General features: G+C 40.4%; 6 protein-coding genes across 14 annotated transcripts; 5 read left to right on the top strand and 1 right to left on the bottom strand.

Annotated features, from left to right (window-relative positions):
• The first annotated feature begins 2,035 nt into the window (after positions 1 to 2,035).
• Positions 2,036 to 23,417, top strand: plcd3a (phospholipase C, delta 3a). The gene is made up of 15 exons (XM_078269726.1): positions 2,036 to 2,378; positions 9,930 to 10,097; positions 15,155 to 15,383; positions 16,149 to 16,278; positions 16,815 to 17,040; positions 19,001 to 19,202; positions 19,328 to 19,472; positions 19,738 to 19,890; positions 20,079 to 20,231; positions 20,322 to 20,472; positions 20,621 to 20,737; positions 20,951 to 21,129; positions 21,599 to 21,734; positions 22,047 to 22,196; positions 22,285 to 23,417. The coding sequence occupies exons 1-15, from the start codon at positions 2,288 to 2,290 to the stop codon at positions 22,425 to 22,427; spliced, it is 2,373 nt and encodes a 790-aa protein (XP_078125852.1). The 5' UTR covers positions 2,036 to 2,287; the 3' UTR covers positions 22,428 to 23,417.
• A 640-nt stretch (positions 23,418 to 24,057) lies between these two features.
• On the top strand, positions 24,058 to 36,650 carry LOC144529697 (glycylpeptide N-tetradecanoyltransferase 1-like). Its single transcript, XM_078268942.1, has 13 exons — positions 24,058 to 24,155; positions 24,621 to 24,818; positions 26,763 to 26,868; positions 28,829 to 28,973; positions 29,264 to 29,382; positions 30,069 to 30,160; positions 30,347 to 30,463; positions 31,219 to 31,389; positions 33,389 to 33,497; positions 33,591 to 33,761; positions 33,865 to 34,029; positions 34,123 to 34,260; positions 35,103 to 36,650. The coding sequence occupies exons 2-13, from the start codon at positions 24,715 to 24,717 to the stop codon at positions 35,121 to 35,123; spliced, it is 1,458 nt and encodes a 485-aa protein (XP_078125068.1). The 5' UTR covers positions 24,058 to 24,155; positions 24,621 to 24,714; the 3' UTR covers positions 35,124 to 36,650.
• Positions 36,651 to 38,447: 1,797 nt separating this feature from the next.
• On the top strand, positions 38,448 to 45,993 carry retsat.2 (retinol saturase, tandem duplicate 2). Its single transcript, XM_078269564.1, has 11 exons — positions 38,448 to 38,660; positions 39,658 to 39,840; positions 40,038 to 40,279; positions 41,382 to 41,583; positions 41,673 to 41,870; positions 41,968 to 42,087; positions 42,807 to 42,945; positions 43,300 to 43,409; positions 43,589 to 43,758; positions 45,115 to 45,274; positions 45,382 to 45,993. Exons 1-11 carry the CDS (start codon positions 38,501 to 38,503, stop codon positions 45,528 to 45,530), a joined length of 1,833 nt encoding a protein of 610 aa, XP_078125690.1. The 5' UTR covers positions 38,448 to 38,500; the 3' UTR covers positions 45,531 to 45,993.
• A 474-nt stretch (positions 45,994 to 46,467) lies between these two features.
• On the top strand, positions 46,468 to 52,551 carry cdk21 (cyclin-dependent kinase 21). Of its 4 annotated transcripts, none has more exons than XM_078270285.1 (8): positions 46,468 to 46,681; positions 46,938 to 47,194; positions 48,809 to 48,941; positions 49,902 to 50,069; positions 50,204 to 50,313; positions 50,440 to 50,490; positions 50,821 to 50,953; positions 51,764 to 52,551. In XM_078270285.1, the coding sequence occupies exons 2-8, from the start codon at positions 46,965 to 46,967 to the stop codon at positions 51,950 to 51,952; spliced, it is 1,014 nt and encodes a 337-aa protein (XP_078126411.1). In that variant the 5' UTR covers positions 46,468 to 46,681; positions 46,938 to 46,964; the 3' UTR covers positions 51,953 to 52,551. The 4 variants fall into 4 exon arrangements, with proteins under 4 accessions (XP_078126411.1, XP_078126409.1, XP_078126413.1 ...); XM_078270283.1 differs by having other exon boundaries at positions 46,933 to 47,194; XM_078270287.1 differs by having other exon boundaries at positions 46,470 to 46,681; positions 46,933 to 47,194; positions 51,801 to 52,551.
• An 845-nt stretch (positions 52,552 to 53,396) lies between these two features.
• svilc (supervillin c) lies at positions 53,397 to 76,955 on the top strand. 6 transcript variants are annotated; one of them, XM_078269028.1, is made up of 32 exons: positions 53,397 to 53,615; positions 55,959 to 56,260; positions 56,407 to 56,913; positions 59,073 to 59,107; positions 61,262 to 61,323; positions 62,368 to 62,513; positions 63,223 to 63,451; positions 63,823 to 64,427; positions 64,677 to 64,803; positions 66,241 to 66,288; positions 66,418 to 66,480; positions 67,534 to 67,608; positions 67,722 to 67,815; positions 68,073 to 68,105; positions 68,200 to 68,398; positions 69,566 to 69,732; positions 69,828 to 69,947; positions 70,034 to 70,170; positions 71,302 to 71,449; positions 71,724 to 71,869; positions 72,024 to 72,199; positions 73,201 to 73,345; positions 73,495 to 73,813; positions 73,946 to 74,097; positions 74,774 to 74,876; positions 74,969 to 75,176; positions 75,282 to 75,415; positions 75,496 to 75,651; positions 75,902 to 76,045; positions 76,142 to 76,254; positions 76,363 to 76,518; positions 76,727 to 76,955. In XM_078269028.1, exons 3-32 carry the CDS (start codon positions 56,639 to 56,641, stop codon positions 76,814 to 76,816), a joined length of 4,605 nt encoding a protein of 1,534 aa, XP_078125154.1. In that variant the 5' UTR covers positions 53,397 to 53,615; positions 55,959 to 56,260; positions 56,407 to 56,638; the 3' UTR covers positions 76,817 to 76,955. The 6 variants fall into 6 exon arrangements, with proteins under 6 accessions (XP_078125154.1, XP_078125156.1, XP_078125155.1 ...); XM_078269030.1 differs by lacking the exon at positions 55,959 to 56,260 and having other exon boundaries at positions 73,201 to 73,327; XM_078269029.1 differs by lacking the exon at positions 55,959 to 56,260 and having other exon boundaries at positions 74,972 to 75,176.
• An 876-nt stretch (positions 76,956 to 77,831) lies between these two features.
• Positions 77,832 to 83,431, bottom strand: tmem98 (transmembrane protein 98). The gene is made up of 7 exons (XM_078269033.1): positions 83,227 to 83,431; positions 80,916 to 81,153; positions 80,547 to 80,678; positions 80,055 to 80,088; positions 79,851 to 79,966; positions 79,703 to 79,762; positions 77,832 to 79,325 (listed from the first exon to the last, which is right to left on the bottom strand). Exons 2-7 carry the CDS (start codon positions 81,044 to 81,046, stop codon positions 79,124 to 79,126), a joined length of 675 nt encoding a protein of 224 aa, XP_078125159.1. The 5' UTR covers positions 81,047 to 81,153; positions 83,227 to 83,431; the 3' UTR covers positions 77,832 to 79,123.
• Positions 83,432 to 123,332: the final 39,901 nt, after the last annotated feature.

Here is a 123,332-nt window from a genome sequence, read left to right as displayed (position 1 = left end):
CTACAACCAACACAGGCCCACTGTTTCTACTAATATAATCAGACAGAGTTTCAGCTCTGGCAAATAAGCAAGTTGAGCAGGGAATCCTTTGAGGAAGACGTTATAGGCTACGTTCCAGTTAATATGAAACCTAACAACCATGGAGGTTGAGAAATCATACCAAGGGTGCCCATATTCTCAAATCAAGGAGCGGTGCAGCTATAGAGCCAGAGCTTCTCCTGCAGAGATCACAGCTTGTGAGGATTAGCAAACATGACTTAATCTCTCACCCTGTCTAACAAGGTTGTTGCTGCAATTGACAGTAGATGAATGATAGAAATTGTTATAGGCCTATGCATGGCCTTGCAGTGTAAATCTAAGCAATGGGTGATGTCCATCTGAGCACAAGAGGGCTGGGTTTTTTAGATTTTCATGAAGACAGCAGGTACAGATTGGTGTTTTTTTTTTTTTTGCAAAAGTGTGACAAATATTGACAATTACTGGATACATCAGCTGCATTAAATGACTGAGTGAAACATGTTACTTAAGTGCCTTCCACCACCCCCAACCACCCCACCAAACCTGCTTGTTGATGTGTGTGTGTGTGTGTGTGTGTGTGTATGAGAGAGAGAGAGAGCTCGTGGATGGCTCCGGATCAGGGGAAATCACATTTTATGCTCTTCCTGACAGGCCTAGTTTCAGACCGCCCAGCTTAGCTCTGCCCCTCTCTGCCCCTCTCTGCTCTCTGTTATAACTCCATTACAAAGACTTAATTAAGTTTCCAGCTACTGCTCTGGTACTAGGCACATCTCTATCCACTCACAAAAATGACTCAAGTCTAGCTTTTCTTTTTTATACAGCACATTCACCCTTTAGATCTATGTTGATACATCTGGCTGTGGAATATGAATTTGACTTGAACAGAATTGATTGTTGTTGTTGTTGATGAGAGCTCTGCAGTTTCCTGTTACGACCAACAGAGGGCACTGCCCTCTAACTGATTGCTATAAAGAATTTAATAGGGAATATTTCTATGCTTTGAGTGACTGTTACTGTTTACTCTGACACATCCTCCCCTGGAAACATGTTTTATGATATTCAAATTTGTCTTTTTCCCCTCCAATTACCCAGAACTTTGAAAGTTAAAAAAGTTACATGACGAGAGATGCTATGGCATACAAAAAAGAAGGCAAACTATGACCTTCAGGCAATGGCAACCATCCATACACAGGTAAGTACATATCATATATCATATTTGAACACGTTTTAATTATTTTCTTTCCCCTTAAAGACGTGTATTTAAAGCTTAAATTGTGTAGATATTTAGGTTTGAATAGTTAGGTAAACACGTTAAAGGTTAATACACAAAGTTCATGTGTTTTTTATCTTTACAATGGGAAGAATAAACGAAGCATTATTTTTGCTGTGCTAACCTCTTGAACTTCTGCAGTGGTGGAATAAGTAACCTACTCAGATAGTTTTAAGTGAAAGTAGTAACCTCAGTGTAGAAAAGCCCTGTATTCAAAATATTAGCCTACTTAAGTAAAACTACATAAGTATTTGCATTAACATATAGGTTACTATAAGTACAAAAAGTATGCAGAATGGCCAATTTTTGAATAATGTAGGTTATATTATTGTATTTCAATTACTGATGTATTAGGTGTGGCTTATTTTAATGACTTAATATGCGGCTGGGAAGCTTGTGAATTTAGCCACCAAGGATCAATAAAGTCTTAACCTATAGTAGCCTAATACATCCAAATGTAGGCCTATTTGTTGATTAAACTATATTTTGTTATAAATCTGAATCTGCAAGGTAACTAAAGTTATCAAATAAATGTATTGTAAGTATGTATAAAAAGTACAATATTTCCCTCTGAAATGTAGTGGAGTAGAAGTTTAAAGTCACAGATAATGGAAATACTCGAATAAAGTACAATATCTCAATATTGTTGCCTGCTTAAGTAGTCTAGGTACAATAGGCTCCTTGAGTAAATGTAGTCCTGTGCAGGGACTTGAACCTCCTCTGGTTCATGCAATTCAGTTCATCGGTGTTTGTTGGGACAGGAGGAGGAGGTAGTGTGTTAGGTGTGCGCCACGTTTGGAGTAATATTACGCAAAGGCATGGGGAGCAGCGCCGGGGAGGGACTTTACACAAGTGTCTCTGTCTCTGCTCGGAGGCCTCTCAGAGACAGCACAAATCTGCGCTTGCGGGAATACACCTGTCTCCTTAAACATTACTATTTCGTAGAGCGAGCCGCAAGTAAAGTTGTAGCCTACAGTCATTTTCACTGGAGTTGTAATAATGTTAGGCAGCGGTAAGTCACCGGCCACCAGTCCCAGAGAGCGGAGGAGGAAAGGGGCCGAGAAGACGATGGACCCCATCAGAAGGCTCGGTAAGTAAACATCCAAACTGTTGACACAAAGTTAACTATGATCTGCTCCAGCCTGAGATAAAAACACCACAATGTTACTGTAAGGACTTAAATATGTGGATAGAGGGCAGTGTTTTTTGTCATGTCGTATCACCTCAGTATCCCGTGTCGTTCTTATTATGAACTTCATTTAAGTGTACAGTGATTTTAATCATACTTAGTAATAGCAATGTTTTCATATACGTAACATTTCAGGAGGGAGATATAGTGATATCTGTTGTATTTTAGTAGATAAAGAGGCTTTTATCATGGTATTTTGTATGTTTTGTGTTATCAATAGCCTACAATTCCTATAATAGTTATTTAAGTAGCCTATACTAGTGTTTCATCATTTTAAAATACATGAAAGGATACTTTCTTTGCTATAGCTACTGACTACTTGTGAGACTATTTGCTTATTCAGCATTGTATGTACTGTCGGGTTATGTGCTTGTGAGCTAGGTGCTTGGTTGTATCCCCAGGGTAAAAAATCAAGCAATAAAGTGGATTTTATAAGCGAAAACAGTATAAGACACATGTCTAATAGTTTGCAAGTAATCAGCAGATAATGATTCATCAACCAGAACTAAGAATGGACAGTGTGTGTGGGTGTAGTTGAAGTGATCATATGTTTATGAAGAGCTCTCACGCACTATGCTGTGATTCAGACTCCTCACCATTCCGCAGCCAACTCTGGTTCTCAGTTCAACACTGATAGGCTGCTGTCCCTTCACACATGCCCTCTCAGCTCACGGTCACACCTCTCACCAAAATAGGCACCTGCCGAGCAAAGACAGAGCACCTGTTGTCAGAATCTCGAAAGAGACACTGGATGTCTGGAAATCTGGACCACTGTTTTCACCTATTTATACCATACAAATGTAAACTGTGCCTGCAGCCAACAATAGTATAACATCGTTTTAAATGTCTTTGGCAGGTTTACAATATCAAGTCAACAGCATGACATCAAGAATTGAAAACTTTCATTAAAGTTCATAAAATAAAAAAATATGAGAATACATGCAGTACAGTGAATGTATCCATGATTTCACAATAAAATACAGCACACAGTACCCCCCCCCCCCCACAAAGCTTCTAAATAAATCCAACAAGTAATCACTTTTTAAAATCAAAATAACTTTACGATAGCTGATAACCTATTTCTGTTTTTGTAACATATCACCACTATTTAATTTGGCATTCGAAAAACTAAAATCCTGCTCCAAAATTGTATTACTTGAACATTTAATTCCCTGATTTTTCATCTTTTCACAGCAGTGTGTGTGCAGGGAACCAGACCATGGCATTGACACAGCAGACTATGTTGAAACTCTGACACTATGCACACACTTGTTTAAGCATTACTGACGTTTGAGTTATGAACTCTCTGTGCCTGAAAATGTAATACGCAACTCAACTCTATATTTGAGTCCCCTGCATATACTGAATAATGAAGCCAGTGAGGTCATCCACCACCCGACCCCTTACCGCCATATGTCGTCATAAATCAGTCAGGTGGCCTTCAACCCACCAAGTCTTGGCATCTTTTTAATCCTTACTTATTCTACCTCAGATGAAAAACACCACATACTTCTGTCATTACCAAAAGTGGAATGAAGTGAGTTCAAAGGTTTTGTGTCACGGGACTAGTTTTTCTTGTTTGTTTAAAGATCTCCCACACATAGCCTTTTTCTATAGGTAAAGGTTCCTGTGAACCTTAGGTTTGTTAATTCTGAGATAATTTCTGTTTGAATCAGACAAGTGTACACATGTATAAATATATCTGCTGCCACAGATGTCCTCTGTGGGGGTTTAAGGATTTGGTTTCAGAAAGAGTCCGAGGTTGATGGCAGTGCTGTTAACTTTGAAGCTCTGTGGCACTGTGTAACACAGCAATGTGAGAACAAACAGGATTTGCACAAACAAATCCAGGACTCAATGCGTTTGGGCTTGCAAAACACCAGAAATCCTTATAAAACTAGAAGGGCACTCAGATACTCAAAGAGACCTCGGCCCAGGCATCCACTATCACGCGATGTTAACGTTCTGACTTGAGGGGGCGTTCATGTGAATTTTCCTCCTCCTTTACCCAATTACTCCGACACCACGTTAATGCAGCACAAATGCCCTATTTCACAATGTTATTGAAAGTGAAAAAAAGAGTTTGTGTAGCCGCCCCGTGATTTGGATCCGCTCCAAAATGTAATGGGTTCTTCATTGGCCCATGCTACACCCCCAAGTAAGGAAGTAGACTACTCATCCAAAATCACAAATAGGTCCATCTGAATGTCTGTTATTGGAGTTTGTTCATAAGTGGTTTGACAGGGATTTAAACCTTTCTGGGGTCTAATTGACCCCAAATATACATATATATGTAGAATCATGAAGACCTTCATGACTTCAGCTAAATTCACAAATCGTTGACAAATCATGTACTCTGTAATTCTAATTCTGGACATACAGAATGAATACTAAATCATCCATTGCCTTCTTTTATAGACGCGAGTCAAAAGTTAGCATACTTTAAACATCAAAATAATAAATTTCTTTATCATTCATACACCAGAATATTTAAATCATCATGAAATAAACCATCCAAAAGAAAGTTGGATGCCAGATTTAAGCTGTAATTCAGGTTTAATAGGTAATCTATGTTCTTAATTTATGTTTTGATCAGAAAATTATCCTTTGTTCTTCAAACGTACGTAAAAGCTAAAAGTCACAATCCAGATATTAAAGTTGCAGTAGCTGATTAGAATCAATCTGTTAGCTGCACACAACAATTACCTTTTTGCTGTGTTTATGGACTCCTGACTGTGTGGTCAAAGCTTGCATATTACAACTAAATTAATGAATTCATTATAAAAGAGAATGAGAAAACTGAGTGTTGCTTATTTTCAGATGAATAGAAAGAAGCTGCATTGTTTAATTGTTGCTGTTCATGTTTAACTGTGTGCCGTCCAAAAAAAAACAACATTGGCAGTAACTTGTGTTACTGTTGTAATGTTCTCAAATCAGATGATGCTGCTGAGAGTCACAACTCCAAAGTACAGTCATTTTTTTTTTTAATCAAACCTTCCTCAGATCATCTTTTAACTCTGGATATCATAATTTTCATTGAAGGCTAGACCTTGTATTAAGAGATGCCGTACTTGCTGACCAACTCGTCTGGTGGGGACAGCTGTGGGACGAATTAAGAAAATGTAATTGGCCCGTCGCCAGCATCATATTAACAACACCATAATCTTTATGCAAGTGTAGAATCCTTGCTAGCTGGCTCTCGTGACAGTTATGCTGAGAGAAACAGGAACCGTGTCCCTGGAGGAGCTGGAATATTGGCCTGAGGGAAGAGGACTCATGCAGACACAATCTATTACTGACCAGCCGATATGGTTATTTTCTTTCTGATACTCCACTCAGTTTGAATGTGCTCCCACTGTTCACAATGTCTACACACCCTCAGAAAAACATTCCTTATGGGATTGATTTGAATGTTTGTTGTTTTCTCACAGCTGATCCAGCAGTGCTTCTTTATTCTATTAGCTCATGTTCTCACATGGAGTTGTTAGTAATTCCGCTGTTTTACAAGTTTTAGCTCGGTTTGTCAGTTGGCTGGTCCACCACTTTGGTCCAGACTGAAATAACTTAACTATAGGATGGATTGCCATGACATTTTTGTTTAGACTTTCATGGTCCCTAGAAGATCAATCCTGGTGACTTCGATGAATGCTTGACTTTTCCTCTAGCTCCGCCAGCAACATCTACCAGAATGCATTGGCACCAACTTTTGTACAGACATTCATGGCTCCCAGACGATGAATCCCTCTGACTTTTCCTTTAGCACCAAAATGAGGTTTATATTTGTGCTTTTAGGTAAAATGCCTCAACAACTGTTTGATAGATGTTCCATGAAATTTGGTGCACACATTCATGTCCACCACAGGATGAATCTTAATCAGTTTGGGGATCCCTTTCTCTTCCCATATAGCATCATGATTAGATTTAAAATTTGAATCTGTCCAATACTTTGGTTTATGACCAAATACCTATACAACTAATGACATTCCCATCAGCCTCAGCTGTAGGCTACATAGTGTTTATGTCAAATAAGCAAATGTTAGCATGATAACACACGCTAAACTAAGATTGTAATGGTAAACATTAAACTGGGAAACATCGGAATGTTAACATTGGCACTGTGAGCATGTTGATGTTAGCATTTTGCTCAAAACACCAATGTGCAAAGTCATAGATCTGCTAGTGTGGCTAACATGTCATCCACAACCATTTATTTCTTTATGAACAAATAATAATAATAATAACTTGGACTTATATTGCGCCTTTCACGGTACCCAAGGTCGCTTAACAAATGGTTACTATGCTATTGCGCTAAAATAAGATGGTAAATATGATAAACATTACATGTCACGATGTTAGCATTGCTATTTGGAGCATGTTGACACTAGCATTTAGCTAAAGCACTGCTGTGCTTGGATGGCAGCTAGCATGGTTGTAGACTCTTTGAACTTCATTTCCTCTCGTATGTTATTAATTATGCTGCTTTTCTGATTACTGTGCTGCGTTGAAATGCTTGCATGAAAATATGGCAGCATAGTAAGGATGTCAACCAGATTTTCTGCAGGAGACGATGTAAAGAAAACACTATTCAGCTCTCTAGCCTGAAGAATCATGCCCATCCCTCCATTCACACCCTTATAAAGAGGCCTTCAGGAGCATTTAGTGTATGCTATTGAAAACTGGCCAACACTTTCAGGCATGTGCTCACTTGTTCTGTTGCGATTAGATATTAAAATGATGCAGGTTGGAAAGCAGGAATGTGGTCGAGGCTGGAGAGCAATAATAAAAGGTTAGGCAGTGGGTTGAGACAGAAGCAGTTAAGGCTGTTTGGACAGCTTAGTGTGGTCAATGACCTGCAGATAATCAGGTCCAAATGCTCTGCTTGTGGGAATACCTTGCATGTGGTAACAGCTTGGAAAAAACAGTTTGTTATGGATGGAGGGCTGGTAGGGGGATTTCTTTGTGCTCGACCCTGATGGGGAGAGATCCTCTGCTGCACACAGTTTGTTTCTAGTCGGGGGGGGGGTCTGTTGCTTTGGGGAGCCTTTGAGAAACTTTGGCAGCCATTTGGAGCTGACAATATGAGGACTGTTATTTAAAAAGAAAGTTAGGAAAGTATGCCCACTGTGTCTGGAAAAATCTTTAGGGGTGAGCAGAAAAGACGATATGCTGAAGAATAATTTGACAAGAGTGAGAGTTTGCTTAGACTGCTCTGTGAGAGGCCCCATTCATCCCTGCAAAAGAATCAATGAAGCATAGCTGAATGTGCTTCAATAACACTTGAACTGGTACTGTAAAGATGTAGTTACATGGGTTTGTCATAATAAGTTACAAAGCAGTTTGATATAACCAGATACTTAAATAAACCTTAAAAAACTAATTTGTGTGCTGGTTTTAGTTTTTCAAAATGTAAATTTGCATTATGCAGAACCATCGGACCATTTTTTAGCCTGAATGTCTGAAAATGTTCATACCAGTTATTTGAAATTATCTAAAACTATAGATAACTCTAAAATACTGTAGCTAATATCAAATAATGGCAAAATGCCCTCCCTCCATCCCTCCAAAACTAACCAAGATGAATCAGTACATTTATCCTGAAAAATCCTAAAATAATGAACTTAATAAGAAACAGCTACTTCATTTCATACATAATTTGGAGAAAGAAAACACTCTATACCATTACAAAATAAATAGTTGTCTAAATTCATATGTCAATATTCACAAAAAAGTTGAGTAAATCTTATATCATTTTACATTTCACTCAAGCAAAAATGTCCACTCTACAGTATTGGCTTGCACCTCGTCTGTGGGTCTGTCATGTTTGAATGATGTAAACAATACTGAAATGTCCTTTCAAATTCAACCCTGCAGTCCAAAACCATCCTTATCTTTAGACTAGAGGTCATTTCCTCCTAGGTTTGTATATGAAACACAGCCTTTGGTGTAGGGTATAAGCAAAAAAGTGTTGACTGTATATGTGAAATCGGCTTGACAAATACAGTCAACATGACCCCTGATGTTGTTAAAGGTCCAACAGGCAGTTGGAGGTCCCTTTAACAGTTGTTAAAGGGACCTTAGTGGTTCCCTAATACTGTATCTGAAGTCTCTTTCATGAAATTCAGCCTTGGTGCAGAATTACAGCCACTAGAGCCAGTCCCACAATGAGTTTTCTTTAGTTTGTGCCATTTCTGTGTCTGTAGCTATTGAGGAGGAGAGGGGGGGGCAAGGTGGAGGGTGGGGGTATGGCCTTGACCAACTGCCACTTTGCTCGTTTGAAAGCCATGATGTCTCTCTCTCATAGGTGGGACAAATTCTCTGAGTGGGCAAAGCAGAGAAAGGGGAGGTAACCTTTCCCCTTATGACCTCATAAGGAGCAAGATTCCAGATCGGCCCATCTGAGCTTTCATTTTCTCAAAGGCAGAGCAGGATACCCAGGGCTCAGTTTACACCTATCAAAATTTCTAGCCACTGGGGGATCATAGGCAGACTGGGGGAACTCATATTAATGTTAAAAACCCTCATAAAGTGAAATTTTCATGCCATGGGACCTTTAACCTGACAGATGGATTGGATAGATTGGTAGGACATTTTGTACAGACATTCTGGTGCCCAGAGGATGAATCCTACTGTCTCAGCAAGTATGAATTTACATGAATTCTTTTTTACACACATTCATGTTCCCATCAGGATAAATTGTGATAACTATGTTGATCCTTTAAATTTTATCTGACGCCATCATGAAGTCATTTGTCCCATACTTTGGTTTATGACCAAATACCTGCAACACTAATGACCATCCCATCGGCCTCAGCTGTACTTTGTTTTTAATGCAAGCCAACTTTAGAATGCTAATTTGCTAAGCTAAGATGGTGAACTTGGCAAACAATAAACCTGCTAAACATCAGCGTGCTTCCGTTGTCATTGTGAGCATATTAGTGCTGATGTTAGCATTTAGCTCAAAGCATGTGGGTAGCGAAGTGCAGACATCGTTGCAGATGAAAAGATCCAGAGAGTGTTGCGTTGAAGATGATCTCATGGCAGTTTCACTCAACGTCGATATGGCGGTCAGCTAAGAATCCCAACTACACTGACGGGGTACTAATCGCAGTGGAAAACGAAATAGAGAAAAGCCCATGGTACCAAGAATGAGTCGGGCTGAACCATGCAGTGTAAATGAGGCATTAGTCTTGTTAACCTTCCAGACAGCACCAAAGAAATCATGATATAACTACCAAATCCCTAAAAGACATTATTATGTTACGTTTAGGTAGGGCCTACATTTTTAGAAACCTTATTGTACATTAAGCCTGTATGTCGTCACAATAAACCGGCACAAAACCAAGACAAACTCTACCTGCTGATGAAACAATGTCAAACTGTATCACAGTTTACTGTTGCATTAAAACTTCCTGTTTGATTTTGTGTGTATGTGTTTGTTTGTGTGTGCTCCAGGTCTACTGGACAATGAGGACGTACGTGTGATGATGCAGGGCTGCAGCATGGTGAAAGTTCGCTCTTCAAGGTGGCAGAAGAGCCGAAACCTGCGGCTGCTGGATGATGGACTAACCGTGTGGTGTGAATCCACCAAGAGCTCCCGCAAAGCCAAAGCCCAGCAGACATGTGAGTATTGCTCAAACTTTATGATCACGGAGAGCGGGAAGGAGAGCACACAGTGTGTGTGTGTGTGTGTGTGTGTGTGTGTGTGTGTGTGTGTGTGTGTGTGTGTGTGTGTGTGTGAGTGTGTGTGAGTGTGTGTGTGTGTGTGTGTGCAGGGAGGATTTAAGGTGGAAAAGAGGCAAAGGACCAAGAGTTGGTTATAAGAAGTGAGGAAGGGTTAAAGGAGGAGGAGTCCTGAAATTCGGAGTGCTCGTGAATAGTCTTAAGAGAGGAAACTCAAGCGATATCAGATTAGAGGAAAAGGGCTTTGCCTGGAAGGAAACTTATCTACAGAGGAGTATTGTAGAGACAGACCAGCAGGCCTTCCACCAGCCCAGTACAACTTTTTCAGAGCTGGTGAGCTGTTTTATCTTGGCTCCATCTCATGCCTTCTTTTCTACTTTGCCTTATTAAAGAGACTGTTTGTTTCCGTGGCGAGTAAGGAGATTAATCATGGGCCCTGCCATCTGGCTAAACAATAATCATGTGTATGTCTTTATGTACCAATTCATAAACGTAACCTCGTGAATAGTCAGCTACAGTAAGCTGGCTCACTTCTGCTTTGCTAAGCTATCGTGTAAGTTACGGACTGGTTATCCTGTATGATTGAGCTACATTACGGAGAAATGTTACGTTGCAGATTCCGATTTTACTGACAAAATATTACAAGTAAAATATCAATGCATTCTTATTCATTAAACTATACAGCATTAAATTAGAGTTAAAAGCTCCACCTTTAAAATTTGACAACAAATGACATGAAAAGACCAAAGCTGTCTCTTAATACTTTCCAATATTCCTAAGCCCATTTATTTCTACTGAAAACGTCAATCTTTAACACGCGTATAGGATGTGTGTTGGCGGCCTGGGGGTTAAAGAATCGATTTAAAATTTTTCAAGTCAGTCTTAAAACAATTTGTAGTAAATGAATGCACCTTGACTTACGTATTTACATGCACTGTAGCTGCCTGTAGTATGTACAGTATGACCTGTGTACTACTAGCTAATCACTTCCTAACAACATGCTGCTCATTGATGGGTTTTTAACAAGATGTTGTTCATTGATGTGTTTTTAACAAGATATTGTTCATTGATGTGTTTTTAACAAGATATTGCTCATTGATGTGTTTTTGGAGGAAGAAGATTTATCAGGCTGTGGTTTGGGTCTTTAATGGGATTTATTGATCAAAAAATACAGCCTATCACCAGCCTTAACCTTTAATCGATTAGTAGTTTTTTAAAGACAGAAAATACAGATTACTTTGTTGCTGCATTATGACATCACAATCACTATATTTGACTACAATATCCCTAAAAGCATGTTTTGGGTATATTTATATCAATATGGGGATAATACTCCGGTGTCCACTTGTATATAAATTGAAAATGTACCCCAGCACATACAGTAATGCTATGCGACATCCCAAACTGGACACATCTGAGAGTAACTTTTTTCATGTAAAATGTGAATATTTCAATGGATATTCCAAATATATTTAAGACTTAGCCTATAACGAACTATGTGTGGAGCTAATTATCTGCTCTGGTAGGACACACACACACACACACACACACACACACACACACACACACACACACACATCCTGTGCATGCGCCCGCGTGCATCGCTCCTCCTTGTAATTCCTAAATAGCGCGCTGAGCCGCAGAGCTGGATGGCATCGCAGGGTGTCTGGTGCCAGACTGGAGCAAAGACCACTATAGGAGCCGTTAGCGCGGATACAACTGGCCACTGGCCTGGGAGTGCACCATACCTTTATCACTATTAAATCACTGTTCTTTATTATCAACGTTTCATTCCTTTGAAGACATTTGGTTTCGCGGCACAGAGGATTTTTCTTTTTTAAGTGCTCGTGCCGCCACAGGCGGCTGCCCGCTTCACCCGTGCCAAAAACCGCTACTGACGGACAGCGTTATCTTTACTTCACAACTGACTTTAGCAGTTTGGATAACATAAACTAAACTGTCCTGCTGTTATTGTAGACACATGAACTAAGCACATGTAGTACACTTACCCATACCAGTCATGCATTAGCTGTAATGGCACACTGTGGCCTAACTTGAAGGAACACAAATGCCTGGAAGAGTCAATAAACAGGAAGACAGAGAGACTTTACATCTGATTGGGGTGTTAATCATAAAAAACAGTATGAATGCTGAGAGAGATTTTTAGGGAGCAGCATTAGCTCTTTTAAGCTCAGCAGAGGCATCTCATCTGCCTCATATTGACACAGAAAAGGTATCCAAACAAAAGAGATTAGACTCTGTAGGGAATGTCAACGCACAGGGCATTTATTTATCCCATTTTCTTTACATTTGACTTTTTTGGAGCTAAATCTTTTGGAATGAAAGTTTGCTGCAAGAGGGGTAGAGGATGAATCTCTCTCACCCTTCCTCCTTGTTGTATGACCTTTAGCTCTCCCACCTCTCTTCTGTTTGTGCTCTCTGTCCTGATGTTGGAATGCATTTTAATGCTAACCCCCGGGCTAGCCCTACAGATTTGTGGGTCAGTGGGTGGTGAAGGCCGTCTTGATTGTGCTGCAGCAGCTCCAGAAATAGACAGGGTGGTTGAGTTGCAGTGGGTAACACTCCTTACAATGATGGCAAACAAGCAGCGTGAGTGTGTGTTTGTGTGAATCCAGGATGAAGGATTGGCTTGGTTCCTCTTTTCCGAGCTCCAGGCAGTTCTCCAGGTCTAGTGTGATCTGGCGCCTGTAGTTCAGCGCTGCGTCTGATGCTCAAAAACACTTGGCTAGAATACAACACTTAACACTTCTGCTGTTTCTTTCTAAACCACACACACACACACACACACACACACACACACACACACACACACACACACACACACACACACACACACACACACACACACATTCATGTCACTTTTACCATGTCTCTGGGATAACCACAAAAGAGGAATGTGGAGTAATTTTGAAGAGGTGGGCAGCAAAGGCTTTATGACCTCCAGCAAGATAATGAGGCTATTGTCAGTGCAGACACTGCTTATTAGTGATCACCACACAGCAGGCATCCCAGTGCAGAAATAGACGAGCTCCTTTGCTGAATAAAGTTGTTGTGTTAGAATCAGCTAGTGTGTGTGTGTGTGTGTGTGTGTGTGTGTGTGTGTGTGTGTGTGTGTGTGTGTGTGTGTGTGTGTGTGTGTGTTTGGCTGTCTTTTCTGAGCAGAAAGTGTTGCCCAGACTTACCAGAGCTCTGCAAATACAAGATAAACAGATCACATAACATTGTAAATCTCAACCCTTGTGGCCCGTGACTCCTCTGACAAAATCATACCTAAATAAAAAAAACTGGAAAATGTGTTTAGCCATGCTAGCAACATGTCTGTAGGGGTGGTCTGTCTGTCTGTCAGTCCACCACTTTGTTCCACACTAAAATATCTCAATAATACTTTTCTGGATTGCCGTGAAATTTGACACACTAACACATTAATGGTGCCCAGAGAATGAATCTGATTTTGGTAATCCCCTGACCTTTCAGATAGCACCACAAGCAGGTCAAAGTTGTCACTTGTCCTGTGAAATATCTATATATCTACTAACATGTATTGTATGCACAGAAGTTTGCACAGACATTCATGGTTCCCAGACAATTAATCCTAAATACTTTGATGATTCCTTGACTTTTAATTTAACATCATTATTATATTATTATATAGTATTATTATTATGCATTAATCTATGGTTCATTTTCTTGATTAATTGATTATCTATGAGACGTCAAAAAGTAATGAAAAATACCCATCACAACCTCCCAGAGCCCAACATGATGTTCTTAAATAGCTTGTTTTATCAGTCCAAAACCATTTTTAACCATAATTCATGATAAAAAAAACAAAAAAAACAAGCATATGTGAGAAGCTGGGTTGAAAAGTTGCTTGAAAAGTAAAGGAAAAAGATTAATTAATCAAAACAGTTGATCACAATAGTTGTTTTTTACTAAATATACCTGAAAAAATACAGACATTCCCATCGGCCTTTGCTGTACTTTGTATTTAGTGCTAAGTAGCAAAAGTTAGCATGCTAACATGCTTAGATGGTGAACATAGTAAACATTACACCTGTCCCTAATTTTCGGCCGGATGTCCGTCACCTTCCGTTTTCTTTGTGTTGGCATTCTAAACTCCGGTGGATTTATGAGGACTATGGTTAACTGCTCCTCAGATCTCTGCAGGGTGAATCCAGACAGCTAGCTAGACTCTGTCCAATCTGAGTTTTCTGTTGCACGACTAAAACAACTTTTGAAAGTATATGTTCCACCAAAACAAGTTCCTTCCTGAGGCTATTTTGCAGAGGCACCGTTGCTCCGTCCAGCGCTTAGCGCCGCCCAAGACGATTGTGATTGGTTTAAAGAAATGCCAATAAACCAGAGCACGTTTTTCTCCTATCCGGAATGTTGTGTGGACTAGCCAGACCCTCCTCCACAGCGCTGTGGAGGAAGGTCTGGCATTGCGAGACTAGCATTTAGCTAACACAGCCTCACAACATGGCATCTAGACTCTTTAGTCTTGCTTTTGTTTATATCCCATAACTCAACCCTCTAAATGATCCTGTACAGCTACCATAGTTAGATTATTTTATTTGTGTATTTATTTAACTTTTATTTAACCAGGAAGTCCCTTGAGTTTAAAATCTCTTTTTCAAGGGAGACCTGGCCAAGATGAAACAAAAAAAAAAGATTAAATAGAGCATGTCAAAAACAATAACTACTATAAAACCCTTTAGAAGAACCTGCTCTTTGAGCAGTGAGAGCACAAACTGAAGGTGCAACTTTAACTCATGTATCAGTCTGTGCGCTGTAAGAGTCATAAAGTTGCAGGGTAAAATTATCCTGTTGAGAATTACATAAAGTGCATGTTATATTTTACAATCCTGTTGCTATGACACTCTGCTTGGTGGGATTTATTAATCTATGTAGACACATGACATTTGACCTTTAGCTGCTCCTTAGCTGAACTTTTTTCTTTCCCTCTCCTCTCCCAGTTGCAGTGACAGAAGTGGAGTGTGTGCGTGAAGGCTGCCAGTCCGAGGCGCTGCGGCAGCTGTCCGGGTCGGTGCCGGAGGGCCAGTGCTTCACAGTGGTCTTCAGAAGTGCTAGGAAAAGCTTGGACCTGCTGTGCCCCTGTGAGGATGAAGCTCGGCACTGGGTGCGAGGGCTACGCACTTTAAAGGAGCATGTGGCCAACATGAGTCAGAAACAAAAACTTGACCAATATCCTGCCCCATTTTCAATATGCTAGAATAGGTACAGTGTAGCTGAGGCAGCATTGCTATGGTTACTGACTTTGCTGTCACATGTGTGTGCCATCCCACGTCCACAGCATAGCTAAGGTGAGCAGTAATGACTAGATAAAAAAGCCTTGTCTAAATATAGTCCGACCACCACTGTTAGTTACAATCCCTCATAAGCAGAGGCTAACATGACTGGAGGTATCAGGTAGTGTATAGCATTAAGGTCACCTCGCTTCTTTTTTGATATATTTTTAGTTTTATGAACAAATAAATCATCAGGGCAATTATCTTGTTTATGCTATCTTGTTATCTCATTTATTATTGTTCATAGTGTAGACTTTCAGAAGCCTAGGTGATGTGTACATGTGGGCTCTCTGTGTTACAGTTTGCACAACTGCACGGGCAGGTGACAACAAACTATAATTAGTCTCTTGTTGCTATCTTCTCTTTTATGAAAGTTATATTTATGTTGATTTGAATTCATGATCATTTTGGAGGCTTTAGTTTGTGGTGCTGTTGGAATTGTATTGCATTAGACTGCTTATCATTTTTTCCCACCCCATTTATATATATATATATATATATATATATATATATATATATATATATATATATGAGAATTGGCTAAATGACTGAATGCAAAAAAAACTGTGTATTTCTGCACATTATGACTCCAAATACTGCCTTAATTGATGAACTATAGTCTTTAGGTTTTATTCTGGTTTTATTCCTTAACCCTCTACACTTGGATCCGACGCTACCTGAGGCGAGCGGATCAGAACCAGGACGGCAAGATGAGCTACGATGAGGTCAAACACCTGCTCCAGATGATCAACATTGACCTGAGTGAGCAGTATGCCCGCTCTTTATTCAAGGTCAGGGTCATGTACATTATTTGAGTTTTTAGCATAACCTAAATATCCTCAGTAGATATAACTTATATGAACTGAATACTGAAAGCATTCAATGGAAAAAGAGAGGGAATAACTGTGCCGATATGTTGAGAGTTGGTGATATTTTTGCTTGTTTCTGTTTACTGTGACACCCTGGAGTGTCAAGTCTGTGTTCAATTACCAAGCCAGCGCCAAGCCAACCACCTGCAGCCCTCCACATTTTTTATCCCCTCTGTCTCGTCTTTCCCACAACAAATCAAGAGCCAGTTATTTCTTTATTGTGGGGCATTACTGTCTGCCATGTCTTAGCTTGCAATTTCCAATACTGACCCTCCTCAGAGAACCGCATTTGTAATGTAAGTATACACAGCTGGTTGAATTATTATTATGGAGATGGGAAAACTCTACAGGGAATTTGAAGCACTCCCAAAATAAAAGCACACTGTGTTTAATATGTGTCTCTGTGTGTGTCCGATTGTTTATCTTTTTTAAACTCATCCCTGTCCCCTGTAACCCAGAGGTGTGATCGATCTGGTGATGGTCGTCTGGATCATGTAGAGATTGAGGAGTTTTGCAGGGAGCTGCTGCGACGGCCCGAGCTGGACGCTGTGTTCAGACACTATTCAAGTAATGGGTGTGTGCTCGCCACTGCTGAGCTGCGCGACTTCCTGGGAGACCAAGGAGAAGACGCCTCATTGAATCATGCTCAGAGCCTCATACTCACCTATGAGCTCAATGACTGGGGTAGGAAAAGCAGTCATTAAAAGCTTTAGAGAAATAACCCACATTTAAATATAGACACTGTGAGTGTCCTGTTTCATACATTGACAAAATAGTGATTTAGATATATCTGTAAAGGCATTTACTATTCTAAACACTGAGGCAAAACCTTCTGCTGCACAATAATGGGATGCTCTCTATGTTCCCAGCAGTGGGGGTTGTTTTGTTTTAAAGAAGAGCTAAGTAGCAAGCAATACTTTATTATGGCTGACATGAAAACTGACAAGATGCCACCCACAAAAACTTAAACTTTATTGGGGGAATATCCAAGGAAGTATTTTTAAGTTAAAATTTTTTAAAACTTTAAAATTAAGTTTAAGTTTTATTTATTAGCACGAGTTCAGTTACGTTCACTGAGAGACAAAAGGGCTGAAAGGGGCTTATAAAAAACAATATCCAATGTCAAATATATGTTTTGTTGACAGCTATGGTTCATTTCTTAAAAATGTAACTTTTTGTTACATGTTGTTTAACCTCTTTATAAATATTTTTATTTGCAAAAAAAAACAGCAATTGTTTACAGACATTTGGCAACAAACATTTTGTTTTTGCTCCCCCACCCCCCACATACTGCCTATGCAAATAATAGTTATACAGGAAAAAAAAAAAAAAACAGTACTTATTTCCAACATATATACAGGGTATTGTACCAAGTAGGCGATAAAGTAAATAAATACACATAAAATAAAAATACATATTAAAATAAAGTAACAATATAAAAATAAATTTAAAAAAAATACATATTTAGAGGTACAAATAAAGGATGTCTGTGGATGCACAAGTACATAGGCTCCTTTGCTATCAGCTTTTATCATTATACTCCAGTAGGCCGAGAGCTCAAACAGTGGAGCAGGGTTAGTTATGGAGGATGCAGTTCCTACTTAATTTTCGGGAAGAGTCTTGAGCCTTTCAAAATAAAACACCAAAGCATCCCATCTCTTATGGAATTTGTGGATCGACCCTCTAATGGAATATTTAATCTTCTCTAACTTTAGAAATAGCATCAGGTCGTTCATCCAAGCTGAGGCTTTGGGTGAATGTTCCTCTAACAAAATACTTCTCCGCTCAAGAATAGTTGCAAAGGCAAACTCATCTTTTAGTGTACTTGTCATTTGTATACCTTCCCCTGGAACACCAAAAATAGCCATTTCAGCACTTCACACTTTGACGATATCTCTGTCAAATGCCTCAGACAAGGTCTGGAATACCGTAGTCCAAAAAGTGTTCAGCTTGTTACAGGACCAAAACATGTGGGACAGGTCTGCCTTTTCTGTGTGACAACAATCACATAAGTCATTTACGTTAGAGTAGATCACGGACAGCCTGGCTTTAGAATAATGTGCACGATGAAGAACCTTAAATTGAATTAAACCAAGGCGAGCACATGATGTTGACCCATTTATTCTACCCAAGGCATTATTCCATATTTCATCAGATATAACTATTCCAAGCTCTTCAACCCAGTCTACTCGGCTCTTATTAAGTGATAAGTCACTAAGAGACATGATAGTATTATATATCCGTGAGGTAAGACGCTTAACGAGCACAGGAATTTGCAAAATTATATCCAGTCCCGTTCTTGGCGGTTTGCCGCCCAGTAATAATACATGAGGTTAGGCAGGGCCAGTCCCCCCTTCGCCCTATGCCTTTGAAGGAGCACGTTACGAACCCTGGGGTGCTTGTTGCCCCATAAAAATGAGAATATCAGACTGTCGACAGATCTGAAAAAAGATTTTGATAGGAAGACGGGGATGCTCTGAAACAGATATAAAAATCTGGGCAGTACGTTCATTTTAATACACACAATTTTGCCTCCCAGAGATTTAATAGACTCCACTGTTTAACCTCTTTAGTTAAACTCTCACCGTTTTTTTCCCGATTAATTTGCTAAAAGATATTTTTAACACTTTGCCATTCATTGCAGCTCAAAAGAACCAGTTCATGACTCAGAATGGTTTCACTATGTACATGCTGTCTCGGGAGAATGATGTGGTTAACCCTGACCATGCCAGAGTCTACCAGGACATGAGCTACCCTTTGGCCCACTACTTCATCTCCTCGTCGCACAACACTTACCTAACCAAGGACCAAGTCACCAGCGCCAGCAGCACTGAGCCATACATCAGGTATTCGGACAGAGATCTTCAAAGAGCACATATTTTAGCATGATTAAAACCTATTTAGATGTTCTTAATTTGTATGATCAAAATTAACTTTTGTGAGATTAAAAGTATGCGTCTTTCACTGACAGGGCTCTGAATCAGGGCTGTCGCTGTGTGGAGCTTGACTGCTGGGATGGAGATAAAGGTGAACCTGTCATCTACCATGGCCACACTCTCACCTCCAAAGTGCCATTTAAAGAGGTCATTGAAACCATCGCCCAGTACGCCTTCAAGGTAAAAGGAACTTGATTTGATGGTGTAAATCCTCAGCTATGACAGTATGCTCGCTGCTCCTTGTTAATGTATTGAGTGGGCAGTCGGTCAGACTTCTTGCTTTCACAGCCTACTGCGCTTCTTGTGGTTGCATTCTTGGCTCTGAGGCAACCCTGCAATATTTTGGTTTTGACATACCATATCATTACAGTGTTGGGTCCTGCATTGCTATAATGTGATCTAATTGCATTTTAATGATGTGATTCTCCTGTGTTTCTCCCTGTAGGTGTCCCCATATCCTCTAATCCTGTCCTTGGAGAACCACTGTTCTGTGGAGCAGCAAGCTGTCATGGCCAAACACCTCCGCACCATCCTGGGCAACAAACTACTTACCAAGCCCCTCAGTGCCCAGCCGCCGAAGGACTTGCCTTCTCCTGAAGTAAAACACACATGATTACAACACACAAACACGCGCATGCACACAGGCACTCATGCACGTACACACACACACACACACACACACACACACACACACACACACACACACACAGCTGGATCCTTTTTCAAAGACTTCTGGCTGTCTGGTTTTTCTAATGAAGTAATTTGTTCCAATGACATTCGTTGCAGGAACTGAAGGGGCGTATCCTGGTAAAAGGGAAGAAGCAGATTCCTCACTTGGGCCAGCTGGGAAAGGCTGGCAGCTGTGCCAGCTTCTCCTCAAGCTCTGAAGATGAACCAGCAAGCAGCTATAAGAACACCCCCAAGAAGGATCCTGCAAAGGTCAGTTCAGGAAGATTTGCGATAAAGCCTAAGAAGCACTTTTTAGATAATCACTCAATTTTCTTTTATGTTTGCATTTGCCCTTCCCAGGTCTGTTCTAAACTGAGCCCAGAGCTATCAGAGCTGGTGGTGTACTGCAGAAGTGTCCCATTCCGTGGGTTTGAAAATGCATCTGAAAAACCTTCAAATGAAATGTCCTCCTTCTCTGAAAATGAGGCCCACAGGCTAATCAAAGACTCGGGTACAAGAGTGGAAATAATTGCATCTTGACATTACAGACAGAAAGTCGAAAATATGTTCTGACATTGCTTTACTGCAGCTGATTCTACACCAAATATAATCAGCCTCCAGTGTATCATGGCATGTGGTTTTCTTATTTTTATTTGCAGGAAAGCTTTTTGTGAGACACAACAGCAGGCAGCTGAGCCGGATTTACCCGTCTGGCCAGCGCCTCCAATCATCCAACTATGATCCTCAGGAAATGTGGAACGCTGGCTGCCAGATGGGTTAGTACAAATTAAGGCAATTCATTTGGAAAACATTATGTGGTCAGTAAGTGCCAAAGAAATGTTATACTGACTCTCATTTCCGCAAATTGCTGCTCCATCACAGAACACATTGATGGCTTTTACTGACTGCATTCACTGATGCTGAAATGTTTTCCGTACGTGTGTGATCGGGCTTGCCGAGTTACTGATTCCACTCTCTGTGCTCTGCAGTGGCTTTGAACTTCCAGACACCTGGGGAGCAAATGGACCTGAACCAGGGTCGCTTCCTCCACAATGGTCGCTGTGGATACATTCTCAAACCGGGCTTCCTGTGCAGCCCCACTTCCGACTTTAACCCAGAGATTACGGGAGGAGGCCCCGGTCACATCCCCACCCAGCTGACAATACGAGTGAGTGGTGGTAACCTATTGTGTAACAGTGTTACAGCAAATTTGGATTGGTTGACTACTCTGTACTGATACCAGTATTGGAAAACCCTCCCAAACTGCCTCAAATGCTGGTATTAGTATTGGCAAGTAAGTATCGGCCGATGCGCAAGTTCAGGTATCGGAATTAGTATTTGGAAGGAAAAAATGGTATTACAACATCTCTACTCTGTACATCTATCTATTGCATGTTTGTTCATCCTACAAGAGGTTTTTCTTCCATTGTTCCCATTCAAGTTTTTTTTTTGTGGAAGTTTTCTCTGTAATGAGTATCTGAAGATAGAGGGTGTCGCATGCTGTACAGATTGTGAGACCCTTTGAGGCATGTTGGTGATTTTGGGCTATACAAATAGAATAAATTTGGCTTTACTTAAATATAATTGTCCCATCAGAATTTGATGTTAAAACTGACAAATTGCACTTTGCTTTTCAGATAATATCTGCACAGCAGCTGCCAAAAATCAACACAGAGAAGGCTAGCTCCATAGTGGACCCACAAGTGTGGGTGGAAATTCATGGGGTGGCTATTGATAATGCAAGAAACAAAACCCAGCGCATTGACAACAATGGTAATATTGAGACATCATAATTCACTAAAAAGCATTTAACAATAAAGTGCCAACCTTATATTATTACCTGTATAAATGTTTTAAGCAGAAAGCTAATTCTGTATTTTTATGCAAACCTATTGTTTGTAATGTTATGCTATAATGCAGTTTAATTATTGTCTTATTTTGTAATAATGTAAATGCAGGAGACAATAGATGACATCATTAAGCAGCACAGATCTTTACAGCCTTTCCTGTTTAACACTATGATTAGTTTGTTTGAAAGGTACAGTTCTGGAGGATATATTTACAGCTCTTGTGCACCCTCTACAGGTTTCAACCCACGATGGGACTGCACCCTGAGCTTCCAGCTGCAGGTCCCTGAACTGGCCCTGGTGCGGTTTGTAGTGGAGGACCATGATCACACTGCCAAAAATGACTTTGTGGGGCAGTTCACTTTACCTTTCATGAGCCTACGAACAGGTGCTCATAAAAATCCCCTGTGCATTTCAGAAAACAGTCGCCACTTTGGCATGTTGTTTAATATGTGTAATATACTCTTTCTTCCCAGGTTATCGACATGTTCATTTATTGAAGGCAGATGGTTCCAGTCTGTCCCCCAGCACACTCTTCATCCATGTCAAAGTGACCCTCAAAGGAGTTCCCATCAAAACTGTGTCCGAGCGTATAGCCCTTGCCAAACGCAAGGCATGACGTGCATCTGAACTAGATGGAAAGCTGCATTTTCTGACAACAAAGGGCTTTGGAAAAGGAGCTCTGAATGTGAGCAGAGAGAGACTGCCGCTGTTGCTGCCAGCCGGTCTCACAGTCCAGACCTCAAGTGGTCCAATTTACACTGAGCCACTTCCCAATGCAGGAGGAAAGATGTCGTTTATCAGAGATGAAGAAGCATGCTGGCTCTTAGCAAATGAATTGCCTCAGGCTGGATAATGAATCCATGATACACTGTGAGAGTATCTGGTCTTGACAGTGCTGAGTGCTCTAGGAACAAGGCACTGAGGATTGTGGTTCATGAAATACACCGATATGGGACTCGTTACAAAATGTATTAAAATGTTAACTCTCATGTGTAGTTGGATATTCCATAATATTTTAGACTGAGTGAAGATGTGTTAACTATTGTTTTGTATTTTTGATTTTAGAAATATTTTAATTTTTTTACACTTATTTGGCTTAACCTTAAAGAATGAGGATAATTTAACAAGAAACAGCACTTACTTAACTGAGGCTTATACGTACTGTAAGTGGGAGTCCAAGCATGTCATTAAAAATATAAATATATTGTTTTATGATGTTTTACAACACTAACTGTGATGTAATGCAGATGTAATAATGTTTCAATGATTGTCACTGGTTGTTTAAACAAATGATGAAATTGTTTATTCAGTTAGTCTTACTTGATACTTCAGATACTTGGCACTTTTAATTGTATGACAATATATTTCCACAACTTAAGAATGACATTGAAACATAAACAGTATTCACTTTTACTTAACAAGATGCTGCACTTGGATTACTGTAATTACAGTGTATATACGATCAGGATGGATTTCAATAGCATGAGACAAATGGTGAAGTGTACGACCTTGCAGTGTTAAAGCTTAAAGTTTATTTTGTGTGAATGGCAGGTGGTATTAAGTATGCAAGAGAAAATACTGTTTCCATAAAAGCTCTGATAACACATCACTGTGTTTTGTTGTTTTATGCTATCAAGAGTGAGACAGACAGAGGATGTCTATGTATTGAGAGGTGGAGGTTACGCAGGAATACATATATGGATGAATATGTCCTTGCAAGCTGATAATCTGAGGAGATCAGAGGGTCAGTGAACTGTATGTGCTCAAGGACAAAATTATATTTGTAATAGTGCTGGTACCACATTATAATAAAATGTATATAAATAAGGAATATAATAATGTTGGTACAGATTGCCAGCAGCCTGTTTCCAGAAGATATATTTAGGTGATCAAACCAGTCAAAGGGATTTAATCTGGCAACCCAACAAAAGCACAATTTACTCCTGTTTGAGAAACATTTGCTAAAAACCACAGTACCTGAGCCTTTTTTCTTTTTTTTAATGAAACTATATATGTGTGAGCAGTTGCGTCTTTAGCAGGAACCACATGGTGCTGAGTGCCACAGACAGGGTAAAGATGTCAGAAAGTACTGCAAGAAGTACTAACTGAATACTTCTTCCACCACTGCACATTTCGATGTTCATGTCAGAAATCAGTCAGTTGTACACAATGCACATCCGCCTCTCATATTCTTCCTGTCACATGCCTCAGTGTTTTAATTTCCCTTTAGGCCAAACGCAGATCACATTGCTCTAAAGGTTGTGTGCATGAGAGAAGAAATCTATTCCACCAAATTACAAACTTTTGATTGCGGTTGGAAGAAGTATTCAGATCCTTTACTTAAGTAAGTACTAATACCACAATGTTAAAATACTCAACTACAAGTAAGTCATGCATTCAAAATGTTACTTAAAAGTACAAAAGTATTAGCATCGAAATATACTTAAATTGTCAAAAGTAAAAGTAGGCTCATTATGCAAAACTATTCATTTCAGAATAATGTATATGAAATAATTATTATTGATGCATTAAGGTGTTTGTCACTGTAATGTTTCAGCTGGTAAAGGTGAAGCTAATTTGTAATATAAAGCTATCAGATAAATGTAGTAAAAAGTAAAAAGTACAATATTTGCATCTAAGATGTAGTGGGGTTGAGGTAAAAAGCAGCATGAAATTGATATACTCGTACTGAGAAAAGAGTAGACCTCACAATTTAAAAAATTTACTGTGGTCGTGAGAAATAAAAGACTAGACTGAAGGCTTTAAAAAAGGAGCGTGGTTTTTATTTTAACCTCATAAACGACAACAGTGAAGACATTTTCATCACCGCCCTGAGCCAATAGCATCAGGGGACGTTTAAAGCCGTCGAGGGCACGCGGTGGCTCCTCACTTCCTGGTTGAAGATGGCGGATGAGAATGAGACAGCACCGATGCCGGAGAAAGAAGATGTAGAGGATCACGGACACTGCAGCGACTGTGAAAACGAAGAGCACCACTCTGACGATGGGTAAGAAGGCAGGCTTTGCAGCAAAGCGCTGTAAAATATGCCACGTCTCTGCACACTTAGCTAGCTAACCAAAGCAAGAGCAAACTAAAGCCTCGGTGAGCTGTCGGGATAGACAGCCATCGATTGAGGTTGTCCCGTCCACTTGCCTTTACCCTATTGGTTAGAAACACTATTTGCTTGCCAGTTTTTTGATGTGATTGGCTGAGAGTGTGTTCCGTCCCTCATGTGGGCGGGCTTTAGCGGCGCTTTCCTTTAGCAATGATAGCAAGGCGTTGTATGGGGGTAGCAAACCCAAAGTACGCTTAAAAGCTAGTCATATAATAAAACACTACATTTACTATCACTCTGACCACTTACAGAAATAGTCCAATCTTTTTTAATTAAGTTGACAGTGTGATATAGTATTCGCATATGGCTGCCTGGAACTGATGGAATTCATGGCAACCCCCGTTGACATTAGCGAATTAGCTTGCATGCTAACATAGCTGTCAAACCCCTATTGTCTGTAAGTGGATCTAGGTGCAGACCGTTGATCAAAAGTGAAACAAGCAAAACCTGCATGGTTTTACACATACACGTTGATAATTCTATCTGTCCAGGTTGGCTTTGTTAACTTGGGAGTCAACCGGGCTTTTAATTCCCTCTTTAATCACAGAAATATAAAAAGATCCTAAATCAGTCTAGCTCTCTTAACTGAAAATAAGCTTTGATGGAAATCCTACTTCTGCTCGGCATTGGCTTCTGTTTACCAAGCGGTGACACGCATGATGGTAGCATCAGCTTGCACATATTAAGGCGTGTCCTGCTCACTGTAAATGCTTTTTTTATGCTTTTTGGAGCAAACGGAGAGAGAAAATGTTGTGGTTCACAACCTTTTTGTGGCTTGTGACCTTTACAGAAAAATCTTTCATTGTGACGCCCTCAGCACAAGTTATAGTTCTGGGGGCCTAAAGGAGGTAATAGCGTCCAGCATTTCACAAGAAAAACAAAACACTTGAGAAAAGAGAACACAATGCTGTAAGTGGAAAGTGATGATCCTATTTATTAATTGTAGTGAAGCAAATGTGAGCTTCACTGTTGTAACACACACACACACACACACACACACACACACACACACACACACACACACACACAGAGAGAGAAAAACAAAGAATGGTTCTGGCTGTTAGCTGGTCTACTCTGTTGAAATGGAAGCCTGTGGAACAAACTATTGAATGTTTTGTTGTCCATTGGCCCAGTCACTCATGGGCCTCTTGTACATACATATGTACACACGCACGTATACCATACACTCATGTGATTCACCATCTGTGCTGGTGTTACAAATACAGACTAGCTCTTGGCTTCACTTCTCTTCTCCCTTGGACACTAATGGGATTATCCTCTGTAAGTATGCAGTCTCTCTCAGGCCAGAAGATAGGATAGGTGTGTGTGTGTGTGTGTGTGTGTGTGTGCCTCCTCATGTTTGAAATTCTCAGAAAATTGTGGTTTATGATACACAGACTGTGGGAGGGGTTGCTAGATGACCAGTGTATGGTGAGTTATACTGTACTGTATGTTTTTGTTTGTTTTTTGGGACTTTATTATCCAGGATTCATGTATGTAGAGCTGAAATGGTCAATAATGCCCTGTATGTTGGGTCACTAAACTACTAATAGGTTCTCTGTTTTTAGCTGGGTGGATTAGAAACACTGTATTTAACTTTATTTAGGTTATAGTCTTCCGCTGGGATAATATGATGCATTTAGGCTGATAAGATGAGTAGAGTATTCAATACAAAACTGTGTATCTAGCTTTAATCATCATCATCATCATCATCATCATCATCAATAAGAATATCCCAGTGCCAGGTAGAGTTTTAAAAGAATACATTTGACCAGTGCTTGCCGTTCCTCTGGGATAGTAGACTAATACAGATGCCTTCTATTTCTGTTCTTCCAGTGACAGGGGTCTGGGTGACGACACTGGCGCCAAGAAGAAGAAAAAGAAGCAGAAAAAGAAGAAGAAATCTGGTGCCCCAGAAGCAGTTCAGGACCCCCTTGCCAAGGCATACATTACTTTTTATTTTATGAGAAACCCATTTTTTTAATTAAAGGGTCAGATCCCCCAAAATTCATAAGGAAAACAAAAATAGTTCAGGTGTGATATACCAAAGTTTGTAGTTACAGCACTACCACAAGATGGTGCTCAAAGATGTTTAAACCACCCAGAAATCATGATACAGTTTCTTGTTGCATGTAGAAATCTGTACACTTCTAGCTCACAGTGCAGCACTCTGCAATAAATACACCAGCACTTTTTGCACTTAGCAACTATTGCAGTTAATTCTTAAGTGTTGTCTGTGCTGTCATGTGTGTCCTCCTTTTGTGTCCTAGGACGCTTTGTTGAGCTCATGTTTATGTTGACTTTAGAATGTTTTTTTTTCTGTTACTAGGCCTGTCACGATAACAAATTTTGCTGGATGATAAATTGTCCCAGAAATGATTGCGATAAACAATAATATTGTCGTTCTGAGACCATTTTCATCTACTATAGTGATAATGGCATAATAATGCAGGTACACCTTTTCACAGATCAATAAACTTTTATTTCTAAAGAATATTTAACACCGGAACTGGAAGACATTTTAAATATCCACAATATGTCTTCAATATGTCTCCTTTAGTATGTCGTCTTTCACGCTGTTGTACAGTTGTGGAATTGCTGTTTGTGACACGTATGTTCTCCCAGGCAATTCGTACTGGCTGTCATGGTTTGCAGTATTCATCGAGTATTTGTGCGATAGACTACAGACTGTACTACATTTAACAATTATTTATTAAACACTAAATATTAAATTTAAATAATGTATAATTAATAAATTATATCTGTGTGGCTATCTGCCACATGGCGAGTAAATGTTTGTACCAAAATAGTTGTTTTTCAGTCTTCATTTTGGCAACGGTGCAGCTACTTTCTTCTGCTCCTCTGCTGTCTGCAGGTCGGAGCTTCGCGGGGGCACACACACACACAAACACTGGCGCACACACAATCACACCACGTTACTTTTGTTTACTGATAGCTATCGTTTACCTCAGGCTAATTAATTAGCTAGTAAGTGGCGATTTTTGACAGCCAGCCTTCCAAAAGAAAGCACAATGAAATGAAATAACCGATCATTAACCGTTGACCGACAAGCAGGTAACGGAGTCTCAGTTCACCGCCTGGGAGCCTCTGACACACTTTCCGCACTCCGTGTCCGCGGACAGCTGTAGGCTTATACCGGTTAATGTTCTGTGCATTGTCGGACACATGCAGCCACTTTCCTGAAACCGCTTGCGAGACTGACAAGTCCACAGCGGCGTGTATGTCCGAGCCTGTCTCCACCACCTCCACCTGCAGGTTGTCAACTGTGTGCTTTGGAATGAAGGGGAGAAAACAGGACGGCGAGTAACACGGCGGATATCGCTCATATACTTTTTATTTTATTTTTGACGGCGCCTTGACTGCAAAGTACTGCGGGAAACCCTGCTCCAACAACTAGCGTTTTCGCTGTCTCTTTCTCTCTCAGCCAGGACTCCTGCCTCCCCACACAAAGACCATGCGACTGACAAGAGGGTTCACTCCTCATTACGCTAAGGAACCGAGAGTGGTCATCCAGTCTCTTTCGTAGAGAGAGAGAGAGAGAGACAAGGAAAACAAACAAGCATGGAAATGGAAATTATTGCGGCCGAAAAAAAATATCGTGCGATTAATTGATTTATTGACTATTGCAACAGGCCTATCTGTTACATGTTTTATGTTGTGAAGCAACAGATTGTAGCACTATGTCCAAGACAAATTTCACCTCGGGCACAATAAAGTGTATTCTATTCTTATTAGACACTACATGCTTACGTCCACATTAAACAGCTTCACTACCTTGGCCCTCACATCTTGCACCACACAAAATATAAATGGAAAATTATGATTTATTTGGGTGGATTGACTCTTTTTAACACCGATTTCTGTCTGTGTTTTTCAAACAGGTGAATTCATTGCCAGCGGATAAACTACAGGAGATCCAAAAGGCCATTGAACTGTTCTCTGTAGGCCAAGGCCCTGCTAAAACCATGGAGGAGGCAACTCGGAGAAGTTACCAATTCTGGGACACACAGCCTGTGCCCAAGCTAGGTATGACATTTGTCAGAGCTGTCAGTTCTGCTCTAAGACTTATAAAAGACCCTAAAACCGTGCGTGTGTGTCACTGCAGTTTAGTGCACTATATCAGAAAGCTGTAGCATTAAAAGTTAACACATTTTCCGGAGCCAAACATGCCACACAAGAAGGGGAAAAACCGAAGGGTATACTCGTTTTCCGTATATAAAAAAATCCTGCATATATTCGCTAATTTGGGTGGTAAAAAGGCTTCAAGAATGTCATGTCTCGTAGGTTTCTGTGTTTCATGTTTTGTTTTCCTTCAGGGGAGACCGTGACATCACATGGCTTCATTGAACCTGACAAAGACCACATTCGCGAGGAGCCCTACAGCCTCCCGCAGGGCTTTAGCTGGGACACCCTCGACTTGGGGAACCCTGGTGTGGTAAGAGTGTTTATAAACTCATAGCAGGAATGCACATGTATTTCATATTTAGTTACAATTTCCTTGATTCTCAACTAGTCGGTTTTTATTTCAGTGCCAATCTGATCATGTCCTTTTGTTCATTGTTGTCATCTCTTCAGTCATGTGATAGCTGATAAATGATTATAGTTATAAAGTGTATCAGTTTATTCAGAGTGCATTGGAACTCTAGTGCTGAGATCTACAAACTTGCTTTACATAAAAACTATAGCCACAAAAGTAAACAAAGGTGTAGCTCACCTACACAAAACCAGCTTGTTGCCTCATTTTCTCAGATGGCAGCAAGATTCTTAATACCAAGAAGTAAAGATATCAGAATCTGCAATTATATTTTTCATTTACAACGTTGAATTTTAAGTGTGCATGTACAATATGTGTATGATTTTTATATAATGTGTATTGTCAGAAAAACAGAACATGTATGTTTCATGAATTTGTAATATGCACATAAACACACACAAACTATAGAAAATGATATGTGTACTAAAACATGTTTATTATATGGCACGTGTTTGCTTTTGGTATCAGTTACATTTTTTACATTGTAATTCAATCTGTTTTCTGGTCATTTTTTTTTCCACATTACTCTCCTGTATTTGTAAAGGTCCTGACCTAATATCTAATTCTGTCATTTTCTGTAAAACCAGCTCAAGGAGCTTTACACCCTTCTCAACGAGAATTATGTCGAAGATGATGACAACATGTTCCGATTTGACTACTCCCCCGAGTTCCTGCTCTGGTATTTCTTTTCAGAACTGATATTCTTACAGTTTACACCTGGCAAGGATGTTAACTTTAAATGCTAGATATTATATAGTATATGTGGACAGCAAGTTTCTTTCTATAAGACTAAACATTTTAAATCGTAATACAGTTAATGGCAGTACAGTAATCTGTTGCGATTAATGACTTATCTCTTTCTTAGGGCCCTGCGGCCCCCTGGCTGGTTGCCCCAGTGGCATTGTGGGGTGAGGGTTAACTCCAATCAGAAGCTGGTGGGCTTCATCAGTGCCATTCCTGCTTCCATCTCCATCTACGACATGTAAGTGAACACAACAGTCCACTGTAAAAATATGATGGATTGAATCAATTTCATCACATGTAACATCAATTTATTTTAATTATCTCACTCACTTCCACATTACATACCCTCAGTGACCATTTTATTAGGTACACCTGAACAATCTAATGCAATCCAATACAATCGTTATGCAATAAAGTCCACCTTTTTATGATGTCTATAATGTTGAGGTTTTTTTTACCACATGATTGCAGCACAAATGCAATATCCCCCCCCCCCAATATGTAATATGTAATGGGTTCTTCCTTGGCCAATGCTACACCCTTTCAAGTTTCAAAACAATTGGACCAGTAGTTTTTCCGTAATCCGGCCGACAAACAAGACGGACAAACTGAGCTGAAAACATGACCTTCTTGGTGGAGGTAATGATGTAGTCCAGAACAACACCACCTTTAAACTATTACATTACACAACATCAGAAATTCCGTTAAGGTAGAAATCATGGCTCAGCTCTTGCAACAAATTATTTACGTCCAGCTCGATAAAGTTGTCTGAAATGTAGATCAGTCTAATTGTCAAATTGTGTTTGTGAATTGTGTTCTTCTGATTTTAGAATGTCAAGGTTAAAGTGCGACACGTTATAAGTAATTCTAATGTAAATAGTATTTAATACTATCATATCAATGTCTTTTTTAAATTAAATTCACTGTCATTATTCTGGTTTGAGTTTGTTGCAGAGTTGATCACATAATGAATTATTTTTCCTTGATGTTTAGAGAAAAGAAAATGGTTGAGATCAATTTCCTCTGCGTCCACAAGAAGCTTCGCTCCAAAAGAGTTGCTCCGGTTCTGATAAGAGAAATCACCAGACGGGTCAACCTGCAGGGTATCTTTCAGGCGGTGTACACTGCTGGAGTGGTACTGCCCAAACCTGTGGGCACATGCAGGTGGGTCTGACAGAATAGCTCGCCACATACCACCATGCACACGCCCATCTCTCAACTTCTTTTAATGTGTCGCTGATAGAATGCAAAACCGATTTTACCTTGTCATAGTTGAATAACGACAGTTTGGTGGGTAAATAAGACCTACATAGAACCTCAAAATCCCATTGACACCTTCTTTCCTCTGCAAATCTCACAATTTGAAACTGCCTCTGAAAACGGTCAAATCTCAACGAACTACCGAGTTGAGGGTTTTCACCGACGTCACGTTCTGGGCGGTGACCTGGATGCGCGGCCATATTGGAGGCACTCGGTGTAAACAACTGAATGGAGTAATGGAGTATTGTGCACTTTGGATACTTTTTGTCTAAACAACTGAAAAGCTCATCAAAACGCGTCCAAGATGCAAAGGCATGGAAGGACTTGCACCACAAAAAAAGGCGTGATATTTTGAGAAATTACAGTTTACTGGCGGTGCAGATCCCTACAAGTTGGCTCCCTCTTCTTGGATCCATGGCGATCCGGTGATTCTTCCTTCAGTTGCATATCCCGATATAGTCAACTACATGGTTTTCTTGCTGAGCCCATACACAGCGGAAGCCCTTAAATCCTACAAAAGTTTGGAGGCTTATAACCAGATGGTGTGTGGATGGGTGAGGGAGACGCAGTACCAAGTCATTAACGACCAATGTGTTGTGAAGGCCAAAGTAAGTAATGCAATAACGTCTTTAATCAACCTAACCTTAACTGTATGATATCATTGCGATACTCAAGGTGTGTTGTTCATTTCAAAGACCGAACAAGACAGATTTTTCCTTCGTAGATCCTGGTTGAGCTTTGCCAACCACAAGCGCCTCCTTTCCTCTGATAACTTCTGGCATTCCTCTCCCTGGTTTTTAATAACTTTTGGAAGTTGATAATATTCCAAATGTTTTTCTCGGTCTGACCTATTGGTACAACCTAAAACACGGCAATAATTAACCATTTTCCTTAACGCCGTTCGGGATCTACTTCAGTGCCTGTGCTTTGTTGTGATGCGGAGTACCTCCAACATGGCGACTTTGTGTCTGATGACGCGTCGTGAAAACCCTCCTATAGTCTCTCTTTGTCACGCCCCAACATTTACATAGACTACACCACTGATCTGAGATCAGGTAGTCTTCTGAATAGGTCGCGCAGATCTCAGAAATTGTATACATTGTTCATCTGCTATTTTATCACTAAATTCACTTCTGAGACTTTTTTATGCGAGAAAATTTATTTAAACAAGCGATTGGGGAAATAAACGCCTCTTGTCTGGGAGTGAGCTGGATGGAGCTCAATCATTGAGAGCTAACTTGCCTCCTCCGAACAAGACCTCTAAAATTCACAAAAATGCCTTAAATTGAAATCGGACAAAAGTGTTAACTTTGTTAAGACCTTAGGGAGCTGTGATATACATGCCGTGACGAAAATTCAAATTGTAACTATACAATAGTTATGCTGGCAGCCCCGGTAGTCCAGTAACCCAGAAATGGTGACTTTCCCGTGGGTATGGAGCCCAGCAGGCTCCCGCTTTCTCGTCGGACTGTCTGGAGCAACACGTCTTACCAAATTTGCAATTAGCCATAAATTTTCATAAAATGGCCCATATTTGAGCTTTATATAGTTGATTTTTCGCGTAGAAATGTCTCAGAAGTAACGAAATAGCAGACAATGTATAACGTTGCAGTGTCTGAAATCTGAGACCTGCTGTCTCCTCTCCAATGTTTGTGTAGGTGGTTCCTCAACCAATCAGCGCGCAGCTCATCTAAAATATTCATGAGCATACCATATTTGGAAGAAAAGCGGTTGTTCCAAATAGACATTCCACAGGGATGCATAAGGGCCAAAAGAATAGCACCTGTGACATTTTCAGCCCAACCATTGTTACATACCCTATTAGGAGACCTTAAGGAACAGTGTGAAATACCCTATATAATCATTCTATCACCCCTTTAACAAATCCAGTATCTTTGCACAGGTACTGGCATCGCTCTTTGAACCCACGCAAACTTATCGAGGTGAAGTTCTCCCACCTGAGCAGGAACATGACTATGCAGCGCACCATGAAGTTGTACCGTCTGCCTGAGGTTAGTGAAAACCCACATATTTGACAAACTCAAAAAAGACTACATTGCCCTGCCTCGCCTTTTTATTCTTCTCCTCCCTCTTCTCTCCTTCAGGCTCCTAAGACTTCCGGCCTGCGGGTGATGACCAAGAGGGATGTGCCAGTGGTGCATCGCCTCCTCCGTGAGTACCTGAGCCAGTTCAACCTGGCGCCCGCCATGACCCAGGAAGAGGTAGAACACTGGCTGCTGCCCCGGGAGAATATAATTGACACTTACCTGGTGGAGGTAAATAAATATTCCAGAGACTTTTTACCAGACATCTTTAAATAATTCTGTCTTAAAACCATCCTTCTAGTGTGTTTTTTAAACTAAGAGGCTTTATTCACAGAATGATGGCAAGGTAACGGATTTCCTGAGTTTCTACACACTGCCCTCTACCATTATGAACCACCCTGTGCACCGCAGTCTAAAAGCAGCGTACTCCTTCTACAACGTGCACACCACCACCCCCCTGCTCGACCTGATGTCGGATGCCCTCATCCTAGCCAAATCGGTATGTTCCTCTTCAATCCATGTGTGTTCCTTGAACTGTTAACTCTCAGCAGGACTGAGTTTATTTTATTTTTCTTCTCATCTCTTAATCCAGAAAGGGTTTGACGTCTTTAATGCACTGGATTTAATGGAAAACAAGACTTTCTTGGAGAAGCTTAAGTTCGGCATCGGTGATGGAAATCTACAGTATTATCTGTACAATTGGAAGTGTCCCAGCATGGGCTCAGAAAAGGTACATTTTCTTTTTATGCCAATTTCATAACCTTAGGGTATCTGCAGGTCTTGAAAAGTCTGAAAAACATTGAATTTATTTTCTTTAAAAAAGACCTTAAAGGGCGCCTGGGTAGCTCACCTGGTAGAGCGCCAGCCATATACAGAGGTTTACGCCTCGACGCAGGGGCTGCAGTTTTGACTCCAACCTGTGGCTAGGGCTGGGCGATATATTGATATTATATAGATATCGTGATATGAGACCAGATATCGTCTTAGATTCTGGATATAGTAATATCGTACTATGGTATGTGTTATTTCCTGGTTTTAAAAGCTACATTATGTAAAGTGATGACATTTTCTTAACTTACCAGACTGTTCTAGGTCTTTACCCACTCAGTCATTATATCCACATTACTGATGATTATTTATCTAATTTGATTGCAATTCTGTTATCTAATATTTTGTGAAAGCACCAATTGTCAACCCTAGAATATCGCCGCAATATCGACATTGAGATATTTGGTCAAGAATATCGTGATATCCATAATACCATATCGCCCAGCACTACCTGCGGCCCTTTGCTGCATGTCATTCCCCCCCCTCTCTCTCTCTCCCCTTGAAATATTGACAAATTTAGATACATAATTCTAGGCCCTATCGTCCCCACTGGTTTCCCATTATACTTTCATCCTTTGGCAGGTTTGACCATGAAAGAAGTATTAATTTACATTCTATGTGATATTCAAAAGGTCTTATAACGTCTTGACTATAACTTGGTGGAACCTGTAAAATACCTTTTTAAGTTTTCCCAAGGATGTGTTTGTAACTGCTTTCCTAATGGCTCCACTTTTTCTCTCTCAGGTTGGGTTGGTACTGCAGTGACATCCCTTTACGCCAAAACAAGTGTCACCAACAGGCCAGGAGACGGCACCATCGCACTGGCCACCTGGCACCTGACAGATGGACTGATCACTTCTGCTTCAGGAAAGGAAAAACCCACCGCCCATTTTTACTTTTTGACCTTTTGAACTTTGACCTGCACTACCGCTGCCAGGCAGGGAGGCAGGGAGAGTCTTCTGCTCTTCCTCCTCCCTCGATCACATGGACCTTAAGCCATTGTTACCATCCCAACAACTGTATTTCATCTGAGAGCTGTCCTGATTGTACCAAACACACACAAGAACAGTTTACACAGATTACTGTATATCACTCACTGTTGGCATACCTACGATACATGTAAATAATATCAAACATTACTGCGGATTATGCCCTGACACATGCAGACTAGAATCTACTGTTTTGTTTTATTCCTAAATGTTGGAAATGCTTTTTGCAATTCAAATAAATCTGCCATCCTTGAGTTTTAGAGATTAAAGAAAATCAAAATGGTCAAAATATATTTTAGAGGAAAAGGCTCAAAAAAGGTGAGGTAATAAATACCAAAAGTAGATGCCAGAAAAGGGCTTCTGTTAAGATTTCTCTTGTCCTGCTTGACCCTGTCTTTTTTATTTTTCTCATCAAACCCTCTGTACCACCAGTCATTATGGAGATGTTTGTTTTCTGGAGTTTTTCCTCATCTGTATTAACTGTCATGACCCTCCTCCCCAGCCTAATGCACTAACAGAAGAAGCCCTGAAACACAGACTGATAACAGTGGACCAGCTCCAGTTGGAGGGAGGAAAATCAGAAACGTTTTGGATGATGTTGGACTGCCACAAAGAGGTTGAAGGCATTTATCAGCAGAAAACCGATTTGTAATGACACCTTGATTTTACTGTGTTCCAGTTTCAATGTCCACCCTCATGGGCTCTCAGGCTTTGACATATGTTCCTAAAATCGAAAGTGCTTGAGAGCGATTTTTGAGCTTGTTATGCATACTTTGCTTGAGGAAATCACACAGTAAGTCTTAAATATAGTCCTAAAGATTAATATAATACAAAAATGCAAAGATCTGCGAACAAGTTTAAATGCACAAAGCACAAACTGTGTTTAGTTCTTAGCCCCATAAGGAATTATCATGGTTTGATTTTGTGTCATTTGATAACGTGACATCACTAATATTGTGCGTTTTATAAGCTTTAATTAGAAAGTGAAATAAAAACTACACAATATGAAATATGGACACTGCATTCGGAGATCTACACTGATCATGCAGGTGACATCAGTTTCCAGTCTGAGGATTCAGAGTGGATGTTGGAACTGGGCCTGTGAACAGCTGTCTGGACTTCCAAGAAATTGTGCTGAGTGGGTTGGCTATGCCCCCCTTACAGTGTTTCCTATGTGAAATGGTGGTTTCGATTTGCAAACAAATGTAAAAGAATAAAGGGTCTCATGGTGTTATGATGCAGGAAAAGAATGAAGATGCAGTGGATTTCTTTTTTTAAGCAAAAAAATAAATCTAGAACTTGCTTTGAGGTTTTTGTCAAAATTCATGTTAAAACAGAATATCAAATTAAACACTTGCTAAATTGCATTAAAGCATTGGCAAACAATCTTACTGCAAGGTCACTTGCTAGCTTTTCCTGGAGATTAAAACCGGATCTCACGGTTGTGTTTTTCTCAGTGAATGGTGTTTTTATTGAGGAAATCTGTGGAATAGAATTTTTGTTGTTGGTCAAACTACTGTGACCATTAGGCCACGAATGATTTTTCATGCACCAAATAGTTTTTCAATGGCATGAGGAAAGTGATGCTGTAATGTTGCTGTTATGTTTGAAAGGCATGACTGCTCACTTGGCTCGCAGATGTGCTCACCTCAGTTTTAACATATTTTTCGCCTAAACTAGCTTCCGTATATCGTCTCGTCACATGCTCAAATAGAGACTTAAAATTGGACATCAACATACATATTACCCAGCAATCATTGTTGCATATCTGTATATGACAAATACCAAAGAAACTACATTATTCATTTAATTGGATAGTTTTTTAGGTTATAGTTAAGATTTCTATTTTAGAAAGTAATTAAAACCATGGCCCCCCCACCCCCATCCCACGAGGCCCAGTGCAATTGCACTCCCTGCACTGTCTATATTTACGGCCCTGTTAAGGCTTTAAAAGATTTAAATGTTTTTTTTTATGGAATTGATTAAAAATGATTCTGAAGGCCTCAAATTAATAGCAATAATTAAAATGATTTATATGTATATATTTAAAAAACATATTTGATAGATAGTTTGTTTTCATTTTTATTCTTCATAAGACACAGAGGTCAAGCAGACCCTCTGCAAAGCCCGTCTACGGAAAGCCGTTCCACTCCCTATTCAGTTCCACCAGAGTTCCCCTGGGGGGGATCGCGGTCCAGTGCTAAATGAATGGGACTCTATGGAGCTAGACGGCTAAATTTGTCTCTTTCGCCTGATTGTCGTTGAGAAATATCAGATTTGATTGTAGTTTTTGCAAGTTCAACATGGATTATAGGTCAAAAGTTGAATGAACGAGTACTTGTGTCCTTTCGATTTCTTACAGGTTAAGTCGTTGTTGCCCATAACACGCTAGCATTCTGCTAATGAATGCTGATTGGTCAGTGAAGGACTGATTACGATCGGAGATCCCGCTTGACGGCATCCAAAGCAGAACCAGAATGTCAGAGTGAATATTTCGGCGTGGTCTTTAAAACATTAGCAAACCTCTTTCTAGCACGTGTATTAACAGGGAGAGTGTAACCTGTCAGCTGTGTTGTCGATGCTTCGAGAGAACAAAGGAAGTGACTCAGAACTTGCCGTAAAGCAGTATCTCTGGCCGTATATGTGTATGACGTCATTGGCATTTTAAAAGGCTTTTTAGAACAAAAAAGCCACTTTAAAAAAATCTAACACCCAGCAGTGTGTATTTTCTTAGCCTCCCCTTTCGAATGCAACATTCAAATTACTAGACAAAAAATTATATCCTGAGAAAAGTGGATTTTGAGGGGTATAGCTCCATAGAGTCCCATTTATTCTGCACTGGCATGTGAGCGCCCCCTATACGGAACTCTGGTGGAACTGCAACCAGTTCAGAAGCCAGAAGTAACGAGAGAGTGGAACTTCTTCCCTTATTAGAAATTATTTGCCCTCTGTTTTCAATTATGAAACCCAGTAGGGGCATTTTGTATCCTCTCACGGAAGTCAATGTTGATTGGTCGGAAGTGCCTGGCGTGTACTAAAGGAAGGCTCTAATTGGCCGGCTGCACCTGTCAGTTATGTAGGCGGTACTTTGTATTTACGGGTGTAATGAGGAACTGAATACACAAACTGAACGGATTGCTCAATGTTGGCGCGATGTTGATCAGCGTCGTGATAATTTGTGTCGCTTTGGTCGTATTTATATTAAAATATGTCTTCAACAGCTCCGGGCCCAATCCCTTTGAGACAGACACTCGTGAACCGTCGAAAAAGATGGTTCATGACAGGAAAGAGAAAAATAAAGTGCTGAAGCAAGGTAAGTTACTAAGGTCGTTATGTAACGAAAACGTTATCTGCTTTTCTAAAGCGCGAATGTATTGCTTTTCTATTCTGTATATTGTTAATTAAATGAATTTGGATTTTGGACTGTTGATTAAATTGATTTATTGAGCCTAAGATATAATAATGAAAATAATCGTTAGTGGCTCCCCCAACTCATTGCATGCACTTCTTCATCCAAATATGTCTTTAAAACCGAGGGTTAAAAACTCTCCCAAAGGCAATTTTGCAAAGTTACAGGTGTCCTGAATCATGGTGATGAGTGTGCAACCTGAAGCATGGACTCCTAAAATTTTACATTTTAGTTCTATACTAAGACTATTTGATTTTGATATTGATTCTTATTGATGATTTCAACCAATTCTTAAATATCAAAAACGAACAAAAACAAAAGCCCATCAGATATTCCCTGAGAGTCCACACTTATGTCTTCTAATTAAAGTCTGACCAACAGTCCAAACCCAAACATATTCAGTTTACAGACAGAGAGAAGATAAGACTACTTTATTCCAAGGAAAATTGCTGCAGTTGCATACCAAATTTGGGTGAATGCAGATACAAAGAGTACAAATATACAAAATACTATAACATAACAATAGTTGCAAAATGTAAAAAAAACATAACAATAAGGTGCAATCCAAAAATATGCCATGCTAAAACAGGATACTTGTATGGATGATAAATATAATATGTGTTTGTACAGTGTCAGATCTGAGGCAGTTAGTAGAGTTCAAGAGTGCATGGTTAATAGTGTTCATGATGACGTCCATGATATTTCCTTTAATGTCCCATAATTGCACATAAAGCAGTACATTCTCAGCATTTGCAAAGCTGAAACTAATTAATGTTGGGTCAAATACATTCTATGTCAATCAATCGACTATACAGTAAACATTTGTTCTCCTCTTGGGTCAGATGTATTGTTATTGTGCCACAACCATGCTGTTTAAATGTTTTGTTGCCTTTTTCTTCAGGTTTTGTGGCCAATAAAATACCCGACAACCTGGATGCCATCATCATCGGCAGTGGGATCGGTGGCCTTGGGCTTGCGGTGCTGCTGGCTAAAGTTGGAAAGAAAGTCCTGGTTCTGGAGCAGCATGATCGGGCTGGAGGATGCTGTCACACGTTCACTGAGAAGGGCTTTGAGTTTGATGTTGGTAAGAGGGATGGCTCTGGGTTCTTTTTATGAATATGTAACGCCTAAAATTAAGAAAATGCTGTGAAGATTTCAGTTAATTTGTCGTTTGACACTTCTGTATTGAATATTTAGTTACAAAAAAATGACTTCCAACATGCAAGACTTGGTCACATAAAATCCTGCTGTGTCCACATGTTCTCTGCCTTCCTCCCTCAGGAATCCATTACATTGGTGACCTGCTAGAACATAAGCCTTTTCGCTGCATGCTGGACCATTTGACTAATGGACAGCTGCAGTGGGAACCTCTGGAGAATCCGTTCGACCAGGTAGTTCTGGGACCTCCAGAAAATCGGCGCCGGTATCCCATCTACAGCGGCAGGACCCGCTTCCCCGAGGAGCTAAAGAAGTGCTTCCCTGGAGAGGAGAAGGCCATTGATGAGTACTTGAAGCTGGTCAAGGTAGGAGCTTCAGCATTACAGATTGTGATCAGTACAAAATATTGACTACCTGCAGATTCAATACAAAAACTTGTATTGGCATTCAAGGTTTAGAGTCAAATATTTTTTCAGTGATAATCTAGCCACTTTTTCCTTTACTTATGTGCACAATGCCTTTTTCCTCGATGAACTGTGTGTTCATAAACTGTCCTTTAGCACAAAGAGGCTTCGTTATACAGATTTCTGTTGGTGTCATCACTGCTATTCTTCAAGGGCTCAAGGGTTGGTAAATCAAAGGTCAGAGTATTTGGCGAGGCCTTTTATTAGCTGACAATCGATATTACAAAATTGTAACCAGACTGAGTTGCTACAGCGTTTTGCTTTGCCACACTGATAAAGGAATGTCACTTTCTTTATCTTTGTGGAGCAAAATTTAGTGTGTGTGTATGTATATGTATATAGATATATATAGATATATATGTATATATATATATATATATATATATATATATATATATATATATATGTGTATGTGTGTGTATATAAAATATTTATATATATATATATATATGTATGTGTGTGTATATAAAATATTTATATATGTGTGTGTATATATAAAATATTTATTTAATTTTCAACTTTATTATTATAACAAGCGGAAAGGAAAAATACACAAAGGTGAAAAAATGAGAAGTACTTTAAAAGTTGAGTAAATAATAGGAGTAGATGGATTCATAATAGAGTTGCTTTATGCTATATTTACATTCACTTTTCGGTTTCACTTTGGTTATGAGCCGAAGACATTCTTTTCATTCTCTCACAAGTATTTGACATTTTCTGTCAAATGTTTTTGTCTGTAGTTTCAATCTGTTCTTCTATACTTTTATCGGTTTGTTCATTTTCCTGGGGAAGGTGCATCCTCACACAGACAGTTATACATTTCCTTGCTGTAACCAAAAAAATATTTAATTAAAAAATAGCTATTAATGTACTCACAAATGTTCTTATCAAAACAATAAGTGTGCTCATAACAGAAGCAAAACTACTTTGATTGCACTCATGTTCAAGTGTCTGCCAGTCTATTGTAGCCATCACCTGTGTGTCTTGTTTGTTCCGTCTCCAGAAAACCAACCGGGGCATTTGGCTCCTCGCTCTGCTGAAGACCTGCCCCATTCCCGTGGCCAAGTTCCTGATCTACACCGGTCTGGTCAAACATCTGTCCTTCTTCTTCAAAATGGCCCCCCGCAGCCTGACAGAAGTGGTCAACGAACTGACGGAGAACAAGGAACTCAGGGCCGTTTTCACATACATCTTTGGCACCTACGGTAGGCCAAGCTGCAGTCCTGTTGGTGTAATCAATTTTATTTCTGCAGTATTCTGCTTATCGTTTTTTGTTTCCTTCTCTGATCTGCAGGTAACATGCCAAAAGATACCAGTTTTTCTATGCATAGCTTGCTGGTCACTCACTACCTGAATGGTGCCTGGTACCCAAAAGGCGGAGCCAGTGAAATTGCCTACCACATGATCCCCATCATTGAGAAAGCTGGTGGTGCTGTTCTAGTGCGAGCGCCAGTCAACCGCATCCTGTTCAATGACGCCAAAGAAGCGTATGGTGGGTGTGATTTCCTCAGTGCTCCTTTCCACAGTCACATCATGCAGCTCCCACTGAGAAGAGATACACTGCCTTTTGTTTGTTTTTATGGTTTCAGGTGTGAGCGTCATGAAAGGCCAAGAGGAAATTCATATCCATGCCCCTATGGTCATCTCTAATGCTGGCATCTTCAACACCTACCAGAAGCTGCTGCCCAAAGAGCTCCAGGCCATGCCATGTAGGGAATAAGTGCTGCAAGTAATAGTTATTTGATTAACATCAATTTATTTTTTAATTAATCAATTAAAGCTATAGTCCGTAGTTTCTGTCGCCCTCATGAGGAATTCTAAGTAATGACAACAACGCTGTCGGCGCGTCCACATGATACAAGCCTTTCGTGATAGCGCACAGCCCCCACACCTCTCCACACAGTTGCTAGTACAAGGAGGACACGGAGGATTAAAAAAACATGATGGACTCTTCAGAAGAGGTCATTATCTTCACTCGAGTTTCTGCGCGGGAAAGTCACCGGACTACAATCTTTTGCACATACTGAGAAATACAGAGAGTTTTGTGAAGCTGATAGTCTTAATTAGCTTTGTAGCTTAGTAGTTTATTAATATCAAAAAGTTACGCACTAAAGCTTTGACCCTTTAGCTTAGAAAATGCCCAGGTGACAACATCAAGTAACTTGTCCGACCAACAACCCAAAACCAAAGATATTCAATTTACAACGACCTAAAACGGAGAAAAGCAGCAAGTCTTCACACCAGAAAGGCTGAGGCTACCGATTGTTAAGCATTTTTCCTTGACAGACTGCAGAACAGCACTTGTTTCATTTTGTTGTTCATTAACTCAGGGCAATGACTCACACTTATAAATAAAGTTTTCATGTTACTTTTATCTGTGAGCTGTTGGTAAAGTTGTTCTGTATGCTGTGACACTCGTATCATGCAGCTATCCAGGAGCAGCTGAGTATGATGAAGAACGGTGAAGGTGGCCTGAGTGTTTTTCTGGGTCTGAATGGAACCAAGGAGGAGCTAGCCCTGAAAGCAGACAACTACTGGATCTTTTCTGAGAACAATTTTGATGAACTGTATGTTGTCTTGTATCTTATATCTGTTCTCACAATTCACATTTGAGTTATAGCCAAAATACAAACCTGGCTCCTGCTTTTATTTAGTTTTAAAGGGCAGTCTTTATTTTGCGTTTGAAGTTGAGGCCACTTAAACTCAACCTGCAAATCTCAAAATGCCTAAGTTCTTTAGTTCTAAACTCTATACGGACTTAAAGTCGCTCTAATATAATACAATGTGTAAAAACACACTGAATAACTGCAACTCAAGGAGCTTTTGGTCCTATGTTTTAATAGAAGATTACATTTAGGAATGTACACTTGAAACATAATGCATCTGCTTCAGTTATTTTGTATCTGTGTTTTCTTTTACAGGGTGGAAAACTATTTGAATGGAAAGAGGGAAGAGTCTGCTAAAAGTGTACCTCTCCTGTTCGTCGCATCTCCATCGGCTAAAGATCCGACATGGGAGGAAAGATCACCAGGTACAGAAACTGTGATCTGATGCAGCACTTTAGCTTCTACAGTGAACCTAAGTTAATGCATGAGTCTGAACAATTGTCAGAAAAGAAAACCCTTCTGACTCCAGAACAATGTGTAGTCATGTTGTTGTTGTTGTTGTTTGTTTAACTTAAATATTCTCTTTATTTTTTCTTCACATTAGGGAAATCCACCTTGAGTCTGGTCAGTTTCGCCAAATACGAGTGGTTTGAGGAGTGGAAGGATGACAAAGTGACAAACAGAGCGCCTGACTACAAAGAGCTGAAACAGGCATTCATTGACTCTATTCTGGAGGTGGTTATGGATGTGTTCCCCAAGATAACCAGAGACAAGGTAACGTTACTTTGTCTCTGTTGTCCTCTCACTGCTCATTAGCTTCGGATGCTGCATATTATGGAGATTTATTTATCGTAAACAGTATTCTCGGGTAGGCTGGTCCTCTTTAACCTTCCGTAGGTTGGCACTCACTTATTTACTGTATAACGCCATTCTTGGGTTACAACCACCTCATCTATATAAATTCCCCGAAAAATGTGGGAACATCTATGTCTTTTGTTCCCAGGACTCTTGACCGAACTGAACCAGGTAGAAGAGTTTTTTATGTACGCTGCTCCCACTGCCTTTAACCTTCTGCAACAACATTTAAAACTACAAAATGTGGTCCCGCTCTGTGAGTTTAAATCAGTGAGGCCAAAACTGCTCTTCCTGTGGCTTCCTTGGGGTACTTATGTTAAATATGTTAGCCTCATTAAATAATTGTATTGTATTAGATTGGTCTTATTTATTTAATAGGATGTTTCTTGGATATAATTTGTTTTTATAAAAGTATTATCATTATTGTTGTTTATGATTTTATAATCGCATTTTGTTTCTGACTCTTTTTTTTTGACATTGTTTTGGCTTATTGGTTTTATGTTGCTTATTATTGTTGCCTATCTTAAAGCTACATTGTGTAAGAATTTCTCCCATCTAGCGGTGAAATTGTATATGACAACCAACTGAATATTACTGTCTAGCCCTTCCTCCTACGGTGGCCGAACCCGAAATTAGCTCTCTCCATCGTTTACACGCAGCTGTTCTAGCTACTCCAATATTAACTTTGGTCTTGTTGCTTTGCCTGTCGCGTTGTCGTGTTAATTCTCTTTTTCGCTTCCCTGGCGAGTAATCTCCCCCTTGCATTCGTCACAGTGCCAATAGGTGTAAGAGGGCAAAATGCGGAGGTATGTCCCTCTTTGGCTAGTGTATTTCAAAGATGGAGGCGCTACATGGCTGCCGTCATTTGAGCGAGTCGCTCGTATGTATTCTGAATGATTCTAAATGGCAGATTCTACGCTTACGAGAATACTTTGATTAGTTGGTAATTACACATGAATGAGCACATTTGTGAAAGAACAAAGGGGTTTTTGCAAAGAATCAACTCAAAAAAATGACTCAATGTAGGTTTAAGAGTTTTGATTAAAGGCAAACTTTCTTGTATCCTGATAATCAGACGCTGTCAATTCATATTCCAGTTCATATTTAAATCGCTGAACAAATGTGGGCGGTCATACACAAGTCTGAAACCAGGCTAGCTTTCCTGGTTTAAAATATATATATATATATATATATATATATATATATATATATATATATATATATATATATATATATATATATATCATATATATATGCCTGTTTTTTTTTGTGCAGATTGAGTACATTGATGCTGGCACCCCCATCACAAACACGCACTACATCGGAGCCCCTAAAGGTGAAATCTACGGAGCCGATCATGGCATTGCCCGCTTCAGCCCTGAATGTAACGCTACAGTAAGACCTCAGACTCCACTGAAGAACCTCTATCTCACAGGTTAGATCATCTGCACAGCATAATATCCTCCAGACATGGATGTCATTCCTGACAGGACTTTAGAGTTTCATCTTAATTCAGTACATTTTGTGTATTTTGTTTTGCAGGTCAGGATGTGTTTGTGTGTGGCTTTGCCGGCGCTCTCGCTGGAGCTCTCACTTGTGGCTCGGTTATTCTCAACCGCAACCTCCATCTGGATGCCATCGCCTTGGCAAAGAAAACAAAATTAATGAATGCCAAATTGAAAGGGGAGTAACTGCCTTACAGCATTCAGCTGAGTGACCGTTACATACTGTATCGCCACTTGAGCTTACATCTCGCTCACAAAAAAGCCTTTGTAAAGAGGCTCAAATCGGCCCAGAACAGAGACTCCCAGATTTCATCTACCAAATGACTTATTTTTGCTAGAATAAAGCGGAAAGTTTTCCACACCAACGTATACAACCTGTGCTTATACTTTAAAATACGCATGTCTACATTTATTCAATGTAAGATGCGGAATGTTTCTACAGTCAACCTACACTTATCAAAGCTAACATGACCTTAACTGTTTAAATGCTTTTTTAAACCAAATGTTGAAATTTGTATCCGGCTTGTTTTGTACTAATACTTTCTAAACTGCATTTGCGGTTAACTTTAACTCGTTGCCTGAGGTGTGTTTGGTTTGCAGTCTGTAACATGTTTCCTCCCTTTTTAACATTAAAGGGTACAAACAATGATTTGGTTGCAGTTTGGTCTTTTGTTTTGGTCTTGGTATTTTTCAAAATATTTGGTCAGGGGGTTAATTTAATTTTTTAACTGCATTAATTGGTATTTTGCCAACTACTTTGTGTGTCACATCCCTACGGAAGAGGATTAGGGCCACATGAAAAATGTGTTTGACTTCTGAATTTAAAATCAAATTCTGAGTCAGAATTCAGGTTGAAGTCAGACTTTACATGTCATAAATACAAGTTCCATTTGGTGGCACAATTACATTTAGAATTCTGACTTTATTCTCAGAATTTTGACTTTTAACTCAGAACTCGAATACATGTCAGTATGAAAATAAATAAATATCCAATCAGTATATTTAAACGGATTGACTTTTCTGGTAATTACTGAGATATAAACTAAACATTTGTAAACTGACTTTTTGTTGCCCATTAACTGCAAAGCTCAGCTATTATGTTATTAAAACCTGGCACTGACCTGCACCTAAATGCAGCATTTGTTTTCAGTAACATTGATAGCAGCAGCTAGGGAGCAGCGTACAAAAAGTGGGCTTACATTTTGAGCTTTCTGATTAGTTGGCGAATAAAAGGGGTGTGATTTTCTTATTTTTTCTGATGCTGTTTGCAGTTATGCAGCGACATTTTCCTGCAGGCAACGGCATGGAGGGCAAAGTGCGGTCGTCGGCAGTCTGAGGTAAAGTTTAAAAAAAACGATTGTGTACAAACGGCAAAATTAAACATTTGTCAATTGCATCAAAACATTGCTATTGTAGGTGGTTTGAGGCTGTGCTCTGTGACAGGTGATAATTACCTGCTAGCTAACCTCAAAACCTCAATTTACTCAGAGCCCTGTTAGCTAGCTTACTCTTTGACTAAAATGTAAGTGTTGAAAGAAGCAAATGCGACATATTTAACTGTTGCTAAAATAGACATTTATCTTCAAAGTTCAGGTTAATTTGTCCTGAATCTGGAAGACCATGGACGTCTGCATTAAGCCTTTGTGCTACGAGCTCCTGGCAGAAGTAGGAGTTGGCTCCTACGGTAAAGTGTATAAAGCCAGAGAGGTGGGGGAGAAACGCAGACTCCTCGCGGTGAAGAAATTCAACATCCGCGGGGACACGTCGGAGAACGGGATCCCTGCTTTCATGATCCGCGAGGTGGCGCTGCTGCGTAAAATGAAGTACTTCAACCATCCCAACATAGTCAAGTAAGTTTATGTCTTTCTAGTTTATTAGGTTACACCTATCTAAAACTAATGCAGTTGTTGTTGCAACTGTGTTTTTGTTATTTAGCCGACCCTCATTGATATAAATAGGGTGGACAAAATAATAATAATGATAATAATTTATAATAAACTTTATGTATCACTTTTCATAACATAAAATGCAGCTCTGAGTGCTTTACAGAAACAAAAAGAAGTCAATAACAGGTATTAAAAACGGAAAACGACACAATAATAAAATCCTAAGGAGATAAAAATTGGATAATACTAGTAATAAAAACAAGTAGATACTGATAAAAAGAATAAGTAGGAAAGAGTGCAAGTATAAAATATACATAATGCCTAAAATATAAACAAGGTTAATAGTAAGGATCTTAAGTTGCTCATATCTCAAGTTTCTTCTTGGCGAGTTGCATATAGATATGTATTAGAAGTGACGTGGCTATTTATGTAAAACATCCAATCTAGTACAGTAAGTATATAGTTAATTCAGAATGTACAATTATTAAGTTCATGATATTGCACAATATGATTTATAAAAAAAATGTAAATGCATGTCACCTGCCACAACTACATCCTCCAGAATGACCATAAAGTTAAATCGAGACCTCTCTAAAACAATTATTGAACAACAATTAACAATTGAACATTATTACCTTCATGAAGGTATGATGTGTTGCAGGATTGTTGTATTAGACTGCTTTTGTTTGAGCTAGGTGTACCTAATAAACTGGCAAATACATTAAAATGTAACAGCATTGCATTTAGAAGCACCCACCCACTTAATGCCCCTGGTCCGACTTGGCGTTACAGTTGGTGTCATCCCATCGCAAGTTGATGTCTTGTTTGTAATCTGTTTCTGACTTTTGTGTGTTCATACTTATCTTAGAATTATTTTTAGAATGTATCTTTTGATATTAATGATTAGGAGCTGTCAGTGGCAAAGATGCATGGTGCAAAAGACCATTTTAGCCTGGATGTTTATAATATCTAAAGGACGGTAATGGAAGAAGTATTCAATCCTTTATAAAGTGATTTATTATAAGTCATTACCAATACAATGTAACAAAAAATAGGAGTACAAGTAAAAGTCTTTCACTTAAATTAAAGTAGAAAATGTATAATATTATTGGATTATAATTATTAATGTATCAACAGCATTTTACTGTTGTAGCTGGTTGAGTTGGAGCGACATTTAACTCTCTTTTATATACTGCTGGAGATTTTAATCTATCTCAGTCTGCCATATGTTATAAATTGGTCATATGATTTTTTTGTAATCGTAATAATAGCAGTGTGACCAGTAATTATACCTGACAGATTAATTAAGTGCGGTGAAATGTACAATGATGTGCTATATACTGATACTAATGAAAACAATAGTTTTATTACAGTGATATGTTTTTCTGGGAGGAAGATTGGTGTGTTGGTGTGGTGGGCTTCTCTATTTTTCTTTTATGTACATCTTGTCTTCATTTTTAGTTTTATGTCATATTTTTTTAAAAGAGGGTCACAAAACAGAGATGGTGCACACATTTTCTTGTTTTTTTAAATGCTGCTTTAAATGGGCTAAATGCCCGTGCTGATTTAAACGTCCAGGCTGTTGGATGCATCTGCTGTGCCAATGGGCAGGAGCTTGGACCTCACTCTGGTGCTGGAATACATTGACCAGGACCTTTCCACCTACCTCTCCAAGGTTCCTGCTTCTGGACTGAGCCGTGATTGTATTAAGGTGTGTGAACTCAGCACTTGACTTCTCGTAGTATAGCTGCATGTATCGAAGTCTCGACAAAGCAAAACACTTACACTCGGACACCAACGGATGAGCTGATTAGATTTTGGTGGTCAAAAGTCACCTCACATAACACATTTATGGCCATAACTCAAGAATTCCCATGTTAATTATGACAAAATATATATTATATATATATTATAAACAAATGTCTTATTGGATAGAATAATGAAGTGATGCCATTTGATACCCAGAAGGTCAAAGTTCAACTCTACTGTAAAATCATAATGTTCTACAAAAACCCTTTTCTGGCATTTATTCTGAATTACTGAATTGGTGTCACTAATCTTGAAACTGTAGGGATTGTATAGATCTTCTGTGGTGCCGGGTTAAAGATGTGTGTATAAAATAAATCCACTTAACACCTTTTATTAAATTGCTTCAAAGTCTTTACTACATATACTATATGAGTCTGGACAGAAACAAATGTAAACTGCAACTTGACTGGTTTGGCAGATCAGTTCAACCACAAGGCGGTAATTCTTGTTTATCTTTTTTTTGTGGGTTAGTAGCATTTAAGGAAGGTTTTACATGCTCCCATCACACTAAAACGATTTCCTTGGTCAGACATCTGATCTTACAAATCACTAACTGTTATCAGGAAGTTACCTCCATCATACAGTCTCAAATTCTACTGAACACCCTCTTAGACTATGCCACAACGTAGGGATATAGGTGTGTACTGTGGACTCAACATGACAAAAAACACCTGACAAATTGTTAAATAGCAGTGGTAAACTCAGGTGAGTTTTGATGGACAGCTGACAATCTGAGAATCCTCTGAGTGCACAAGTAAACAAATGATGAATTAGCAGTGCATTTTGAGACACAGAGATGTATGCAAAATGTTCCCTGGATTTGGACACATTTCTTAAGCCATGCTGCTGTCTGTGTGTACAGGATGTGATGCAGCAGCTGCTGCGAGGATTGGACTTCCTACACACAAACATGGTGCTGCATCGTGACCTGAAACCAGAAAACATCCTGATCAGCAGCTGTGGAGAAGTCAAGATCGCAGACTTTGGACTGGCACGCATCTACACCTTCAATGTCGCTCTCACGCCAGGTGTAAGTGAGGCAACACACAAGCCTGAAACAGAATGGTACACTGTTAAAAGTGTAGAGTATCCACTGTATCCTGTCTGTTTCTTAGCCTGATGTGAAACATCTTCTGTTGTCACCTCTCGCACTTCTCTGTTCAGGTGGTGACACTGTGGTACAGAGCTCCTGAGGTGCTGCTAAACTCTGTTTACATGTCCTCAGTGGACATGTGGAGCGCTGGCTGCATCTTTGCTGAGCTCTTCCTCTTGAGGTAAGGAGTCTGTGTCTGGCTGGAGGAGACATGTGGCACTAGAGTGTAATTTAAGATGCAAAACATTCTCCACAGTTGTCAAAATGGAAAGTGGTGCCTTGTTCTTTAAACAGTTGTCTCCCACAGAGCACTGTTTCAGGGATATACAGAGGTACAGCAGCTGCAAAAAATCTTTGAGTGAGTATTTTTTCTTTCTCTTTCTTTATATATAATAAAGATTAGCACTGTGGTGATCCACATTGCCCAAACCTTTAAAATCAGGCAGGGCTTATACTGCACCAGCTTGTCTTGCTGAATTCAAAAGTTGCTCAACAACCATGGAAACTCAATGATCAAAATGTATAAAAGGATGTACATGTAATGCAGTTTAATGATAATCTGCAAGACATTTGCTTTCCCTGTAAATAAATAAATAAACCTTAAAAAACAATATTGCTTTAAAATGGCAAATGCACTGGTTATTTGCAGCCTGTTACTTAGTTCTTTGCTATACTGTATTCTTTTCAGGGTGATTGGTTTTCCCAGCGAGGAGGACTGGCCCAAGGACAGCCCGATCTCATACTCAGTCATCTGGGGACCAAAAGGCTCCTGCACCAATCTGTTGCACAACCTGGACCCAGACGAGAACGACCTACTATCTGTGAGCAGATCTGTGTTTCTGTTTTCATGACGTGTTGCCATGCTTCACATTTCACACCTCAAGTTATATACTCGCAAAGAGAGGCTGACTTTGTTAAGTTTAAACATAATTTTGGAACAGAATAAATTAATGCACTTTTGACTAATTAGATATTGAATATGCGAACAACATAGACAAAACTTTCTAAGTAATGCTGATATGATTAGTGGTTTAAATGATGAATCTCACAGAAATTTGACTAAGTAATACGACTAAGAGTTAAACCATGCTAGCAGCTGTGTGAGGCTGTACTTTGGCTAATTGTAGCACCAGTTTGTGCCTCTCGAGTACTACCATACATTCAGGTCACAGAGCTTCCATCGGTTTCTCTAAAAGATAATTAACCAGTGATATCTGAAAAACGCATACGTTTTTTTAATTTTATAACACTTGGTGCTCTTCTGAAGATATTCCTGAATCCTCATAGACTCTTTTAACCAGCTGGATAAAACATATTCCATATGTGGCACGATAAAAAAGATTTTTAACCCCTTTCCCAAGTTGCGATTTAAAGTCAGGGGTTCTCCAGAGTCAGTAAGAATCATCTTCTGGGAAACATGAATGTCTGTGCATCATTTCATTGCAATCTTTCCAACAGTTGTTGAGATATTTCAGTCTGCACCAGTGTGGACCAGCATTGCGATCCCGAGAGCCGTGCTGCTAGCATGGCTAAAAATAGCAAACATTTGCTAGTTACAGCTTCACAAATCTAAAGAGTTGCATGCTTGTCTGTGTTTCGAGCTTTTCAAATCTCCAGTGCTTTTCTCCAAGTCGTTTCTAAGGTGTGACCTCTCCTTACCTGCAGCAGTGTTTGGCATTCAGACCAAGCAGGCGCATCTCAGCTGCCAAAGCCCTGGCTCATCCTTTCTTCGTGAAGAACTGAAGCTTTTGGAAGACGAACGTCAGCTCCTTCTGCTTCTCTACTGTCAGCTTAAAATATCAGTTCACCGGGCATCATGAAACCGTGGTCAGGTTTGAGGAAACTAATCTTTTGAACATCAGTGTATAAAAAAACACATTATGCCTGACTTGTAGAACATAACTGTGATGGAACATAACCCTTAACACAGGGAAATATATTTTGTATTTGATAAACAGAACATGATGCACTTTTGAAGGATTGCTCCGTAATACTTTTATTTACTTACAATTTGACCAGCCTTCATATGAACGGAGTAAAAGTATGTTGTTCTTTGGAGAAAAAAAAATTTGATAGTACGCTGTGTATTTCCACAAAACGCAGTGCTACTTTGTTGTTGTTGAGAGTATTAAAAATAAGGATTTTGTTTTGCTGTAAACTACTGACAACACTATTATGAGCACCTTTTAAGTTGATGAGTTGGTTTATGTTGTTTCACCAAAGCTTTTTTTGTTCTCAACTTGTACAGTATATGAAGATCTTTATTTTTGTTATTTTGATGAAGGTATTTATGGTGTAGTCAGAGGGAATAGATTACACCTGTATTTATGTTTGTATTGACAGACTGTACAAGATATTTTTTTTTTATGAGTTGCACTGTTCATTCAAGAAGCATTTCTATAAATAATTGTCTCTCAAACCCGTTTCTTGAATGCTTGAATGCAACACCATCGAGAATCGATACATCCAGGTAGATTAGAAGGTGTGCTGACTTTGGTTCTGTGACTGATTGTGAGTTTGAACAAAAGATCTGCTTTGTACTTTCTACCCTTTGAATGCATACTGGTCCAGTGCTTGTGTGAATAGTTTATTTAAGAGCCACATTAGCAGGTAGATATGATGGATGCATGGAAATATATATTTTTTCTCTTGCAACTGTAGCCTACAGTCTAAACAGAAGGGGGCAGTGCTGAAACAGTTATGGAAGAACCAGTAGTAGAATGGGTCCTCACATTGCCCACAGTTCCAAAACTTCAGTTGCAAATATTTGCTCCCCACTTGAACGGGGGTTAGTCAAATTACTAAACATTTCCCCACTCATTTCTAGTGGTTTCTGGCTTTGCAGACAGTTTTGATTTAACTGTATGTGCCGAGGATGTAAGATGTGAGATATAAAATTGTTGAAGCAGGAGACAAAAGAGATGGAACATGACAGGCAGACATATTAACAAATAAGTAACATTTCAAAGTACTTTTGAGATACTTTTGTTCGTCCTTTACAGATAGAATAACTAAATATAATTATTAATTTGAATATATTTAATATAACGTGTGTGTGTATATATATATATATATATATATATATATACACATACATACATACAGGGCCACACGTTGAGGTAAAAGGTGAGTCTTGGTTGAAATTGTGCTTTAGTTTTGCAAATGAATCAACAAATTCGCAAAAATTACCACAAAACAACTTATGTTAAATGAACGTGGGGATTTTGGAGCTTCTCCTGTGAACGCCACAGCTCGACGGGACGGTTGCCATATTGACGGCTGCTTCCTGGACAGTGGCAGGGCGTCCCAGGGTTTGAACATCTATTTATACTCTTGCCACTTTAATACGGAGAGCCCTCCACAGCTGCGTGTGACTACATTTGGAGCGGCAGTCCGGTGGTGAAAGGCCAGTGGGGAGGGACCGCCGGTCTGGGGAAGGACAGCGGCATCACTCATGCCCACTTCTCACGGCGCGCAGTGCACGTAAGTACTTTATTCTACATCAAATGTCTCTAAAAACGAGTATACAGTCGAAAATGTTACCAGGCGCCAGCCAGGACCAAGTTCTGAGTATTTTGTATCACGAGTCACCTGTTACGATCACTCAACTGTTGGTATTTGTTCTGTCTGATCTGCCGAAGATCGGGCAGTGCGTTGATCATGGAAGCTTTGGTGTCCAGTCACTTTGTGAGCCTTGTGAGTTTTATGTAGTATTGTCTAAAAATGATCTAAAGGCAGTGCCGATTTGGCAGTTGTGCCAGAACATGTTTTACGCTCAATTTACGCACGAACTAAAACCTTAAAATCTTAATACCTTATGTTTGTATGTTACTCTTATATTTCCTAACCGTCTTAATTGTAGGGTTTGCATTTTGGTTTAATTCTTTATTTCTGCTCACTATGAATTACTGCACTTTTAAAGTACTTTGGTAGCCTAAAAACGTTTAAGTATCTTTTGTATGCTACTCTGTGTGTGGACATTAAATTGTGATTGTGATAGAATTTGAAATGTTCTCACCATCTATGATTTTACCAATCCATTTGAAATAGTAGGAATTTGACATTCTGGGTGGCTATTTATTGGACAACTTAAATCAAATGAATGTGTAATGTAAAAACTGCCATCAGAGCAGATGTTAATGTGCTACATCCTGCTGGGAGCTAACAAGTGGATTATGGTGGTTGCATGAGCAGAAAGCTGTTCTTACTCTCTGCCCTGCAGCCACATGCCTTTTTAAAGTCGAGATCAGGCAAAAGGACAGTGCATGGCTGTGTAAATCCATTTACTGCTACACGTGTCATTTGTACTTAGATAGTCAGTGGACATATGAAGGAAAGGCCTCTGAGAATTTGTCCTTGAATTATGGTGCTCTATGGGGGGTTTCATGCAGGTAGGCCAGCCAGGACAGGTGTAATTGGTCGGGGGATTAATCTTGGCTAGCCTTATAATCGGGTTTACTCTGCTGCTGGACACAGGTCCTCTTGTTATGTCTGCACTTTGAGGGTAAACCAGTCTGGTAGCCTGCAGTAAACATACTGTATACCCAACACAGGTCCATAATTGTGTGTGTTGAAAGTGATATTGGAGTGTTTGAGAAATTCATATGTTAAACTATGTGGAAGATTTGGATTTGTATCCTTAGCTTGGCACTAATGGCCCGGGAATATTTTCATTAGAACATTATACCATTGTTAAAGTTCCCCTGTCTGAGTAGGTATAGAATGGGTCCTGTGTACTCACACCAGCTTTATTTCAGAGCTAGTGTCAACTAGTGTTGCTGGATTAGAAGACCATGATCCCTGTTGAGCCTCGATGGCTCTCCCCTCCAATCGACAATCCTCCTGCTTGTCACATGACTTTAGTTCTTTAAACAAGTGTGGCCACTTACTCCCGTTTTGCCAGCAAAAACATAAAGAAGTGTGGCGTCAGTCAGACTGGGCATGCTTGTGGCTTGCTCTCTCTGGGTCTGGACAGGGAGGTGAGTTGTCCTGTTCTGGTTGTCTGACTGTTCAAAGCGCTTGTACACGTGTTGAGTGTGGAGTGCCGATACAGATACACAGTACACACATCTCTGAGCTTGTAGTCTTAAGTAGGGATCACTAAATCTTAACAGTTCAGCTCATTCAAGCTCTCTGTGGCATTGTCATTCTGGATCTGCAATCTTCTTCTGGCAATGTTTGCAAATGTGGCCTTCAGTTTATTCAATATGACATTATATCTGTATATTTTGGGTGTTTCTGACAGATGAAAGAAAGACTTTACCAGGAGTTGTGCAGACTTTGACATTAATGCACTACAATTTCTCCATATTTCTTTCCAGCAGTCTAAGAGGAGCAGCAAACATGTTAAAATAAAAGTTGCATCTTTTATGCCTACTTTGTGAACTCTACTGCCACCAGAAGCATTCAGCCCTGCTGCAGATATATCTGTTGTACTAAGTCCGTGGCTCACGTCTCTTTGTTCTGGCTGCATTGTGCTTCCTACATCAGGAATGCTGACATCCAAAGTTTTGGAAAGCTCACAGACACATATCCAAACACACATTTATGTTTGTACATATTAGTCACTCCTTTGTGAACTTATCCGATGTTTAGCTGCTGTCTTTAAATGCAAATCGTGTCATATCGGCACTATTTATATGTGGCTTACCACCTTTTGCTTTATTGATGTTGTTTATTTAATTCCAGGCAACCATGATGTAGCGAACAGGGACTTTGTTTGGCTCATCTATGTGTTCACATTGCCTGGGAACATGTCATAATTCAGATAGGTCATTGTATGTCTATTTAAATAAATTTGAATCCATAGCTAATCTTTTTTGACAGATAACATGCTCTGTATTGACACACAACAGTCAAACTGGCTGTGCAGCTTGTTGGATAACATTTGAACAAGAAAACTGACTTGTTCAGTTTAAGTTACATCCAAGGTTGTGGAATAGACCAGCAAGCCTGCAGACTCAGTGCCATCGGGGCCCGGACCCAGAGTGGAGCTGAGGTGTTGGGTTTCAGTGCAAGGAGAGATTCCTGCATGGCACTGCAGGCTGGTACAGGTCATCTTACATGGACTGTAGCAGGAGGAGAGAAAAGGATGCACTTTTAGAAGAATTAGTTAATGTATAATGAAGGTAGGCAATCAAAAAAACATCAATGTTGTCATAAACCTTTCAAGGAAGGTATGTGCAGACTGCTAAAGGACACATTAGTAATGTGCATGTGCTTTGTTAGCTTCTGACCTGTTTTTTTTTTTTTTGCTTGCTTATTCCTCTTTCAGGAGCACTGTCTCACCCACCAAGGAACAGCTCGTTCTGCAGCCTCTGATTGGTGGGCTCTCAGCAGAGAAAGTCTTTAGGTCCAATGGAATCTGAATTTTACCGGAGGAAAGTTTGGCTCCCGTGTTTTGCCTTAGATGAAAAGTGGAGAACGAACAACCCATCTGCTTTCTATTCCTAAATGCTTTTCAATTATTCGAGGAGCAGATAATCGACTGAATCCTTCTGAGGGACATGGACACCATGGAGAACCCAGTCCTGGAGCCCAGATCAGAGCGGATCGCTCGCTATAAAGCTGAGAGGAGGCGAGAACTGGCCGAGCGCTTTGGCAACATGGAGGAGCTACCTTCTAAGTGGGTGAGGAAGGATGGGAAAGAGGTGCACGACCCAGCAACTCAAGCCCATAGAGGGAATTTGAACTCAGATGGCCTCAGTGAAAGAGTTAACGGCAGAGCGCGAGGGGTTACAAATGGATTAGAGGATCCTGCAGAGTCCAACAACTTGAGAAGGTGAGTCATGTCTGCAGTGGGAGGTGACTTGATTGAGTGCGTAAACTTGACAGTAATGCAAAAATTATAGTTTTTTCAATGAAAAATTTTCTTTAATGAAAAATCATATGTTAATTTATCCCTGTTTACTGACGGTGATAAGTGTTGTCTTCCAGCTGGAAACGCAACACATTTTGGGTGCATAAAATCGGTGTAAACATTCTTTTAAACTATAACTTCAGAACAAACTGTAAAATCTGAAAATAACCAAAGAGGTTTGTGCCATGTTGATGCACCACAGTGTAGGTGCCTGTATGTTTTCTTAAACCTGGATGTGGAGGGGAACAGGTGCTTTGGGCTTAATTTGTCCAAACAACAATAAAGCAACATTTATGCTTCCTAACCCTGATGATACCTGTCACCTGCTTCAACCTTTTCCACTTTGACATCAGTACAATACTGTAGGTGTTGTCCTAAAATCGCACAATGGATAGATGGTTAGTATTTTGGTATAAGTGTGTAGCATAATATTAATATTATCACTGAGGAGAAGGGTAATGTACCCAGAGAGAAATAAGGATTTCATGTAGTTGTACAAGATGTATGTGGAACATAACTTCATGATCTATTCTATGTAAATTGTGCAAAATATGTAATATACAAAAAGTGAGTAAGGGATCATATACGGGAATGTATTTACAAAACATTTAATATACATTCGAAACCTTTCCAAAGTTTACAACGTAAATCCCAGGAGGTTATACCACCAGTTTTTAAACTTGGTCTGCTTCTTACCAGCAACCTTTCACCAGCTCCAGATCCTTGACTTCACCAGTTGCTCTTTGTTACTAATTTAAACTGAGAGGTCTAAATCAGTTGGTCCCAGCAGGGAGTTTTAAAGCCAGTCTGATTCTTCTTTTGCATTGCATTGGTACTCTTCCAGTCTGACACTTTTTATGTGGTCTGGGTGCTATTACTTGGAGCTGGCAATATGAAACAAAGACCGGCAACCTCTTTAGTGTCAGAAAAAAAGTACAACATTGAACCTTTCATGATTGGAGCTGCACATTTCTTTGGCTGCTCTTGTTGGTAAGATTCGAGATTGCACTTTTCTTTCTAAGAGCGTTCCTCACCCCACACTTCCCCCCCACCTGCATCCTCACTTCCTTCCCCCCACTCCCACCCCCTCCAGGCAGGGTTCCCCGGACTCTGCCAGCATGCTGAGTGGGGAGGGGCACCTCGTTCCTCTTGGACTCGATTCCCCACAGCTTCACACTCGAGTGTCGGTGGGCCAGTTGAGAAGTGCTCTTCTGCAGCAGACGGGGAGCGGAGCGCAGCCCGAGAAAGTGTAGGGTCACCTGCATGTGTGTGATCCAGACTGTCACTATCAGCCTGTGTACCTCTGTGTCAATACTTGTCTTCGCCTCAACATATCCTTCCCTTCCCTCCTCGTCCTACTCTGTTTGTGTGGACACCAGTTGCCCCGATGCTGGGCGAGCTACGTCCTCTCTGGACCTGGCTGTGAAGCCGGGCTCTGACGGGGGGCGGCGACGCACCCGGCGTTACCTCCCCGGTGGGCTAGGTGGCGGTCGCAAGACCAGCGAACGCTTCAGGACACAGCCGATCACAGCCAATGAGATGGAGGAGAGCCACGGGTAGGGGCTGTGTGCTGTGCTGTGGTGCAAGATGAAGCGCCTGGTTTGGTTTTTCCCAAAGAAGATACTGTTTGCAGTGTTTTGCTGACATATTTTTTAAAGTGTCATTTGCCACTGAATTGTATAACATCTGGCAACTTTGAATAATGTCTTTTTTTTAACAAGGCTTTCAAATTGCTGATGGTTTGTGTTTGATATTTGCTCTTCACTAATAAAAATGCAGTCACACTTGGCCTGCGGTGTGACAGGTGCAGCACCTTTACATAAATGCCCACAGGCCGGGCGGTGTGGTTTGCATGTGTTTGTGCTCAGTCATGACCTCAACAGTGTTACTTTACCAAGCATTCAAATATGACAATATCTTAAATGTTTGGAGCTGCATAGATGAAGCCCAAAGACATGTATTGTAAATTTGTAGCAGGATCTGAAAGAAAGCGCGCAGGAGTCGGAGATTTAAGTCCACATCACCTCCCTGTTCATATTTCACCTGGTGACTTCACGTTTTGCCTCTTTTCACTCTTCTAGGCTGTTGGACGCAGAGGAAGAGGAGAACTGTAAAGGTGAAGCTGTTTTCCCGCCACACTTTAATCAAACAGTTTGTGTTTAGAGACAAACAACCTCTGTGTGTTATGCTGGCCAACAGTGACACAGAGAGTTCACAGAGGTCACATTATCATAATACTGATCACCACTGACAACACAATGATGTAAACACAATTATGGCAGGAGGGAAAGAGTTACATATCTCACATGAGATATTAAGGGGCAGCAGAAGGAACGTAAACACCAGAAAAATATGGCATTATTTTCTCTCGCATGTGAGTCCAACTTGCACAGTTGCCTCTACAAACTCATTTAACAGCACATGGGATAAATCAGGTTATATTTTTAGGTTCACAATGTTAAACTCCTCATTGATGACAGATTTATGTCTCACAAAACCCTGTGAGCAGGGGAGCGCTGCTAAGTCAGTCCCTCTCTTAATGTCACCATAAAAAGATTACAAGCACGTCTTTACAAAGATTGACTTACTGAGAATTTACACCACAACTACAAAAACAAGTAGCCATGTAAATCTAATTTCAGGCCATATGTCTTCTGCCATCCACTTTACAATGTATTAACTCCACAAATACAACATAAGTTAAGGATTCATTAAGTCTCATCGTGTCTTGATAGGATAGTTAGCTACAGCCCTGCTTAGAAGTGTACACAACAGTAAAATATTAATATGTAAAGAAAGGTGATAAAAAAAAATTTGTTTAGCGATGGTGGAACAGGTGGATGGTGGAATCAGCAACCAGTGATACATTTTAATCCAGTTACCAAGTGGATAGTGACCAAGTTTAATTTAATAGCTATGAAGACAACATGTAGATTAATTTAAGGTACATTTCAAAATGGAAAAAAGAAATTATTCTTCACAACTGTCTGTGGAGGAAGTAGTACTCAGGTCATTTCCTCTAATAAAAGTACTGATACCACAGTATAAAAACACTCAAAATAAAAGTCCCGTGTTCAAAATCCTACTTTCTACTAAAGTACAGAAGAATTATCAGCAAAATATACTTAAAGTATCAAAATCAAAAGCACTGTAGTATTATTAATACTGATGCATCAATGTGTAAGCATCATTTTACTGTTGAGCTAGTTTTAACTACTTTATACACAGTTAGATTGTTTAGTCCAGTGGTTCCCAACCTAGGGCTCAGGCCACTTCCGAGATATTTTGTTGACTTAAATCCAGATTCAAATTCAGATTACCATGCAACTAGGTTGCTAGGAATTTGGTGCAGTGTGCTCATTACACAAAAAGACAAATAAAGCATTCATAGCAGGACAGTCCATAACTGTTAAAACATGTAGACACATATAGACACAACAGCGCCCCCCCTCCCCCCTCCATGCAAACCAGTTATCCCATAAAAAAAAAAGAAAAAAGAATAAATATATATATATATATATATATATATATATATATATATATATATATATATATAAAAAATAAAATAAAGTGCCAGTGCTGAAAGGTACTCTACAAGTCAGTGCAGTGTAAGAGTTATCCAGCTCTGTGTCATGGTTGTGTGGGCAGTGTGTGCAGATGAACGGTGTTTGGCTTCCCTCTGTGGCGCCAGTGCACAGAGCTCCCCATGGAACGAAGCAGCGAAATGGCGCATTGCGCGTCATCCGGCAGATTTTGGCAGACCTCTGGTCCTCCGGGCACTGGCGCCATGGAGGAAAGTCAAACACATTCATTTGCTCACACTGCCCACACAAAGATGACACAGAGTGGGTTTTAAAATTGGCAAAGTATCCCTTTAATGGGGTAGCAAGGAAGAAAAGTTTTAACTTTTTTCTTTGGGACTCAAACATCAAAATCTAAAACGTGCCTAAGGGACCCCAAACACTGCTTTTGTATAATGTTTAACCATGTATTGTATTTTAAATTATCTTGTGTCTTATTATGTACAATCTTAATATGAAAATAGACTAGTCACTATTGCTTTAAGATAAATATAGTGAGAATCACCGTAAATGACATAATTTTATCAGCCAGCATTTATTTGTTCATCAGAGTTCATTTCAAAGCCTGTTTGATCACCAGCACCTTCCTTAACTGATAACTGTCAGATAGTGTCTGAAGTGTGCGATGATGAATCACAAACTGTTCATGACATAATGATGTGTGACATAATGTCTTTTTCTTCTCGCAGCTGATGTGAAAACAGACGACAGAGCCAAAATGAGTGTGGCAGCCAAGATGTCTTTGTTTAAAGTGAGTCTATGTTCGTCTTGGCACTGCAAAAGGGTCCTTATTGCTGCTCAGGACCTGCTTTTTTTCTCTTATGTGCTGTCTAACACCTGCTGCTAAAAATGATCCGTGTCAGTGGCTACTCCCTGCTTCTCCATCTCATATGATGGATATTTACGTAGTCACAGCTGAATAATTTAAGGTTTTCTGAAAGTTTACTCATGACAATTAATCTGCAATGAACTTGTTTAACCAGAATTTGCTGCCAGTATGTAACTGCAAACTGAAATTAATCTAAATATAATGGTGGTGATAACTAACGAAATGTATTGAACAGCTAAAGAGAAAGCTCCGTCCATCATCGACAGTCACCTCAGCTGCTCACCTTACAGTCTAAGACACATGGTGAGCCAGCGCTGAGCACGCAGAACACAAACCTGATCATGTTGAGGGATATGAATGGTCAAACAGGTGCAATCTGATGCTACAGTGTGTCTGTACTTATTAAAAGAAAGACTAAATTTATAATGTGATAAACACACAGTTTTTTTGTCTCTATACAGAAGATGAAGCACATTATGGATTTCCCCCTCAATAGTTACAATCTCCATTCCTACATTTCACCTCCTGCACACTTTTAGTCATGAAGCATCAGGTGAAAATGTGCCAGACACGGTATTTCCATTAAAAACCTTAGCATTGGTGTGTATAATTAGCCTGCTACTCTGTGGAGGCAGGCGGGGAGGTAACTGAAGCCAGCAGAGCTCTGGTTACACCGTGACCTGTTGGGCTGGCATTCTATCCATGCAGCCAACACGCTCCACCTTATAGCTAGCTGCTTTATTCACCGGCTATCTGACCCACTTCCCCTCCCTCCATCTGTTCATACAAATAGAACAGGAGACATCAAGAGGGGGGAGTTTTCACTGCCATTTTTGTGGTCTCCCTTATTACTTATTTAGCAGGTGGAGACTGACCTGAATGTTTGGGGTCCACCTGTGGAAAAGGAACAAATGTTATGGTTAGATGTCGTGTTGATATTGAAATGTTTCCCCGCCTCATCTGTAGGAGCTGGAGAAGTCTGCTGCCCCTGAGGCCTCGGCCTTCCTGAAACCTAGCTCGGGCAGCATCTCTCATGAGCGCAGGGTGCGCCGTGGCAACGACCATCGCTTTTTAACCCAGCCAATCACCTGTGAGGAAATCGTGGCAATCAGGTGGGGAAGCCTATAAGTGGCCAGATGAAGGGAGACTTTAGCTTCAGCGCTAGGAACATACAGAGGCATATTCGGATTCTAAAAAGTTTTAAGCACGGTACAAACTAATATTAGCATTAGCACTGTTCCATGGTTGTTGTTTTTTAGCTTAGCCATTTGGGGGATGAACTTTACGTGTTTAAAGAGCAAAGCTTTGAAGAGTAGCTGCTACATTGTTAGCATATTTGGCATATTTGGGATCCGAATAAAAGAAGAAAGCCTTACAGCATTACTGTCAACAATGACATAAATATTTAAAAACAGGTCACAAATATATAGTTCCATTATTTTTTTAAAGGCTCATTCATTTCCTAAACAGCTGGGCACTGTAGTTATTAGCAAACATTCCTAAAACGGAAGTAAATAGTGCATTTATTGGGGACTACTTTCAGTGGCGGAATGATACACATTTGGTGCTGTGAATATTTTAGGCAGCAGGATGGTGTATGTGGGATTGATTCAATATAAACGACAGTGCCCAGCATGTTTATGGTAATAAAGGAGTATATCACTCAATGCAACTGTGCAGCTTACTGATATGTTTTAGTTTTGACAATGGCAGACGATATACCAGGCTACACAGGCAATATTTGTTAGTAAGATCAACTCATTATTGGTTTTGTTCTTATCTTGCAATTATAAGCTTAAGTGTGCTCATGTTTCCCTGCAGCGCCCCCAAACCAGCACCAACAGTGGAGTCCCAGTCTGTGCAGGCTGAGTCAGTGGAGGATGCCGATGAGAGCTGCAAGCTGAGCATGAGTGAGAAGCTGGCCCTCTTCAACAAACTGTCCCTGCCAGGGAGGCAAGGGGGCAGCCCCGCTGACGGGCCCCCAGAGAGACGAAGGCAAAAGGGGGCTCGGTACCGCACACAACCCATCACTGTGGAGGAGGTCAACCTGGTGAGTAGACGAGCCAAACCACCTCTTTTATACAAAAATAACAGAAAAGGCAAACGACACTTGTCAACAAACAACAAAAAGAAAGTCCTTTTAAAGAAGACAGTGATGGCTTTTAAGCTTCAAACTTGGTTAAAAAAGTCAATAAAACACCCTCTCAGAATATATAGCGTGTTTCAAAAAATCAAGTACATTTTAAACAATTATCTATAGTTAGTTAGTTACACCACAAACTTATTTAGCAAATGTCTTCCGGTCGCATATACAAATCATTTGAAGAAATACATGAATACAAGTGTGTATATATATATATATATATATATATATATACATACACACACTGATATATATCTGTTTGCCTCGTCTCTGTTCAGCTCCAAGAAGGCCCCGTACAGCTTCCTGCATTCTATTTGTCCCCTCATCTGTCCGACAGACAGCAGGCCTCGTCTGTCAACCTAAAACCCAGTGAGATACGCCTTTCCAAGCCAAGACCTGACACCGGTCTTGTGCCTGGGGAGCCTAGTTGCCCTACCCAGCAGGGCCAGCAGGGCCAGCAGGGCCTGCAGCGCCACGACTCTGAGCCCGTCTTGAGAGGAATCCTGAAGAAGAGTTGCTCTGGAGGCTCAGAGTGGAGCAGGACGGATGGCAGTCAGACAGATACACCAACCAGCCATGAACAGAATGGTGGAGGTTGCGAAGAAGCAGGGATACAAGGAAGGACGGAGAGCACAGAGCAGCAGGAAATGTCTGCAGCACCGCGGAGAGAGAGACGCAAGGCTTCAGGTGTGGAGGGAGGCTCGCTGACTGCCGCTCCCTGGAGGCAGAGGGCTCGAACCAGGAGGGAAACCATTGCCTGTACACCAATAAGAACCATGTCAGAGCAGGACGCTCCTCAGGAGGAGAGGCCCTGCCAGATAAAGCTGCAGGAACAGCTGGTTCCCTCTGTGGAACACAGCTCAGATACCACTGGGAGAGTTCAGTGAGTGTCTGAAATTACGTTAGATGGGCTGATACCTGCCTCATTATGAGAACAAAAATGATATTTGGGGGGAACATTGAGTACTTTATGTATTTGGTGCTGCAAGAATGATCAGATTTACAGATGTCACCAGCACAAACATCATCTCTCATCAGTTTTAGGATGCAAATTGAACCGAAATAAGTTTTTTTTTGTAGTATTTTGATATGTTTTGTGGTTCATATACTGTATATGTGATCTGTCTAAAAGGAAGCAGAATGAGGAAGAGTGTGTGAGGAGGATGAATGAAGAAACCAACGCCATGGGACATATTCAAGTCACACTGGCAGATGACACCGTTAAACTGCAGGAGACAACTGACACCAGCAGAATTAAAGTAAGAAACAAAGACACGTCACACTGTTAATTAATGTAAAGGGCTGTGATGACTTTGCAGAATCAGCAGCTGCTATGCCTCTTGTCTGTAAAGGGGAAACTCTCTGCCTCTCCATAATCTCTAAGCCTTTCAGAGTCCAGTTTGGAGCCAGTGGGTTTTAGACTGTCAGCAGAGAGAGATAGTTTAATTTCACTTTTCAACATCCATTTTTGTCCCCTTCACTTTTAAGGTTTCAGTTTGATTTACTTATTAAAATCTTTCTAAACAGAATATTTGTACTGTCAAGTTGCTAAAATCCAGTGGTGAGAAGAGAGATGTTGATAAAAAACATATTGATATGTTGAGATCAGGCTACATAGACACTACTGCTCTACCCTCTGATCCTCTGATTGGTGGAAGTTTTACTTGCTGCCTGAGAGGAAGGCCTGCATGCACTACTCCGAGAATAAAAATACTGCTAACTCTTCTGCACAGTTTTCATGTAAAACCAAAAAAGTCATTAATATAAAAATTGAACGTCAATCAAAGATAGATGACACTTCAAAGACACTTCTGAAACCAAACCTTCACACTTTAATTAATACAGTGTATTTTAGAGTGGTCTGAAATTCCCACTTGCTTTTCTGAGTTCTTGGCTGGTGTTCTGTCAAATTGGGAAATTTGTCACTGCCCACAGGACCATTCCACCATATTTCATAGAGAAACCTGTCCTTTTGGTGCAGTCACAGTTGCCTAAATGATTGAATGAAAGAGTGAGATAGATTCGGCCAACGACGCAGGGTAGCAAGATTCCTGTCAGTATTATTTTCTTTTCAGGAAAGCATAAGGCAAGCCTCTCCACTGGTATCAAGAAAATTATACTTAACATAACTTAACATGATTCATAAAAAACAGCTTGAATTACATTAGAAACCACTACAAAATGTCTACAGATAACTCTCTGGGAAAGCACGCTGGGCTTTGTGGAAAAAAATTGCATGTAGAGGTTGTTGGGTTCACTCTTCCTGCCATCCTCGAATCCAGAATGATAAGAGGCAGGTGGTTAGATCTCTGTGTATGTGTTATTCCAATGTAACCAGATATAGCATCTCTTAGCAACAGCACTCTGGATTTGGTAGGTGCTAAATGTCTTGAGATCAGGCTAAAGTTACTGGGGAATATCTCCAGACTAGTTAGTGTTTATGTACTGAGAGGGGTTTAACTGTCTCAGAGCATTATGTGAAATGTAAACACACCGATTATTCAGGTGGTTAAATGTTGACCCTTTTATGACCTTATAATCTCAGCTGCACTATGGTGATGTGTGTGTGTGTGTGTGTGTGTATTAATTTTCCTTTCTTGTTCTGTTAGTTTCTGTGTGTACTCGTAGCAACATTTTAATTTGTCATTTTCTTATTACCTACCCCCCTGTTTCCCCCCCCATACTGCCCTCTGCAGGAAGGGACAGAAAACCTTTATGTGGAGAGTGTCAACCCTCAGTGCTGGGTAAGTCCTCCACTAATGCTTTGAAATGCATAGATTCTTCTAAATCTCCATTATGAAGATTTTATGCATTACTAATTTTACCATAGCTTTAGCGTGCCCCTCTCTCTTCTAATTCCTCTTCTCTCCCAGGAACCCGTCTTTGCCTCTGTCTATTCTAGCAGTACACCCCAATATATCATGTGTTTCAATCAGGTAATTGTCTGAGCCGCTGCATGGCAGATTAATGGCGCTTTTTTTTTTTGGTTTGCAGTGTTTTGTATGCAGTGAAAAGTTTTGTCATCGCACAGTTTCACGTGGCTGTGATGTTTACAGATGTGTGAAGTTTCACTCGCGCTAACGAGTCGACTCTGTCACCTGCGGAGTGTTTTTCTCTTCTGAAGTGATACATCGCAGCTCTCACTTCACAGTTTCCATTTTGTTTCTGTTAATCCTGTGCTTTTACTCTTGTAGTTCTCTCACACTTGTGGTTTATAATTTGTTTTTCTGTCAGACCTCCACACCCAACCTTCCCAATTTGATTTGATTTTTTTTTTCAACAACCTGCAACAATATTGGAGAAACTTGTTACAAAAAAGAGCCAAGTTCGAGTTGTATTAACATTATCAACAACATGACATTCATGTTTCCCATCAGATTCTGTTGCTCAAATGGAGTTTGTAGACACAATGAGTCTCTCCTGTTGTATTGACAGTATACATTTAATAAATATTTTGGGATTAGACTGATTAAGACGAAAACATCACATTTTACTTTTTATTTTTTATTTTTTAGGACAATGCACATTAATCATTGTTGCTGTAAATGTGCAATAAGATGCTGAAATGACAAAATAGTACACAAAGCAACAGGAAGCAGAAAAACATTGATTATTTATATATATATATATATATATATATATATATATATATATATATATACACAGGGCAGCATAAAACAATAACACATAAAGTAAAATGTTATCAATATGATATAATGTAATAGAAACAGTGTGAAAGTTGTCCTTTTCTTCCATGTCAAAGAAAGTCTGTACATCTTGTACTTCATGTGTTGTTTTGCGGCCTAAATACATTTTATATCTTGATAGCTTTGCTATCTTATTTGTTTATTGTTCCTAAATATTCAGATTCATTAAATTTTTGTTCTGCATCATATAGTATTATATATTATATATATATACATGCACAGTCCCACTCTAAAGAGCTCACCTGTTACCTCATTATCCATGTATTCTCTTTTCATCCTCAGACAAATCTGTCCTTTGAGGCACAAGAAGTCTCCTCTCCTACCAAGAACCAGATTCAGCCTCAGTGGAGACAGAAGGTGACGCTGGCCGGCATTTGATTAAATCTTTTAATATTTTTTGACGTTTTACAATCTACAGAAGAGCTCATCTGTGTCTTACAATAAAAAAAATTTTTTTTCTGTCTGTATAGTCTAAGGAAGTTGATGACGAGATGGACCAAGTCGAGGAATTGAATACAGAGCAGAACAGGAAAAAGCAAGAGGCTGGATGTATGGCCAAGAGAGGTGAGTTTACTTTTTCTGGTTTACTCTTTACTCTGATTATCTGTCTTTACCTCAGGAGGTTTGTGTCTCTGACTTGTGCACTTTGTGTTTACCAACTGTTTCACCAGAATCAGACAGAAATGACACCTTTCATAACAAGGGACACTCCTCTGAAGCTCCAACATGCTCATATGAAGTTTAGAGCTGCATTAGTTTATATGATGAAAACCAGTTTCTTGTTTGCTTTTCTCTAAATTGTTGCTCTATTTGCTTAACAGAAATCTCCATGCAGACTGGGATAGAGTTTGAAGGTAAGATCACGTAAAGGCTCAGCGATATAAGTTGTTTATAGTCTTTTTCATAAAGTATTTTTAAGTTTACATTTCCTGTCCCGTCCCCCTGCAGCTCCACAGAGCTCTCCACTCTCAGTGGTTCCACATGAGGTGAAGGAGGAGACGTCTGTGGATGAATCAAACACGTTTGATGCTGGTTTCTACAGCGATCAGCCCTCTCCCTCCGCCTGCGCCCCCCCACCCTCTGGAGACGTCGCTGCTGCAGAGAGTGAGCAGGACCTGGGTGTCCTCTGCCAGACCAACACACCCATGTGAGCCTGGTTTTACCACAGATTGTAAGATTATTGGCCTTTGCTATCGCTGTATTATAAATATCTATATAACAGTTTAGGTATTTTCTTTTGAATGGAATTTATAGTTATCTAACCAATAATCTATAGTATGCTTTAGTCTCTGACAGGTCCCAAAATTAACTTTAAGATAAATTGCACCAGATCCCAAATAGTAATTATACAGTTCACTATCAGACCACTATCAGATATGTATAAAGCTTTTAAAAATTGTTTTAAAAATGGTCCAAAAATTTGACTTATGGGCCAAAAAAATCTTTGCAAAAACTAGAAATGAGGAGCTTTGTCTAAGAAGTGATGTGATTCTTAACTGCTGTCTGCGGTGACTTCTAAGTTATAAAATAAGGACTGAATGAGCCAATAGCCGGCCTCCAATGGTGATGTGTCTGGACAGCTACATGCTCACTTTAATTTCTCTCCAAGATAGATATGCCTCAATATATTGACATACATATTGAACATTCCCCATGATAATAATTATGTTGAAAATATTAGATTTGGGAGATTATATATTTATATAAATCAGTTAAAGAGGGATATATTATTATATATTAACTGTTTGTGGTTTCCTGAAACAGAGACAAGTATATGTTTTTACAGTGAGTCATGTCTATGTTTTCTTATTCATTGTTTCTTATTCAAATTCACCAAATTGTTTGTATTTCATAGCCCGGCCAATATGATGTTTTATGTGTTGAATCCACCATGTCGTGATTTGGATGACTCTTCCATGTTTATGGATATGGGAACAGACCTTGTATCTTTTTAAAGACTTCTCATCATACATTTCCAAAATATCTAGTCTTTGTTGGAAAGTGTAGCCTCTGCCTCTGGGCATGTGATACAGCCAACTGCTGGTGAATCCAAACAGGGTTAGGAAACTTAAATCATTTTAAAACTTGATTTCAATGCTCAAAATAAGAGCAAAATGACTCAATGTTTGTGCACTAAGGACCAAAGTTTACTCTGTGCGGCTTTATGCATTCTGGCCCTGATCACAATGACGTCACAGTGGTAGCAACACATCATTAGCTTTTTGATATAATAACTAATATTTAGAGCAGATCCTCATTGAGACTGTCTATACGGTCGGTGTGAAGCTGTATTTGTCCTGTATGTATGGTGCAGACTGACCTCAGCGGTAGCAGAGCACCGGCGGTCGGTGCGTCCGTCCCGTCGGACTCAGGGCTCCAGAAATCCTCTGAGGGCTCTCGCTGCCCGGGACGACATCAGGCAGGACTACATGGGAGAGAGAGTCAACACAGCTGCTGAGGAGAGCACCCAAGCAGAGAAGAGTGAGTGGAAATATATTTCTTTTTTTTCATGTCCTTTCTTTTTACTTTGTCTTCCTTATTCAGCTTCCTTAGCGTGTGTTCTTCCCTCCCCACAGAGTCCAAGAACTCCTCGGTGGCTGATTCACATCTTTCCAGATCAGAAGACCTCATCTCTTCCTCAGATGCTACCAAGTCTTCTCCTCCCTTCAGCAGCCTGATGCTCATTCACATCAAAGGTCAGAAAAGATCTGTGTACACAAGTGTCCTCATGATGGTGTCTTTGTGTCCATGTTTTTATATTAACTAGTGCCTGTGGTGACAGGTAGGCGGCATGTCCAGGTGCGTCTGGTGGAGCCCTCAGCGCGGTCGCTGAACAGTGGAGACTGCTTCCTGCTGGTCACCCCGGAGCATTGCATCCTGTGGAGCGGAGAGTTTGCCAATGAACAAGAGAAAGCCAAGGTACCACCGAGGACAGTATCTGTGATGTTTTCATTTTCTAAAGTGGGGATCAAGACAGTATGTTGTTAGCATACATTTACAGGATGCCAGGGTATCATGGTATAAGACATTTTGTGCCATGAAATGCGAATTTGGTGAAACTGTTTAAAGATGCTTTTACTTGAAAATCATATGTCCAGATGCCAAAAAATATCACTTTATGTGCTTGAGAAGAATATCTTTCTGGGTGTTACACATTGAAATGTTTATGATAGTGTAACTATTTGATAAAAAATCCACGTTCACATTTTTTATTTCATGCCACAAAATGCATAAAATAGGACCCCAAGGAGCATTTTGTGCATGGAATGCACTTTGCACACATGCAGTTAATATATATTAACACTGTTTCTGGAGGTAGCACTGGCAGTATTGATGCTTTGTGATGCTTTCTGCTCCCAGGTTACATAATGGACTGCATCCATGTTCTCCTTTATTATGCACATAACACACAGGGTTTAGTAAGTTTACAACGGATTTCCTAAATTCCAAAATATGTATGTTTTGATTACTTTTACTTCAGTTACTTTCTGATCATTTTGCCATGTTGGAGGTTTCAAACGACAGAATTTTTTTTTACAACATTTTACAAAACTCCTGAGTGAAATTGAATTGAATTGCTGGGTTCGCAAATTCACTTTAAACTTTCCCGGTATTACACTGAATTCTGTGACCCATTAGATTCTGCGACCTGATTATGAATTTTAGCTGTATTGCCACTGTAAATGTTTTTAGTACATCCTTTATTTTGATAGATGTCTATACACACATACAGTATCTGCAATCGCACATATCAAAACTTGCGACTTGCAAATCTAAATACTATGATGCCATTTTTGGATGCTATCAAAATTAAGTATGATAGAAACATTTGCAGTAGCAGTATTACTGAAATACCTATTTGAGTCACAGCATCTGATGGGCCACAGAATGTGGTGCAGCACCTGTTGCAAAACCGTAGACCGTATGTGCAAAACCTTCTTAAGTGTCAGAAATCGCAATGCCTAAGTAAAAGTATTGTCTAACTTACTATGTACAGTAATTACGTATGCGTGTCCTGCAATGGTATTAGAAACTGATCTTTTTTTTCAGGCTTCTGAGCTGGCATCATCCATCCAGAGTCAGAGGGATCTCGGCTGTCAGGCCCCCCAGATGGTCCACCTGGAGGAGGGGCTGAACTGTGACAGCAGCCTAGCTGCAGACTTCTGGAGCCTTCTAGGAGGAAGGACACAATACAGAGGTTAGAGGTCAAAATGTCTGCTTCGTTAATTTCTCCCAGAGTAGATTAGATGTTTTAGGACGACTGAGTTTTAACATTTCTGTTAACATCTGTAACAAGGACAGATTATAAAAGAACAAGACCTGCTTGTTCTTATATACATTTACAAATTAGCTGATATTTTCATCTAATGTGACAAAAGACAACAAAAATGACAACTGGAAAAATAAGATCTGTTGGATCTGTGTACATGTGGACTGTGCAGCATGTTTTTTTTGTTTGCATCTCCCTACAGGAGCCAGTGCAGAAGAGGAGGATGAGATCTACGAGCGTGGTGTGGTGGAGTCCAACTGTGTGTACAGGCTTGTGGAGAACAAACTGGTGCCTCATGAACAGGCCTGGGCTTCTATCCCCAGTGTCTCCCTGCTGGGCTCCACTGAGGTCAGAGGTCCCTTCTGGATTCTCCTGTTTCCTTGATCATTCGAGTCATTTACTGTGTTGTTTCTAATTGATTTTAGGTCAGACAGTCAGTTTTAATAGCTGATCATGTCATAGATTCTATGCATATACTGTACATGTCTATGTGTGTGTCCAGGCCCTGGTGTTTGATTTCGGCGGTGAGGTGTACTTGTGGCATGGACAGGATGTTTCCCTCAGCAGGAAGAATGTTGCTCTCCAGCTGACTCACCAAGTGTGGGTCGGAGCTTATGACTACACCAACTGTCGAGTCAATCCACTGGATCCCACGCAGTGTAACCCGAACACACAGCTGTAAGTTCACACTGCTGGCGGTAAAGCTTTTAGGCCGTGCTTCACAATGAAAAATAACAGCATATCAATTTTAGGACACATTACAAAAACAGTAGAGTGCAGCTGTAAGTGTTCACTACACATATTGAACATTGCGGTGCACACAATAAAAGCAATGGATGTAATTCAAACTAGACACAGTAAGGATGCAGCATTAAGTTTACTGTGCATGCAGCAAGTCTGCAGTTGGTCTTTAAAACCAAAGCAAATGGCTTGTAATTCACACTTGCACACAGCATTGTGTCCACATGACATGCTGTTGTAAGTCCACACGACACACTGACATACTGCAGCTGGCAAAAGACAGTTGTTTAGACAAGCAAGTAGACAGAAACCTGTTGAACGTGTCATTCCAAAACCATGGCCATTAATTTGCTGCTATAATAGCCTCCACTTTTCTGTGAAGATTTCCGAACCTAGCTGCAGGGATTTACTCCCATTCAGCCACAAGACTATTATTGAGATCCAACACTGTTGTTGGGCAATAAAGTCTGGCTCATAGTCATGTTCCAGTTCATCCCATAGCTGTTGGATGGGGTTGAGGTCAGGGCTGTGGCTCTGTGCAGGGGGGGCACAAAGTTGAAGGCACACGATTGTCTAAAATATCATTGTATGCGGTAGCAATAAGATTTAATTTCCAATTAAGGGACCAAGACCAGATCATGAAAAAGCGGAGGGACAGGCATGTCCACATAGTTTTGGCCATTTAGTGTATACAGCCATAGGTTCATACTCTATAAGCTCCAAAGCCCGAGAATGCACCTATGTGTGTGACAATACTAATGTAAAGAGATTTGCATAATAACATTATAGCATAGCATGATTTAAGGGAATTATTTAGTGTTGTATTCAGTCTGAAACAAAACAGTTAGTAATGACTTCCACTGTCTATTAAGGTGCATTATACTGTAATTATACTTCTTATAAATGGGTTCCCTCTAAGTCTCTAACTCTGTCCTCAGGAGGGGAGAGGGGCGTCCCAGCTGGGCGTTGTTCGGTTGTGTCTCAGAGCACAGTGAGACAGCTCTGTTCAGGGAGAAGTTCCTGGACTGGACAGGCGGGAATGGAGGCACGGAGGAAGCTGCTCCGGTGAGCAAGAAGACACAGGTTCATCTCACAGTGTAACATTTAAAAGTCAGGCTGCGGCGCACACAATACTCAGGCTTGTTGATTGATACCAGGAAGATAACAGTGATTTCTCCATGTGTGGATTTTTAGGATTTTGTTTTAGCTTTTAAACTTCCATCTCTCCACAGCCCATCCCAGTGCAGTCTTCCCAGTCTGTGTCCCTGTCACCAGATGTCCTGAGCGCCTGTGACGCAAAGGTTCTAGTTTCGGGTCAGTCACTGGAAGGGGACAACCTGGTCCATAATGTGTTTTCTGGCGTTGATGTCCAGAGGGGTTACGGAGTCATCACGCTGGAGGGAGGACGTCAGATGGAGCTGAAAACAGTTGCTGTGGACACCTGGCATGTCCAGGAGTTTGAGGACAGTGAAATTCCAGTAGAAAGCACTGGACAGCTTTACGAAGGAGACTCCTACGTCATCCGCTGGACTTACAGCATCAACACTGTTGGTCAGTGAGTCATGATATCTACCTTCACTGTAGCTTATTCTGTAGATTTTGTCAGTGTGATTTGATTTGGACATGGACATAAACTACAAAAATGCCTAAAATACAAATGTAAATAGATTTTCTCTGCTGTAGATGAGATGAACAGCACTGATGAGTGTAGCAGAGGTCCCGGACAAAAAGAATACACTGCCTTCTTCCTGTGGCGGGGCCGTGACTCCAGTGTCAGCGGACGGGACACTGCTGCTTTCCTGTCTATTGGGATAAACAACCATGAAGACTCGCAGGTGAGGCCTTCAGAACAGATCATCTGCTCGTATATATATGACTACACACTAAAGCAATAACACTATAAGAACATTTACTCAAGTAGTGTATTGAAGTATGCCTCTGGTGCTTTTTTATATTTTTATTTCACCACATTTTGATGGAAACATACTTTACTTCCTTTCACTTGAGGTCTGTAGTTGGTAAATAAAATGCAGTATAAGGGGTTACATGCAAAATACACATACATTGGAGTTTAACCAGTTTGACAGATGCAAATGTGTTGGCTTTTCATAAAATGTTTTTTGCTCCAACAGCAATCACAACTTAATAAGATGTAGAGGAATGTTTTATTAATATTAAATATTTAAAAATAATCAATTTGGTTGTGATTCTATGTTGTTTGACATTATTGTTTGGCTTCTTCATTCATATATTATAGCTGAAAGCAAGCAGGATTACTCCATGTGTCCTTTTACAATATTGCTGCCTTTTAAAGGGTCCAATATTAGAAGTGCCCAGCTGAACCATTATATTTTCATAATATAAAATATTTCTATAAATTAGAGACATTTCTTTTTTTTTTTTACCAGTATTGAGTTATAGCGGCCAGAACAATATGCTAACATTTTCAGCTCCCCTCCAGCAGGACTGTTGTTGTTTACAGCCTGTGTGTTCGTTGTGTTGTTTCTGAAGGTGGTGGTACCTCAGGGAAAGGAACCTCCCTGTTTTCTGCAGCTTTTCCAGGGAGGCCTGGCCATTCACAAGGGCAAGCGAGAGGAGCCCTCCACGAATGCAGGTACTGTACAGTCAGGGCATATTTCTGTCTTGCTATACATACTGTATTTCGTTGTTTTGCTATGTGATTTAACAAACATATATATCTGTTAGCAGAGTGGCGTCTGTTCTGTGTGCGAGGAGAGCTCCCAGAGGAAGGCTCTCTGTTAGAAGTGGATTGCTGCTGTGCAGGCCTGAGGTCCAGGGGCTCTGTTGTCCTGCTCAATAGCCAGCAGGGAGTACTGTATCTCTGGACTGGCTGTAAAGCTCCTAGCAGCTCCAGAGTGGTCAGCAAGAGGGTAGTGGAGCATCTCACTCAAATGTGAGTCACATACACTGGGTGGGCTTTTTTAAAGGATCCAGTGATATTTTTTAAAATCGAAGGGTCAAATCATTTTCCAGCTTGTGAATTTTACGTGTTTATTAGGTGTCCACTAGAGTTGGGTCTCAGTAAAAGCAGCCCTGTGACAGTGCAGGTAGTGGAGGAAGGTTCGGAGCCTGCAGACTTCTGGACAGCACTGGGACAAATGGACAGGAAGGCCTACGACTGCATGCTGCAAGGTAGAACACAGCAATTACTTTGGTTCTCTCCACCCAGAAGAGCCCTGTAAACTTTAAAATCACAGTCAATCTTCTGTCAGATCCAGGAAAGTATAACTTTACACCTCGCCTCTTCCACCTGAGCGCCTCCTCTGGGAGTTTCCAGGCCAAAGAGATGCTGAGTCCAACGCGGCTGCCAGGGCTTGTGATGGCAATGCCCTTTGTCCAGGAGAGTCTGTACTCTGTACCACAGCCGGGTGAGAGCACACTCAGCACACACACACACACACACACACACACACACACACACACACATAATACACAAAAAATGTGTTCTTTTTTCTGTAATCCTTCAAGTACGCCAATGTCAAACCTTTTCTTTGCTGTATCCTTCTTTTCTTGCCGCCAACATCCCACAAAACTAAATCAATCTTAATTTGATATCAATCTGATCTACTTCCACTTTCTTGTCTAATATATCCCATAACTTTGTTGTCTGTCTGCCAGCCTTGTTCCTGCTTGACAACCGTCTGGAAGTCTACCTGTGGCAGAGGGGTCAGCCCGAGCAGACGGAGAGCTCAGCTTCAGCTTGGGGCTGCTGGCATGACGAGAGGAGGTGTGCCATGCAGACGGCATTGCAGTACTGCAAAGGTAGGAGGAAGCTGCTCGACAGGAAAGGAAAGGGTTGCTGGTTTGTGTGTTTGTATGTGTTTACAAAAAGATGTATGATTTTTCTATGTATCCCAGAGATGAACCCAAGGCGGCCACCGCAGGCCTACCTCATCTTTGAGGGGTTAGAACCTCTAACCTTCACTAACGTGTTCCCCTGCTGGGAAAGGAGCCTGGGACCCCACACACAGGTACCAACACCATGAAGTTATATCTATACATCTGCTGTTTTGTAGTCTAGATATGAATACAGTATGTTGCTGGCAGTCATAGCCAAATCTCTGTCTCTTGTGTGTTAGGGTGATGCGGGGCGGGTGAAGCTGACCTTGGTGCAGGACGCCCTGGCCCAGCTCATGAAGACCCAGTACCCTCTGGAGGAGCTGCTGCGGAGCCCATTACCTGAAGGCGTGGACCCCCAGCGCCTGGAAGTCTACCTGTCTGATCAAGACTTCCAGGTAAAGTGATGCAGCAGTGGTGTCTTTCAACCAGCAGGCTGCAGTGTTTGCCATATTTTTTACAAATGAAAATAGATGCAATTATTTTTCTAATCTGATGATAAACCCTGAGTGGAAGTTTAGTCTAAACTTTAACATTTATATTTTATTATATGAATTGATTTTTACATTGTTTCGCCGTAAATAAATCAATACAATTATGTTTCAGACTATTTTGGAAATGAAGAGAGATGAATATGATTCCCTCCCAGACTGGAAGCAAATTGATCTGAAGAAAATCAAAGGGCTGCTTTGCTAGACAGGGAAAAACAAATGGAGGCTGACTGACGCTCCTGCAGCAGGGACTTCCTCCTCCGCAAAGAAGGGAAGATGGCAGGGGGGTTTTAGCACCATGTTGCTGCACAAAGGACTGCTTCCAATGTAATAAAAAGAGGAAAGAGATTCACTTTTATTTATGTCAAATTAGTATGAGTGTGTGTGGACTTTTTAATCAGACATTGATTTCTCTGTAGCTATTGTTCAGAGGAACAACAACAAAAAACACATTTTCCTATGAAACTTCATTTTATCTGTATAAATCAATGAAAGATAAAAAAAAAACAAAGGAGTGTGGGAGTGAGGGAAGGACACCAGTAACAAGCTGTAGGATGTGCATAAAAAAGTGCATAAAAAAAAATACCAATGCTAATAAACAATGTAAACAATAAAATAAAAGGATAACCACTTTCTAAAGGTTTCCTCTTTGATCGATACTTTTGCATCCAAACATCTCTGCGTGCTCAGAGCTACAGTTTTTGTTTATTTTAGTTAACAGATTTAAAAATGGCGGCTTTTCTTCCTGATTGTCACCAAAATCTTTAAAAAAGTGTATTTGACTCCATAATCTATGATGTGTATTTTACAGTCGTGTGTCATATGATGTACTAATGTGGTCATTTATTTGCCAGCCTTGTGTGTACAAGGGTTTGTGCCATGTGTATTGTAGCTTAAGCCCATGTGTTCATTGTGGCTGTGGGTAATGCCTTATTAGGACTCCTTGGGGATTGAATATTAGCTATGCATGGGAGAGCAGGTAGACATGCTCCAATAACATCCCTCTGGCTCCAAAACAACATGGTAATTCTGTTTCAACACAACGATACACAAAGATATACTGTATCTCTCTGTAGTGTGTGTGTTAAAGCTCAATATTTCTGATAACGGCTAATGGTGATGTACTTAAAATGTCTTGCTCGACTTGGTATTTGTATAATATCCTTATTCCTGGAGGAATGTAGATAGAAACAGCAGCTACAGTTGAATTTGATAGAACATTTTACCTAAACATTTTTGTTGTCAGAATTAAAGTGTTTCTTGACTCACTGACTATCACTGACTTTCAGAAAGCACACAGGAAAAAAACAAGAACCATGGTAGCAGCTCTGTGAGGCTGTACTTGAGCTAAATGCTAACATCAGCATGCTAACATACTCTTAATGACAATGCTAACATGCTGATGTTTAATGTTTACCAATTACCACTAAACACAAAGTACAGGCTGATGACAACGTATTTACTTATGCAGGCATTTGATAAATTACCAGCGCTATATGAAAATTGATTACCAGAGTAATTATGATTCATCCTGTGGGGAACATGAGTAGCTGTGCCAAATTGCCGAGACATTCAAAATCGCAAATGTAGACCTGCTGGTGGTCCTAGATGAAAGATCAAAGTCATTAGGATTCATCCTCTGGGAACCATGAATGTCTGTCCAAATGTTTGTGCTAATCCATCGAGTAGATGCTGAGATGTTTCAGTGTGGACCAAAGTGATGGTTCTCCATCAAGAACAGCCTTAAGTATAATACGATGCAGCAATGGGACATTAGGGCATTAACTCAACTGGAAAAACTCTTACTCTGCTGCTGATGTAGCTAAAAGTACAGCTGTTGTGTGGTTACAACTCACAGACTGGTGATCTAATGGTGTAAAAAAGAGAGTATCTGAGGGATGTTTTAGAACATCCACAAATCACGCTGACCCCACAAATTGTAAGGTTGGTGTTCCATTGGTACACTGAGATTGAGCCCCTTTGGGTTCACTGGCTAACTGGATGTTATTTTCCTCAGAATGGATTAGCTGACTAAGCCCCCATGTGACTGTGCAGTGCTAGCGAGATTGGATTTAGGCCCACCGCTGGGTGATGGCGCACCCGAGAAAGAAATTTCCAAAGGCCTTTTTTCTCGCAGACAGCTTAAACAGACTTTCTAGGGTTAAATAAAAAAAAAAAAAACATGTATTTGAATGTGTTAAATCTACTTTGCAGCTATTACTATGTAGCTATAGTGAATGCAAAGTATTCTTAAACACTTCTGGTGCAAATATGATAAAGAAACTATGTTCAAGGCTTTTTAATGTGAAAATGAGAGACATAGTCAAGTCCCTGCAACCATTGGCACAGCCTTTAGAAGTGTCCTTGATAATTTGGACTGGTAGATGAGTTTAGGCATTTTCAACACTGTCTGGCAGAACATGTGCCATGGTAAGTATTAATTGAGTACAGAAGCCCAATGATAAAAATAGACATGTTTTTATGCCCTTCATGTTTGTATGTGTTTAGATGTCTAGATGGCCTGTTCTCTCTGTGCGTCAGCTCCATGTATGCCTCGATCCGGTTCAGAGGCCAGCGCCGCCTCACGCAAAACCACCATATGATCTTCAGCTGCGTTGAGCGACTGGTCGATCCAGTCCATACTGCCGGACATGTGACAGGCGTTGCGGGTGACCAGAACCAGGTGGCTGACTGAGAGGAGGAGAGCGGTGGCCCTGATGAGGAAGAAAAGGAAAAATGGGTTTGATTTTAACTGTTTGGCTGCTGCTGGATGAGAAGCACTTATCGCAAAAGGCTTTTTAAAATGAAAAAAAAAAAAATCGGTCTGTTGGTCTGAGCAGACATGGACATAACGTTTGCATAAACTTTAAATTTAATTTTGAGTTATAACATTTTCCCGGTAGCATCTATTTGCTGTGACACATCACATTTGTATTACTGTCCCTATCTCTGCATATATCAAAGCTTATTACATTATGGATAAATCGCTCTTCTCCAGCTCTTACAGATCAATCAGAGTCGTAGGTGACGTCTTTGTATTAAGCTATCAAAGTCATACACCTTTAAATGATTTGGCAACAAATGTGATTACCTGGCATCCAGGAGGATTGGATCCAGAGGAGGGTACATGGATCTGACCACGTCATCCACCCTGCGAGGAGATGGCACGGTGAGGATGTGAGGAGGCAGGTTAGCCTGAGTCAGTAATGTGTTAATAGTGAGTTGTGGTGAATCTGTACCTCGGACTGATGCGTTTGGCCACAGTGATGATGTCACTCAGGCTTGCCGGTGCTTTGACCTTTGCCCCTGAACCCATTGTCATGGCAACCAGCTTTTCAGTCAAAGTGTGGCAGATCTGTATGTAGAAGTATTATGTGTCAGAATCAGTGAATAAAAATACAGACTAAATATGGACTAAAGGAGCAAGTAAGAAATTCAGTTGCCTTTAGGATTGAGATGCAGTGAGAGACCAATCCACTGTAGGAGAAGAAAATCACAGAATTAGTAGGAAGAAATACCCACATATTTTACTTAATTAAAAGTAGCAATACCACAGCATACAATTATGTTTCATTGGATTATGATTATTGATGCATTAATGTGTGCATAAATCTAATGTTGCAGCTGGTAAAGGTGGAGCTAAGTTAAAAATGTGTATTCACTGTGCAGTGGTAAATTCCCTTAAGGGGTCAATAAAGTATTATCTTAACCAATAATAATACATCATATTTTATTGCTGAACATATTTTGTATTATTAATCTGAATTCTCAAAGTAACTAAAGTTACCAAATAAATGTAGGGGAATTAAAAGTACAATATTTCCCTCTAAGATGTAGTGGAGTAGAAGTATGAAGCAGCAGAAAATGGAAATACTAGTAGTGCTGGAGTAAATTAGCATTAAAAGACATAACAAAATGGCCCTGGTAAAACGTACGAGGCATCCTCAATCCAGTCCTCGTTCTCCAAGATGGCCTCAATGTGAGGGTTGGTGATGACCACATCATCAAGCTCCAGCTCAGACGGCTCACTCTGGGTCTCCATGGCTCCAATCAGATCCACCGTCGGTCTGTAAAACAGAACAGGGAAGCAAGGCTGGATTACCAACCACTTAACCACTTACATTTTTTAAATTGATTAATTGCAAGTTTAGTTTTTTTTTTTTTTTTTTGGGGGGGGTAAAGCTGGTTTTAGTGGTGATAGGTTAACTTGTTGTACAGTAAAAAGATATTAATTGTTGAGGTAAATTAAGAGGCTTACAGATTTAGATACAGAACAGATTTAGAGGCTTTATTGATTCACTGACTTGGAGTCGAAGTGGTGCAGCAGGTGATGAGGGTGGCAGTAACGGTGTCTGCACACCACTACCAGGGCGACAAAGGAGGCCAGGAAAATGGTGGCCAACACCCCAATGGCCACGATCACCACTGTCTCCATGGTGACTCCGGCTCCCACAGCGGCAGCAGGCAGCAACTCGTTCGAGAGGAAAAGAGTCCAATCAGGGTTGTCTGATTGTCCGAGCTTGATTATGGATGGCTGCTTATCTGTCGAGGAGAGAATAATTGGTGGTTTCAGTCTGATTGGGCGATCAAATCTGACAAGAGTGACATTATCACTGTACTTGAGAATATGCAAGAAATTTCTCTGATTTCCATTCCATTTAATTTCCTTTTGTTGAAACGCAATGCACTTCTGAACCAAGGGAGAAGAGAATACAATCAGCAGAGTTTTGTCTGTTTCTTAATGTGACACACCTGCAACGCACACACATAACACTAATCTTTATCTGAGTATATAAAAAGTGCGCTTGCTCTTTGTTTGTACTTCATACAGCATAACGAGAAGAGAGTTGGCTCTACAAATACGTTTTTGTGAAATCAGGACAACCCTAACCAACAACAAACATTGCATTCATTTTATTGAACTTTAGGCGGCCACAAAGTCAACAAGATTTCCTGTTTCCTCAGTTTGATCAGCAGCTCCAGCAATGCACACACATAAACCCAAAGAAAAAAACTCAACTTTGACCTCTTACCATCTGATGTTTCCAGTCCCGGCTGAAGTAGGCTACTTTTGGATTATTTGCAGTTTAATTAAGGTGACATGTTTCAACATTTAGCCTCTCTGGGAGAGTTTAAAGTATACCTGCTCTCTACCAAGTCTAGTTACTCATTAACCCGTTCTGCCTCTCCAGATCACCTACAGTGGATGTGTGTAAACTAGCTAGAGGAAAGCTGTCATTGGCTAACCAGACAGCTCTCTAGGTACAGTAGAGTATATTTTGTAATAATTAGGCCTGACATTAATAAAGCAGAGACACAGTTTCTATGTTGTTACATGACCACAGGGCAGCTGAACTTTCAACATTACAACATTGTAAACCTGCATTTTTTTGCCCGGATGATTATGTGAGATTCTGCCATGGAATGCTGTAATTCTTTAATCAGATTAATCTGTGTTACACTCGCCGTTTTATACAGAGCTTTCTCCTCTCTCTCCTGCCCCTCTGACTCCCTTTTCTTTTCACAGGCCAGTTTATCTGAAAAGCTTGAAATCCCTATGCTAAAATAAAACACATACAAAGATAAATGCAGGGATTTGAGGTATTTTAGCATACAGAAAATGAACAACATTTCTCCTAAAGCCTAAACCTTACTGCAGATTGAGATTTAGTCCTTAACACACAAGTACCCAGTCATGGAAAGTAACTTGGTGCATTTACAGTAAATTACAACTCTGAGGCACTTGTACTTTACTTGAGTATTTTAATTTTGTACTACTTTAAACCTTTTTTTTTTTTTTATTTCAGAAGGAAATATTGGACTTTTTGCTCCACTACATTTATCTGACAGCTTTAGTAACTTTTTAGATCAAGCTTTTACATACAACACATATGAGCTTTTAAGACAATGCCCCACTACATTTGACAGATATTATAGTTACATTGCAGAGTCATATTTTACATTAGACAAACCCTTATGATCGTCTTATGACCCAATGCTGATAAGACTAAACAACATAAATTAGCAGTAATATATTATTTAAGTAAACATTGCTGATAATACTTCTGTACTGTACTTTTATCTATAGCTATACTATGGTATTACTTTACTAAAGTAAATGATATGAATACCACTGCAAAAAACATACTGCACAGACTAGTTTCTGAAACAGGATACACCACAAGGAAACAAAAGCAAAAACGTGACACTAAAATAACCCCTTTTGTTGGTTTAATGGTGTGTGTGTGTGCTTTGCGATTATAATACACATGTATAATTGTGCGGAGTACCTCACATAGAGATTTTTATTTAAGAGGGGTCTGGGTCTCAATTTGAGGACCATGATCATGGCAAACATTAGAAAGTCCCTGTTCTGCCTGAATATGACATAACAAAAACAGACAATAAACGTCTACAAATTTTAATTTAACATTGCACCATGTTGATTATTTTTCCTCAACTGATAGATCAATATGAACAGCGCGCGCTGGCACAAGTATAGTTTCCCAAGTTCGCTGTGTCTTACAAATACAGACAGAATCGATAGTTAAGGTTGCCTTCTAACTAACAACACGTTTGACTTGAAGCAAACAAACAACTGATTAGGCTACTTACCTAAACATTTTGTCCTTTTATTTCGATTCCTTCTAGGAGACAAAATACTTTTCTCTCCACCACCAGGCGCGCGGAGACGGCACCGACATCTCCAAATCTGGGACGTGAACGCGCACGGCTGAGTTTAAATGTTGGTGAGTGACTGATGATCAAATTTTTCTTTCTTCCTTCCGGCGCGCGACCCTGCTGCTTATCTGCCCATGGGTAGCCGCGCCTCACGAGGTGCTGAGTGAGCTGTGCGTAGAACGCGTTCTCGCTGCTCTCGTTTGTTAATACTACCTGGAAAAGATACAGTGTTGCGAATATCACATTCAAATGGATACAGTTAACGCTAGGTGGCGTACGCTAACCGTCATATTGCTCGGTTTTCATCACATACAAGAGAAGGTAAAGTCATGTCTGTCACTTTTAACGAACTGCGGTGTAGCTACTGAAGTTACACGTGGAGTTGGTTGAAAAGTCTGATGCTAAATTAGCAAATTAGCAAACTAGTGCTAATGCTAAATGTGCCATGTGTAAGTCACTGCGATATTCCTACTATCCGTGGTGGAAGAAGTAGGCTTACTCATAATGTATGTTTTATTGAAGTGAAATAGCAATACTACGGTTTAAAAATACAGTATAAAATTGTACTTACTTAATATATGTTAAAAAAAAGAGTAAAATACAAGTACCTCAAAATTATACTGAAGTACAGTGCTTGAGCTTAGTTACCTTCCACCATTGATTATTTGTATATTATTACTGATGCTGAACACTATTACCTGTTGCAGGTAGAGCACTTCTAAATGATATATTGTTTTTGGCATTTTAGGTATTTATGTGTGACAGGACAGCTAGACATGAAAGGGGAGAGAGAGAGAGGGGGAACGACATGCAGCAAAGGGCCGCAGTTCGGAATCGAACCCGCGGCCGCTGCGTCGAGGACCGAGCCTCCGCACAGGGGCGCCCGCTCCACCAGGTGAGCCACCCAGGCGTCCGTAGAGCACATTTTAACTACTTTATATAATGTTTAATGGTTTAATCTATTGCACACTAGCATATTTTATAAATTGATCAAATTGAATATTTTACATCTATAATTCCATGGCAACAGGGCAAATTACATCGGCTGAGGATGATATGATCAAAAGCTCTAGAACAACTACCAAATGGACCTTGAGGTAAGACAGAAGGTTTTGCCAACTATATTCCTCTAAGAAACCCAAACTAGGAAGTGAATGTGATTTTGATGGCAATGGCATGCAAGTGGTGTTTCAATATGTCCTATCATCGTGGTCTTAATATGATGTTCCTTCAACTTTGCAGAGCTTTGATCCATTAGTCCACAGGTGGATAAGGTGCTGCTGAGGGCTGCTTCCCATCACAAACATGCAGGAAAATTTACAGAATACAACTTGAAAGAGGTATGACCCTTGTATACACTACGTCAACATATTCAACATTAAACCCTGTCAGAGTGTAAAGCTGCAACCAGTGTTCGAATTATGCTGTGAGCTTCGGGGGGGGTACAGCTATTTCGACTGGTGCCGTCACTCTCCATTTTATATAGGCTTACACACATGAGAACCACTAATCTATATGCTAAATTCCCTGAATATTAGTGCCACTTGTTAAGACATTAAGAATGAAATTGGACAAAATGATAAATCACCTCATTAAACCTCTCCCCGTATCAGTATATCTATGGAACTCCTGCTACGGCGTGTGATTGTATGTTTTTAAGCTAAGCAACAGCGATGGTTGTGGCCGCTGAGTGGAAGGGAGACCTCGGGTTAAACCATAGCGGTCTTGCTACTCAATGTTTTTCAAAAGTTGGCTATCTCTATGTTACAAAGGCAGTGAAATATTATGTATGGCCACCGCTTGTGAACCCATTCGTATAACCAGGCATTTGCAGCCTACTCTGTGCATTTTTGCAAAATTCAGGATTACGAATGTATCAATCCATCATGTAAACCTCAACAGTTATTATTATTATTATTATTATTATTATTATTATTATTATTATTATCAATCAAACTACATTGAAAAGTTAAGACAATCAACCAATTATGTATCTTTACAAGTTAAGAGGCAGAGATTAAAGTTGATTCAGTCACTCTTAATTTTGTTGACACACCAGCGCCTGCGCCTGTACCCGGTACGTATGTTTTGACAGCTAGTGAAGTGATATCAAAGAACCATAACAGAGAACACAGTCTGAACCTGAACGTACCAGAGAAATGGTACAGCCAAATGGGGAGTGAGGGTTTGACGACCGTATTTCATTATATTATTTCCTGAATTGTTGGTATGTGATGGTAATACTGCATTTAAATACATACAATTTTGGATAGGCTAACATTATATTTTATTAAATTTTTTTCGGTACCCCCAAACTATTATTTTCTTCCCTTTTGGGAGGGTCCAAGTCTCATCTAGGGGGGTCGGACCCCCCCCAATACCACCCATAATTCGAACAGTGGCTGCAACATCCTACTTTGTTGTCATAGTTCCACCACAATTTGGTGCCTTTTTCTCATACATTAATGCCCTACGTTCCACTTTGCTGGAGCAGATACACAGCATGGATTCCACTGGCAGAGATAATTATCCCCTCTTCAACTCCAAGCATAAAAGCAGGGTACCTCAGCGCAGAGCCTGCGAAAGCTGGTTAATGTTTGAGCAGTCCTGTCAATCACAGCGATGCACCATTAGGTGTCTGTGCCGCATTCTGGTACAGAAGCATGTCTTTGAAGTTTTACTCAGCATAAGAAAGGATCCCAGACTAAAAAAATAATACAGTATATATTTTCAGCTTGAACGTCAGCTTGGATTGAGAACAATGGTTTAAATTCTCATAGTTTCACTAAAATACCTCAACATCATGACCACCATTATAAATAATTTCTGTATTTCCTGCTCACATAAACGTTCATCCACCTTGCCTGAGGGCAGTTAGTTATCTTTCGTTTCATGTAACTGCAGTGCTCCAACATCTATATCTTAAAGGAAACTTTACTGAGTCTCCTCTACTGGTCTCAGCTCACCCATGTAGCTCTTGTTGTTTATCAACGGCCAGCGAGTTTTACACCAGGTAACAAGCGGGTGAGTGTTATCCAGTAGCTGTTTTGAGCAGCAGCATAGCTAATCAGCTGGTACCAGTTGATTCCTCCTGAGAGCGAACCTGCCAAGTGGTAATTGAACTATTAACCGTTCTTGATGCTGCTGAGGCGGCCGTCAGTAGTCCAGGAGCTGTAGTGAGGAATGTATTTACTTTATTTAGTACACTGGGTTTTCAGAAAAACAAACAGTTTATCCATGCTAGATTGGTGTATTTTTCTTTAATCCCCGAAGTCATGAAAGCTTTTAGGTTCAAAAAGGGTTTTTCCATGGATACGTCCTCTGACACACAGGAAGTGATGCATTTGACACTTCTTGCAGCAGCAATTGTTTGGACCAGTAACTTGAGAAGAATAAGAAGAATTTGATCATTAGCATGAACAGCTAAGACTGCTGGGAAATGCAGAGGAAACGCATCAAAACAATAAAAGAGTTCATGGTTGTTCTTTGAGTCGTCAGAATATAAATCAATGGTGCAGTCGATGCAGAGGGAGGAAGTGGGTTTGTTAACAGTCACCATGGCCTTTCATGACATCTGTGGCCCTGTGCAGCTCTGCAGGCAGCAGAGGAGTTTACACATTAAAGTGTGTGTGTCTGAAAGGGGGGGGTTCTTACTTTAACAGATGGCTGAGGTTGGCCTTCGAAAAGCTTTGGGTCTAGAGCAGCACTGATGATTTATCTATTTCTCGCTGTCTCTTAATCAGTATCAGTAAGAAACATTCTTCACTGTCAGTGCTTGACAGCAGTCTTTGTGTTGGATGCCTGTTGTTAACAGAGTGGCAGGCCACACACAGGTATTTCCCTAAGCCTGTTGGCAGGTGTGTTTTAAGCGGAAAATCAATCAACTTTTGCAATTTCTTGCTGCGTTATTTCACATTATTTTGATGACAAGGATTCTGATAAAATAGGATTCCTTTATAAACTGTCTTATATTAAAGCAATGTTTTCAGCCTTCAGATGTAATCAAGATGTTGCCATTTTTCCTTTACCTTGGTTGACGTTATTCTCCCCCACATGTTTTCCTGCATGAGTTGAAGCTTAACGTCATCAGACCTGAGAAAATGAGAATTTGTTTACTTGAAATAAAAATGTAGAAATTGTTTCCATCTTGCCAATATACTGGAAAATATTACTGGCTAGTGTGCAGGGAGAATTGTTAAAGCCCATATACCCTTGATTTTATTCTCTATGCCCATCTTATGTATTTTGCGGGGGTGGTAATGCTTCCCAGATTTGAAAACACAAAGATGTTTTGTTGTCTCTGTTTTATCAGCACTCTGCATCAGCTGGAGGCATGACAACACCATCTGTATCAGAAATGCAGGAGAAGAACAGAAACAACACATACATGTTGTAAAGGGGCTTTACTCCAGAAGATACGGTCCAAGGCAAAGGTAAGATAAAAGTACAAACCCCAATAAATGGAATAGGTATAAAAAAAAATATTTTTGATTCTGAGTTTGGTTTGTTTTATACTTAAACTCAGATGCCACCATCACAACCTGAAGTGGTCTGAGCGTGGTTTCTTTGGGACTCGTTACATGAGATTGATCTGCGTGCATATTGTGCATACCAACCATCCCTTTTTCGCTTTGTGTTTTACATGGACAATTTTACAACTTGTGGTTTGTCACACATCGATTTCCTGCAGCCGCATTAAGCTCAAACAAACACATATAGCTAGAAACAGCATGGCTAGCACAGATGGTTGCGCTATTATGAATCAATTTCTAAATCATCAAATAAGAAATGATTCAAGTGTAGTCTGAGTTGATTGAGGTGTGGTGGTTAGAGAGAGCTGGAGAATTTCTCTCAGCCTGCGACCACTTTGACCTGGAACCAGATAGGCATCAGAAATGGATGCCTTGCAGAAAAGTAGTAGCTCTTTACAAGAGGAACCATTTTCTACATAAAATGCTCTGCTTACCCATGTCTTTTTGGGACCCAAAAAGGATTAGATAACCCAAATCTCTTAATTTGGTATAATTTCCCTTAAAAGTCCAATATGTAATATATTTACTGTATTAAATTAAACAATGACCATAATATGTCACCAGATATTAAGGAAACATGCTAAGTTGAAATACTATCTTCTAGGGCTGAAACGATTCCTCGAGTAACTCGAATAATTTGATTACTAAAAATCCTCGACGCAAAATGATTTGCCTTGAAGCTTCGTTTAATTAATGTTACCAACGTCGTATCGCTCATGGTGTTTCCGCACGGAGGATTATTACTGTCGCACACCGGGCTGACACTGTTGGCGACACATGCCATGAAGACTGATTACAAAATGAAGAGAGCGTAAGGGGCTAAGAGAAGAGACAGGCTGGAGAAAACAACAGAAAGTGACCAAAGTTTGGAATCAGTTCAAGCGTAATTAAAACGAAAACTCTGTACAGTGTGTCTACTGCAAAATCGAACTAGCTTACCACAATAATAGCACGACGTCGGTGCTTCAGCATCTCAACAGAAAACATTGAGTCTATCTTAATCATCCATTCCACGAAGCGGACCTGACAAAAGTAAATCACAGAGTCGTATGGATGATGAAACTACACCAAACACAACAACTACCAAAAACAAAGACAAGAAAATGCGTAGTGGTGACCACAATTTGATCTAAAGAGCCGACTTGTTGACTATCCCTTCGGAAAAACAGCTGATTGTTGCGCACCATTTTCTCTCACTCCAACTCTTCACGGAGAAACAGCTGATCAACGATCTACTAGCATAAGTGTAACAGAGCTGTGTGACATTGTAATCAAATATATAAATGAAAATAGGTTGGGTATAACTAATATTTACATATAGGCCTATATACAGTTGTACACATGTTGCTTTTTCCGAAAATTAAACTATCGTATATTATTACTCTTCAATAAAACAAAGGATTTATTATCCGATTAATCGATGGAATAATCGGTAGAATACTCTATTACTAAAATGATCGATAGCTGCAGCCCTACTATCTTCTCTGACAACAATGGTAATGCCAGTTTATTCTCCTTTGAAATTTCCATTCCGTGACGGAATGTCTGTTTTTGTTTTGGCCTGTGTGTTGTCAACTGCCCATATTGACACCCGCATTGAACGAGCTGGTTGCAGCCCTGGTAAAACAGCAACCAAACAAACTGGATTAAAGGGGAACTATGCAGTTTTTTTTTAGCTGAATTTACCTTAACTGAACAGCTTCAGGGTCATTGGAATGGTTATATGACTTTTTTCGAGTTGAATGGTGGTCGTCTCACTTCCCCCTAGCGCCTGTGAGCTGAAAATCCACCCTTGCAACTTTGGGCCGGCGAGCCCCCGGCCTCAGCGTCAGGAAGTATCGCGTGATATCAGATCTCGTGATGTAACGAATCGCTTCACGGCACTGCACACATACATGCCGCTACACGGCCCCATCCAGGAACCGGCTAGCTATAAGAACAAGGTAGCGGTACATTAGATTAGTAGTGATAGGTAGAGTTTTTTAATGGCTGAGCCGGCAAAAAAGACGCAGAAAGCTAGGAAAGCATTGTCGGAGGAACAGAGAAAGAGGAAACGGCAGACTGACCGAGCGAGGAGTCAGACACAAGTAAACATCGGACCTGCGTTTTCCGAATGGCGAGAACTGAGACAAACAGAAGCCTGCAAATCCGATGCTGACCTGGCGTTCCTGCTGTTGCACTTGTAAGTATCTTTGATCAGAAACTTTATCTGCCACAGAGTTTCTTGTCAGCTTGATGTTGGCAAACGCAAGTTGCTTCTGCTCCGACAGCGTTCTCAGGCCATTGTAGGAAAAAAGAATATTTCGAGAAAAACCTCAGTGGACATGGCTCTGTGCGTTCGCCGGCTTCTTTGAAAGCAAATGCACATGACCAGAGGGAGAAGATGGGAGGGGGGAGAGTCGCCAACGAGTTTTTACGACAAACACTTACTGTGAGTATTACATATTGCACCTTTTAAAATTGTCTTCTAATCACAAAATACAGGTACAGTGACTCCAAATGCATTTTATTATAATCACCCCCTGTTTTTATAATCCCAATTTGTTAAAGAGCTACTGGGATGTCCTGACCAGCTGACATGTTTGGAGCTGTTGGTCACTACAAAAAATGGTATTTTGGTTTTATGACGTAAACTATGATGCATAGAACTGAATCACTAGCATATTTTATAAATAGATGGGTCTGAATAGATCAGCTAATTAATACACTTTACTTTGTACATACAGAATATTTCAAGGTCTAAGTGCCACTTATGGTAAAGTTATCTTACAATGACCCTGTTTTGTAAAACCTATACTCCTCATAAGATTCTCTGGCCTTTCAACTTTTGAATAAGCAAAGTTTCTGTGAAGAGCGACTTAAAAGTCTCTCAACTTTCAGAGAGGGGCTCAGAAAAAAATAGTCCAAAAGCAAAACTAGAGAGTTTTTCTGAATGTACCCAGTTTTACACAAGGGGTCTCCAAACCCTGTGGCTCTAAAGGCTTACATGACTTCCTTTTTTATAAGCAGCTGAGCAGAAATTGCCGGGGGCGGGGGGGGCTCTCTGCAACTGAGTATGATACAATGGGGCTGGGCTCAGATAAATGGTGGGGGGACTTAGTGGAGTATAGGACATACATATACATATGTCCTTGAGAATGAAATAATCCAGCAGGCTTTTAGCCAAACAGCTCTGCTTCTTTTTTTTTGTTGCTCGTCCTTGTCTCTTTAGTGCTGCTGAAATCCTTTTCTTGGCAGACAAACGTTTTTCTTTTGTTGCTTTTGCTGCAGATTAAAGGACAGTGTATGATAGTACAGCTTCTGAGTATACTTTATGCATGCTAGTATTTGTGGATTATGTGTATAGTTCATTTAGCAACACAGTCATCTAGTTGCACAGTACAGAAAATTAAGTTACTCATGTCTTAAACGATTACAGGTTCATACAAGATAATTTTCCTTGTTGGAGTCGGTTTCTTTGATTAACACTTAATCATATAGACTTTATGGGACTCACCATTGCCGAGAGCCTTTTTAGGGGGGCTCAAGCCCCCCTAAATTTAATCTCAGCCCCCTTAAAATTATAATAATAATAAAAATAAAAAAATCAATTTATGTGCTTCAAGTTAGAGTTTGCAAACTTGTCTGTTAGTGACAGAAGACAAACAATTACAGGTTGAAAGAGCGGGTTTAATATCCTGTGTCGCTGTCGCCAATGCTAGGCACCTGTAACCCAGTCAAGGAAAGGGTTAACAGAAACATAGTGTCGGCCAATCGGATTGTTTGGTTGTGCCAGACTCCCACCTTTGGCTGAGTCTCTATCTAATCTGTCAGAGGGAGAGCAGGAGTGCTGTTGTGAAGTTTAACGTTGGCAGTCCCCAGAGAAGAAGTTGGTAATTTCAAATCGCAGATTAGAACCCAAATTGAAACGTAAGCAACTAAAATTGCTGAATGTTAGAACATTGTGTCAAATTGGTCGCTATTGCTGGGATTTATGAAGTGTCAGGTTTAGTTAAAAAACGTTAGCTGACGTTGTTGTTTAGTAGCTAGCTCAGAGATTATCGGCTAATGAAATTACTGATTTAGCGGGGGGGGGGGGGTTAACACTTTTGCAAGGCACTGTATCTGTGTCACATTCTCATTATGGGCTGAGCCCCCCCCTAAAGGTCTGATCCTTCAACATTATCATGGAGGCACAGTCACAATGTGTCTGTGAGCCAGAGGCTAGACTGTCAAGATTTGGTTTCGAGATTGGAGTCTAGACCAAGAGACCACAGCTCTGGAATATCCTACATATTTTTTATTAAGGGCAGAGTAATTATAGATTGAAGTCACCCTGAAAATGAACTTTTGTTCAGCATCATACGGGGCCTCTGGCTGTTTTGTCCATGTGCTCCATCTCTGTGCTTTTTTCCTTTAGAGTTCACATGAGTATGCTCGCTTGCAGGCAGAAGTAATTTTTTGTATGTTCACAGACAGATGCGACATCCTTCTTCTGTTTTCACCAATGAACAAATAGTTTTTTATGATTCCTTGGTACATTTAGCTATTTCTCTGTCCATGTATTATTGCTATAATAATGTATGATATAGCCTCTTATTTTATATTCCTCCCAACATTTCTAATTTAATTTAATTGCATCAAATTTGATTTAAGTGGATTACTCCCCTCTTGATTTCTTATCACTGCACCGTAAAGCTGAAAAATTGCTTCCTCCTAAGCATCTAATCTTTTAGCAATTTCTTGCTTTCCAAAAGCCGAAGGGAGAGCGAGGAGATGTGAGAAAGCTGACACTTTTATCTTTGTCGCAGGTAAATTGATCCACTGCCTCTGTGAAGATTTTCATATAGCAGGGTCGAGTGGATGGCCCTCTCACGCAGATGGCTGAATTAGACTGAATTAACACAACACAGAGAGTTGGCATTCTCCTTTTAAAAAAATACTTCCACATGGCCGGGTTGGCTCAGTGGGTGGAGCAGGCACACATATACTGAGAGGTTTATGCCTCGACGCAGAGGTCCAGGGTTTCGAATCCGACCTTTGGCGATTTCCTTCATGTCTCCCCCTCTCTCTCCCCTTTCTCACCTATATGTCCTATCAAATAAAGGCGGAAAAGCCCAAACAATAATCTTTAAAGAATATCTCCATGATACAGATATTTCTTGATGGCAGAGTGGAAAGTCATAATACCCACGATTTTCCTGACTGAATAGACTTAAGTGTTGTAAAAGGTCATGGGCTAAAACTGGAGGAGGGGGGGATTTCTGTAATCAACAATCCAACACCCCCTTCACACTGTGATTAGTAAGCTTGCACAACTATTTCTGTCACAACAAACGCCTTCCTGGAGAGAATGTCTGAAACTGTGGCCATATTTCTTTTTTGTGGGCATTTTAGGCCTTTAATTCCACAGGACAGATGAAGACATGAAAGGGGAGAGAGAAGGGGAATGACATGCAGCAAAGGGCCACAGGTCGGAGTCGAACCCGCGGTCGCTGTGACGAGGAGTAAACCTCTACATATGTGCGCCCGCTCCACCAACCGAGCCAACCCGGTCACATTATGGCCATATTTAAACAATATTTTGTCTCCCCCCTCTTTATGATGGCCGGCTTTTCACTCTGCCTTCAAGTGTAGTCGTCTTGAATAATTAACTAGTTCTGTAAAGTGTAGTCTGACACTGCCTATCAATTCTGGGATAGGGAAAAAAACGCTCAGGTGTGTATTTCTTTAAACCGATCACAACCGTCTATTGCGGAGATAGCAAGATTGGAAAGAACTGTTGTCAGGTTTTATCCCAACAATGTACATTAGTTGAGCCAGACTAGTTCAAGTGTAACCCCACCCTTAGCCTAGCATGGCATTTTACATTCAACTTAACAACATTACTGCATGTTGGATATTAATGCAGGTAAGGTAGTTAGGGAGCTTGCTGACATGTTGGGATGTCGTGATAAATCAATAAAATACATCATTGACTTTTATATTATTTTCATTATTTTGACCAGAGTTCCTAGCCTGGGTCCGCCCTCCTACGTACTTCCGCTCAATTTTCATTTTCCTTCAGTACTCCATCTGGGTTTGCGGTATATTCTTGGGTTTTCTCCGGTCAAATTTTTAACGGTCCAATCAGCGAACAGAGGGAGTGGCTGAGAACGATGACGTTGAGGCCGTGCGCTAGTTTGAGTTGTAGTTCCGTAATGGCGGCGGAGAAAGATGCGAGCGAAGCCATTCGTTCCGTTGTGGCAACGCTGCCGAATATCCAGAAGTTAAAGCCCGAGCAAGAACAATCTTTGCTGAGTTTTCTTGGTGGCCATGATGTTGTGGACCTCCTCCCCATGGGGTTTGGGAAAAGTCTTTCCAGCTCGCTCCGTTAGTGGTGAAGGAGTTGGCTAAGGCGAACGCTTGTGATGCTAAGCCGACGTCACGACCAAACGTTAGCGATTAGTTATGGCAGATCCAGAGTGGCTCTGGGCAGATCCAATAGTTTTAAACTTTAACAGAGTACCCGCCTTCAAGGAAGTTAACACTTGTCAATGGAGAGTGGCCAGACTCTCTGTACAAATGAAATGTTTCTGTGGCTCTGGTCCCTTGAAATTTACCTCAAAACTAAATTTAATTTCTGCTTTAAGAGTATTTCAGTCTCTGTAAATGTGTGTATAACTAAAACTCCAATCTGCCAAGTGAGAGAAATGCTGAGAATGTGTAGCGGAGTGTGCAAAAGGAAATTATGTACATTTATTTGCATATAGAGCGGGGAAGTGCGATACGATCACAAGTGGTCACTCAGGACACATTTGGAGACAGAATACTGCCAGTTGTAAACACTTAGTAAATGTACTTAGAGCTGTCCGCTTGTGATCGGATCACTCGGACCAAAATTTGAATACCATGTGGAAATGGGGTCTGTGTGTCTGGAGCTATTATTGCATAGCAACTCCCCCATCTGTTTGTTTGGGTGTATTACCTTGTGCATGTGGCTTTCTCGGATACAATGGCATTACATTATTGTGTAAAGGCACTGGTGTGCAGTTCCAGTCAGCTGTGTCTCTGTCGCGGATACATGTCCGCAATGACCTTAGTGATTTGTAAAGTGAGCCAAATCAATGATGGTCCATGACCAATTTGGTGTTGCTCTGATTGACTGGCTATAAACGTCCTAATCAACCATGTAGGTCAGTCAGTCCTGCGTAGAGGACACGCTGCCATCATACTGTAAACTAGAGATGGCCCGATACCATTTTTTTGCTTCCCGATTCCGATACCTGAACTTGCATATCGGCCGATACCGAGTACCGATCCGATACCAGTGTGTCATATATTTTATTATGTTTTAACAACTGTATACTACTATCCTGTATGGATGTGATATTATTTCAATATTTGTTGTCAGTCTGGCTCAGGTTAAACTCTTTGTGAAACATGAACAATGAATGCCACAGAACTTTCTTCTATTCTGCAGTTTGTCAGTTATAACGGAAAAAGAACATGAATAAACTACTTTAACATAGATTTTCTTTAGGGCTTTATTACGTGGTATCGGATCGGTGCATTAACTCCAGTACTTCCTGATACCGATACCAGCGATTTAGGCAGTATCGGAGCCGATACATCTCTACTGTAAACACTCCCTAATCTCTGTAATCTGATTCTATTACTGGACCGACCTGCCTTGATCATATTGCTCTGCTCTTGGTCGGCTGCCCCGGCTTTAACCGAAGCCAAAGTGACGCTCAGTTGAAGTGAAAGGCTGCTTGACAAGACGGCTGGGTGGAAGCGACGTGTGTACCAAAACCTAGCTCCGCAGCGCTGATGAAATCCACTCTGTGGTCTATTGATCTGGCCTGCGGTTTGATTGATGCTGTCTTTAAAAATTCATTAGTTGGAGGCATGTGGGAGCTGCAGGCCGGCAGGTGATCCTGTAGGGCACATTTGTCTATGTTTACAGAACCAGGAACGTTCAGTCAGCAGCAAGATAAGAGGCCTGACAGGGCCACCCAGGGCCCAATGAGTCACACTGTCAACTGTGACACACACACACACACACACACACACACACACACACACACACACACACACACACAGAAAAAGCTAATATTTTATTTAGCATGTTCTTATGCACCTACATTAGGGTTATTATTGATTGCCTGGGGTGAAGCACCTCATTTTTCCTGCACAGTAGCACATCATTCATCTTAACAGATGTAAAAGATATACACTTCATTGAGATCCTGAGTCCTGCTGTAGGGTTTTTTTATGGGATGCTATTAATAATGTATTGGGGACAAAATGTCCCTATTTTATATTTAACAATTTTCATACTTTCAAATAATTGAATGATTTCAAAAGGGTGAAATCCAAACATTGTGCAAAACTAATTCTTTTTTTTAATCTTTATCTTTCTTATGAACTTTTGTAGCAGAACTTTTCTAATTAGCTCTGGGATGTGACAACTACTCTCACAAGCTACATTGCAGAAGCCCTTTCTCCAAACATGTTTATGAGGCACCAATAAGCAACAAACAGTGGTGTGTGCTGCCAGAGCATTTCTATGCCTTTCTTTTTTCTCACTTAGCATGTTTTCCTCCATAATTCTTCTTCTTTTACTTTCACAAATTAGCAGAAAGAAATCTCTGAGATTACCCGTTACATCACGGCAACGGCAATAATAGATTAGTTGATTTGAAAACAAAAGGAGGCAACTGTTTTTATTTCTTGTTTAGTTTATCGATGTAGTTTATCATTTTTAAATCCTTTTTAAATTCTTAAATCCTAATCCTCTTTTTTTCAGGTACATCTCCATTTATGGATTGCTTTATTAACTTTCAGCTTTCTGAATAGCAGGTCAGATGAAATGAGGTATGAATGTGAATTGACGATAAGTCGGGAGTGTTTTCTTTCATGCTGGGAAAAGCTCCACACTTAATGATCCTGAATAGAAAGATCTAAATAAAAGTAGAAATAAATAATTATTTATTTTATTGGGCAAAATGATCGCTTCTATTTATTTTGTTTCATTTGCAGCATGTACAAATTTGTATACAGACAGTTCTTAGATGATGCACAGTTTCTCTCCTATTTATTTAGCAGTAACACAATAGCAATTTAATTTTGTTGTCTACATTTGCACGACTTACTGATCTGTGGAAGCCCATCTCTGCCGGCAAAAGAAGAAACGAAACAAATTAAAAGACTAATACAAGTTTTCAATTTTTTTTACGGAGTCAAAAGTCTGACTTTCTAAAGTTAAAACTTTGACTTTATAATTCAGACTTTTTAGATTAAAAGTTTTAGAAATGTAGATTTATTTAAGTAACAATTATGAAAAAAGCCAATATTTTTGACTTACCGTGAGCATTTTTTTTATTGGCAGAAAATCCATACTAGTCATCAATACTGTTCATATTGTTATCCATGCATACACTTGGGATTTTTTGCACTTTCTTCTCTGCAAAAGTCAAATTCTCTCTCACATTAGAAAGTTGAATCCCTTCCGATATACTGTACATTGTAAAAATTTGTCTTTTGACCCTAAACTACTCTGTATGTCCCAAATATCTCTAATATGATCACTGTGGGCATGTGGATTATCAATCCTCGGTGTCCTTTATGACTGTGCAGCTGGTCATAAATCATGGAGCTACTAATACAGGGGATTGACCCAAATCTATCCCCGGCAGCAGTGGTGAAACAGCAAATGAAGAGTTAATCACTTGAAGAACATCACATGCCTTGGAAAAAAACCCTGACTTGATAAGCAGGGCCATTAAGACGTGCCAATTAAAGCTTGTTGTTCATTAAAGCTGTGTTCTTCAATTAGTGCCGATGAGAGGCAGGTCCAGTCAGTACTTAATGGTGAACAATGAGTCAGCAGGATAGAGCTCTCATAGTGATGACAAGTAAGGTGAGTAGGCTGAATAAGCCTAAATAGCTGCAAGGAAGATAAAAAGGAACTCCAACAGAGAAAATAAAAAGGAGTGACATGGGCAGAAGAGAAAGAAAATGGGAAAGACTTTTGTTAGCATTATCGTCTTGCTGCGGTAATTTTACTTGTAGCGAGTATCACATTGAAACCCTACACCCACTCAGTTACCGCCACAGACAAATGCCCACAACGCTTTCACTTCCACATGAAAGCAGAGACTGAACAGAAGGCGAGCCCCGCAGTCTGTGCTCGCAGCTCCCCCGCAGTGGATTCTGGTTCAGGTCAGGTTTTATTTACTGGCAGAGCAGAGGGAAAGCCCCGGCTGCCAGGACATGAAACACTACAGAGCTGCTGACTTTTTGAAGCAGGGAAATGAGACTTTGCCTCTGCCTGTCACCCACTCCCAACATTGGAGTGGGGAAAAGTTCAGACCCACTGCTCCACTCAGGCTTTGTCACCACAGACTGGAGCCTACGCTTTTGTTCTCCATTCGTGTGTGGTTGTATGAGTCATAGTCATTTTTTAATCTTATGTCACAGAGGATGTGCACTTATTAATTTGTGTGTTGCGCCGCTGACATACTATATTGTAGCACGTGTGCTTGTTAAAGTGATGAATGTGCGTGCATGTGCATACATTACATGTTAAAAGTGCCCTTGGTTAACATCATTACAACACTGTTTTCGTCCTCATGACTCAGTTGAAAAAATAGCACTTCTGGCTTTAGCTTGTTGCACAAGAGGCTTGTGTGAGAACATACAGTAGGACAGTAATGACTTTTCTCTTCTGCAAATATGAACGTGCATATCGTTCTCTGAAAGGAAACGCAGGCGTCCTCAGGGTGAATAAGTCTGTATGGTGTACATCTTAGTTGTTTGTGGAGGGACCAGTGTCTGTGGCAGTTAGAATAATGAGATCGGAGAACGACTCCTGTCTTGACTGGAATACAACTTTATGCTACTGTGAGCACTGATTCATTTTCATGTCATGATAATTAGATATACCATGTGACATTGCAAGCTTGAAAAACAATGTTTGTAATCATAGCTGTTTCCTGTCATTTATGTCTCGCTGACAGGCAAAGGCTTAAAAAAAATAAAGGAACATTCAAGCTCTTTGGCACTCTTTTGAATACTCACATTATTCACTATTTTGCACATTTTCAGTCATAGTAGAAGTACTGATTGATCAGGAAATCAGGATATACTGTATACTAAGTGTCAGTGTTTTATTTTACTTGTGGAGCAATTTTAAGTCTTATATATTTAGTATATAGTGTCCTTCAAAGAAGGGGGTGAACCTTTGGTTCTGACTGACACTGTTGGTACTGGTAACTCAGATGTCTTGAATTGCTCACAGTATATAACCAGTTTTATGTATGTTACGTGTTGTAAGACAACACAGATGTGATGACCCAGAGGCTCAATGCTTAGATGCTGTTTCTACAAATAGTATGTCAAAAGAAGTAGCTGCAATGTAGGGCTGTCAAAATTGACCAAAAATTACTTTTCAATATTCCTTCTTTAAAAAACACATAGGTTTGAATATATACAAATATCTATTTTTGCGCATTACAAGAGGGCAAACCAATTCAACAAATGGATGGGAGACAGAACTACTACCAAAATGTCCCACCGCACGTGAAGGCAGCATGTGAAGGCAGCAGAGAAAAAGAAAAGAGATGACGCGAGAGTTGAAGCGACTTTGCTTTGTTGTTGCAGGACACAGTCACCTGTTGTTACACAAACTCTTGGGCAGTTCAGTGCTTGTGTTTTTTAACCTTCATAGTGTTCAAACCTTTTTTTGTTGCAGTGATGTTTCCTGTTTACACTAACCTTAACGGGACTCACGCAGCGGAGAGACGAGTCTGACCTCCGGTTACAGGATTGTCCAGCGCAGGGTGACGTCTGGTTGCTTTTCTCCAAAAGTTGAATCGGTCTTAACTTTTTGCAGGCATTTCAAAATAAACGGAAAGACCTGCGCTTTTGCCGGACTGTCTGACGAGTGACGATCAACACAGTGTTTGTGAATGAATGCTCAGCCGGCTGGTGCCTCCCGAGAGCATTAGCGTTATGAATGGTTGTACTATCTTTACCTTTATCAAACGGCCTGAAAATGACACCAGTCTTCAGTATAAGCATACAGACCTATACAAACATCAGACTGCTCGCGTGTAACTTTACTCGTTCTTGGCTGAGATAATACCAACAAAAAAACTGTCAATTTTAGCCTGCATGCACATTTTTATATTTATATTTATTAATACCTACCCATCGAACAAATATTTTGAATATTCTGATGCAGCCCTAGACAACACACAGACAGCCCTATTTGTGCTACTTTTCACAATCAAATATTAATTTTCATATTCAAATATCTAGTTTTGTTTACAATTGAATATAGAATATTCGTTGACAGCCCTGCAGGGTCATAGTTTACACTTTCTTATGCAAAACAAGGAGAATTTAAAACTCTAGTTCAACTACCCTCTGGAGGTTTTGATCTATAGAATCACTATTTTCTTGTGGTGTGCACAAACAAATGTGAGCATGCAGACAGCCTGATACACATTCCTGCTGCTGGTTTCACACTCTTCCACTGATGGACAGTTGTTGGACTTGTTGGAGGATTGAGGACATGTGTCAAGAATGGAAGAGAAGAAGAATGTAAGAGAAGAAGAGTGCCAGCTAGTAATCATGGATGTAAACAGTTTAGGATTATTAAAGAAATAGGCTTTCATCCACCACTTTTTCTGTCATTGTCAGGTAACATGCTCCCACAGTACAGCAAAGCGAGACTGACTGACAGCTGCTCTCGGCACCACATCTGTGCCAACTGAGGTTTACTGGGTTAAAGGTGCGAGGCTCCCACCCCCCCCATAACTGTATTTTTTTATTTTTTTTCATTCTGCAAAGCCTTTTTGACTGAAATCTGTAAGGCTAAAATAAACCAAACAATATATACATGCCCCAAACTGTGAGTAGTGGACCGAACAGTTCAGATTTTTTACTTGAGCCATTCCATCCCTAGTTTTCTTTTTAAGTGTTTCTTTCCCCAATAAATCAGCTGGAGAGGTAAATTGTACATGAGGCATTCATCTGAGGGATACTAATTCCTCTCTTAAATTAACCTTCACTCTTTTCCCATTGCATTCCCATCTTTATTTTCTCACCTTGTGGCTTTGTGTTGAAGTAATTTGATGGCACATGGACAAAAAAAGGATGGATGTTTAATTTGTCTGGAGCTTTTGCTCATTGATTTCCAAAGAAACTAATGAAGGCTGGAGCACAATTGTGATGAGCTTTCAGCATCACAGGAGTCGTCACTCTTTGTTCTAAAGAGCCAAATAAAAATACTGTAGTTTTATATTCAAATGTTTGTTCAAATATTAATTCTGTCTGCGCTTCAAGCACCTACTAAATAGATGTTCTAATAGTACTCAACCTTTTGTTGAATCAAACAAATGCGCTAAATCCTTGAGTGATTTGACAGTAACTTGTTGTGCTTTTGGGCTTTTTTGCCTTTCAAATTGATAAGACAGCTGTGGTAATGACTGTGCCTCGGTACATGGGGCGCACACATGAGCTACCAGGGCAACATATATATATATATATATATATATATATATATATATATATATATATATATATATATATATATATATATATATATATATATATTATAAATATATATATATATATATTATAAATATATATATATATATATCTTAACGGCTGTATACTACTAACCCTGTATGAATGTTGTTGTATGGCCTGGCTCAGGTTTAGCCCTTTGCAAAACATAAACAAATACAGTACATACAGAGAATGTTATTTAGTTTGACAGTCAGTCATAATTGAAAAAGAACAGAAACTAATTATAAGTAGAATGTTTTCGGGGCTAAATTACGTGGTATCGGATTGGTGCACTTGCGTATTCGTCAATACCGATCCCAGCATTTTAGGAGGTATCAGAACAACTCAAGTAAATAGGGTACTCATTATGCAAAATTGCAAACATTTTATGCTTTTAAATCAAAAATCTTAATCTAACTATGGCAAATAGTAATACAATAAAACATTTTAATATGATATATTTCCCTCTGAAATGTAGTGGAGCAGAAATAGAAAGTAGCGTAGAATGGAAAGTACAAGTGCCTTAAAGGTGCACTATGAGTTCCTGCATGATGTCACTTCTGTTGACGTTACAAGTAAATACCAAACAAAACAGAGCAAGCTCGCCCCTCTCTCCATGTTTCCGTAACTGTCATGACTAACTGACTGTCACTAACCCCCACCCCCTCCCCCAACCATCTTGTCGGTGATTGGCTGGAACGTGGTGTTGTATTTTGGTGCCTATCCTGTCCCCCTAGTGTTTGTTTGATGTTTACGACCCCTGTGTTGTCTCCTGAGACCAGGCTTTTTACAGTATATTCAGGGGGCAGGCAGCTAGCGGATCAAGAAGAGATGTCTACGATTTGAGACAAAAATGAAATTGCGCTGATGCAGGAACTCATCGTACACCTTTAAATGTGTACTTAAGTACTTGGATAAATCTTATCTTACATTCCACCACTGTACTTAAAGGAGAATTCGGGCCAATTTTTACGTTAATCTTGATCGCTATAGCTATGCGAGTACTTTGGATAGAAAAAGACCCGACCTGGATCGGTCCTAGCAAACTGGAGTTGCTGCCGCTACCTCTATGAGCGTCCACTGAGCTAAAACGGCAGTGGTCGGGGCAAGTTTTACAGTGCCTTTGTGCCTCTTAACAGACACAAAATGCAATTAATATGTCTGTGCCACATGAACAGTGCCCTAACGTGACAACAAGATGCGTTTTCAACTCAGACATTGTTTAAATTCACCTACCCTGTCTTGATCCTAACGGTGGGTAGCTTGGCCTGTTAGCTGCTAGCTGCTAGCTGTTAGCTGCTATCTGCCGTCCGTGATAAGTGTGTTCAGCCAGGTTTTTGTGAAAATCATCACGCAGCAGTTCCGTGTATATTTGTTGCTCATCCATTTTGTGTGTGGTCCATCTGGTGTTGGTGAGTAGGAGGCTTGGCAGTGTCGATCTGGGTGGTAGTTCCCTTAGCCGGGCAAGCAGCCTTCGTCCCCGCATTCCTTAACTCCTGCAGCCGACAAAAATCCCCCGAGCGCCCGGTGGTCTGGTGGATGTCCTCCAGAGGACAGCTCATGCCTTCGCGGCGAAAATGTTTAGTTTATTTCCCCCTCAAAAATAGGTAATTGAGCACTGTAGTGGACATGTACATGGAAACGGGACAAATGATGTCTGTGGATTGCACAGTAATAGCGTTACTGAAGCTTAGCTGTAGCCTCGGGCTGTCTCATGGGAATTCAGTTGTAGCAGGAAAAGGTAAACAGTAGTGTGCAGATCGGAGCGTAGTGTGTGAAGAGCGTAGTGTGTGAAGAGTGAAGAGCGGAGTTGTTCACAAGGGAAGAAGCTTGGAGTAATGTAACTATGGAGAATATAGCAGATATACAACACACGGAAGAGCCTTTTGAGTTTGATGGTCGTCCTTATTTATTCGAACCCAAGTATACAGACGAAGAACAAGCCTCACAAGAGTTGGAAAGAACGAGACAGACAGAGCAACAGGCAGATGAACTTGCTGCTCCAAGCGCAAGCTAAAGCTAGCCTTCAGTAACGTTATTACTGTGCAAGCCACAGACATCATTTATTCCGTTTCCATGTAATTACATAGTCACTGATATGGTCATAACCACTACAATGCTCAATTACCTATTTTTGAGGGAGAAATAAACTAAAATTTTTTGCCGTGAAGGTATGATCTGTCCTCTGGAGGACATTCACCAGACCACCAGCTTTACAACTTAAAGCTTTAACCGGGACAACACTTGCTTTTCTTTTTACCACAGTGGCATCTTAACAAAACAGATGTTACATAACAGAAACAAAATGAAAGGAAAATAAGCTTATCTTTGTATGTGTTTTTACATTTCACCTCGTTTCATTTCACAATGTTCTCATATTGTGACATTTTCATGGTTTTACACATGTCTGGAAAGCATTTTGTAGTTGCATTTTGCACGATACAAAGTTTAGAATATTTGTACATGTTTCCGTGCACGTCATTGAGTGTGTAGTGTAGATGCTTCTGTTTGTTTGCGTTGATGTGGTTAGAGGTATGTTGTGGCACAGACAGAGGTGGTATTGCTGTGGAAGGACAAAAGTGGGTGGGCTGCTGGAGAGACATGCCACGATCAATCACATCTGTTCTGGAGACGTGAGCCTGATGCCTGAACTGAAGCGTGACCAAGAGGTGAGGGAAGAAGAGCTGATCAAAAGAGAAGAGAAGAGAGGTGGAAAATTGATATTTAGACTCTTCTTCTTTTTTCTCTTTCTTTCTTACTCTGTCTCTTTGTGTTCTTTTGGTTTTCACAGACAGGAAGCTACCGTAACTACCTTTTAAGTTGTGTGCTTTAGTAAATTCATCTCTTTATACAGAGTATTAACTGATGTGAACAGATGCAGCATCAGGGAGTGTTGCATAACTGCTGTTCTAATATTGACCATCACCCAAATGTGTACAAAAGCGATACATGGAAGTAATTCAAGAATACTGGGGAGTTTGTATTTTTTCACCCTTTTCAACATGTAATCAGACACTCAAATATAGACATTTTCTGAACTTTGACTCAAAATATATGCATTTTACACCTCACCAAGGCATTCACAGCAGCAACACTTTCTGGTTCAATCTAACACCTGTTTAATGATGCTGTCTCGTGGCTCCACAGGGAAACCATTTAATATCGTCTCTGAAGATGCCACCAGGGGTTCAGGTAAAGCTTCTTGGGAAGTCGTGGTACTCCGTCCATTAGCTCTGGTTGGGGCGCTGCTGGTGTTAAAAGCCTTAACTTAATTACCATACTGCAGTGGCTCCTTGGGCCAGAACTCCTAAATTACCAGGATTACCCGCCTGTTGTGTCACATTCATTGTGAAGCAAACACTCAGTATAAATGATCATTTAAAAGAACAATCTTTTTGAAAGACAAAGAGAGTGGGAGGGAGTGTATGAATGGAAGAAGGGGCATGCTGCCCAAGGCTTTTGCAGACCTATGAGAGTTAAATTTGCCTGAACTCACTAATGGTGCCGCTGTGCATCAAATTTCTAATCAGGCTGCCGACAAAGAGGCAGGTGAGCCTCTGTGCTCACTGCTTTATTTTAGTTCAATTACAAATTGTCACATTGATCAACATTGCTGTAAATTTGCCAGTGTTATCCATGTGGACAGTTTTCAACAGATGTTAATTTATTCAGAATTCCGAGGTATGATTTTAAAATCAGTACAGGAGAGGCAGGTGACACAGAAGACTGCTTAACATCTATGAAGATAGGCATTTAGGGCTGCAACTTCAGATTTTTTTTAGAAAATAGATTCCCAAAACCTAAGGTGATGTCATCAAAGGTTTTTCAACACACAGCTGTGCAAATGTGCAAAGTTGCACTACTTTGGACTGTCTTTGAATAAACAAATGACAATTTTCCTGTTATTGTATTCAATTGCTGAGCTGGCAGAACATAACGTCATCTCTGAGATTATTCCTTCAGAGCGCTGTGCAATGCGAGAAAATCTCAGAGTTGAACCGGGCAGACACATCAGTTTTCATCAGACTCACCCTGGGTTGGGTTAATTAAGTCGCCAAAATACCCCCGCGAATCAAATCCCCTACTTCACCGTTAACCGTTAAGCCACTAAACCTGTATGGAAATGAACACCTCTGCTGAAATGTTAAATTCGTCAACGATCCGACACAAGACAACACACCCTTTCTCTCTCTCTCCGCGCGCGCACACACAGTCCGGTTCTGGTGGTTGATGAACGCAGATATGTGCTGATCAGCTCTCATAACGGGCCAGGTGGTTAGCGCACTGCCATGAGTCCATGAGTCCATGAGGCTAATGTCTGATTACTCCACATTTTCATTGTGATATTTTGTGATTACATTCTGAATCTGCAGCGTTCTGTCAGGTAAATACAGTAGTACAATGTCTTCCTCTGATGTAGATGTAGCCTACACTCTAAGTAGGCTATACAGTGGAGTTGCATATTAAGTGGTTTGGGGTCCTTCTGTAAGTCATTTTGGGGTACAATTTGGTTTTGAAGAATTCTACAAGCAGCAATACCACAGGCCAGGTAAACGCCCGTTCCAAACAGGCACATTTTCAACGGGCACTGCACTAGTCTCTTTAATGCAAGAAAGTGTTCTGTCTCACTGTACTAGCAAAAATAAGAAGCCAAGCAATACACAACAGTTGAGGCATGCATGCCAATACTGGGCATGATTAAAAATCCTGTGGCTTTCTAATTAAGTTTTAGGATTTTATACAAAAGAATTTGTATCTTCTGGGAAGCTGGTTCTGTAAATGCTGTGCAGCCAAAATGTAGGATATATAGAGGCAGCAAAGATGTTCAGTGTAAGATGGAGTGCGTTGTATCTGTCATGGTGACTGTGTTGTGCTGTTGTTTGTGCTGTGCGCTCAGCCGTAATAATTAAGACTCCCTCTCCGTCGTGCCCCAGAGTGCTCGCTGTTTCCTACATAACAGATAGAAGAACTTCTCTGCATTACCTTATATCCAGAATCACACATGGATCAGGTAAACACTTTGAAAATCCTGCTGCAAATCAGGAAAATTCACTTTAATTAAAAATTTAATTATATTGTTATAATAATATAATAAGTGTCACTGAGTGACCTTAAAGGTGCTAGTTATTATCTTCAGACTTTATAAACATGAATTGGAGACTCGTGACTTAAAGTATGACTAGAAGGAACATCTCATCAGGCTTTTATTTCACTGTTCATATTAAAGTTTAAGTATTACGAAACCTTTCTAGCTTATTAAATCGAGCATGATTTTAATTTTAAGAAACTCGCCTTCTAGTTTGGATAGTTACAGACAACTGGCTTGTTATGAACTTAACTTGGAAAATGATCATGATCACAGTGAAAATTTTAGTTAATTTCTCACTGAAAAAATATCTAGGTTTAAAATGTTGTTCCCACTCAGATGCAGCACATATTATCCATCCATTGTTGTTGCATAAATCATCTTCTCAAGCAGCATTCCTATCTGTAGTGCTATTTATCAATCTAGATTGTTTTCGTGTGAGTTGCCCAGTGTTGGAGATATCGGCTGTAGAGATCGTCTGCCATAGTTCCGACATGAAACTGCTCACAACAGGTCTGTGGAGTGCCATCTACTGTAGGTCCATTATATTGGAGAGAAGGCAGACATCTCTACGGCCAATATCTCAACACTTGGCAACTCGCATCAAAACAATATAGATTGATAAATAGCACTACAGGTAAGGGGAAAAACATGTATTTTTGATTTTGGAGTGAACTGTCACTTTAAGATGTCTAAAATGACAATTATGTTTGAACAGGTAGCAGAAACAATATTTAAGAATAGGCACAGTATGACCTAACATTTTGAAAAAGAACACAAAGTTACATGATGTGATCTAGGATGTTGTTTTCCTTGTATATTCATCTCGACTCTATGACTCATGTCTATTTTCCACATCTGGGGCCTCGACTGGGGCTGTTTCCAAATAAGAATTCATTTATTCATCCTCCCTGGAAAGACAGTAGATATGACAATGAAATCTGACCTTGTTGGGTAACAGAGAAGAGGCCGAATATAATTTACCTGTATAGGATTACTGTGAGCTCCCTTCATACAATGCAATAAATTAGTTAGGTAGCCATATGTCATGCATTCAGCGAATCTATTTCCTGAGATGTGGTGGCTGCTCGTTTAGATGTAAACCAATAGTGTCTTTGGGGAAAATAAACCTTTGGAAAATTCATATTAATCTCAGCAGGAATAAACAATTGTGAAGATGTTTCTGAGTGACAGTGAGGTCAAAAGTTAGTGACAGAAAAGAGGCTGCAGCATTTCCTCTGAGGCATATCGCTAATCCTGACGTTTACCTCCATGCAGCTTAAACCCATCTGATGTCATTTGTATGTACACACTTTCTCATGTCAATTATGACCTCTGACAGCGCTGAGCACATGTCAACTGTAGTTTACATCTGCTGCTTTGTGTGGAGAGAGACAGGAGTGCAAGAGGTGTTAACAGAAACAGTGCACTGTATGTAAAAACACATGGCTTGTCATTATTTTAAAGATGCATCCCAGACTAGTCTCCTGTTGGCTTCAAATATGGATATAGAGCACATTTTATTTTTCAGAATAACCAGGAAATAATTGTTGCAGATAGTTGCATTCATCATTTATGATGGATTATTTACATGTAGGATTTAGGTTTGATATAGGATTTCTGGTTGCCGACAAACCACGCAATTTATCAGATTTTGTGCAGCTGCCTCTGCAGCCACAAAAGGTTTCATAGAACATTGTTTCACATGTGCAGTCATCCCCCCCATAAATAGACTGATGTGTAAAGTCGGTTCATCAGTTGAAATCAGTTTCCCTTTACCTCAAGATCCAGTTACGGTTTTGTTTCTGGAGCTTTCAGCCATGTCTTAGTGGAAGGAGCTGGCTAGCGGAGTTGTCATCATGAGACAATGACGTCACTGAAGGACTTCTTTTTGATTTAAAAGTATAATATGTAACATTAAAATGTCTAAAATATGACCAGACCTGTTATATATTTTGAGTAATGTACCTACATTATTATATTATCCCAAATGTTTCAACAATGTTCAGACCCAAAGAAATCTATAATTTTATTCAAGGTCTGTTAAATTTTCCAGTTTCAGCCACATTTTTCTGATCCACATTTTAGATCTTGATCGTTTTAGTGATATATTTTAAGCGGATGAAGGAGTTTGGTCATCAGGAGGAGAGCTCTGCGGATAATTTGGCTCCCGGTTAAAACCTCCTGAACGTCTGGATCTTACGTTATCAGAGAAACAAGCTGGGCAAACATTAGTGGCAGCTCGGCTCACAGCCCCTCTGGGACGTCCTGAAAAGCCTCCTGGACGATAAACACTGAAGGAATCCTAACCGGTAGAAGCTGACTGCAATCAAGACAATGGTAGTGAAGAACTCCCCTGATATGGGGGTCTAGAACTTCGCTGATCCCACACTTCTTCACATCGTCACCAAACTACGTCTTTTGTTATTGTTTCGATTAAGAGACCCCTAGCGTTTGAAAATTACGAATTGTAAGTTTAATGTGACTTATTAACGAAGATATGTTTGTTTGTTTTTCTGTTTCTATCCAAAACCCATTGTGTGTATCCTTCAGGCCGCACAAACATTTGCAGAGCTAATCTGTGGAAGAATATGAAACCTACATTATTTATGATGTCTGTTTGCTTGCCTGAAGTCTTCCTCTTCCTAGCCTTTGTTGGTGCAACTGTTGATCAATGAAATAATGTGAAATCAATGGCAGGGCTGTTCATTAGGTCACCTGCGTGCATGGGCGTCCTCAGGGTTTAAAGTGGGATCTGGCAGCTGGGGGAAGCCTAAGGTCCAGGGGGGAGGGGGGGACTTTGTCTCCATACACTACACAGCACTCACTTTTACAGCTAGTTCATCTGTTACTGTCATTATTTCCTTCTTCCAAGTTTTCATTCAAACAAAATTATGACTGGTGTGATAACTGCATGCCAAATTAATCATATCACACAAGGCCAAATTGCCTCCCAAGTAACCACATTGCAAAGGCTAATTTTAATAAATGGAGTCCAACGCAGTCAGTCCACATAAACTACACCGGAGCTACATTCACTTCCAGCTAACTTCACGGAGAAACAATGACGGCAGAACAGCATCACAGATCTGTTTTAACCAAATACTCTCTGGTCCAGCTAAAAACACCAGAACTGCAGCATGTTACCGAGTCGCAACCGTTTTATTTGACGCTCACTGCCAAGCCTGTTTGTAACCGATAGGCTACCAACTTTAACAGATAGTACGCGACTGACCTGCTATTTTTACAGACGTGTGAACTCACCACAGACAGTTCCCCTGTGCATGGACTCATGGCGGTGTGCTGCTGAGTAGGGGTGTTGAAATGAATCATTGTGTCGATGCATTGCGATGCGGACGTGGATGATTCTGCATCGATGCAGTGATGGACCATCATCGATTATTGCTTACTGATGTTACTTGTTGATTTTCCGGTCGCTGCTTTTTGTCTGTTGTCTGCTGGGTTCAGACTCTGGCCCACTTTAACCCCTTCTCATGGAGACCCATTGCTCAGTAGCCAGCAAGATACGTTATTTTACATGTAGGCCTCATGTAAACTAATGCTGTCATTCTGCTGGCTGGTAAAAAGTGAATTCATTAAAGTTTCTGTTTGTTATGTATTCCCTCCAGGTCCACATGTTGATGTGAACAAAATGATTTTTTGCATAAAGATTTTTCTTGTTTATTCCTCAGCAATGATTCAGCTTTAAAAAAAGAATCAATATACACCAGCAGCCTTCCTCTTTTCAGATTATTACAATTTATCTTCGCAAAATACATCCACACATGCTTAATAGACAAATATATAATGTAGCACTTATTCCAACAGTGATATGAGGTATTCATGGTGAGTCATGCTCACCACGGTAATGACTAAAATGCCACATAAACAGGAAGAGAAAAGTGTGCAGGCCTCTCAGCTGTCCTCTCGCTCTTACTCTTCTCAGCACTGGTATTTCAGCCTCCAACATGATTCTTTTGTTGCTGGAAGTTACAGTGGGTGGTTTACACACACACACACACACACACACACACACACACATTAAGACACAGACTAGCATCAGATTAGATGTCAGGGGAAATGTTTAAAGCACATACTGCTGTGCTGTTCCTTTTAATCTGCATCTTCTCTGCCCTTTTCCCGTTCTTTCGATCTCTGTTCATCGCGGTGTCAGTGTGCATCAACAGCTTGCAGGCTGCTGATCCAATTGTAATGCAAGGTTGAGGGAAACTCTGCAGGAGAGTGGGGTTTTCTGTTTGAGTTTAGGATGAAAGCCTACATGACAGGGTCACTGTGTCTTGTTGTCTATAGGAGAGCAGTGTTAGAGAGGTAATAAAAAGTAGATCAGACCCGCTTCCCCCCTCGGAGGGATGAGTGATCTGATTTTGCTGCAGCTTTTTCCTGGAAGATCCTTCTCTCCACCGGTGCATCCAGGCGAGAGGCCAGAGACTCAGGTGCGCAGCTTCCAGTGGAGCAGAGAGCAGCTTTGTCTGTGTATCACTTTGCCAGGATTATCGTGTTTCTGCTGTGTGTTTGAGTGGGTGTGTGGCCTACATGTGTGCATTTTTTATGTTTTCCAAAACTGTAGTGTTTATTTCAATGCTGTGACTCTTTAAAAGTGGTAAACAACATTTCTTGCCCAACAGAAGTATCTTGTTTTGTTTTTTTTTGTTGTTGAAGTGCTGTGTCAAAGCTCATACATGTCCAGCTTGTCACTACATAGTTGTCTCAGTGAGGAGGTTATTTCTCAGGGGATTCCCACTCTGACAGTAGAGCGCTTGCAAGCTGAGCCCAGAGACTCATGGGATATGGATATAGTTTTTGAAGTCCCCAAGGGTTTATCACATGAAGTAGTAGGAAGGTTCATGGATGAGTAAAGGAGAGTTCCTAGTCTATCTGCAGGATTGGTTCACCCAAATTACAAAATAAACACACTTTCCCTTTTACTTCTACTGGCATCTAGCCATGCAGGTTGGTTTCTGCCTTCAACGATGATTAGATGTACTTGAATTATAGTTATTTTAGCCTTTAGTAACTTCAAATAAGATTTGATAAGGGATTCAAAAAGATTTGGATTCGGTACTAGAGTTAAGTAACCAGGACATTGTTGCTGGGCAGGCATGATGTTGCCTGGTAAACAAAACAAAAAAAACAAGCATTGTGGGGTTTTGGGGATGGATGGTAGCCCCCCTGATGCAAATCATTGCATGTTGGCTAAATATTTTCTTTTTGTGCCTCATAGTTACCCAGACACTGACACAACCTGTCTGATCTGTTAAATCCTCTGATGATCGCACATTTGGATGGCCACTGCACAAACACTGCTTAACTCTGCCAAGCTAAGCAGTGTGTTGGGATGCTGTTTATAAGGGAAAGAAATTCACCATACTGCGGGACTAATTGGACTTGGACATCTATGTACTGGTGGACAGCTTTTTTTTCGCTTGTGAACCATAAGTACTTCAATGAGTGGAGTCCTTCAAAGCAGCTAACACTGGTGTTGTACCATCATGATGCATCAAAACAGGAGGGTTGAGGGTTTCACCCTGTCCAAATGCGGCACAAATGACCCTCTGTGGGACGCTGCTACCTTAGTTAGTCAAAACGATGTTTGTAAATGTTTCATAGAAAAAAGCAATCACAATCTGAGAACACTCAAAACGAGCATCAGCTTGCTGCTTCCTTTCTTTACAGATTTTCTTCCAGGAGTCTAAGCCAGGTTTATAAAACACTGAATCTTACACACTTATGTCTGTATAAACACATAAACAGAAATAGTATTATGCACTTAGATACATTTGAAGTACGCATTGCACACATACAAATAGTAGGTATGTCTAATAAGTTTCTATACATTTCTCTATGTGTTGCCAGTTAGTCTGTGGAGATTTACAAGCTTCAGATATACTTTTATATTTCTCAGCCTCAACTGTTCTGATTAATATGTCTAGAAAATATATCACAGTTCCATAACTTGCCTTTGCTTCTTCTCATTAAGAGTCAATTGCTTTTCTTCCTTCTGAACCCCATCTGACAAACAGTATTCATCATGGTATCACACTTAAAGTACCAACCAACCAAAGCTTTACTTTTAAAGATTCCAAGCATTTTATTCAGTACAATTTATCCTATTTTATAAGTATATACAGTATAATTGTGCTTTTCTATATAAACTAACAACCAAATATACATGTATAAACTGGTTAATATTTATTAATATATATTTCAGTGTGGAAGTTTATTCTTGGCCTTGGTAACAAGTGTGCCATTTCATTTTCCAGAGCTTTAAACAACATCTCACGGTCTTGGTTGTTTGCTCAACTAAGCAATCTCCATGAAGAGCATGATATGCAGTTGAAAGCTCAAGAAAATGTGAGTAAGTGGACCTTTAGACCTTGATATTTTGTTTGTCAAACTACAACAAATCTGTTCAACTTTTAATACAGAAGCATATTTTACTGTAAATTATAAAGGAAATTTCTTCTAAAGAATCCAAATATTTCTACGTTTTAGAGCTTCCACACTCTAAACTTTCCACATTAAAACAAATAACTCTTGCCACAGTTGTGCAATAAACTTGCCTTCCCTCTATTTAATCTCTGAGTTTGTAATGGTAATAGTTTATCTTGTCATTGATGGATGACGATGAAATCTATTCATAATGTAAATTCAATTAGTATTCATATTTTTTTTATAATTATTAGCATGAGAATGAAGGCCGTCCTCAGTGTTTCATCTGGCTGCTGCCTCAAGACAAAGCTCTCTTGGAGGATCTCACAGTGTGGCAGGTCTGACTTTCTCCTCAGAGATGAACTGTGGCTTCGCTCAGGAAGGAAGTTTCTGTGGCAGATGCTGGGCTGTCTCATATCGTCTCACACATGGGATTTAACACATTTAGGATCCCGCGGGACTCGACAAACAAACAACACTCTTTTTCTTCAAACACACAATCCCTCAGCTACTTGATAGGCAGGGTTTTTTAATAATATTTTTTTTGTTTGGGATATTTTAAGATTCATCCCTGTCGTGTCCTCCCGGTGCCACCTGAGGCTGATTTTGCACCGCTGAGTTTCCAGAAAGCCTCCAGGAGCCTGTGAGCAGTGCCTGTTCACGTCTTTTCCATCCCTCTCCACGGTGAAGCTGCCCCGACCAGCTGGTGGAGCTGGGTAGCTGCAGGCCGCCTTGGACCCTGATCAAGTATTGATGTCTGGCTTTCCGTGCTGGCTGACTCACCAAAGAAGAGCTCTACGAGACAGAGACAGAGACAGAGATGGAGAGGAGATCCAGAGGGGATGGCGGTTTCAAAGGGTAGCTTGCATAAAAATTGAAGAGCTAATTGCACTGTTTTGAGCCAAGATTGTTTCTTGCATTACCTACATGCATATATAAAGAGAAACGGTACCTAATTGTCTAAACCACATTAAGATCCATGTTATCCCCTTACCATTCATTTGCTTCTCATTTGATGTATTTATGGCAAACATGGCACAAATTATGTGTTGGAGTTTTAACAGTAGATGAGAAACGGCATGAGTGCATGCCTCTGTGTCCAGCCTCATCAGTGGCAAGTGCTTGGGCAAAGCAGTGTGATAAACTAATCATAGTTGCTGACCTTTACAGCCTCATCCTGCTGTGCATGAATCTTCATGCAGGCTGTTGTCAGTATGCTTTGGTCAGACAAGTGCAGCTTAAACTCTCTCTGATGTGATCGGGTCAGAATTCCCCGGATGTCCTGCTTTCTTCTGTGTGAAGTGAAACGGTGCTGCTGGTCCTCTCTCTCCTGTGTGTATGTTTGTGTGTGTGCATTTGTGTAAAGGTGCAGAAGTCAGGTAATTGACGTCGGAAAGGTGCAGGTATGGGGGAACAACAGTACCGTTAAAAAATGTTTGGCGCAGATATGTAGTACCAATATCATTGATAACTCATTGTGTCTGTTATTACATTACATGTCATTTAGCTGTGTGTGTGTGTATATATGTATGTGTGTGTGTGTGTGTGTGTGTATGTATATATATATATTAGGGCTGTCAAAATAACGCGTTCATTTCGATGAATTAATCTGAGAACAAATAACAAAAAAAAAAAAAAAATAACTCAGATTAATCCATTCCATATTGACGTTTGACCCGGAGCCATTCTAAAATGAAGGAGGGAGACGAGAATGTTCTGCCTGGATTATTAATTGGAACGTTTACTTGTAAAAATCTTCTTCCTGCCAACCCTGGCTACCAACATCTGGTGCCACTGATATGTCTGCACTTCTCTCTGATGCTCTGAAACACAAACCCCGCTGCACATGACGCTAGTTAACACTATACTCGACAGCAGCTAACGTTAGCCTACCGCTAGCTAGTAGCTGGATTAAACACGGTTAAAATGCTGACAGCTAACGCTAAACGGTGTAAAGTTTGACTGTGTTTTACTGTAGAGGATTCAACACCGGGATGTAACAATCTGCAGCTGCCGTCGGAAAAACAACACAGACGGTGCGTTGAAACTGGTAAACTACAGCCTTGTGGTGCATTTTAAGTTATTGTAAATGCCCTTTTCCCATCTGATGGTTCAACAGCAATTTACTACTGAAATTAGTTATTGTTATACATTATTATTAAATCATTTCATTTTGACCATATGGCCTTAGCAATAAACAAGCCGTTCTTTAATGCCACCAACTGTTTAGTACCCTTTTTTTTCTTTTCTTTTTTTACTTTCTTAAAAAGTATTGGTTCAGGCACCGTTAATTATGTATGCGATTAATTTCGATTAATTAATCACAGAGTATTTAATTAATTAGATTAATTTTTTTAATCGATTGACAGCCCTATCATATATATATATATATATATATATATATATATATATATATATATATATATATATATAATCCGAGGTGCAGTCGGAAGAGAGTTTTAGCCTTCGTCGGAAGATGTGTAGGCTTTCGGCCGTCGGGATGTGATTAGTTGTCCCTCGCTGTGAGGGGGCAGCAAGCAGGTTGGCTGATGCAGAGCGGAGTGGGTGGGTTGGGGTATATGTAATGCCCATAAGAGAAGATAATGCAATCCATGTTCACTTCTGCATTTAGCTATAGGCTTAACATTCGGATGAGAGTTTACCGGCCCGTTAAGAGTCTACAGCCATTCCAGCAGCTCTGTGAGGATGGACTGAATGCTAATGCTAACATGGCAATGCTGACATGCTGATGAAGTATAATGTCTACTGTGTTCAACATCCCAGTTCAGTGTGTTAGCTGCTAAAATTTTACGAATCAGAACTAAACACAAAGTACAGTTTCAGTCAGGCTTTTTTATAAAAACGACTGTATACCTTTTTGTTTGTTTACTTCTGGTTTGGTTTGTGCAATACCTCATGTACATAATTGTCTTCTGATATGGAATTCACACTCTTCAGAGACAAGACAAGAGAGATACATGCTACGTGTCAGGAATAAAATGATTTTAACAAATGAAGACAAGGCTTAAAAGCTTAGCCGGCGCTTCATTGTTCTTAGTCCATTCAGATGGTTAAATTAAACTCTTAAATTCATGCTTTCAATTCAGTAGCTGTAGTGTGTACCCATGGTGCTGAGGTAGCAGAGATGTTCACAAGTCATTTTTTGGAAGTCCAAGTCGAGTCTCAAGTCTTTGAGGGGCAAGTTCAAGTCAAGTCTCAAATCTTTTGCCACGAGTCCAAGTCAAGTCTCAAGTCTCTGGCCATCTGATCTGTCCCTAACACTGTATTGTTAAATCTTATGAATTCAAAGCATGTCCTGTAGCTACCATCCAGACAGTACAGTGTTAAAATCAGTTGTGGGTTAACTTTATGGGGTCTACTTAACACATCCCTCTAGCCCTCTGACCTGGTGAAATATTAACCTAAAGCTGTCACTTCATATGGATACAACTATAAAGATACAATGAGCCTGTTCCCAGCATTAGCACAACACTTTGCGATGGTTAGCTTGTTACCTGTGGTGATATATGCTAAATGTAACGTCTCTTTCACTCAAAAAAATCTAATGTTGAAGTGGAAATCAAGAGAATAGTGGCAGCGCCACACCAGTTACAGAACAACATGCATCTCAGTGTCAGTCCAAATTATGCACAATAAGCAGTTTGAACTCACTGATCTAATGCAATTTATTTATTTATTTTCACAGTTAGTATGCTCAATGAAACTGAGTCCAGCACGAGGGAGACCCGACTCAGAGGAGGAGAAGTTAGGGAGGCCAGCGTCTCCATGGCAGGTGACAGTGCGCACGGATCAGCTGCGCCACACATGGATGAAATAATGAAATGGTAAATAGGACTACAGTAACAGAAATATGTGCAGAATTAAGACAGTCAAGACTGCCCAGTGTTTGGTGGACCAGGTACACCTTGTTCACTTAATAGTCTACAAATCATCCACGGGATCATTTACAAATCATCCACGGGATCATTTACGCATCACATGAGTTTGCTCACCCGGCACAGCGTTTGTTCCTGGGGAGATGGATCCGTGCGTCCCGCCTCCTGTGCGCCATGGATGTCTGAGCCTCAGCAACTACTAACTATAAAGATACAATGTGCCTGTTCCCAGCGTCAGCACAACATTTTGCGATGGTTAGCTTGTTACCTGTGACGATATATGCTAAATGTAACGTTTCACTTTCTTAACGTGTGTGACTGACCTATTTGGGTGCGTTTTGAGATGCCTGATGAAGTTCGACGTTGTTGATCCGGCATCATTTATCTTGGTGCCACACACCTTGCATGTAGCTGTTGGCTTACTGCCTCTGTTTACCAAGTTATTGAAAGCAAAATGTAATGACAAAAGGCACAACTCCGGGAGGACTTGGTGTCGCCATCGTCAATGTATTCTTATGTGTGAGTGCGCGCACATAAGGCATAACGCATGCGTTACGTTGCACATTATGGCAAAGGGCAGGGGACATGCAGCTCGTCATACGTTTCCCCAACGTATATGCGCCAATAAAAGAAAACGGAAATACATGAATACATTTAGATTTAAAAAGTAATAATTGCATGAAAACATGTTGTTGACAAGTCTCGAAGCTCGAGTCTGAAGTCTTTTGGGTCGAGTCCGAGTCAAGTCTGAAGTCAGCGGTTTGTGCGACTCGAGTCCGAGTCTCAGACTCGAGTCCCCATCTCTGTGAGGTAGACTCTTAAATTCTCAAGGTGCATTTGTAGTTGGAGCCATTTCAGCTTAGCATAAATACTGGAAATGGGGAAAAACGACTAATGGCATTAAAGTCCGCCTAACACTTGTAGAATCTTTAAAATAAACATTTTTGTAAAGATTATCAAACTAGATGTAACATGTTAATAAATGATCTCTGGAGGTTCTGGTAGGTGGACTTTGTTACTTTTGGACATAGCCAGGCTAAGTGTTTCCCCTGTTTCCAGTGTTTATGCTAAGATGAGCTAAGATAAACCTGCTGCAGGCTGTAGCTTCATATTTATCATACAAATGTAAGAGTAGTATCTATTTTCTCATCTAGCTCTTGGCAAGAAGGCAAATAAGCATATTTCCTAAAAATGTCAAACTATTGTTTTGAATAATTTTGCTAAGGCTCTTACTCTCAGCACTACCTCACTTTACAGTCTGTGAATTTATAACTATCCTCACAGATGTTGGTCTCACGTTTTTTTGGATGGGCTGAAAATCACCTGATTGAAATCTGCAAATGAAATGCCTTCTGTGATGTTTATGCTAATACAGGGGGAGCTGCGACTGTACCAAGCCGCTCAGTGTCTGATCTTAAAGTCAGTACTAGAATCTCTTTCATGTGGCCTAGTGCCATAAGATGAATGTGCTTTAATGGGCGTCACACGTGGAGTTTTCTCCTCTCAGCTGAGGATTTCACATGCATGAAACCTGGTTAATTCTCAACCTGGGGGTCGGGACCCCCAAAGGGTTGGGGAGAAAAAATTGAATTATTTTAGACTGGGGAATTGTTTTTACATTAATGTGTGAAGTTTGGTATATTTAATGCGTTATATTCAGAGTTTCATTTGTAAATCAGGAAGTCCTGGAACAGAAATGGTGCTGTTCTGGTGGGTAAGGGGGAGAGAAAAAGTCACAAACATAAAAAATCCACAGAGCCTGGAGCACATTTACATGTATTAATCAGAGCATTTACAATAATCATTTAAAATCAGCAGGGGGCGGCGCGTTGAAACAGCCTTTTACACCGGTTTGCAGCTCTTTCTCTCGTCGTCAAGGGGGGTGGGGGGTCGCAACACCAACCTCATTATTCTGGGGGGTCGTGACTCAAGGTTGAGAAACACTGCTCTACATGATGGCAGCTGACAAAATATCGACATTTGACATGTCATGTATTTAAAGAGGACTATCATTCTTATCATTCCTTATCATTCCCTCTATACTTTAGGTGGTGAGTCACACTGCCAAAGTGTTTAGAAAGGTAAGACGTACACTTACTACATCATACAGATTTTGGGAAACTGTCAGGGTTTAATCTTGTTCCCTGCTGAGTGTACCATTTTTCCACCACCACACAAATAATTCTTGGGGTTGCAATAATTAAACCAGCAGGGGAGAGAGATAAGATCAGTGAGACCACATCCACCATGGATGTGTATTATGGCACTTTTCCATTACATGGTACCTGCTCGACTCGCCTCGACTCTACTCGCCTTTTTTGGTTTTCCATTACGAAAAAAAGTACCTTGTACCTGCTAACAGGTACTTTTTTTTTTTTAGTACCACCTCAGTCGAGGTTCCAAGCGAGCTGAGGCGATACCAAAAGGTGACGTGAAAGCGACACAGGGGGGTGTCCTGAACAAACCCACCATTTTTAAATAGTTTAGCCAGTTTTTTTTTTTGCTGCCTCCAGCTTCATTTGAAACAAAATGTGTCTTCTGGCTGTGGCAACAACACACCTTCGACATTCTGTGTGTGTGTGTGTGTCGCGTTAGGTCACGGCAGTTTACTGTGGCGCCGCCATGACGACCAGCCACGCTGAGGCAGTACTAAAATCTGCAATGGAAAACGGATGCACAGTGCATCGAGTAGAGTCGAGTCGAGCAGGTACCATGTAATGGAAAAACACCATTAGTGTTACCTAACTGGTTAAAGAGCTCCACGTGAGCACGGGCTTTTATGACTGTCAATATAGCCAGCATCTAACGTTAGCTGTGCTGTGAAGTAATGTCTCGCTATATGTGAGACAAGCGTCTAGCAACATTGTTGTGGATGCTGCGGTCTCAGCCTGGCAACCTCCATCAACTTCGAGTCTGGGGAGGAGGGGACGGGGGAGACGACGCTCTCCAGTGCTTTGAATTTGTACTGCAGTAACTTATTAACTAACTAATTAACTAATTTAAATTCAAACTATAACATTACCTGATACATCCAGTCTTGCTTGCATGCTCTGACATGCAAAAGTTGGACCCCAGTAAGAATAGTGTTAATTACAGTGATGATTAATGGGGATCCTTAATAAACAATAAAAGCCCTAACGTTATTGTTCAAGTCCTGATGATTGTTAGAAAACGGCAAGAATCAATCTCTCGTTTATTGATTTGCACTGCACATCGGCTCGCATAGGAAAAAGTGAAACACAATTTAACTCTTGAAGCGGGCATGTACGTGTGCCTTTGCTATGATGTCCGTAGAAGCTGCTCAACCTGGTTCCATTGCCTGCTCACACGGCTCCAGTTCTTGCATGACACCGGCGCTCCCCGCCAGTATTTCCCCCCCACCCCGGGCCTGAAAACTCTTCCTCCTAGTTGCCCAATGCTCCTGTACTAGAGGTGTAAACATCAACACTACCCTGGCAACATGACATTTTCATGCCACTTTCCTAAAGCCAAGTGGCGTGTTATCTGTACGCATTTTGAGTTATCCGCGTGTATGTCTACGCCCTATTGACAATGAGGACATACGTCATGGTAGCTTGCTGTCACGTGAAGATTTGACGTCCACCATTTTGGGATCCTATGCTATCGGTTGCCAGGGGCAACAGTGTAAGAGTGACACAGAGACGGAGCAGGAAAGACGGCTCGATGAATTAGCATCACGGCGAACGGGTTGGGTTTAGTAAAAGAAGAAAGCAACGGTTGACTTTAGGAAACGTGACACACGAAGGATCCCCGGTGTCCTGGGTGAAAGTCCTGTGTTTTACCCATCCTCCACCCCGACCAATCTCCCTATGTGGATTTTCGCCCTTTCATACTACTCACTACGGCGTAAATTCACACGCAATCACAAGGTAATGTAAGTCAATGGAGGACAAACGGCGTTGATAAACCGGCTAAAAAGCGAGTATGCGTCTTGATAACACACCAATAATGGCATATGAATTGGCGTGTCATATATACGCCACTTCATGAGATCAGTCTGCCCCTGGTGCTCGGCGCTCTTAGTCCTGGCAGCACAGCTACAGTAACTGAGCTAACTAGCTGATGACAGCTACAGTTAACAGCAGTTGGAGAATAGATTGACCCTAACCACTTCAGCAACAAGTAGCCTAAAGCTTTCTATTCATCAGGAAACTCAGTAAATCACTGAAAGTTAAGGCAGTGCAGCCGGAGGACATCGGAGGGAAAACCAAACAACATTTTCTCCATAAAATATTATTCAGCTTCAATCAAATCGGTGGTAGTGCCGTAAAGTGTTACAGCACATCTTCCGAGAGATTGTACCCGCTCACCATAGTTACATACTGCGAAAACAGGCGTTCAGGGCGTGCAGTGGGAATGACAGAGGCACCATTCTCCCAATTACAAGTCAGTATAGCATCAAAATGATTCTGAAGCTGATATTTTAAGGTAAAATAGTTACATAATGTTTCTTTAATATGCTGCTTTTGTAGAACAGAAAAAGCTGAATATCATGTTGATCTTAAATCTAGGTTTCTGAGGCATAGATAGCAGACAAGCAGGGAACTAAAAAGAGACTTGCAGAAAAAACAAGAAGCAGAGAGAAGGACATTAAAGGCAGCCATACCTGGCAGTCATGTTGCTGTCACTATAAATAAAATTTAAGAGCTCTCATTTCGGTGGGTTCATGAAACTGCCACAGGTATATGTCGTTCCTCCTCTTCTGTGTGAAGGGTGCAATCCGTAACAAGCTGACTACCAGAAATTAACTATATTGAAATTAAAAGAGATGCTTTCTAAAAATAAAATAAGTCATCATTAATAACTTCTATGAATCCCTCCACAAAAATAAACCCTTCTTCTTCATTGAGTCAAATCTTGCATTCATGCCATTTTACTGTCATTCCAGCAGGCTCTGGTGTAACTCACAGGACCTCAGACGTCAGAGTGAAACCTTGTCAAACGGAAAGGAGAGCCAGAGTAAAGGGTTAAATAATACAGCCTGGAGTTATAACACTTTATTGTAGCCTCAAAAGGTGTTATGATGACGCGGTGCAGAATCAGGCGGTGAATGAGCGATTTTGTGTGATTTGTAAAAGTCAGCAGGCTCCGACGGGGAGGTGACTGAGATTTTCTGTTAAGTCTGGGCCTCCATTAACCTGTTTGCCTGTGACTTCATGTCTCCTTGTCATCCTGCCAGTAAGAAGCCTAGGAAGGGCTCTGGATGACTGAGGTTGACACAGGGCCAGGCCCTGCATGTACCCAACATCCAGGTCGTCTTCCTGCACCTCCCTCTCTTCTTTACCCCCCTGGATCCACTTCCAGCTTATGAATCACAGCTGAACAGCAGGGCTGATGAGAGTTGACAGCCTGTCTGACTGCCTGCCTGCCTGCCTGTGGACATGCTAAGTGTACTGACTTTCACATACTAATGTTAAGGTCAGGGGTCGTATGAAAGCATGTAGCACGTGACTGTTGGGGTGAGCAGGGAAGGAGTATGTGCAAGTGTGCATGCATTTATTCTTGTATACAAAATATGCACAATTCAGCCCACACATAGGTACATTTAATCAGTACAATTTTGAGGTATTTGTGCTTGCATTTTATGCTGTTTTATTATTCATTTTATGCTGATTTATACTTTTACTCTGCTATATTTTAGTATTTAAGCATTGTACTTGACTTTACATTTATTTGACAGCAACAGTTATCTCCTTCCTCCCTCTTCCTCATACACACACTCACGCTTGCTTGTTTTGCCTTTGTTATAGTGTAGCAGGATAATAGATGTTAATTGATTGAATAATTATTGATTATTATTGTATATGTTGTAATAACAGGTGGTTGTAAATAAACCAAATAATATCTGCATTTTTTTAAAGATTATTTTTTGGGGCATTTTTAGGCCTTTATTTCCTCAGGAGAGATGAAGACATGAAAGGGGAGAGAGAGGGGGAATGACATGCAGCAAAGTTGCAGGTTAGGGTGAGGTGCCTTGAAGTCAACGGTCGCAGCGCTGCCTGGAAGGAGACGTTGGGGGCTTAAAACACCATCAAGCTGCAGCAAAGGGCCACAGGTCGGAGTCGAACCTGCGGCTGCTGTGTCGAGGAGAAAACCTCCATATACAGTATGTGCGCCTGCTCTACAAACTGAGCTAACCCGGCCACAAGAGCTGCATTTTTAAGAGAACACACACCTTTATCAACAGTTATTATTCCGTGAGCTCAGGGTGGTGCCCCGTTTAATATTTGTTCAATTTAATAAAGTTATCAATATATTAATATTCATTGATATACATTCATTGACACTTTATTAATATTGATAAAATACCTTTAATTGCTAATAACTGAACCTGTGTCCCCTAAATTCCCAACAGTTACTAGTTAAATCCTTTTTTTGTGGTATGTTTACTGGTTACTTTTACTTTGCAGTAGATTATCCTACAGACAGTATATAAAATAAAGTTAGCTCCAACTTGCCAAGCGACAAAATTAAAATGCTGATTACACAGTAATGGATCATGGATAATTGATTTTA

The sequence above is a fragment of the Sander vitreus genome, chromosome 15 (assembly GCF_031162955.1).
Source record: "Sander vitreus isolate 19-12246 chromosome 15, sanVit1, whole genome shotgun sequence".
NCBI classification, from domain to species: Eukaryota; Metazoa; Chordata; class Actinopteri; order Perciformes; family Percidae; genus Sander; species Sander vitreus.
Note: the sequence above shows the minus strand (reverse complement) of the source record. Positions and strands in the feature narration are given on the sequence as shown.

Excerpts from the sequence above, each read along its gene's own strand:
- plcd3a (XM_078269726.1), top strand. The coding sequence starts at position 2,288 with ATGTTAGGCAGCGGTAAGTCACCGGCCACCAGTCCCAGAGAGCGGAGG. Across the intron at positions 20,473-20,620 it reads CAGGCTAATCAAAGACTCGG|GAAAGCTTTTTGTGAGACAC; the intron begins GTACAAGAGTGG and ends TTTTATTTGCAG. Across the intron at positions 21,735-22,046 it reads CCAGCGCATTGACAACAATG|GTTTCAACCCACGATGGGAC; the intron begins GTAATATTGAGA and ends CACCCTCTACAG.
- LOC144529697 (XM_078268942.1), top strand. The coding sequence starts at position 24,715 with ATGGCGGATGAGAATGAGACAGCACCGATGCCGGAGAAAGAAGATGTA. Across the intron at positions 24,819-26,762 it reads GAGCACCACTCTGACGATGG|TGACAGGGGTCTGGGTGACG; the intron begins GTAAGAAGGCAG and ends CTGTTCTTCCAG. Across the intron at positions 28,974-29,263 it reads ACAGCCTGTGCCCAAGCTAG|GGGAGACCGTGACATCACAT; the intron begins GTATGACATTTG and ends GTTTTCCTTCAG.
- retsat.2 (XM_078269564.1), top strand. The coding sequence starts at position 38,501 with ATGTTGATCAGCGTCGTGATAATTTGTGTCGCTTTGGTCGTATTTATA. Across the intron at positions 40,280-41,381 it reads AGTACTTGAAGCTGGTCAAG|AAAACCAACCGGGGCATTTG; the intron begins GTAGGAGCTTCA and ends TTCCGTCTCCAG. Across the intron at positions 45,275-45,381 it reads GAAGAACCTCTATCTCACAG|GTCAGGATGTGTTTGTGTGT; the intron begins GTTAGATCATCT and ends TTTGTTTTGCAG.
- cdk21 (XM_078270285.1), top strand. The coding sequence starts at position 46,965 with ATGGACGTCTGCATTAAGCCTTTGTGCTACGAGCTCCTGGCAGAAGTA. Across the intron at positions 47,195-48,808 it reads AACCATCCCAACATAGTCAA|GCTGTTGGATGCATCTGCTG; the intron begins GTAAGTTTATGT and ends TTAAACGTCCAG. Across the intron at positions 48,942-49,901 it reads TGAGCCGTGATTGTATTAAG|GATGTGATGCAGCAGCTGCT; the intron begins GTGTGTGAACTC and ends CTGTGTGTACAG.
- svilc (XM_078269027.1), top strand. The coding sequence starts at position 56,639 with ATGGACACCATGGAGAACCCAGTCCTGGAGCCCAGATCAGAGCGGATC. Across the intron at positions 74,877-74,968 it reads GGAGCCCTCCACGAATGCAG|CAGAGTGGCGTCTGTTCTGT; the intron begins GTACTGTACAGT and ends TATATCTGTTAG. Across the intron at positions 76,255-76,362 it reads GCCTGGGACCCCACACACAG|GGTGATGCGGGGCGGGTGAA; the intron begins GTACCAACACCA and ends CTTGTGTGTTAG.
- tmem98 (XM_078269033.1), bottom strand. The coding sequence starts at position 81,046 with ATGGAGACAGTGGTGATCGTGGCCATTGGGGTGTTGGCCACCATTTTC. Across the intron at positions 79,967-80,054 it reads ACTGCATCTCAATCCTAAAG|ATCTGCCACACTTTGACTGA; the intron begins GCAACTGAATTT and ends TTCTACATACAG. Across the intron at positions 79,326-79,702 it reads CCAATCCTCCTGGATGCCAG|GGCCACCGCTCTCCTCCTCT; the intron begins GTAATCACATTT and ends CTTCCTCATCAG.